This window comes from Corvus kubaryi, unplaced genomic scaffold, assembly GCF_017639235.1.
Source record: "Corvus kubaryi isolate FWS band 111438036 unplaced genomic scaffold, C.kubaryi_AGA036_p1.0 split3-73, whole genome shotgun sequence".
Taxonomy (NCBI): domain Eukaryota; kingdom Metazoa; phylum Chordata; class Aves; order Passeriformes; family Corvidae; genus Corvus; species Corvus kubaryi.
In genome coordinates this window covers 14,242,928-14,387,106 of record NW_024582091.1, presented here as the reverse complement: position 1 = coordinate 14,387,106, position 144,179 = coordinate 14,242,928, and the positions used below count along the sequence as shown (strand labels likewise).

General features: G+C 39.7%; 2 protein-coding genes across 4 annotated transcripts; one reads left to right on the top strand and one right to left on the bottom strand.

The window, feature by feature from the left end:
* Positions 1 to 22,338: 22,338 nt before the first annotated feature.
* On the bottom strand, positions 22,339 to 27,446 carry TPBG (trophoblast glycoprotein). 2 transcript variants are annotated; one of them, XM_042016861.1, is made up of 2 exons: positions 27,148 to 27,446; positions 22,339 to 26,441 (listed from the first exon to the last, which is right to left on the bottom strand). In XM_042016861.1, exons 1-2 carry the CDS (start codon positions 27,186 to 27,188, stop codon positions 25,166 to 25,168), a joined length of 1,317 nt encoding a protein of 438 aa, XP_041872795.1. In that variant the 5' UTR covers positions 27,189 to 27,446; the 3' UTR covers positions 22,339 to 25,165. The 2 variants fall into 2 exon arrangements, with proteins under 2 accessions (XP_041872795.1, XP_041872796.1); XM_042016862.1 differs by lacking the exon at positions 27,148 to 27,446 and adding an exon at positions 26,849 to 26,953.
* A 25,931-nt stretch (positions 27,447 to 53,377) lies between these two features.
* Positions 53,378 to 111,078, top strand: IBTK (inhibitor of Bruton tyrosine kinase). Of its 2 annotated transcripts, none has more exons than XM_042016696.1 (29): positions 53,378 to 53,583; positions 61,104 to 61,771; positions 65,062 to 65,158; positions 65,494 to 65,618; positions 66,465 to 66,575; positions 67,815 to 67,985; positions 69,129 to 69,246; positions 70,988 to 71,168; positions 72,387 to 72,510; positions 76,463 to 76,640; positions 77,337 to 77,511; positions 78,332 to 78,925; positions 80,932 to 81,018; positions 81,930 to 82,012; positions 82,115 to 82,152; positions 83,921 to 84,014; positions 84,402 to 84,503; positions 85,245 to 85,362; positions 87,059 to 87,119; positions 87,820 to 87,947; positions 89,401 to 89,513; positions 90,128 to 90,276; positions 90,476 to 90,639; positions 91,786 to 91,878; positions 93,010 to 93,165; positions 98,151 to 98,303; positions 105,779 to 105,847; positions 105,945 to 106,077; positions 108,477 to 111,078. In XM_042016696.1, the coding sequence occupies exons 2-29, from the start codon at positions 61,448 to 61,450 to the stop codon at positions 108,600 to 108,602; spliced, it is 4,065 nt and encodes a 1,354-aa protein (XP_041872630.1). In that variant the 5' UTR covers positions 53,378 to 53,583; positions 61,104 to 61,447; the 3' UTR covers positions 108,603 to 111,078. The 2 variants fall into 2 exon arrangements, with proteins under 2 accessions (XP_041872630.1, XP_041872629.1); XM_042016695.1 differs by having other exon boundaries at positions 53,379 to 53,583; positions 93,007 to 93,165.
* Positions 111,079 to 144,179: the final 33,101 nt, after the last annotated feature.

Genomic DNA, 144,179 nt, shown 5'->3' with positions numbered 1-144,179 from the left:
CTACTGAGCACCAAACCTTCCCGATAAGAAAACAGGGAAGGAGAGCACCTCCACTTTTTGGAGCTCACATGCCTGTCTCAGAAAAAAGCCTGTGGAGAAAAATGTAGCTTCAAACCACAGACCTTCCTTCCTAGCAGGTGGCTGCGGGCACGGTACTCAGCCCCCGCCCTGGTTAGCTCCCACCTCTTCTGCAGAGGTAGAGGCTGGAGCATGGGTGAGGCTCTGAGCTCTGTATGGAAGTGGTGAACACCCAGCATGATGGGGTTTGCACACAATTAGTGGGAAAGCCTAGGGAGAGTACCCAGGTCTCTATCAGCCATGGCACCAGGCCAGCTCATGTCTATGCTTTCATGGTCCCAGGGATTTTGTATCCCTTTCCAAGTCTCTCTGAACCTCTTGAGCACTTGTGCTCTCTACTGTACACTGGGATTCAGAGCCAGTATGTCCTGGGACATGGTATGGATGTCTTCTGCTCTGGGACAGTGCATTTCATGATTTTTGTACCAGAAGTACTGCTCCTTAGCACAGCATAGAGAATTGAGAATTATGTTTCTGTATTTTGGATACCGACTCAGGAGGAATTGTCCTACCAGGAACAGCAGGAGCACCATTAGATGGAGAAACTTCCCCTTCCTCCCCTGCCAGAAGCAGACCAAACCTGTGTTGATTTTATGCATTGAAGGAGTCAAGGCTTGCCTTTCAGGCTTCCCTGCCTCACTGAGACCATCAATAATTTTTAGTGTATGTCACATGTGTGTCATTTGTGAAGCACTGAAACGAACTCTGGCATTCAGATTTGGAAGCTGATGTAGCTGGGGTTTCTGCACCCAAAACCTGCCCTCCTCAGTCACTCTGAGTGACCACCTCTCTGCTTCAAAGTGGGCTGAAGATGGAGAGGCATGTGAAGAATGCTGAGCTGTCAAATCACTTAGCTTCTCAGTTCATTTCTGGGTGCCTGCAGCGACACTACATATAAACTAGGATTTCAGGGTTTGCACCTTCTTTTAATTTTGAGCTAATTTCTGAATCAAAAAAGTTAGTTCTCACTTAAAGAAAACCCATGAATAGACCATTTCATTCCACAGTCTACTCCAGGCCAGAGCATTTGGGTGTAAATCACACCAAGTTTGGCTCCATTCATGTATGATAGTCTTGTAACATCATCCCAGCCAGCACTGGGAATGCTGGTCAACGCCCTTTCCACATCTGGGAAGTGTAACACATACCATTGGCACCATGTTTACACTTACCTTTCCCATGCACTGCAGCAGTTGCTGCTGATGTGGAAATCATCATAGTATGGTACCAAAGGACACCCAGACAGGACAGAAGCATGGAAAATTTAATTCCAGAGATGTATATCTATAGATACAGAGATATAGAGATTCTCTCTGTGTGTGTATATATATATAGCCATGGGCACAAGCAGCTTGTTTTTATGAGGGGGCTGGCTGTACATCAAGCACTATTTTCCATTTATGTGATGAAGAGATCCATGTTTGCAGAAAGGCTGTATTAAAAAAGCCAGGCACTGTGGTGCTGTTCCAAAACAGGGGAATGAGACATGGTCAGCAGCTGCTTCCTCCTCAGCTCTTCTCCTGCTACTGCATTATATCCAGAGAGCAATTGCTGGTCGCTCCATCTGTCCGCTTCCCTGATTAATAAACAGATGGTCAGGACTTGAACCTACTGCTTGTGCTTGGACCAGTGATCACAAAACTTGGTGTTGCCATATTTCAGGTGTTTTCCATTGAAAAGCAGCTGTTAGGACTCAGTCCTAGTGGGCCACCCAGGGAAGACTAGGTGAAATGGGTGTGCAGAGTGGTCACAGTCACTGTTCTAGCTGCAGCCAGTCCCTAACAGTCAGGACACCAGCCACCCTGTAACCTGGTCTGGCCTGAGAACAAGCACTGCTCTCCTGGACAAAAATCTTTAGCAGTGAACATGTAGCCACAGAGAGAAATAGTTCAGATGCTCAGAGAAGTCCTCAGAAGCTGTGCAACCCTGCTGATATGATGGGAAATAATGGAATAGCCAGAGGATAACAAAGACAACACAAGTGGTTGAGGAAATATTAGGTCTCACCTCCCATCTCTGTCTGCATAGAAAGGCATGGAAAATAATTTCAAAAAGAGTGATAGAAACAGAGTATAAATTGCCTTTTCATTTTTTGACTGGCAATGGGATACTTCTAGGCAGCTGTGCTGGATTTTCAGAATAATCTACCTAAATTTGTTTATTATTAAAATAATTATTCAGGCAACTAACAGCTCTTCACCATTCCTTCCTGTGATACATTTCTTCTAGTATCATAGCCAATTATTTTCTAGAGAGAATAATCAAGGCTTTGCTGCCTTTGGTCACCTCTTTCCCACCACTTAGTTGCTGTAAGAAATTGGTTATACACATCTCCAACAATGTGTGCAGCTCCTCATAAGGATACTGTAACTTGGCATGTTTGTTCTGATCTCTCTGCTCTGCTTTTTTAGATGTCAGAAACAACACCTTATACCTCTGCACAATCACAAGTCAAGTAAAAATCACTGCTTCCTTGCCTTCTGGAGACTGATCTGGTTTCTATTATCCCACATTTCTTCATTTTTTTTGTGTATCAGTACAAGCCCCAGTTCTTCTATTCCTATCTTTGAAACACAAGTAAGGTGTTGAAATGTTTATCAGGACCACAGTAATGACTTTAGATATTTCTCAATATCTGCAGAAAGAGGCACTACATTCAGGATTTGACGTTTTTCCTTAACATGGCAGCCAGGCCCCTGTCTCTCTAGGTAGCAATTTCTTGATAGCGATTTCTCAGTTACAGCTGGAGAGTGCTCAAAGGAGAGAAAAAGTAAGTGAAGAACCAAAGTCAAGGCTGGAAGCTGTTGCTTCCCTTTGGATAACATCCTACCCATCAACAGATTTGGGCAAAGCAGTTGTTCCTGGATTTTGCTGACTTCCTGCAGGTGCTCTGGCAAGGCCCCACAGGAGCTTGCCTTGCTGGGCTGATGGCTCACACCCCAGCCATCTGCAGCAGCACTGGAGGAACCTGCTGGGAAGCACTGCCCTGCTTGGCATGGCCTGTTAGCTGTGCCTTGCTTCAGTGCAATGCCTCCCGGCATTGTGGAGCAGGCTTCTTGTTCCAAATGTCACTCTTTGGCTAAAAAAATCAGACAGGGTGGTGTTTGCTACCCTTCGTCCATCTCTGAGCATGCATATAGAGGATACAGCCTATCTGAGTGCAGGAAAGCACTTGGAGTTGAATAAATTGTCCTAAGGCTACTGAATCAGAGCAGCTATATCTATCTCTGTTCAAACAATGAAATTCTGGGCATCACTTTCCTGGTGTCCTAGGAAATAGTCTTCCAGTCACTTCCTCAGCTGTTGCTTATAATTTATGAGAGTATATGGTCTTTTGATTAATAATTCAGGAATTACATTTATTACAGAGCATTAGGCTCCCAGAGGAGTTCAGAAGCTCTCTCTCAAATTCCCAGAGCAATCCAAAGAACTCTCTCAGGTCTACTCTCCTTTAACATCTCCACCCTAAAACTTAATACATTAATGATTTAAAGATTGTAGGAAAATTATTGCATATGCACTAATATCTTCAAATTTAGAAGGATCGATTTTTTAAATCCATATTATTGAATTCCCAGCAATGGCTTTTTTTTTTTTTACTAAGATTTTTTCAGACTTTTGTTAGTTATATTGTAAGTTTTACCCTATGGTTGCTTTATGTTTGCTTTGATATTTTATTTAGTTAGTCTTCAAAATGATAGGCTGTTCATAAAACCAAAGGAACAGGATAACTAGATTGTCCTCAGACTGAGGAGAGAGTGAACAATTATCAGGCAGCAATAAATTTCTCATTATGAATCTGAGTTTGTGATTCCTCTCACACCAGTATCAAACAAAACTAGCTTTGCTACTCTTACGGGTTTTTTTGGGGAATATAGTATTTTACCTTATGTAAAATGGATTCATATCAAAATATGGTCAAAATAACCGGTGGAAGGGAACTCATCACCCAGCAGAAGAATAGTGCAGTAAGCAAGGCCCAGGGCTACCCTGAGATGCTCTCAATTTCCTCTACTGCCATGACACTTTTTATTGAAAATGACTGAGTTCAGAGACACGTAAGGTCTCCAAAGCCCATTTCTTCAGTTAGAAGCATGGGTAGGATAAAACCATGTTTGTTTGCATCTCTGCTAGATTTATTTAGTCTGAGATAGAACAGAAGCACTACCTAATAGATGGCTTTCCTGTACCATGTCCTGCTCTGTCACCACAGCAAATCTTTCCTTGAACATTTCTGTCACTGGGGGGAAATGAGCAATGTCATCAGGAAGGGAGGTTTATACTTTATTTTGAAGACTACTGCATTGGCCTAATGTAAGTAGTGATAGTAAAACTTACATGACTTCATGAAAGATAAAATTAGGTTTTGTTTTGTTTTTTTTTTTTCTGAGAAACACAAAGTATGGGCTTTATGCTGCAGCAGCAGACTCACCTCACTCCTGGGATGAGTAGAGGAGAGTTAGAGGACATAAAGGGAAAATCCATGCTACAGGGCTAATTGGCTCCATGTGGTTTCAAAAGAGTGAGCCTAATATTGCACAGGAAATCTCCCGCCGTTGCACCAGCACCGCTCCGGCTCCACTGCGTCACTGGCAGCAGGGCTCCCCTGGACTGGGATCAAGGCTTCCCACTGTTGTGCTGTCTCACTTGTGGAGAAAATTAAAGGTGGGTTTCTGGGTATAAAAGGACATAGAAGTAAAGAGTGGATGGGGAACTGTGAGGAACTCCAGCCTACGTTACAGGGAGAACAGAGTTAAATCTTTGTTGAGTTTTCTCAACAAAAATAACTTGAATTTTCCTAACTTCTTTTCTAACTTCAATTCCCTGCAGCACCTAGTACCATAGTTTATGTTCATGCATATAAGAAATGCCCTCTATGCTATTTTTTAAGCTGAAGCAGTTCACTGTGCAGTGTACCAGCCAATGTTGCTGCCTTGTTAGAAATGTGTAGGGGCACAGTGACAGGTCACACTAAATAAAGCTCTGTGGGTTTCTGTACTTGGGAGTACTACTATATGCTCTTACTGTCCATCACCATCTGCATCAGGAAACACATGAACTCACTATTTTTGTCCACATTCAAACTGGTCATAAATTTTTATAGCTTAGTTTACTGAACTTTGCCATACAAATGCGGCAAGCAGAATAATGAAGCACAGCAGCTCGTGTTTCAAATGCAACTCACTTCAGCTAGCAATTTATCATGGGATCTTTTGCAAGCCTCTTTTTGCAGGCCTCTTTTTGGTGGCCTGTTTTTGGTCTGCTCAGAAGGCACACACCCTTACTAAAGACTCCCATGTGTTCTAGCTCAGAGGGATGCGAACTGGTGGGCATTGCCCTGAATCGAGGGAATGTGCTCATTAAAAATGATTTCAGGTATGAAATGGAGACAAGTGGCACTTAGAACATCTCCTTGTTGTGACCCTTCTTCTCCCTGAGGAGGTAGGATGTGCAAACATGGCTCAGAGTAATGATAACTTGTTAGAAAGAATGAGCACAGGCTGGAGGCAGGGAAAGGATTTTCTGGATTTTGCTCTATTCAGTGTATGTTTCTACATACTTGACTTGCATAAGTGAAATTGCCTGATGATACTCAAAAATTTGCATTTCTGAGTACACAAGAGGAATAGCCTTCAGCTAATCAAATCAATAAAATGCAGCATCTCTGTGGGTGGATTAAAATGCAATTAAAATGGGATTTCTCTTTTAAAACTGTTCCTTTTAAATATATGTCTTCAGATGGTAAAATTCAGCACAAATTTGGACAGGTTATAAAATCCTTTCCTCAGGAGGTTGGATTATGATGTGGAACTAAATGTAAATAATTCAATTTTCTATTAGGCTGCTTTTTACTTTTACACTATGTTACTAGTTTTGATTAACTTTTCCTAACAAAATTAAATAAAGTGTGTATCCTGTCACATGTCACAGACCATATCATACCAAGTGAGGAAAACCATGCAGTGTATATGTTATTTAACTGTTTAAGTACAGAGTTTACTGGCAAATAAATGAAGTCATGTTTTCATTACTACTAAGGTATATCAGATATCCTAACTGCTTGTTAGAATATGTCATTAGGCTCTACACTTGAAACACAAGGCTTTGTCTGTCTCATAGTTGCACTTCTCAGTTTGAAACTCATCTATTCCTGTTTTAAATGGGAATGACTGTTTCTACGTATGTTATTGCTTTGAAATATTTTATTTTGTAGAAATGACCAAGAAAGTTGCTAACAAAAAGCCCTAAAGCATGATAATTACTGCTAACTTTCTCTGCTTGCCCCTTTCTTCACAGGGTATTTCTCCCAGCAAAACACTCTGCAACAAAATGGAAAAGATGAAACTTCCCCTCTGGAAGCCTTTAAAAGGGAGGCTATAAATGTTTTACATTGCATCTCAGGGTATTATGCTGCTTCCCCAGGAGGCCAAGTATTCAATAGGCAGCCATCAAAGTGCTGTAGGTTAGTTACCTGCTTCCTCATTTACCTGCATGATCATGACATCCCTTGCACTAACCACCAGTAATGAGTGGCAAGGAGAGTAATCTCTTTGGCTATATGAACACCTCTCTTGGAGACTATTATATTAGCAAATGAAGCGATCTTTCTGTCACTGGTATTTTTCTACATCTCGTCGCTGCTGATCAGCATGAAGAGTCTTTACAGAGAACTCACATTTCCATCTTAAGGGGTCTTTTTCCATGGTTATTGTATTTTAAAAAGAAACAATTTTATAAACTTGTGAGCCTCCTCTTCTCCTTGAAGGTCCATCATTCAGCCTCCTTCTTTACAGCCACAAAAATCCTAGTAGATTTTCATCAAAATGCCCAAGCACATTAGGCATTGGTCAGGCATTAGAAAAAAATTATTTTTAAAAACCTTCTTAATTTTTTTTGGTTTTTTTAACACTTTACCTCTTGTTACACTGAGAGTGACTCCACAGCTCTTCCTTGAGCAAAAAGAGAATTTTGAGTGAGCCTACAAATTTTATGAGTGATGCCTACCATGCAACTGGAAGCATGTGAAACAGAGGAGTCAAGTCCCATGTCTGCCTAAAAATTCTGTCTGGAAAACCCAGTACTGCTGTGTCTCCATGTGATTCCAATAGGCAGCTCTCCACCTCATGCGAGACCTAATTGTGCAGCACAACCTCCACATCCAACTCCCTCTCACTTTTGCCACATTAGGCTCTGTGCTGATATTTTTATTGTCAAGAAACCTACAAACAATTACATTGTAGAGGGTTAGCACAGATTTTGGCCATGATATTTGCAAACCACGGCAGTCCAAAAGGAACTGAATGGCTTTAAATGCATCATGGACACAGCTGCAATCATGGTAAGGAGAACATTCACTGCTTGGAAAGTGACAGGTAAAAAGTAATTTGATATTACTGTTCAAATTTTAATAGTATTTGCTAAACTTCAGAATTAACATTTACAGCTATTAAAGAGGACAGTTCCCATCTCTTAGAATTACCACCAGGAACTCCTCTGTCTGAATCTGAAGGTGACCTCTGTAACTGTAGAGGTGAGATATTAATGAAAGCTAATTCATTAACGAATTAATGGAAGCTAATTATGCCAGAGCTTTATTAAAAGGAGTTGTGGAACTACATAGTGTGGTTGTATTACTGCATTAAACATTGAGCTGTGACTTGTATAAACAAGCTTAGGTCACTAGACTATAGGCACCTCTTGTTGATGAAAAGTGAAATGTGATAAATTTCTCCATCCCAGTATAATTTTTTTAATAAGGTTGGGTTTAATGAACTAATCTTGTCTAAAACAAAACATATAGAAGATTAATAACAGTTTCATATTATATGAAATATAATTTCATTTTCCTTTAATAATTACTTTACAAGTACTACCAGTGAAAAACTCTATGAGAATACAATTTAATGAACTGTATTTTACAGCATGAAATACTGTTTCATGTGGCTTTGTAAAAGCATCTTTTCGTTGGATAATAAACAATGTAGAACCGGTGTGATCATTTTAATAAAGGACAACTTTAGTGTTACTAAATAACTATACTGAAAATCGTGCTGATTGCCAGGCTCAACTGGAGTTGAAGCTGGCCAGAACTGTAGGGGAAAATAAAAGAGATTTTTAAATATATTAATGGCAATAGGCAGTACAAAAATAACATCAGCTCATTACAGGGTAGGGATGGTCATCTCACAAACAGGGACACAGACAAGGCACAGGTGTTTAACACATTCTTTGCCTCTGTCCTCAGCATGGATGGACCAAGAGGCTCTCAGTGTCCTGAGCTGGAGAATCATTACTGCGAGAATGATCAACTTACTGTTGACCCTGAAATTGTGTGGGATCTGCTGCTCCAGCTGGATGCCTACAAGTCTACAGGGCCTGATAGGATTTACCTGAGAATCCTCAAAGAGCTGGCTGATGTCATCGCAAAACCACTCTCAATGATTTTTGAGCAGTCTTGGAAATCTGGAGAGGTCCCAGCTACTGATAAATGCTGTTCCAGTTTTCAAGAAGGGCAAGAAGTAGGACCCCACACTCTACAGGCCTGTCAGTCTCACTTCAGTGCCTGGTAAAGTTACGGAGAAGATTATTCTGGGAGGTATTGAAAAACACCTGAAAGACAACGCAGTCACTGGTCACAGCCAGCACGGCTTCATAAGGGGAAAGTCCTGCTTATCAAACCTGATTTCCTTTGATGACAAGGTAACCCACCTAGCTGACCAAGGGAAGCCAGTTGATGTCATCTTTTTGGATTTCAACACAGCTGTTGATACTGTCTCTCACAGGATCCTTCTGGACAAAATGCCCAGCACACAGCTGGATAAACACAGCATGGGATGAGTGAGCAACTGGCCCATGAGTTGGACACAAAGGGTTATAGTGAATGGAGTGACATCACACTGGTGACCTGTCACTACTGGGGTTCCACAGGGCTCCATCCTCAGTCCTGTGCTCTTCAGCATCTTCATAAATGACTTGGAGGAAGGACTGGAAGAGATACTAAGCAAGTTCACAGATGAAATAAAACTGGGAGGAGCTGCTGTCTCCCTCCAGGGTAGGGAGGCCCTGCAGAGAGACCTCCACAAATCAGAGGGCTGGGCAATCACCAACCACATGAAGTTCAACAAGCTAAAGTGCCAGATTCTGCACCTGGGATGGGGCAACCCTGGATGTACAGACAGAGCAGGGAATGAGATGCTGGAAAGCAGCACCACGTAAAGGAACCTGGGGGTCCAGGTCAATGGCAAGTTGGATACGAATCTGCAGTGCCCTGGCAGCCAGGAGGGCCAAGTGTGTCCTGGGGGGCATCAGGCACAGCATCACCAGCCGGGCAAGAGAGGGGATTGTCCCGCTCTGCTCTGCACTGGGGTGGCCTCACCTCGAGTGCTGGGGGCAGTTTTGGGTGCCACAATGTTAGAAAGACATTAAACTGTTAGAGAGTGTCCAAAGGGGGGCAACAAAGATGGTGAAGGGCCTTGAGGGGAAGCCATGTGAGGAGTGGCTGAGGGCACTTGGTCTGTTCAGCCTGGAGACTGAGGGGAGACCTCACTGCAGTTACAACTTCCTCATGAAGGGAAGAGGAGAGGCAAACGCTGATCTCTTCTCTGTGGTGACCAGTGACAGGAGCAAGGGAATGGACTGAAGTTGTGTCAGGGGAGGTTTAAGCTGGATATTAGAGAAAGATTCTTCACCCAGAGGGTGGTTGGGTATTGAACAAGCTTCCCAGGGAAGGGGTCACAGCAGCAGCCTGACAGAGTTCAAGAAGCATTTGGACAATGCTTTCAGGTACATGATGTGACTCTTGGAGATGGTCCTGTGCAGGGCCAGGATTTGGACTTGATGATCCTTGTGGGTCCCTTCCAACTCAGCATATTCTGTGATTCGTGATATCTAGGTGGTAACTGGTTCAGCAGCATCTGTACCACTACTCATAAGGTGAAATTTTTCCACCGGCTAGTATGACCAGAAGAAAGTGAACTGATGACTTCTCTCCATCATCTGTTTCACCACTTAAGAAAGGCTTTTGTATGGTATTTGGGAACTGAAATTACTATTTGTTCTAGACTTCTGCTCTGGAAATGCCATGAGAGGATGCTCTGACAGTGCAGAGCAATTAAATACAAATATGGGCTACAGGAGTATATTGGGACAGTCCTCAGTGAGACTTCCTGTTACCAAAATCCACATACTGTTAAGTGTATGATCTAGCAGCTCACTGGAGCTATTGGACTGAGCCAAATGCATCCCTCTCTGCATGAGGAAGGAGAGCAGTTCTTACCTGAAGATACTTTCCAGAAGGGACAAGTCTTGTCTTTCCAAGCCACAGAGGGCACATGAAGCCACTCTGTGATTACATACCATCACAATGCAATCACTATCTCACTTCATGGTTTTAAGCAGCAGATCTGTACATGGACCAGGCAAAGTCACTTGGCTTCAGACATTTAGGAAGCTGATGCCTTCATGACCTTAAAAACCTGTGAGCATTCTCCAACTTTCCTCTTTTTGCCCCTGCGCTACAAGATCCTGTGCCATAGACCTCCTGCTTAAGTGTTCAGCCACTTCCTTCAAAAGACAGCAAAAAGATGTGTCTGTAGGAGAAAATCTGGGGGAAGACTCAAGTCACAGGAAGGAATTGTCCAAGAGAACAGCTTGGCAAGCAGAGGCTTGTAGTTGCTTGAAATAGCTTGCCTATTTCCTGAGCCAACAGGTAAAATAACTGCAAGCTGCATTAGACATTCCCTAAGTCACAATGTCCTAGAATTATTTCAGTCTTTCCTAAAGGGAGTGTGTGTGTATGTATAATTACATATATCTGGCATATAAATTTGAAATATATATGGAAAGCAAATTTGTGTCATAATTTGATGAGCAAATCATATTCACTCTGGTGATGGAATTTTTAAGGATATTTACCTGCAGTACAAGATGAGCCTTAGGACTTACTGGGGCCTTTGGATGATATAAAAATCTAAAAACCTGATATAAATCACACCATAAGAGGAGTGTACTAGTCTCATTTTACTAATAAAGTACTAACAGTTGGGCTTAGCAGCTCATTGTATTAAACATCTTTTCTAGTGATGAGTTAGAAAAAATATGAGACAAATCACGAGCTGCTCTCACAGAACAGATGTAAGTCAATCACCTGTCTCTCCAAGCCTTTCTCCCCACTCATGAATTAAAAAGTATCATTGATGCAACATGATCAGAAGCAGAATGTAGCTGAGTTATTTCAAGGAACCAGAGGCACAGTTTCCAAAGAAAGCACATCTGCTTGTTTTTCTTCGGAGGGGAGTCAAAATTTACAAGACACAAATGCTTGGGAAAACTATTCTCTACCCCCTGCTGCAGTGTGTTAAGGCTCTTTTACTTGTAAAAACAATGCATTACTTTGTGAATGAGTTGCTCAGAAGTTCAGGACATGCTTATTTTGCTGGCCAGGAATATAAATAGTTACCTCAGAGAAATCACCTGCTTGAAGTATTGGATACACACTTCTGAGCTCTCAGCTACTTTCAGACACTACATATGCAGCTCCCACTGAAGCTGATTAATTACAACTCTATACACGGACTCAGACCTTGGGAAGTTCAGCTCTTTTGAGAAGGGTAATGTAAGGTGGCCAGCTGGAAAAAAAAGGGAAGAACGGAGCAGCTGCGCACCTGCCTTCCTCAAATGCCTGCTTACAAGTGCTGCTGTGTACTCAAAAGAGCTCAGTTCCAGCAGAGGATAAATATTTGTTACAGCTAACAGACATCTTTGCATAAGATTAGCACATTTGGAAGCATGTGAAAGAAAATAAATGAAAGAGAAGCAGTGCAGTGTTTACGTTACTTTGATACAAACACTTCAAAGCAAACTAGCTACAGTCCTTATGACCGACTGGGCCAGAGCATCCCTCAGAGGTTTCTGCAAAGTCTCTTGCACAGACCTTTCTATCAATTTATTTATTAAAAGAAAGCTCATGATAGGGTTCACTGCAGTCCTCCTCCACAGGGAATTTGCTACGAGCACAGGTGCTGTGCTGAGGGATGGGGCACACCTGGCTGTCCCCAGAAAAGACAGCATGGCCGGGCTGAGCTTTGACAAGGAGCCCTGGGCAGGCACTGATGATATTCACAGCAGCATGGATTACAGCAGAAAACCTGCTTCTGGTAAAATCTAAATCATCTGTGATGATTTCATCCTCTTTCACTGCAGGCCTATCACAACCTAATTCTTGTTCACTAAATAGGATGTCCTTTTTGAATTATTTTTGTATAAGAGATCCTTCCAGTGTTAGTTTTTTAATATTTTTTCAAAGAATTATTATGGCAAAGAATAAGGTATCTTTCTGCTGTTGTTGCGGTAGCCTTGAAAGAGGCAGTCTCTCTGGCAGAATAATTTCTCTTGCAAAGAGTTCTGTGTTGCCACAGCTGGAATTCTCATACACAAAATGGTGCATTTAAAGCCAACGCGGGAATCTCTGCACTAAATTGGAGGCTTTCCCCCAGTTTAGCATGCAGTTTAGCTGTTTTAAGAAGAATTCTTAGGCCCATCTCAACTTTCCTCATATAAAAATCTCTTTCCTGGGAAAGCCTTCTCGTAATGCTAAGTACTTCTTACCTAGAAGGTAATATTTAGTCCATGGTAAGTATTGAAGGAGGAGGCTCAGTCATCTGGGGGATTTCTTACACTATTCCAAAAGAACTGGTGGTGTTAAAGCAGTAAGTGTTATTGGAGAGCTAAGAAAGAAAGTGCAGTGTATTAGTCTACACAGCATTACCATTATTTAAATGTAATATCATTTGGATGCTCCTGACAGAGAACAGTGACCCAGTGTGCCAGGCAATGTGGAAATACAGAACAGAGCTACTCCCTACTCCAAAAAGTTCACAAAAAAAGATGCGCCCAGGTGGCCGAAGGCCAGTGGCATTCATGGCCAGTATCAGCAATAGTGTGGCCAGCAGGACCAGGGCAGTGATTGTCCCTCTGTACGTGGCTCTGGTGACGCGACACGTCGAGTGCTGTGTCCAATTCTGGGCCCCTTTGTTACAAGAACGCCATTGAAGTGCTGGAGTGAGTCCAGAGAAGGGCAACAGAGCTGGTGAAGGGTTTGGAGTGCATATCCTATGAGGTGTGGCTGAGGGAGTCAGGTGTGTTCAGCCTGGGGAAAAGAAGGCTCATGGGTGATCTTACCATTCCATCTGAAAAGGTAACCATCTGAAAGGAGGGTGCATACAGGTGGGGGTCGGCCTCTTCTCCCAGGCAACCACCAACAGGATAAGAGGAAGTGGCCTCAAGCTGCACTAAGCCAGCATCAGATTGGACATGAGGAAGAATTTCTTCACTGCAAGGGTTGTCAAGCATTGGAATGGACTGCCCAGGGAAGTGGTAGTCACCATCCCTGAAGTATTCAAGATATAACTGGACATGGCACTCACTGCCATGGTTCAGTTGGCATGGTGGTGTTTGGTCAAAAGCTGGACTCGATAGCCTTGGAGGTCTTTTCCAACCTTAATGATTCTATGATTTTCTGATGGTATGTTTCTAAAAACATTGTTCCTAATGTAGGCAGAACACTTATCTATTCCTCCTTTACAATACTTTATTGTTGATTCATAAAGTCATGATTTGACCTCCACAAACTCCTCACTTTTGCACTATTCACAAATTCTGCTTTGTATTATCCACCAGTAAAAATAAAGTTTCAAATGAAAATAGGGTAAGTACCCTGCCTTTTCCCTCCCTTTTTCAAAGGCAACCCTCTCTGTTACTACTTTGGGCTAACAGGAAACTGGCAGCTGATGGGTGAAAGATCTCCCTGAGTACCTAGCACAAATTACACCCTAGAACACTTTTCCTGTCATTGCTAGGGCTCTGCCTCCCCAGACAAATCTAAATTATCTCTGCCAAGAACAATTTATCCCCAGAGCTTGAGGAAATACCTCTGAAGCTCCTTTTCTCCTCGTTGGAGTGTCCCAGGTCACACTGCAGATCACATATTTTTGTGATTTTGGAATAAGGATGGAGGTCCTCCCCTGTAATCAGCCTGGTTTATGTCTCTTTGCCAGCACAAAACAGCCACCAAGCCAGGATAACTGGCTACAAAAGGATTACTGGCAGTGTAAACAGACCAGATGCAGGAAGGTCACAGAGCCATTGCATGATATTCCACATGACCTCCTTCACTGCAATGGCTCTTCAGACCTGTGAGGTGTTGGTGTAATGTGGTGGCCTCTCTCCCTCAGAGCCCAGCAAATGGGCAATCCAGGACAAAAGCAACACTGGATCTCCCACCACCTTTCACAGAAGTGCCCTCACTCCCCTATTACATTTGAAGATGGAGACCCTTTCACATTAGAGAAGCAGGATGTGACACCTGCACAATGTACTTTCCATACTGACACTCTCTCACAATGCATGAACACCCACTCTCCCGTTGACAAATTGTATCATCTCTTGGTAATTATCCTGTCGGTGTTTTGACAAGAAAATTCAAGAATATCCCAGTCCCTTGCTCTTTTTCTCTGAAGGCATACCGTCAGAGACAGAGATATGAAGATTTTAAGAAGGAAAAAAGTGTCAAAATATTGGCAGCATCCTCATGCTGAAGGAGCAATAAAAACAAAGTGAAGGGAGTATTTTGTGCTAAACTATTCACCCAGGATAGGCTTCTGTCTGACTGTTTAACAAGTTACAGTATTCTAAGGCTACTCAGAAGACTTAATAGATGCTAAAAATTGCCATGCTAACCTGAACTATCATTCCTGTTATCAAAAGTGTTTATTGCAAAGCTTACTGCAATAATTAGTTCTAAACTAGTAGACTCTATTTCTTTTATCTGAGAAAGAGAACAAAATATAAATAGCTTTCCATTAGCATTATTTGTAAAAGCCTGCACATCAGATAAAACTGAAATATTAGTTTCCAGTGAGAACAGCATGACCTGCATATAGGAAACCTGTGTTTTCATACATATCAAATATACAAGAATTTTAAAATGTACTATATAAATGTGCATGTATATATATATACATATAAATACTGAAAATGCATAAAAGGTATTTCATTATTTGTGCCATTATGAGGTGAAGATATGAAGAGCCAAAGGGTATGGACATATTTCCCCTCATCTTTTAAAGCTAGGGAGAGCAATTCACAAGGTGACCAAGTTGCATGTGCATCTCCAGATTACCTTGTAGTCTTCATGCACTTCACTGCAAAGCTCAGACCATGCTAAATTTTGGCTGATGTAGACAAGACATTAAAACCAACCCTGAGATGCAAATATTGTTTATCAGGAAGGTAAGAGGATGACATTCATGTCTTTTTAGCTGGATGGTGGAACACTGCTCAGTCAGAACAACACAGGCTACAGGAGAGGAGAAAAGAGAGGAGAAAAAAGAGAAAGAAGAGAGGAGAGAGGAAGGGAGGATCACAAGGTATTATGATACCCACATTTGAGAGCTTTGCAGGATCCTTAGGGAGGGAGTTTATTTACTGTGGTGTACTTTAAAAACGTATTTAATTGGTAGGATCTTTACTCACTTTTCCACTGTTTCTAGGCAATAATTTTCCTGTGGGTTCCATCATGGTATCAAATTTATGCACAGCTGACCTTCTATTTCCTGATGCAAAAGAGAATTTTAAGAGTATTTATCTTATTCCTTTGGAAAGATGAACATCTAGGACTAAATTAAAGAGGGGAAGAAGGTACCTAACATTTTCTTCTAAAGCAGACAAACAGCTTATTGCATGGGAGACAAAACTTTCTCCAAGCAGCAGGCTTTCCAAAGAAACTTACTTGTCTGGGAATTAGGGAATATCATAAAGCAAATCCACCTTTAAGTGCAAGATGTTTTACTTTGCTTATGCCTTCTCTCGAAACAAATGGCAAGACAGTGCATACAGTACCCCTCAGCCAGTGCACACACTTCCCTCGGGAGGGAAGGAGAGAACAACAAGCGCTTCATGCATTACTGGAAGGCACAGAGTGCTGTGTAAAAACTACGGGAAGAAAATGTATAGCACATTCTGGCATTGGTACTTTCTGGTGACCTAGATTAAATGTTAATGCATGAATTAGCTCTGGCTCCAACAACACAAAACCCTGAATAAACCTAAATAACCTTAAACTTCTGAAAGAAACCATACTATCTACTTCTTCATCACTATTGCTGCCACATCCTTCTACAGTAAGTGCAAAAAAAATGGTCATTACAGGAGATTTTTGGCTCTATCACCTTCCTTTCTTAAACAGTTTATTCTTTCAAAGGTTTTCCCTTTTCTACTTCTCCCTTTCACATGGCAGAATAATGGAAAATAAAATAGGGAGGATCCTCAGTAGCACTGATGTACTATCCATTGATCTCCTTGTACTGAATATCCCCTCTGCAAATTTATGTGTTTTCACTGTCAAATGTAAAACAATAAATAAATACATGAGGAAAATATATTTGTGACCAAAATTTCTTGAATTCTCGTCAATAATAATATCACTATTATTATTCTCAGAGACGAGATTTTTGTCTATTAATTTGACTTACATTAACCAGCTCTTATTTACTTCAATTTTCCTTCTAAACCACAGGGCAGACATACAGGTTTCCATGAATTAGCACATAACTTGTATACAAAAACCCCTAGAATTGGTGCTTCACACCTATATCCAAAACCTTTTGGATAGACTATATTCTGTATCAATGGCTAAATGCTAAGCATAATTTTTATAGCTCTCTGCAGTGACTTATACTCAGTTTTGAGTCTTTTCCTGCCAGCTAAAATGATTCTAGCTGGTGAAAGCACTAGTACCATCTACTCTAAGCTGGTGCACCACTGCATCATCCGTGTGTTTGAAATAGGTCACTTCAATTCACGTTACTCAGTGTCATTTATCAAATCCTATCTGCTATCTCTGTGATTTTGATCAGAAAAATTGCCAGAACTACAAAATCTAGAGAGCTTTATTAAGAACAACAGTAACCCCTACTGGATTGTGATTGTCTCCCTGGAAACCTAGGAGATAAAAAACACCTTGCACTGCTTCATGGAAAAGGCATAGTCCACATAACTGTGATGAAGAACGAGTTATTTCTCTGCTTGCAATAAATTTCCCTGTCATCATTTCCTGGATTAAATTGGAAATCCTGCTGAATTTACACTCAAGCTTGCTGAAAGACATCTGTTCCTTGCAAACTCAAATTCAGAGCATTTTTTTTTTGTATTTACAGATAAGTTACGAAACCAGGCGTATGCCAGTTAGTTTTTTCTGTGTTAAATATTACAAGTACTAGAATATATTTCTTTCTATGCTTGAAAATAAGGGACTTCACATATGATTAATAATATAAACAAATGACCACAATCTGCTGAATGCATGTCCTAAACTCATCCAAGTCCTGTTCAGCACACTGGAGTGTGTGTGGAGCTGTAGGGAGGAGAAATCGGAGCAGAGGTACCACACGCTATTGTAATAGAAACCTCCTGGGCTCGTTAAACAGCATCTATAGCAGAATCACAAATTCAGCATTCTGGCTCTTTCTGCACATGCAGCGTTGCTGACAAATGAAGAGTATGTTAGCAGAGCTATTTTCAGTGACATTTTACTATCCTGTCAGAAAAGTTCAAGCACTGTTTCTGCAAGTTTTTTCAAGACGATCATCTCAAAATAAGATCTCCTCGTTCATTACTGGGAATCAGAATCAGAGAGTTCCTCTGGGCTACCACAGAACCATTTTAGTGTGTTGAAAAGCTAAACATAAAGAGACAAACAGCAAAAGGGAAAACCTGAATGAAAGACTGGCAACAAACATAATAATTAATCTGCTTGGTGATAAATGTTGAGTATTTGATTTTATTCAAGACTTGTTTCTGAGGAATTCTACATTTTCACCACTGTGAAGCAATCAAGCTTGATCACAATACAAAGGTAATGGATAAAAGTGATCTGGATTAGGGATGATTAAATAAGCTGGAGTAAAGGAAGGATATTCTGGATAGATGGTGTTACAGAGACCTCATTTTGAGAAATTACAGAGAGAGCAAAGACTGAGGAATTTCAGAAGTTCTTACAAGTATTTATATTTTCTCTCAAGTGTATACCAGACATACACCTTTTCACATTGAAAATTGTTTTTTCCACATTTTGTTAAATTTACCTTAAAACAAGTGTAATTTTCCAAAAAGTGTTTAAGAACTTTTGAAAAAGAAGCTACTTTAAGCTACTTTGAGAGCAGAACCCCAGACCATGGCCACTTTGGAAAATCTTGACTACTCAGCACCAGTTTTTGTTAACTTGCTGCTAATGGTCACACTAGGTGTGCAGCAACATGAACCATGTCTTCTATGCTTCTCAGAGGAATACCCACTCCCATTAGGCACTTAGGTACCCTTTCCAATGTGTGGAAATAATAGGCCCCTAAGCTAGCCCACAGAACATACAGGAGAGACAGTGTGCCTTGGGTTCTACTCCTCTTCTGTCTCCTACTGTTGTACATCATAGAAATATATTTATTCATGTATGTGTGTGTTTGCAAAATCCTTATATGTACATATAAAATAAAAATTCTTGTTTGCTGATGTTTAAGCGTTCTTAATCCCCTCCAGGCTAAAGCACCCACCTCTGAAATGATGGAACTAGAAAATCAGTGGGGTAAAACCCCTGATTTAAACAGATTTAAACATGTAACTATCTGTAGGATTCGGTTACTGCTTGTTCATGAGCTATTAAGGAGAATGAATGAAGACACCCACCTGAAGAAGAAAACTGTCACTGAAATAGCTTCTTCTTTTTATTTTCCATCTTCAGAAGAAGCTTAAATTACTCAAATGCCCCAAAGTGGTGTCAGTTCATGACTGCTTACAACATTCTTGCAATAAATGTTATTTTTTCTTATTTTGCTATTTTACTACCATTACTTGATGAAATACATACTGAATTCTGTTGAAATGTCTGTTTGACTTTTGATAATGTCAATTTGACAAATGAATTTTTTATTGTATACATGCCCATGACATTATACAAGGCTACCCTGGGCTATGGAACAGAAGAGAATTTCTACTAGAACAAATGGAATACCTGAAGTGGACTGTGGACAGAGACTAAGACAGTTCAGTTCTGTGATAAAACTTAGGACAGATCAATCTACCATGTGTAAAGCCAAACATCCTTCTGTGTTAGCTCTCCTAAGAATGAGAAAAAAAATAATAATAGCAAACAATTTAGATACAAAACTAAATTATCAGCTATGCTCCTGGGACAACCCCAAAAAATTGTTCCTACCTAATAAAATTTTGGACATCTGTATTAGCTATCGATGAGAAGATAAACTGTCATACTTCCCTTTGATTTCCATGAGGTTACATACATATAATTTCATTAAGAGAAGTGGCAGGAATAAAAGTTTGTCAACTGAACGCTTTTTTGCACCCCTCTGGTTTTCACCCTTCATTCTCTGTTTCAGCAGCTTATTTCCTGAATAGTTCCATCAGTAATAACAGTGCCTCTATATTTCACTATGTAAATATGTATTTCAAGACTTTAAAACACAGTCTGAACTGGTAATTAAAAAGCTGAAAATACATTACTGTTAAATTTAGAATTGGCACCTAACTTGAAAATTAACACCACATATAACCAAAAAAGCTACCAAATTTTGTCCAAAATAACAATTAAAACACAATCCCTTATATTCACTGGCCAAATTTCTTTCTAAATAAATCAATCAGGCTAACTATATGGACTTTGATTTTTCACTATTCTGTCCTGCAAATTCATAGCCCAACCATCAATTTGGGCTAAAAAGAATACAATTATACTTTAGTAAAGAACTCTATATCTGTAAGGATTTATAGTAATAAAATCAACATAGTGAACATATAACATTTATAAGCAATCTGGTAAATTTTTTTGGGGTTTTCCTCAAAAATATTTTTAATTAGGAAACCAAACTTCAATCAGAAAAAGTTACAGCTGTTTCTTGCACATCTAACACTTCTGTAACAGTGAAACATTCTAGAACACAAGATTTCTACCATTTTCATCACTGTATGCACTGAAATATTGCTAATTTATTCAGATGCTTTCATGCATAATTACTGGAAACACAAATCTGTTATTCTGCTAGTCTATCATCAGATAGGAAAAGCTATCTAGTGAATACTTTGAAAAATATAAGTAACTGCAAATATTAAACTATTAACTGTACCAAAAATACACTGTCTAAAGTACCAGTTTAATTTCCTTAATAGTTGGTTTTTTCTATTTAGGCTAACATTGGGAATGCAAAGCCTGATTTCAAGCTTTGCCTACGCAACAGATGACTTCTGGCATAGCAAGGTTTTCCATGGATGTGACAACACATAAATTGTAACACAGTTGAGAAAGTTAAAGTCCTTTTTAAGGACATACTTATACTGCAAACCCATATTCTTCCTTCTAAAGGCTTGGTGGGGGTTTTTTCAGTGTGGGAGAGAAGTGCTGTTAGGTTTACTGTGTTGGTACAAAGCATCACTTTTCTGCTACTTCTGTATTGACTTAGGAAGCTAACAGAGTACACTTACTTCTGTATCACCAAAGGACCCTCTGCTCCCGTGTGGTTTGTCTCTTTTCTGAGTGAAGTATCTGATAAATGCTGCACTCTCCAAATGTTCTGCTTTCTATCTTCCCTGGTTTTGTACTGGGCTTTTATTCTTTGATTTCAAGCCAAGGTCTTTGCCCTTTGTAAGCCACGTATTTGCAAAAAAAAAGGATTATTAAGTTATGGGCCTGATCTGGTCATTATTAAATCAGCAGGCACTGAATTAAATTCAATCTTCTATTATATTCCACAAGAAACTCACAGTGGAAACACCTGCATTGCAAATATTGTAAGATGGGATGCCACTTAACAAAATGTTAACAAAATGTTTCTATTTATATCAACAGGAAGAAATTAGAGCTGTACCTATAAAAATGACCAGAACGTAATCAACAGATTCAATCAGGAATTGTTCCTACCCATAGCACTGTGACTTCCAGTGCTGACCCATCACAAAGAGATACCTCTGTTTCCTTTACAAGCTTCTGCCTTCCACTTTCTCTCATAGAATATAAATGTCATTTGGAAGCTTGAAACAAAAACATTTTTTTTACCAAATGCTATTTTCCTTCATCATATGCTGAGAATGAATGGTTCTTCTTGAACATTCAGCTGCTAAAGAGAAAGAAAAAGTGCACATCAAATTTTCATTCCGTCCACTTTGACAAAGGCTCTTTTCCACATTAAGGCTTAAAGTGAGGTAGAGATGCTAAACCTCAAAATATTGGTGCAGTCAGACTGATTTCTCTACCTGTGCAGATTCATGACACTCTTTTTAATGGATTTCTTGAGAAAATGAGGCAAAAAAGAAATTATGCAGATGCAGAGAGACTGGAGTATACCACAGGGAAAATGCTAGAAGAATAATGAGAGTTGGGATTCTAGCGCAGTCATATTTTGAATAATTTGCCCTGCCTGTTTTCAGTGACGTCTCAGTCAACAACAGAATACGGGTCTGAACAGACTGCTCCACTTGCTACGATGTCACTGGGGACTGTCACCAGTGCTTAAAAGGTAAATTATCCCAAATGAAAAGATTTAAAGCAGTTGTTGCAAAACTTGCAAACCACTTTTTGGATGTCAAAATTATTGGTAATATTATGGCTTGGTGAAATAAAAATTATCTAATGAAATAAAAATGATCTAATATAAAGCTACCTTGGTTAAAGGAGGATTTGGGGAATTTTTTTACATGGCAAGAGCACTTAACCAAAGTGTTTTAAGAAAATATATTAAAACTATGTCAATTCCTTGTGCTATTTTTCCAAGTAAATTTTAAGATTGTTACAACTAACTAGCTTTAGGAAAGCAACTAAACCTTGGAGAAATGATCCTTTCTGCTTCTGAGCTCTGCAGCCTTTCATGAAGATTTGCCCACTACTTTAGTCTGGATGTTTTTCAGTAACAACTATGTCATGCAGAACTTTGGGGATTTATGTATACAAAACACATTTTAGAGGCATTTAGTACTGCACGTGTTTTATTGAAGAATGAATGAATAAGCTTCTCTGGAAATAGTAGTCAAATGGAATCTCAGGTGTCAAAGCAGAGTAGGATTATAAAATGTGCTTCAGAAGAACCTTGAAACTAATGATATTTTAAATGTTTAGTTTTTAACCATGTTCCAAAGTAGTGTGGGAGATACTTTTATGTGTCTTCTGAGTACCACTGTTAATTATTTTGAGAAAGAAAAGCAGAACAAATTTCAAGCACTGTTTATGGAAGGGAATTTAAGATCAAATAATGCATTGTACAAAACACCAAAGCATTCACTGTTTGGTCAAACACTGCAGGGGAACATCATCCAACACAACACTGACACATGCTAAATTTACATCCTAATAAATACACACGTAAGGAAATGACAAAAATTATTTTAAAGTAGCTGTCACCAGGTCTCTAATAAATTTCTATTACATTGACTAAGATACAAAAATAATAGTAATAATAATCTTTAGAATAATACGTGTAGTAACAGCAACAACAGTTACACTTGCCCACTATACAAATACTCGCTCCATTGGTGAGAGACTGCAATTAAAAGTCGTTGCCTGTCCTTACACAGCTCTACAAATGCACGGCAGTTACATTAACACATCACGGATAATTGCTTTTACTGTAGTTACTTTAAAGTATCTGTTAACAAAACTCAGGAAATTGCCCAAGAAATGGCTTGGTTTGCACACATTTTATCTGTTATATTACAGAAGCATCTAAAGCAAGGATGATGCTCTACTCCTCTTGGCACTGTACAGGTAAGTGTAAGTTGATAATCTCCAGAATAACCGATACAACAAAGCACACTGCGTAGCTGCTGTAAGTTCTAGCTTCTTACATAAACTATCTGATGTATACCAAGTATGAACGGTTTGCATAGTGGCAACAGTAATAGTTCTTCACACGGGGGTTTTCACACTATCCTTAAAATATGGGCAGCTAATATTCAGACGGGCAGTCTGCTTTATAAGAATCCGCAAACTTAATTCATATGCCGTTAACCAGATATTGCTCAAACATTTAAATTACAGCAGGAGAAATATGCTATCACTTAATTCACATTAATTGCAAAATATACTGATTTACAAAACATTAATTGTAATTAATAGCCATTCTTTTTTTACTTTTAAGGGTAAATGCACATAAGTACATTAAAAAATCACTGCTATTAAACAAATCCAATTTAAAGAAATAGAAAATTAGCCTAAAGCAAGTTGTGCTACTTGCTTTGTCTGAAGTCGCAAGGAGATGAAAAATGCTTTTGAATAATACTGACGCCCAAAATAATTATATTTCTTCTGATACTTTAAAGACTATTTTATATTTATGAGCTCTTTACCAAATGTATACATCTATGAGAGAACTGCCACTTTTGAAAGCAAAAGGAATTAGCCAGCAATTCATAAAATTTGAGAGATGCTCAAGAGCTTCAAGTAATAGTGACCATGGAAAAAGCTCCACAAATAAACTGATATATATCAAGTCACATCACACTTTTACAGCTGGTGTATTTTTTTTTTGTTAAGAAACCATAAATAGATTAGAAAAAGTGCACTAATTATTGGCAACCACTGGAAGGTTCTTGCTAACCTTTCTATATGTGGTCAGAGCTGCATCTTAAAGTAGGCATTCTGACAGGGTTTCTTGCATGCTTTACCTATTTACAAGAAAATGCATTCCCAAGCAAGCAGTAAGTAACATACCATACTGAAGTGCACCTGTTAAATGCATTGAGATAAATGTAAAGTTCCATCAAGTTACTGGATGTAGACCGCTACAGAACTTCACAAGTACTGAGACCTTAAAAAGGAAACAGCAATCTAACAAATGCTGTAGTGATGTTTACAAGCCTAGAGCTTGCCGGCCGCACAACTGAGCTGCATTTAATTTAGTTCAGGACACACAAGTATGGTTTTTTATAATAAGCAATTCTGTTCAGGTAAAATTTTCTTTAGCTTACCAACTCCACAATTTAATTTGATTTTTTTTTTATTTGGTAGAGAAGACCTTATGAAAATTCTATTAGCTTGTACCTTCCCAGGAAAGTGGACCCTAGTATCTGTCTTGACATTATGCAGGTGCTCGCAGAGAGCAGTCCGAGGGGTTTGTGCCAAGTGAAACTGCTCTCGTCATTTAATTCCCAGTGTAATTAAGCTCAGTGTAATTCTCTTAGCATATATCAGAAAATTGTCAAACATTTATGCCTCTAAGCTACACATTTGTATAAAATTTTATTCATATTACTACTGCAGGGCTATTACTTCAGAGACTGTAGCGCTATTCACATTCTTAGATGTCCATACTTTTCTCATTGAACAGCAAACACAACAGTTCTTGTAAGACTGTTTATTGAATTTAACAGTTCAGACTGAGTTTAGATGGAGTTTAGATGCAGTTTGTATAAAAAATTCTGTCAAGTCACGTAAACTACAATCAAAAATAACTACAAAACAGTAAGAGACTTACTGAGATCATAAATTTCCTAACGTGTAAAACTATACAGTATTTGTGCATGCTTGCTATTTGATTTCCTTCTGAAGAGCTGTTAAAAGGATTTTGTTTGGTTTTTAAAATCTCAAGGTAGTCTATGAAATGTAATCATTGCATCTCAATTCAGATATACAAGATCAAAACTGGCACAGGGGAACATAACATTATTTTCCCAAAAAGTTGAGGCAGCTTTTGTTGAATGGCGTCTGCATTAGTAAACATTTTATAAACTCTGGTGGCTTTGGATCATCAGAATCCTTTTTTTCTTTTGACGTCTTGAAAAAAAATTTCCCACAAGTGCAGACAGGTAAGGAGGAAAATAAGTAGCAGCTTGTTTCCTACATACAGCTGAACGCCATGCTCAGCTGTCCAGTGTCTCAAAACAAAAATTAACTTGACGTCACAGGGAGGCATATCCCCCTCAAATTACAAGCACGTCTGAGACTTTTCAGGGGAGATGGAAGCAAGCACGAGGGTAAAGCATAAGTCTACTTTTCATGCATAGGTACTTTGCACTGCCCTGCACCTGGGGCATTTTGTCAGACATCCGAGTTGGAGCTGAGGTTTGTTAGCCTGGGGTCTGCGTTGATCTCGTATCTGTAGTGGTAGCCCTCCATGTGATCCCTACAGGCATCTCTGATGTTGTGCATCCACTTTTTGATTCCTTTTCGGTTCAAGTACAAAACTAGAAGGAATATGGCCCCAATGAGAGCCAAGACTATCCCCAGGAAGACATACGAAGTCTGTAGCTGGGAAGGCAGATCTATGGGCACAGAGCAGTTCAGGTCTGAGCTGTTGATCTTCAGCAGTGCTTTGCCCAACATCTTGTCAGGGGAGGCACACGTCAGGGCTTCTTTGCCCTCCACCTGGTCGCTCTCTTTGAGCCAGGCCACCAGGTCCTCGATGGCGCAGTCACAGACCCAGGTGTTGTGGCCCAGAACGATGTGCTGGAGCGTGGGCAGGCTGCGGAACTGGGCCAGGGTGCTGTTCCACAGCACACTCAGGGAGTTGTCGCTGAGGTTGAGGCTCTGCAGCTGGCCCAGCCCCTGGAAAGAGACATTTCGCAGGCCCACCAGGGAGTTGTTGCTGAGGTCCAGCTGCTGCAGGGCCGGCAGGGCAGTGAACATGCCAGAGGGCAGCAGCAGCAGCCCGTTGTCGGCCAGCTCCAGGCGGCTGAGGTTGCGCAGGGTCCCGGACTGCAGCAGAGCGGCCAGGCTGAGCAGGACGCCGTGGTCGCGCAGGGCCCCGCGGAGGGCCAGCTCCTCCAGCGGGCTGCCGCCCTCCCCGAAGGCCTGCGGGCTGAAGGAGGCCAGCGCGTTGCCGCTGAGGTCCAGCTGCCGCAGGGCGGGCAGGGCGAGGGCGCCGGCCTCCACGGTCCGCAGGTGGTTGCCACTGAGGTTGAGGGAAGCGAGGTCGGGCAGGCGCTGGGCGGGGAAGGCGCCGGCCGGCAGGTGGGTCAGGGGGTTGCCGGTGATGAAGAGGCTGCGCACGTAGGGCGGCAGGTCGGGGGGCACCGCCGTCAGGTTCCTGTTCACGCACTTCACCGTCTTGGCCGGCTCCGAGCACTCGCAGAGGGCCGGGCAGCCGCCGGGCTGCGCCGAGCCGCAGCCCAGCAGGACGGGCAGCAGCAGCCCCAGGCAGAGCGCGCCGCGCCCCGGCATCTCGCCCGGCCCGGCCCCGCACGCAACTTTTCCCTCCGGGCACCTCCGGCTCCGGGCGGCGCGGCGAGGCGGGGGCCGGCTCCGGGCAGCCCTTTCTTCGGGGGCAGGAGTTCGCCCTCGGGGGCTGGCTCCGCTCCGCTTCCCGCGGCGAGACCTGCGGCAGGGGAGAAAAGGGACACGGCAGCGGCGGGGCGGCGCGGCTCCTCTTGCCCGCGCCCACCCACCCTCCCCCGGCCCGCGTCTCGTCCCCCGCCCCCGATAAGCGGCTCGCCCGGGTGGCCCCGGCCCCGCGGGAGAGCGGGAGAACACGCGGAGGAACAAGTTTTCGCCCACTTCCAGCTCACGCCGCCACCTTCCCACCCGGCCGTCGACTTCACCGGCGTAGCACGGAGGGAAAGAGGAGGATCTAACCCGCCACCGCCCACCGTGTACCGCGGCTCCCCACCCGCTGTCCCTGCCCCGGGGCTCTTCCCCTCCGCCACGGCCGCTACAAACTCCCGGCCCCAAAACCCACCGCGGAGCGCAGCGGAGGGGAGCCCGGTCCCGGACCCCGTCCCTCACCTCCCGCCCCGCGTGCAGAACAAAACTCCTCCGGAGCTCGCCGCCGACTGCCCCCAGCCCTGCCGCCAACTCCGCGCCCACCCTCGCCGCGCCTGGCCCTGCCTCCACTGGCAGGAGAAACCAAGCGCCGCCCGGCCAGGGGGAGCCGCCGCCCGCGCCCCGCCCGGCTCCCGCCCGCCGCCCCCGCGCTCCAGCTCAGCCGCTGCTGCCGGGCTGCCTCGCCCGGGAGCCCGCGGGAGGCTCCGCTCGGCGTCCCGTTCCCCTCTTCCCCAGCCCAGGTGGTGCTGCCGCAGACTCACCTTGCCGCCGAGCGGGGCCGCGCCATGTGGAGCCGCGGCATGCGGGGCTTCAGTGCGGCTCGCTCGGCGCGGAGCCGCTCCCGCCCGCCTCTCGAAGGGAGAGCCCCGCGCTCCGCTCCCCGCCTCGCAGCGCCGTACTTGTGCCTGCCCCGCCGCGGCTGCTGGGCGCCGTTCGCCGCGGTTTCCGCGATGGGCGCGCTCAGGCCGGGGGCAGGATGGGGAATTCCGGGGGGTTTGGAGCGCGGGGGGTGCCGTGCCGGCTGCTGGCGGCCACTGCCCCCGCCCGTCTTCCCAGGGATCGCGGTTCCGGAGAGGAGGGAACAACAGCAGCCACGAAATACACCCGAGTGAGCTCCATAGCTGAAGCAAAAAAACCCCAAACCAAAATAACACCAAAACTACACTTAAACCCGCCAGGAACTTTAGAGATCCTAAAATAAATAATAATAATAATGAGCAAGAAAAGAAAAGGACCTGCAAATTGACAGTTCAAGACTGAGATTTAAACTTTATTATGATGAGGAAAAGCGTGTAAGTACCAGTCTGTATATAAAATATTTACCCGCTTCAGCCGCGATGGCTGTCCCAGAACCGTCCTGGCAGGGCTGAACAATCCGGGTGTAACAAATGCGGGTTTGCAACTGAGTAACTCCCTTACGTTACCCCACAGAGGGGTATTTGAGGAAGTCGTGAATAGTGTAAGCTGTCGTGTGGGCTGTATTTGGCCACTGGTCCCTAGAAAGTGATTGAGATCATTAAATAACACCTAATTAACACAAAATATCTACGAGCGTATACAAATAAGCAGTTTCGGCAATGTGAAACAGAACGTTTTGAGGCGATGACTCCTTTGGGCTTTCCTTATCCTTCTGTTGACTGCCTACACAAGCTTTCCTTCTCCCCGTATGTCAGAGTTACACTCCTGCTTTCTCGATAAACTATGTTCCTTTTTTTGGTAAAGTCAGCAGGAATTTCGGAGCTGCCAAAAGTCATAGGGGAAATGAACGGATGAATCCAGTATGAAGTCTTGATAAAATCAGCCCCAGAATCTGGAGAATAGTGAACTAAACCGCCAGTTTCTGAAGGATTGTTCTCTCTCTAGCCTGATGTGCTACGGTGCAGGAAAGTCTGGGGTTGAGATGAGAGGCAAGGGCTGTCCAGCTGATAAAGCAGCATGCTCTTTACACGAAGATTACAGAGAAAAGAAAATATGGAGTGCCTGAAGCAATAGTGATACAAATAAGATCTTGGACTCACAAGCAGTTCCAGAAGTTTAGGAAGTTATTGCTTTGATGTTGAGTTAGAAAAACAGTGGCACTACACTGCAGGACATTTTAGTTAGTTGAAAGGTTGTTGACATGCCTCTTAGTATAATGCTTAGAAAAGTAGATAGGTAAAGAAGTCCTGCATTTTGTAAGAGAAACACTTGTTTTCCTAGTCTATGAAAATTCTTTGAAAAAGTCAAAGAAACACCCCCTGCCCAAATTGTCCTACAAGACAACAGTAAAATTCAGTGACCAATAAAGAGTTTCCAAAAGGAGATGGCTTTTAAAAACAGGTAACTAAATACATTAACAAAAATAAAAGAAAAAATACTAAATCAGCATAACCATAACCACCTCTTATAAAATGTTTGGATACAATGTAATTTTGAATTAAATAGTCCAATTAAGAGCAATTACACTGATCTGCTCATTGTGCTGACCACAGTTTTCCTAGTAGTTCCCAGCTTTTCATGACTGTCTAGATGGGACTGTGCCTCTTGTCCTCCAGAGCAGGTTAGCTCTTTGGGCAGGGTACGTGGTTTTATTCCATCTCTGTGGAGTGCTCACTGACAGGTACTTGATTGTGCTGCAGTAATGCAAATAACAGATAACAAGTATTTTCCTATTCTTTCCTGTTATTCCAGTAGTAAATTGTACCTGCTAAGCGTGCTTAAGCTTGCAAGAGGAAGAAAATTGTAATCTGATTTCTTCTTGTTTAAATAAAACAACTTTTCTTAGAGGCATACTCTGAAAAAAAAAGTATTTTCTGTTGAATTCACCTATACTGAGTGGATTTCCTGGATGTTTGTAATCTATACTAGGAAAATGAAAAAAAAATGAACCTTGATGTGTTCCCAGGTCAGTTTTGTCTATTACGGTTGACTGATTTATGAATTTGCATTGCACAGCTCATAGAATCTCATAGGTTTTTGCATAAAGGTTATGCAAAACTTCTGCCTGAGTTAAAGTATAGGATTTAAAAATATATTGTCTTGGCTAAAGGACTCAAACTGGAAGTTAATTTACTATTAGGAAACTGTTCCTGTGGCTGATACTCCCAGGGCTTGACTGAGAAGCTCATGTTAAAGGGTGCAGGGGTTGAGACAATGCTCCAGTCTCTCTGCTGCTCCAGGCTGAGGCTGGATGACATGCTGGCCATCTGGAATCATGAAGGAAACCTCTGACCATCCTTCTCCAGAAGGTTAAATCTTGCTTCATGTGACAGTGATGAGATCTGTTTGCTTTTGAAAATCAGTACTCTGGTAATTCAGCTCCCACAAAGTGAAAATGTGACACCTGCCTAAGGGGCTGCAGAGAGTCATGGGGACAGCCTGTCATAACTGTATTGCTTTACCATTTTGGCATTGCTATTCCCCTTTAAAGGCTCTCAGCCTAGAAAGGAATAAAGTATCATTTGTCATGATCACTCCACTGTCCTTAGGAAAATCTGAAAGATTATTTTAGATACTGAAATTTAATTAAGTTCACTGAGATGGATCCCAGCCTAAATAATCTTCTCAATGCCCCCTGGACAGATAGTAAACAGTGCTGGATACCCCTTTTGAGTGGCCTGCCTGCAGCTGATGTCCAAGGAGTTGGAATAACTTGGGGTAGGACTCCATGAAATAGTGGTAATTTTTTTTTTAAATTTTCTTTATCAACAAGGAGATTTTTGTTTTTTCTGTGCAGTGTTTCTACATTGCCTCAACACTGCATAAAGATACTCAGTACTTCATAGGAAGTGACCTTGGAAGGGTATTTATGATGTGCTAAAGATAATAAACCAAGTGAGCAGTTGCACAGAGACCAGAATTCTTTTCTTCTACCAAAAATATCTTCCCACAAAAGTGGAAGAAGAAACTGCAAGTTCCGTCTGCTTCCTTACAAAGAGAGATCCAGCAGGTCCTCCCAGGGACACCTGTTTCCCTTGAGGCTTGGCTTCTTTTGAACAAACACCATCAGAATCCTTAAGATGGTGTCATAAAACTACTTCAGCAACCAAATGTTGCCTCGAATTCTTGTTTGAATTTTATCCGCATTCACATGTCACATAAACATTCATAAACATTCCATAAACATCCATAAACATTCTGGTTCCAGTTTTCTTTTTAGGTGCACTTTAATTTATGTGGTAATTTTTGACTGAAGCTTTGCAGAAGACAAGCTTCAAGGAATCTATGTTTGCATTTTCTTGTATGCTTTCCAATTTTATATTGAAATAATGAAAGTTAATTTAATACAGAGAATGTTGATTTTTAATACTGTGAAAGCACAGTAAACTTTGCCAGAACTAACAGAAAAAAAGATTTTAGCCAAAAGTAACTTTTTTGGGGGGGGTCTTTAAAATATGTTAATTTGGTTTCTGTCATAGTGCACTGTTTTGACTTCTGGAGACTTCTGCATGCTTAGCTGGGATTGGAAGGGACCAGAGGAGACAAAGTGTCCCCATCTGAACGTAAGCAATGCTGAAAACTGGTGCAACTGCGAAGACAGACTCTTTACCTTCTCCCCAGGTTTCCCAGTAGTGTTTTATTGTTAAAACCCTTTACTCAAATGAGAAAGAAGCAATGGTGATTTCCTCCAGCAAAACCAGCTACCAGAGCTGGAGTCAGAAATATACTAGGAAAAAAGATTTGGGAAGAGGACTTACTGTACTCCAGATGCTGCCACTGTCTGCTTAGCCCTCTGCGCATACTCCAGGTCTGCTTGTTCTGACATGTAGAGTATCTGTAACAGGAGCCAAGCTGAATAACTGCTTATAAGTTCACCACAATATAACTGAGAATTTAACATGCTTAAACAGGTCAGGCTAAACTTTCAATCATGCTTTTATTCTTTCTTTTCTCAGGAACAATGCATGCCTTAAGCTGTCTTTGATAGACTACTATACAGATTTCAAAATGGTAATTTCTTTTTCATTATTCTAATTTTAAGTATGCAAGTTTAGTTCTAATTTCTGTGTAAATTCAACTTAGAGTAAATCACTACTAAGAGCCAGTAAAACTCTTCCTTTTACAAAATAAGCCTTCTGATTTTAGTACTTCTTGAAGAGCCAAAATGACCTGCTTTCTGGTAGCTCCTTATTACTCTGATTTGCAGTGCAGGGTGGATAATATAAGTAGGCTTCAGCTGGAAAGATTGTATATTGTTCCTGTCCACTTGGGATGTCAATCTTGATGCCTGAAGGCAAACATGGGAAATTGGCTGAGCAGATTATTTGTTGGATTAGCATTGCTCTGTGCCATGGTGACCTGGCTTGCTGCATACAGTCACTCCCAGCTGATGCTGAACTCAAAATCCTGTTTTTTTGGCCAACTGGCAATGTTGTCTTTGTTACAGTGTGTAAGGAAGGCACCACATTGGATTGAGGTGCTGGTGTCCAGTTCACATCTGCTCATGCTTTCTAGGGGACTCTTAAAAGATGGCATAGGTTGGGGCAGTCACTGAGCTGTAGTGGGAAAAGGAAGGGAGAGCTGAAATATACTGCTTTCTTCTTTGTCTGAAAAGTAGAAACCCAGATCTGCAGGGAATTTGGGCCAATGTGTTCCTCACACTTCTCTCGACAGTCCCACTCGTTCCTCACTCCGCAGGCAGTGCTGTGCCAAGGTTTTGTAGCTGCTTGTTGTGCCAAGGTTGTTTCCCGGTTTGCCCTTGCTTCCCTGGCAAGTGAGGGTGGCTGACTCCAGCACTCAGGGCTGCGGGAGCTCTAACCACAGAGGACTGAAAGTCGGGAGTATTTCCATGGAAAGCCTTTCTCATGAAAACATTTTCATCTGTTGAAAATGGAAGACTTTGTAGGAAAGAGTTGTATTTTATGAATTCCCCATTAAAAAAAAAAAAAGGCATATAAAAGGCTCAGCAGATTTGAGAACATATGGGGTTTGATTCTCCCCTGTCTTACACATTGTGTCGTTGTTTACGATGTGACAAAGCAGACGTAAAATGCAACCTCACTGCCTGGGTAGGATTCTCCTCCACAAGTATAATTGAATACACAACATTAAAAAGCTTGGTGAATCAGTCCCCTGCTTCTTTTCCTCCATGATTGTTGATCTTTTGTTACCTGCATTTGACCACCATGACACATGTAGGTTTATACAGTCCTGTTGTACTGAACTCTTCCTGTTTTGCTTTGCCTTCCCATCCTTCTCCAGTTTTAGCTCAACTCTTTGCATCTTTCTGGGTTACTATGTCTGAAGCATTTTGAAAGGAATGCATTTGTAGAGATTTGAAGAGAGTGGGAGGAACAAGGGATACAGTGATTTTCTTGTGGAGGTGGCATATTCTGTCAGCAAAGGAGGAAGACGATACCTTCCTTCCCCTTTAGCATCGATGACTACACCTGAAATACTGCATTCCATTCTGGCATCCTATGACTGGAAAAAATTACAAGAAAGAGAGAAGAAAGAAAGGAAGGAACAATAAAAGTGATTTGGAGGCTAGCTGTATGCTGACTTATATGGAAAGACTAAAATAACTTTACAAAGTTTAGGCAAAGACTTGCCCAAGCAAAACGGCTACAGAAGACACTTCTGTTTCAAAAAAGGGTAAAATTGAGTGAAGAGGGGAGCTAGCTGTAGTACTTCAAGGTGGGTAGTGATGATTGGATGACATTCAGAAAACAAAAGTGCATACTTAGGATAAACAATAACTTGCCTACACTAATTAAAGTCAGGATCAAAAGGCCTCAGATTTCTCTGTCCAAATTTGCATGCTTAAAAGTATGCTAGCTTTAATGATTTAGTGCAATAGTGAAGCATATGTGTCATCACCAGCTAACCATGGAAAGTTAATGTCACTGGGCTGAACTATCTTAGTATCTTTTATGGGTAGTACAATGTATTTTACATGGTAAAGTCTGATATAATTATCAGCTCAGTGTTGTATAAGGCTTGAGGTCTGCCCCATTAAGTTCATTATTTCTGAATGTAAACTGGAAAGAACTTCAGTGCCAGAAAAAGAGCCAAACTCTTGCTACGGCATCGGAGCAAAAGTCTGCCTAGTCCAGCATATTGTTCCTTATTGTATCCAACACAGCTTGATGAAGAAAGACATTACATTCTGTTCAAACACGAGCTCTTTAATATTTTTTCCCAAACTCCATTGATTTGTGGCTGAGGTACTTCTGAATCAGAGCTTAAAAACCTTCAGTACTATGAACGTGAGAACTGTTAGCCAATTTTTTTCACTTGAAAGATTTTACAGTGAAAAGATTCTCTGTTGAAATATGCTTCTCTTTCAACCTGAAGTTTGAAAACAAAATCATGCATCCTTAGTATTTTGAAGGTTTTAAAAACAAAGTAAAATAGTTACAAGTTCACACCACCCCTTTTCATTTTCTAGCTCTGAAAGATTTCAATCATCGGATGTCAAAAGAATGGGAAAAAATGGAAGTGAAGTAGTGGTCTTAATTGGTCCATTTATATTCTGTGGCCAAACAGAGGGACAGATATGAATAAATGGGACAAATTTCTGAAATGCCTAAATTTATAGGTATTGAACATAAGGAGAAACAGAAAATATTTCATTTTTTTTTAGATAGATTTTTGGTCTATTTTCCCTACAATATACTAACAAGTGACAAGAAAAAGTACTTGAACATTTTTCCAGGAGAAATTCTGATTTTAACCAATTGTAGTTATGACTTTCTCTGGCCATCTGAGTATAATTATTAAAATACTTATTAAGAAATTAAAAATTTTCTGCCTTTAAAGTTCAGTAGATGATCTAATGTTAAACACATTAATTTTAGATTCCCATATATTTGTAATACACTTCAGAACCATTGTGTATGCTTGATGTTATTGAATAAACTGTTAGAAATGCAGTTGCACAATATACATCCTGCAAAGTCCTACAGAAAAATTCCTTCGATGGTTTCTTTGTTTCATTAGGGCCTCCCTGTGCCATATGCAGAGCAAAAATGCCCTATAGGGTGTAAAATGGCTTTAGGAAGCTCTTTCCCTTCTCTGGGTGCAGATGGCCTCTACAGAAAATGGGGCATGAGCATGGAACATTTTGAAGGGAATACTAGTTTGAGAATGAACCATATATACCTGCAATTTATTTCATGGATATTGAGGGCAGCAGAAACTAACTGAGACTGCTCTGACTCACATTTGGGGCAGAACAGTCACAGCCTACAGCTCAGACTAAGACTCTCAGTCCCCATACCCTTTTTCCGACAATTCATACCCACAAAAGGGCAAAAGGTAGAGCAAGGTAAAAGAAATAATTGGAAAAAACAGCTTCCAGTTGTGTATAACCTCAAGGCATTATGGACACAGAGATACAGAGGTTCCCCTAAGTGGAAGAAATATATTGCTGGAAACACAGAAGAGTGGGGAAAAGATGGCAGCATCACAGCCTACAATGGAGGCGATGCAAGATAACATATCAAAGGTGTTCTTCCAGAGGATTTCCTGCTTGAAGAGATTTATGACATGAAATTAGATCCAGGCTGGCAAGAGTTGCTTCTTTTATGACTAGGTTAAAATATTCTGAAGTTTGGGATGCAAATACCAAGTAAATAAACTTGAAAATTAATGTGCTGCTGGGGAAAATGGTGGGGAAGCAGTTGTTAAGATAGTTAAATCATCTTTAGGTCACACTGAAAAAAAAAATTGTACTGACGTTTTCAGTGCTGTATATGCTTTATTGTTTCTCATATAGATGTTGCTGATAGTAGTTGTTTACCATAACTGACAACTGGTCACACTGGGCATGAAGGTCTTGGCTGCATTTAAGCTGGACTAAATGATACTAAGCCATGAGTGCTTTCTTGAATGGAAACCAGTCTCAGTATATAATAGTAATTTTAATGTGGAAAAGAAAGTTTTTAGTAGTTGCACAAATACAGGGGTATGACTTGTTATATTTATATATTCCTATTCAAATGAATGGGAGCTGCATAATACCTTGGCATTTTTGAGGCTGCAAGTAAAACTTTATTTTTTTAAATTTACCATTCTACAGTGACAGAAAAGAAGTTTTCTCTCTTTTTTGTATTCAGTATTTTATTTATTCCTTTCAGTCAACACATTCTTTCCGACATGCTTAGACAAACTGCTAACTCATGTACCTCTACAGAACCGCTGCAATCCAGGCAAGATAATAGGGGAGCTAAAAAAGGGCAGGATAAATTCATTTGTTCTTCACTGTGTTTTCAACTGAAACTCAAAAAGTACTAAAAGGATCATAATTTATTGCTTACATATAGCGGAGGTAGATTTTCTATATGCCATGACAGCTAAATCTAGTCAGTTGGCATTTTGTCCATCATTTAGTATCAGTTTGAAAAATGCCTTCACTTTGTCAATCTCGTGTTGCCAAGACACAGTTCAGAGCTGCATAAGAACAAAGGCAAACTCAACTGCTGGAAAAATACAAGAGAAAAAAGACTGGCCTTGGACAAGATTTCATTTAATGCTGCTAGGAGATCTACTGCTGGCTAGATCTGTTTCAGAATCCTGTATTCTTACTCTTCCTTCAGAGAATAGTATTTTAGCATACCTTGAATCCAGTGGAGCCACCCAATGGAAAACTAACTATATAATGCATACACTGCCAGATACTGTTCTTTGTAGCTGTGGCTAGAGCTACAAGTATCTCTCTCTCTATGTCTAGCCTCAGACTGAAATCTGCAGTAAAGATAAAAGCTCTTCTAATTTTTATCTTCAGAAATGACTGCTATTAAGCAGCCCAAATTTCCCAAGGTTTCTAAACCTTTTTGATGTTTTTGAAAGCTGCACCTGCTATCTAGCAAACCTACCAAAAAGCATTCCCTTTAGTTCATGTATGATCTGTACAGAGGGTATTGAGACTTGGGACTATTATGTGCATATTGCATTAACAAACATTCTTGAATGATCTGTCCCCTCTCTCTGAACCTTATTCTTGAGGGCAAACATTTTTGAAAGTTGATGTGACATCCATCACTCCCATGGGATATGTTGTTCTAAGACTCTTCTTCATGCATGTATCTCTATGATTTTGCAGATACTTAGTATCATTAAAAAAAATTCATTCTTCTGCCTGAAGTTAACAAAGGGCTTCAGAGGCAGACTTCAGAGGCAATCAAACTTGGGTCTTCTGGAATCAATGAAGAACTTAAAATGTTACTAACATCACTTATGATCAACAGAACTAAATTACCTTTCTTCTTCAAAGGCAAAGAGAAAAAAATGTTGACCATGCCATCATGGACCTTTCTGGACAAGTTTTGTCTGCTTTAGTGAATTTGTGACAGTGATCAAATAGAGCTTGCAATGCTTTGTCAGTCCTGTTTAGTAACTGAGGTTTCACAGATTGCCTGAGAAGTATGCAGCTCCTTGGGCAATTTGACAACCATGATGTGGCACCATCACTTGCATCTTCTGAAAGCTCTGAGTGCCTCTCAGCTCTGTACCAGGGTGTTCAACTTTTTTCTTCTTCTCCTTCACATACAGAGACCTGCATGGCCACAACTGACTCCTTGCCTTGTGTATGTGCCATCTGCCCCATGAACATTTCTCAGATCACATCTTGACCTGTATTTTATGTTCACATAGAGGTATCTTTAATACGTTTCAGGAAGAATAAAGGGTTTGTTATTTTCAAGAATGCTCTGAAAATCGTGCTTCTTTTCAGTGACAGAATGTTACTGCCTTCCAGGAGCACAGGATGAGTGCCAGGGCTATTGGCCACAGTTTCATGAGCTAAAGAATTTACTGACTTGGTAGGCAACAACAGTTCCCCAAAATCCCATGGATCACTGAAGCTTGTGCTGTGCCTTAATTCTCAGCACTTCATTATGGATTTCCTATACCTCTGTGAAAAACCCAAATAAACTCCAGCTGCATGGTGCCTGCTGATGGGACATTGCTTATTTATATATTTGCCCTGGATGGGGTGCGATTATTTTTAAAATCTGTTGGCCAGTGTAGAAAATGAGCCTGTGTAAGTAGAGAGGGAAAATATATTTGAAAAGCTGTCACAAAAGACACTAGGACCAGCATTTTAACCAAGATGTGCATGAGACAGATGATGCTGTAAGGTCTTGAAAGCCACAGGTAATGTGACATTTTGCACATGTTTTTAATGGGAGTAGAAGCTCTGTAGAAATGTTTTCACCTGATTACAGAATTAGTTATGTTTCAGGCTCAGAATTAAATTATTTCCCAGTTCAGATAGGATGAAGTAATTCTTAGGTTTTATTGTCATTTACACTGGCACTACTAAGTGTGAAAGCTAGAACAATCATTTTGTTATCTCAAATCTTTTCCAGGTTCCTCAAAAGAATTTTAATTCATTTCTTCCTCAGTTTAAGTCCTTTGATTTCTTCAGGTTAATTGATAATAGGCTAATGGATAATCCATCAGCATGTGAATTCAGATTCTGTGCGAAGATGAATTGTTTCGTTCAGAAAAAACCCAACACTTTAGCAAATGCTAACCTTGTTGTGGTTCCAGGCATTTCATTCATTGCAAGTAACTAAATTCTCAGGTCAGGGCACTTTGTAGGGCTTCTAACTATTTCCTTGTTACAGAGATATTCTTGTCCTCAATATCCACGGTGTCTCTACAAGGTAAATGTATACTGTTTGCAGACTCTTGATAAGTAGAACGCCACTACTCAAAAATGAATGTTCTAGATATAATATCAAAATATCTCCCTTGGAAATAGGGAAAAAATACAATTAGCATTTCTTCTTGTTGACTAAATTTTTCTACTCAGTCTATATGGTAAAAATGACATATAAGTTCAGTTATGCTTATTAAATCTCAAGTCTTACCTTGCCAAATGTAATCTTAAACAAGGTTTATTAATTGTTCCAGCAATACTTTTAATAGTGAAACATGAATGGGGAGAATATCCCATAATTACTTTTTGATGGCAGCTGCTTTTTGGAAGAAAAGAAAAAGAAGTGCTGTAATTATTTAATCTAAAAATAAAGTTAATTTGTAGAAAGCAATACTGAGCATGGAAAAAGGTCAAATGTTGAGCTTCAAAACAAAAGAGAGCTAAATTTGTCAAGGCATGTGTTAATTGTATATAACAGAGGTCTTTAGTTGGATGGGAAATAGAACTAGTTTTTAATTCAATTAATTTAAAAAATAACCTTATGTCGAATCTTGGAGTAGATTTGAACAAATCATATTTTTTTCATTTAAATTATATTTGCTAAAGGCTGGGACTTTTTAAAGCTGAGATGTCAAGCGAATTTTGATAGGAGTGTTTTTAGTTTGTTAAGCCTACAACTGACTTTCTGTATCTTGGTGGTTGTCTTGTTTACCTGCTATAATAAAACATTTCTGGGTCTGGAAATCTAACCTGTCTGATATTTATACACTCAGGCTCATTTATATTTTTGGATTAGTACAAAACCACTTTCTCATGGATCTATGCTGCCTCTCTATAAATGAGCATGGGTCCATGTATATAACTCCATGCTGTGGGGAAGAGAGGAGATTCATTCGAGAAAGCCTTTGCATGTAGCTTTCTTAGGCTGCAACCTCAGCCATTACAGAGATTCCTTTTTTTTGTATTAACCATTCCCTCTCTGGCAGTGACAGTTGCCTACCTGAAACTGGTCGTGATGTGTAATATGGAAATGTTTTTTCCTGTCCGTGAGTTATGTTGGCTGTTGCACACGCTGTCAGATAGCACTGGCAATCAGTGAGGCATTCACACTCTGTAAATTTTAAGTTAATCAGAACTTCTCATTTTATTCAGAATTCAAAATTTATCCCTTATGTTGGCTTCTTTTGTTTCCTATACTGGTTGTTCCTTATCGAGCTGCTGTAGCTATTTTCATTTCTTTTGCATACGAGATTGCTTTGACTGTGTTAATATGACGAGACCTGCTATTTTTATAGGAATGGAGTATATTTTTTTCTTTTTTTTTTTCCATAAGAATGTTATATAAAACACCTGGCAGCCTAAGAATCCCAGAGATGCATTACGTGGAGCTGCAGTAAAAAGTCTGCCTTTGTTGCAATGGGCAGAAATTATTTTGGGTGCAATGCTAAGTGTAAATTATAGAATATACTATTTTGCTTACAGGATAGTTTTGTAAAATCACAATAATGTGAAAACAGGTGAAAGCATTATTTTTCAACAGCTTAGATGACTTGTTTACAGTTTCTTTTTGAAAAATTAACATCTTTGACCATTTTCCATTTTTGATGAGGCAGTTTTTTTCACGTCCATTTTTGCTAAAGTAACATTTCTCCATCCTCAGATACGATTCCTATTACAGCAACGATAAACTTAATTATAGAAAGGGAATAATTCTGCTGGGTCAGAATGGATTTAAAATTACAGAAGTTGCTTGACTAAATTTCAATGCTGATTCTACAAACAGCTCCATATGCTACATTTCTGTTCCTAGCTGCGTCCCAGGAAGGGAGCTGCACTCCAAACTGGGCACTGTCTATACAGAGACAGAAAGAAAATCAGCCCTGTACTAGCATTTGTATCAACTGAAATATTTCAACTTGCCTGTTATTAAGTGTAAGAGTAACAAAAATCTAGATCCTTGGGATAATGCAGTGCTTATTTCTCAACACTTTGAGATGATTTTAATTTATGAAAACAGGTAATGAAAAAAAAGGATTACAGGTACTGTTTTTTTAAAGAAACTATCGTGTTTTTCCTCTGGAAGTCACTGATTGCATTCAAGCAGACTTAGTGCTGAACTCTTTTAACCCATTCGTCTTCCTTACTAGTTTCTCACTTCCATTTCTGGACTTTTCTGGGATCCTGGTTAAAGGTATTCACTAGATTGCATCACTTAGGTCAAACCATTTTATTAATGATGATGTTCCTTTTCGGTACTTTGGTATCTGAAATGGATCTACAACTTCCATGGCTCTCTGATACTCCCCTTCTGGACAAAGTAGCCCTACAGCTGTTAAAAAGCTTCTGTGATAATGTGTAGAGCACCTCGGATACGTCCAATGCTTTTCTTTAACTCACCATAAAGAGCAGCCTCTAGACAGTGTAGCAGATGTATTTAGTGTTAACGTTTCACACTAATCATCAGATTTATGAACTCAGCTGAATCAGGTTTTTTTTAGTATCATAATTTCTCACAGGATAGCTTCAAAACTTACATTTTGAACAAGTTGACTGTTATAAACTTGTGCAGGCTTTTTTTTTCCCCCCTTCTTTCATTTTTAGCTAAATCCTTCATAAGGAGTATTGGGATTTATGTGTTTATTTTCCTTTAGAGAATTAAAATGTTGATATAATTTTGCAGGGGTGATAGATCTAATGGGGAAAAAAAGTATTCTGAAGTAAAATGGCTTGTGAAAGCGGTCATAGCTGTAGTGCTTTGAGTCAGCTCCACTCAGCAGCATGTAGAAAGTCTGACTAGCACTGGTATACATGATTATTTTATAAGCTGCATATATGTAAGTCTGAACTCTGCACAAACACTATAAATGCCTACTGCTGCAGGTATAGCAGTACAGATGCAGTAAAAAAGACCAATTAGATACATTACAGAGTCACAAACCTGAACTTTTTCCAGCAGCTGCAGTTTTATGGGTAGGCTGACATGTCCCCCAGGAGGCAAAGGAATGCTTTCCTCTCTCCTTGTGCAAGGGGCTCAACGGGCAGCTGTTGATAGCCTGGTTTCCTCATTGAGAGGCATTAACATTTTCAGTACTCCTCTCACAGCATGAGACATGCACTGGTAGCATTCTCTCTTGCACTAAGAGAAGAAATTACCTCCCTACCAGTTTTTCAGGTGCATGAGGCAAATGCCCAGCACTTCAGCTCTATTGTTATAGGCATTGCTGTGCTTGCTGTGCCAGGTAAGTGTGCTACAGAATGAATTACTGCTGTTTGCTAGAGTGACTGAGCACTCTGTTGAAGGTAACAGGATGGCATTTGTTCATATGCTTTCAGGAAAAACTCCTTAAAACATTCTAATGGACTTTCTTTCATTATGTAGCTAGCTACATTTTAGGATCTGAGAGAAGCAATCCTAGATGAAGTGTATGAGGTCACTGCGGAATTTTTTTTCTCCTTTCTTTACTGATGGGAGAATAACGGTTTTGTTTATCTTTTGTCCTAGCAGCTGGTAATTCCTATTGTCCTTTCATCTCTAGATTGTTTTTTCCTTCTGCAGGACAGATTGGAACCACAGACCTAACCTTCAGCTACTTTATATCCTATGCAGCCACTTACAGGTGTCTATATAGCTCACCTTACCAAAATGACAATGCTTTATGGAGACATAAATTAGAAGATATAAGCAGTGAAAGCAATTCAAAGAGCAAAGCAGGAGATAATCAAGTCCCAAGGAGACAGAGAAACTATGTTTAAGTCTTTTGCCATCTGGACACAACTTTTTGTGAGTGCTTATGAGTTTAAAATATCTGTAGGTGCTGAGGCATCTGAAGGTTCAGTGACATATGCCATTTTTATGCGATGAACAGCTGAGTCCCAGATCAGAGATTTACTAGCTGTTAAAGGGAGATACTCCTTAAAAGACTGGAGCAGGCAAATTAAGCTTCTTAGTTTTCAGAAGCTGGTTTTATAGAAGAAGTTTTCTGCATTTTCTTCCCCTTCAGCTTGTCCTTTGTATAAAGCTGTGCTGGTTTTGGTGTTTGACTATGTGTGAGTCATGAAAAATGCTGCTGTGCAAGGGTATTGCCTGTACTGGAAATACAGAGCTATTTGTTGGCCTGAGTTGAGAAAAATCTGGCTGTAATCTGTCAGGTGGAAAAAGACTGAATACAAGCTTAAGTCATATAAAAGAAGGCTGCAGAAAGAAAAGGACCCTGAGGAGGGCTTTTAACAGCAATGTCCTACAGAGTAACCAGTGAATCATCACACTGACTACATGATATCATTAAATCCCATCTATTTGGACCTGTTTATTACAGAAATTGTGTTTTGTTTCTCATCCCCTTTACAGTCGTGCAACACCAGTCACTTAAAAATTTCTTAATGGGTCTCTTACCTCAGAATACCACCTCTGAGTATCTTTTCCCCAGCATTGTTTTTCTGTGCTTTGGTGAAGGGATAGCGTAATGCCACGTGCCTGCGTTGGTAAGAACATCATAAAGGTTTTGTTGTGCTGCCATATAGCTGAGCCAAGACATAAGACAATGCTGAGACATTGCTGTGAACTCTTTACTAAGGCAACTAAAAGACAGACAAAAATAATTTTTCACAGGTTGGCTCTTTAAGGATGCTATGGAATTACAGGAAAAAAGAGGCTCTCTCATTGCTTTTCCGCCTTTTCTTTTTGCTTGGGAGCTGAACCAAGTTTGCTTAATGAGCTTTGGCATGAAAAATGATCTTTCTTTCTTTCTTTCTATTATTTTCTATAAAAATAGAGCTGAGAGAGCAAGGAAGAATACCTGAAAAACAAATGGGTATGTTCAGAGAGAAATGACCAGTTTCCTCAAGATAAAGCAAATGTCAGGGCACAGTGGGGCTGGGGGCTTGAGTGGCAGGGTCTCCCCCTGGGCCACACAAGGTCTCATAGCCAGGGATCCCATCACCACAGCCAGCCAGCAGGGCAAGCCCCTGGGGTTTTCTTAGCCACGTCATTGGTGGGTGAACTGATACCCAGCACTTACAGCTGAGAGTTTCTTCCAGTCCTTCTTCCTTTTAAAAACCATTTTAATCTGCGATTTTTTTTTAAGATAATATTTTCCTGTACTATTTCGCAGGACAAGGAGGCTGTGCTCTTGTCGGTCCCTATTCTATTTGCACTCTCATTATGTGAAGGGCTGAAACAGAACTAGTATGGTGAGTCAACCCGGAGCTTCCTGTTATCTCAGTGATTCACAGTGATTTTGAAGTATTTTCCCACTTATCTTGGAAATGTTACATACCTCTGCTAAAATGTCCATTTGCAGTCTAGGCAGTATTATGCTATTATTCCAGTGTTAATGCTGATAAGAAAGATGTTAGAATAGTGCTATGAGCTGTGTAACAGACTATGATGTATTCCATGTTTTCTTTCTTTTTGCATAGCTGACCCGCAAGATTCCTGCCTCTCCATCCTGTCCTACACATTCATTCCCCTGTCTGTGCTGCAGTTGTTCTGTCATGCTCCAGCAGGTTTGTGAGGCTCTGCTGAAAACAAGATCTGGTCTGATTTGGATTAAAAAAAGGAGTACTTTTGAAATCCACATCACTTCAGTGTAGATCTAGTGATGTGGGTCGACAATACCTTCACTGATCTGAGAAGATACTTACTGGCTTAGTATAAACCAATCCTCTATGTAATCTGCCCTGACAAGTTTATTCTGTTAAAAAAAAAATAAACTTAAAAGCAGCAAGCAGCAAGCCGATAAGGCTGTTTTTCAAGAAGTAGCAGCCACATGTTCTGCAGGCAATTTACTGCTGACCAAACCCTTAAGCAACAACAGCTAGGGAAGACGTATGCATGGTAAAAATGACTTCTAAAAATGAAGAATGAACGAATGAATGTTTTTGCATTCTTAACATCACTTTGAATTTCAAATACTACAGGTTTTAATTCATTTTTCAAAGTACTGAACATTCACTGAATTGCCACTTACAGATTCTGAGCACAAGCCTTTTTATTTCACTTCCAAATGATGTCAAATTAGAACAGTCCCGTGTTTGCTCAAAACAGCATCAGAACTACTGCAGAGTGTTACTCTTTCTCAGTTGATGCTTCAGATCCCTGTTCTGCTAGCCTATCCAAGCCTGGAAATGGTCCTGCTGCCTGCAGGTACCTTGGGCAGGAGCCGAACAATATTTAGCACAAGGACAGCTTTTCAGATAACTACCAAACCAAATAAATGTGGGACCATGCGAACACATTCTGGGTCAGGAGAACTGCACATGATTAAGGGATAACTTCTGTTTCCAAGATCCAGAAATAGGATGGCAGGTTTGCTTTAGTCCCAATCAAATAGCTGGATGGAGTCCTCCTACTCCACACCATACCTTCAGAGTAATGCAAAGCTTCTTATTTTCTTCATTATTGGAAGAAGACGATGGAAGAATGGTCCATCTTATTAGTTCCTTTCTTTCTCTCCTGGCTGTTGGTTATTTGCTGTCTTTCATATAAGAGAGAATAGAAGTTTCTCAGCTCAGTGAGGAAAGTATATATATTCCCAGATAAGAGGACGGGCAAAACTAGGGAAGAACTAACAATTTTTCTTGGCCAAATTAAATTGAAATCTCACATGCCAACTTCTCTCCCTAGTTTTGATTCTGTAATGTTTGAGTAGGCTTGCAATTATCTGACAGAATTTCATTCTGTCTCTAAATAGTACCATAACTATTTAAACAGCTAAATACAAAATGAACTCATTTACTTGCAGTAGCCTGAAAAGATATTTCCCTGGTTCTGCTTCAGGAAACTATACCATATTCGCTAGAAATTTTAGCTTCCCAGTCTGTATTTCCCCCTCACGTTTTAAGAATAAGGCTATCCAAAACGCTACTTAGAAATGTATCTTGCCATTCTTTTGTTTTTGCGTAAGCGGGATCGAAGAACGAACGTGTCTCGACAGTGGCATCTAGTGGCGCAAGACGTGCGATGCCCTTGAAAGAGCCGCAACCTCTTCTTCACACTGATGAATGTTTGGTCCACAGAGCTGGACTTTGGGAAGCCTCCCTGCGGGCGACTTAAAGGCTTCTTCCACCCAGAACAGATGAGAGAGTACATCTAGCAGTTTCCCCATGAGATAAGGTTGTTCTAGAGGAAGAGGTCCATGCCTTCAGTTGCTAAGAAAGACTGGCCCTTTGCACATCTGAAAATACTTCCTGTGTAATGAAACCATAAAGGGAGATTGGTATCTTCTGAGAAAGTATTTAAGCTAGTCTGACACAGCAAGTCAAACTACACAAGCACAAGGTCTATGACTTTGTGCTGGGGAACTGCAGAAGAATGCCTCAGCAGAGCTAACAGGAACTATTTAACCACCTGGTTTAAAAAAAAAAGAAGGAAAAAAAATCACTTTTTTTGCCCCCTGTTTCCAAATAGCTTCACTTTGCTTATGGTTGTGCTACTGTACTTGAGTATGTCCACTACACTGCCAAAATCCAGCCTACTGTCATGAGGATGTGGATCACCATCTTGCTTCACAATCTGGCAGCATGAGATGTATCTTCCAGTCAGAAGAGGAGAGAGGAGCATATCCTACAGACTGCCAAGGTTATCTACAGGGATGTCATCGATATGTAATCCATGGGTGCCCAGAACTGAAGAGTTTAGAATGGATGTAAGGATAGGAGGTGGCTTGATTCTTGAGAGCAAACTTTTACAAAAATGAGATACAATTTTGAGTGCAGTGAGTCAGATTACAACTCTATTACTTGGACTCCCATCTTTGTAAGTTTTAGTCCCAGGGCATGGAGCCAGGTAGTTGAATTTACTGTCCACTTGGGAAGGAAAGCAGGAGAGAGTTAAGTGGTTTTTGTAGTATTGTGGTTCAATCCATGCTGTCTCACAGACATTTATGATCTTCTGGGCTACAGTGCTCATAGAACACTCCTTTGTACCTGCAGTGTTGTACTGGATGTTCATACGGCATAATCAGTGCTAGAAGAGGAGACAGAAACTTATTTCATACCTGGAAATAAACAAAATTAAAAACTAATCCGAAACAATTACATCAAACTTGGGATTACTTTATTAATACCTAGAAATCAACATAGTGTATGAAATCCATCAAGTATTGTGCTTCCTCTTTGAGAAACTGGAACAAATAAGAGAAATTATTATTTCCATTTATGCTCATTACAATGGCAATTCACAGAAATGCTGCTGCTTAACTTTTGCTATCAGAATCCTTAGCAGAAACTCAAATAGATATATCAAAGTTGCTAGATGAAATGTTGAAAACTATTAATCAAAAAATTCCTTAAAGGTGTTAATTGGAAAAAAAATTGTATGTATGCATGATCTATTTACAGTGGGCCTAAATGATAGCTGGGTAGGTGGGAGTTATCTGTGAGAAGAAAAACAAACCTTTTCTATTTTTAAGGATTTGCGTTCTTTTTCCCTTATAATTTCCATACGTTGGGCCTAATGGAGTGAGTCCAGAGGAGGGCCATGAAGATGATCAGAGGCCTGGGGCACCTCTCCTATGAACACAAGCTGAGAGAGTTGGGGCTGTTCAGCCTGGAGAAGGGAAGGCTCCAATGAGACCTTATAGCACCTTCCAGAACCTAAAGAGGCCTACAAGAAAGATGGAAAGTGATTCTTTACCAGGGAGTGATAGAACAAAGGCTAATGGTTTCAATCTAAAAAAGACTAGGTTTAGATTAGGCATTAGGAAGAAATGCTTCACTGTGAGGGTGGTGAGGCACTGGAACAGGTCACTCAGAGACACTGTGAATGCCCCATCCCTAGAAGTGTTTGGCCAAGGCCGGGCTGGATAAGGCCTTCACCTGGTCTGGTGGAAGTGTCCCTGCATATGGCAGGGGGCTGTAATGAGATGATGTTTAAGATCTCTTCCAACCCAAACTATTCTATGATTCTATACATTTTAAAAATTGTAGAAAAAGGAGGCTCTATTCACCTCTTCCATAGTTTTACTTGTATCTTCATTTGCACTTTCATCACACACTAAAACAAAACTGAATCTCAAATTTTGGTATTGAAATTGTTACTATTTCTTATACAGCCTTTCATTCATAGGTTCCAACGCACTTTAGATAGCCCTATTTGCCTCCCACCTTCTACCTCCCTCCAGTACTTAAAGGGAGAAACTTCTTACTGCAAGAAAGAAGGAGACAGACTTTTTGCAAGGGCATGTAGTGACACAATAAGGCTTCAACCTGAAAGTAGATTAGACAACAGGAAGAAATTATTTACTGGAGTGTGGTGAGGCCCTGGAACAGGTTGCCCAGAGAAGCTGTGCATGTCCTATCCCTGGAAGTGCTCAAGGCCAGTCTGGATGGAGCTCTGAGCAATCTGATGTAGTGGAAGGTGTTCCTGCCAATGACAGGAGGTTGGAATGACATGACCTTTATGGTTCCTTCTAACCCAGGCTCCTCCAATTCTATTTTTCTGAGGAGTCAGTGATCACAAACAGCCTCATAAAAGGGACAATTTAAAACAGAAAATTTTAGTTCCTGTTTTCAGCAGTCCCAGTAGAGGTGCTTATTTAGATTGTACATGGAGACAGATCATGGTGGGAGTGAGGAAGAATGAATATTCTTCCCACTGCCTGATGCAATATTTAGTGAGCCACTGGCACAGCTGAAACTAGGTCAGGAGAAATGCCTTGAGTCCCGAGCCTGCACTCCACAAACTCAGCTTGCAAAGAAAACTGCGGTGCCACAGTTTTTGCTGCAGAATTGCCTGCTAACTGAAAAACACTGTGGTGTCATCCGAGTGTCGAAAGACTTTTTCGACTGTAGATGGCACTGCAAAGTAAGTGCAAACGTGTGTCTAGTCGCTGTGAAGATTTTATCCTCTTGAGATTTTTTTATCTATCAAACACTCTGATATCAAGAGAGCATTTTAAGGCTAAAGACCCAAAAAGAAGTAAGGGAAAGCCAGAGGAGACCTGTCTGGAGGTGATGGAAAAGGAATTCCATGCTATCTTTGCCAACGTACTATTTAATGCAGTGCTACTGGGAACCAACACCTTCCACAACAGCAGTGAGTTGCTACAGGGATGGACAGGAGTGGTGCTTCCAGCTGCTCATGGCATCCTTGGTCATGCAGCTGGAGCAAGACAATTCCAGTCTCTCTCTGCCCCCAGACTGAGCACAGCAGAAGCATACTGATAGCATGGCCACTATACCTGGGGCTCAGCGCCAGAGAGGGTGTCAGATGCCTTGATCAAGGATAGCACCAACATAGCTGCATCTGCGCATGAAATGGACAGGAAAAAAAATGAGCTGCACTGTGGATACAAAAATGTTGCTAGCAAGGATTTCCTTGCTATTTTCTAAGTCCGTGAGAGACTTTTCTCTCTCACAGAGATAGTAGCAGAGTTCTGTAAACAATGAAACACCTGCAGCCTTGAAAAGTCTTGTTTATGGTACAGTAGAAAGATATTTTGACAATGGATGTTTCAGGATTTTAGCCAATCACCCCCAAGGGGTGGCTGATCCTTTGTCCAATTAGACTATGAAGAAAAAAGTCTATAAAAGAGTTTGTAAAATGATTAAATGAATCAATCTTGCTGCACAATTCCTGCCTGCTGGATCTTCTCTCCTCCTCCCTACGGCTGCGGGACACGGTAATATTATATAAAATATATAAATTATTATAAATTATATAAAATATACCCTAGGGCATTTTTTTAATACTGCACCGTAAACAGGATGTTTACCTAGTCTTTACAAAAAGTGTTTAAAAAAACAAAACCTCTTTTTTTCCTGTCATCAGAACAAGGCAAGAAAGGCAGTTTCCTTCTGTTCCCACAGGTTCAGAAGCTAGAAACAGATCCTCTTTTTCTCCTAATGATGCCTTAGGTTTTAACTTTCATATTTTTCATATCCGGTACTGCCTAGTGTGTAACTCTGAAGTTTCTTGTAGCCTGTTAACTTCTGCTCTCTCATGCTAGGTAGACAAAACAAAGCCTCTCCAGGCCTGCTCTCCAAGGACACTCAGACTGTCCTGGGCCAAAAATGTTAACCAAACCCTCTAAAGGGGGGGGCAAGCTTGGGGAAACTACATCATTAACTGAAGCTTTAATTGGAGAATTAACCCTGATATGCAAATGAACCAAACCTATAAAAGTGTGAAGAACTCGTGACCTGTCCTTCATCTTGGGGGTCCATCTTGGCAGTAGCCTCTGGCTCCCCAGGGGGTACCTTTGAAGGCCCTTCAAATAAATACCTACCTTTATTCCCTTTTTTCTTGTCTAGTCTCTGTTTTAGGTGGCCTCTTCAGGCATCACTAACCACCATGATTTTGCTTCTCCCCTCTCTGTGAGACTGTCACAAGACCAGCAGTGTTATTTGCCATGGCTGTAGAGTCTGAGATTTGCGTTGGAAAGTACATATGAAGCCCAAGAAAATGTCCTTGATTCTCTTGTCTTTTCATCCATCTTTCCTCTTCACAGAAGGTTGATGCTCTGAAATAATCTGCAGCCTTGCTCCCTCTATTCAGGAAGATCAGGGTGAAAGACGTGCAGGAAAGACAGGCCACAAATTGAATTTTGAATTCTTTTGCTGCACTTATACGATAAACTTCCCCCAGAATAAAGAAAGTCCAACAACCACTTTGCTTAAAATCATGCTCTTCTGCAGAATATTTCACATCATAACAGATAATACTACAATAACTTCACATGTACTGCAGTCTCTGATTTTATTGAAGATTACATTCTAGTAACTGTGCCAGGTCCCACAAGAGTTCTTTTAGTATCTGTGGTATGCCAATATAATTTTTGTTTCATGTATGTTAGGCCCTTACCACAGGATTTTACAAACCTTTATTTTTAAATATGGGAATTCTGAACAAATGTGGATTCTCACCACACACACCTCATATCACTGATAGCAAACTATCCTTTTTGTGTAGCTGGACTACTACAATAACAGAAAGTCTACCTTGGGCATCAGAGAGGCTCCCAAGGTCTAATTAGACAGGCTGGAAATCTTGCGAGTTAAAGAGGAGATGTTGGAGTTTCTAACATGGCACAGCTACATGGAAGTGTTCCTAGTCATGCAAGATGAAGAACCTGCTCTGCTGGAGCCACGGTTTGCTGAGAGAAAGCTCCTGGATGCTCACCACATCTCCATTTCCTACTCTCAAGTAGATTGATCAGTTTGGGGAGCTCGTACCCATCACCATCCTCATTTCCACGCTGTTTGATCCTTGGACTTCTCCACACTTTTCTTAGATTGTTATATATTAGGAATTTAATGACTCTGAGTAAGAGGATAAGCTTTGTTAAAGCGAGATGCACATAGCTTTAATAAATTTGGAGGCACTTTTTTTGCAAGCTTCCCATTCTAAGAGGTATTACGTTGAATTTTGCTCTATTAGTTCTGTAATACAAGTTTTCTAGCATTTTTTAACCTTTTTTTTTTTTTTCAAGTTCATTAAAGAGAAAGATCATGAGGAACTTTTTAGTAGCAGAAGTTAAACCTGGAGCTGATTAATTTTTTCTTATTACTGCTGCCAATAACAATTATTACTCAAGGCTCCAGAGGACACTGGTAATAATTAGGCCGGCTAAGGCACATAAATAGATATGTGAAGGCAGAAATCTGTCACTTGACATTTGGTATGGCTGAAAAGGAAAAAATTAATTATTTTCATTTTTGATATATAGACTGAACTTTTTGATTACTGACTTATAAAAATAATCACCGGGTTTTTTTTCAATATTCAGTATCAATTTCAGATAGAATAAAGCACAAAGTTCTTTTTTATCCTTACTGTCCCTTACATCTTCTCCTCTAATTCCTCCAGTAGCCTAAGTCTGGTGCAAACTACACTGGATGGAAGGATAAGATTAATAGGTCACCAGAAAGCTGCCTAATGGGGTAATGTCCTCCCTACAGCCTACATTTATCTTCCCTAACCTTAAATGAGTACACACATTTGGAGCACAATCAATCTATAATTCTTTAACAGTCAATGAACTGAGAAGCATACTATGACAAAAATACACTCTTGTAGGCTACTTAAGTTGCTCAAAATTGATGCTCCTCCTCAAAATCTGAAGATGGCTAAGTATACTGGCTTTCCTTTTTAAGTGTTGCTCTTTCTTTCTTTTTCATGGATTTTGGGCTTGAAGTCTAGAGCTTCTATAAAAAGTAACAACAGCAGTTAGAGATTTTTTTTTCCTATAATTACATGTTTATTTGTGATAATTCAGATCTTTTCATCACAGACTGAAAAAAGTGAGATAAACAGCTCTTTATTGACAGACACATACTACGTGTGTCAGGAACTTACAAATCTGGCTGTTGGGCTACCCAATTAAAAATACTCTTCAGGGACTTGTTGCTGGCTTTTCATCTCCACATCCTGTAATTTCTTCCGAAAGGCTTAAAATAGTACATTTTTCTGCAACAGTGTTGTAATTTTCCACAGCAGAAAAACCCAAACCAAAACAAGTAATTTAAACAGAGGCTCAAGTTAACCTGTTTGAGCTACTTTTGTTTTACAGTATTACTTTATCACCTCAACATAGCTCTGCAAATCAAGCCGTATCATCCTGATTCTGTGAATGGTGTTCACTAACTTGCTGCTGCTTTTGCAGAGGCAGTACAAGATAGCAGGAATTTTTATTACTGACCTGTAAGCGGGGGTCAATTAGAGGAACCTAAACAATAGCCAAAGTAACTAATAACTTATTTTTCCGTGAATATAATATTAAAAGTCTTGAAAAGAGGACAAAATTCTTGCATAGAGAACCATTGCTAAAAGTGTTAGGTTATTCTGTCAAGGTTTTGTCTGACTTGGACTCTATCGGGTCCTATTCATGACGCTGTTATTTTCCCACTTTTCTGTGTCCCTTGCTGTAGTTTTCTATTCTTTACAGCAGTATTTATTATGAAAGACCTGAGGGGCAGTCCAGTTTCCAGAAATTATCCTTCTCATATAGAATCTTAGACCTTATTCTACTTTAAGCCTCTTCATCTTTCTACCATGCTGTTTACTGCTCCAAAGGATGCCTGCCCAGGGTATTCACTTGGATTTGTTATTGTGCAACAAAGCATTGCTTACGACTGACTTCAGCTGTGTTTGGACCTTCTTATCTCCCCAGATGGTCATCTCTGTTCTTAGGCCAGCTGGCAGCATACTTGGAGCAAGGCCACCTCCAACCTCGACTTGTGACTGAAGCGCTAAGAAACTATCACTACGAAAATAACTCATAAATAAATTTCAAGTAGCTTGCAGGTTTAGTTACAATGGTGAATGACTGCTGGCAAACTAAATGTTTATACAGAGAAAATCAGACAGCAGATTGCATAGTTCACACTAACAGTCAGATGGCATAGGTAAAAATGCTTGAGATTCCCCTACAATTTATACCGAATCTTTCCCAAACGGAACTGCTGCTGAAGAACATGCATAACTGTTTTTTCAACTGTTTTATGATTTTAAAAATAGCTAGGCTGTTTTGAGGTCATAATGCTCACACTACATGGGATAAAACTGTGTCTTTAAAAAACATATAGGAACTCTAGCCATTACATTAATAGATCAATTACATATTTCTTGGAAAAAATATATCAATTTTTAAATTTTTTTAAAAAGGTGATGTGTGTTTGTTTTACTCTATATTTTACGTTGGATACTGCTTGTCTTGGTTGCAGTTTCCTGCCCTAAAACAGTACACCCTAATCCTGTTCCAAATTTGTAATCTGTGCCACCTATTGCATCATCTAAGACATCCACCAAGAAGAACCGAGCCCCCATGAAGTGAACCGCAGGTAGTTACAAGAGCAAGTGTGCAAATCCTTGTGCACACAGCAGCCTTGCTTACAAGACTGCCCTGGGACGGTGCCAAAAGCCCCACAAAAAAACCAAGCTGTATCTGGTAAATTAGACCACTTGCTCTGTCAGAGAAACTGCAGTGGCTTAACAGAGTCTGAATCGGCACAGCCTTTTCCATCCTTTCTCTCCATTATTTTGAGCGGACCTATAGGCCGGTTATTTAACTACTTGCTTTCGAGTCCTCCCGGAGGGAGGCGTTAACTTGCCAGAAACCCATCCCCATTCTTCGCTGCAAGACACAGTGCCAGAAGGAGGCCCTCAGCTCTCCCCGCTTCCCTGCTCTCCCCTTAACTCCAGCCCCTTCCCTTGCCCGACACGACGACCCCTACCCCCGCCCACAGCCCCGCGCCCCGCCGGCCGCCTTCCTTCAACCCCGGCACCTCCACCAACACCCGCCCCGCCCCGGCCCCGCCCCCTCGCCCCCCTGACCCCGCCTGTCAGTCAATCGGGGCCCAGCCGCGGGGGGCGGGGCCGAGGCGCCAGCCGCAGCCAATCGGCGCGCGAGGTGCGCGGCGCCCCGGCCAATCGGTGTCTCGCTTCTTCGTGGGTGCGGCGGCCGCTGTCGGTGCGCACCGCTGAGAGCCGCGGGCCCCGCCTGCCGCCTGTCGCCTGTCGCTGTCGCCGGCGTAGCCGTCGCGGTAGCAGCCGCAGCCGTAGCAGCCGCAGCCTGGCCCAGCCCCTGCCCCGGAGTCACTGACGATGAGCCCCCGCGCTGCCCAGCGCGCGTCCCGCCCTGCCCGCCCGAGCCCATTCATCTAGCGACTGGTGAGGGGCGGGCCGGTGCGTCCGGCGGGGGAGCCGCTCGGGGGACGGGTCCTGTCGGAGGGGTCGGGACGGCGGCGGCGGGGCTTGAAGGAATGGGGAGAGCTCCGGGCAAGACAGCCACGGAGGGTAAAGGGCAGCCGGCCACGTAGGATGGGAGGGGAGCGGCTTCGTGTCTCGGCCGCCTGTGTCAATAAGTCTCTTGTGTCGCTCGTCGCTCCCTGGCTACGTGGACTGGTGTGGTGGGAGTCAGAGTAGCCCCTTGCTCCTCTGCCTCCCCCTGGCGTCTGTCTGGCTCCCTGAAGCACTTCAGACCTTCCCCCGCCTTGACACTGGCCGCAGCCTCTTGACAGGTTTCCTTAGATGTGGATTCAGGGAAAGCTTGTCGTGTTTCTCGCCTTCTTGGTGATACTTGCTTGGTTTTGGTAGCAGCTCACAGTGCTGCTGGATTAGACCAGCAGCGTAAGCACTGGAGAGCCGAGGTCTCGCAGCTATCTTAAAAGGATACTTCCATGCAGTCTTCCTAGGCGAAATACAACTCTTTTTTTGGTTATGTGGTCAGTGTAGTTGCTTGTTTTCGTGGAAATAGATCACAGCTTGTGGTTTACAAAAAAGAGTAATCGCCCACCAACATCTGGTGTGGGTAGTCTATAATAAAACTGTACCAGAAGTTCACAGTTAATTCAAAAATGTCAGTTTTTCCCAAGATGGAAAAGTCCTTGATGGATTTATCGGATAAAATTTGAAGTGTGGTGAAATTCTAGAGCACACTTGTGGTTTGTTGTGTTTGACTTCCCTTCAGCATTTTCTGTTTCAATAAAGCCTATAGCAAGATCCTAATGGGTTGTGGAAGTGACTGTAGCTGCACTCACTGTACTTCTGTCTATACCGCTTTATGTTTTAATTTTTTTAAACAGTATTAAGTTATTAAACAGAAGTAGTAATCTAGTATTTCTAGATGAGCTGAGCACAGTATTTTGCACTTTACTGTTTATGTACTATGATTCCCAGCTAATAGATGCGCTCTGACGTTTGTAGCTGAATTTAGCTACCAATGGTACTTTGGTCTTTTTTTTTGACAGACGTGTCAGCCTTTAATTGGCAGTGCTGCTTAGCTCAGCTAGGAGCAGCTGAATTAGAGTTGTTCAATTGCTGAATGTCTCATTCTGATAAGGATTATGCTGTTGTCACTGCAGAGGAGGAAGTTATAGGAAATCTGGAGAGAGCCTCTAAAGGTCACTTGTGCTGGGGTGTACCTGTGCCAAGTGGTGGCATGGAGGCCCCAGCCCAGTAAATGAAGCAGCTTGGATCTACCATGGCCCAAGGGACATAGTGGGCATGGTGGAATGTGGTGTCTTTCAAAGCAAGTTGGTTTTCCTTCGTAGCTTTGCTTCTGGGTAGGTGACATTTATTTATAACTTGAGCATTTTGCTTGCTCTCTAGCCTGTTTTGAGAGCCTCATGTGCATTCAATTTGTCATTTGAAAATCCTTCCTGACCTATAATCTGAATCTTTTATGAAATTTGAACGAATGACTACTTTGCCCACTGTCAGGAGTAAAATGGGCTGGAATTTTGATTTTTCTTCTTTCTGTAACAGACGCCTTATTCAAAGGCTCTGGGGGGTCTGCTGAAGCCACAGCTGAAGGAGAAAAGAGATCCAATTTGCTTGTACTCAGGGGTTGTTCCATAAATATTCTGAATCCCAGTGTCTCTTTCCAAGTTTTTCTCTTGCTTACTTGCTTCTCTTAGAGCTTGCCGTCTGAGCTAGAAGCAGGACTCTACCTGATGTTTTGTGCATTGAGAAGAGCAGAACCCTTGTTTTTTGTGTCTCATGTTGCAATGCTCCTGTTATATAGTCAAGAAGCTGCTTTTTTTAAAGGTTTCTCTATGGGAATTTCAGACTGCTAAACCACTCTTACCTACTGCATAGCTTAGATTTACCTGTTTTTCCTTGTACATTCAATCACTTTTCTCCCCATAAAATATATTTGCTGTTCAAGGGATTGGAAAACCTAGATTTTTGCCCATTCTTCAACAAATGTACAAGGAATTTCTGAACAGGTTAAACTATCTGTGGATATGTAATTTGAGTAGGAATTAGTAATCTAACTGTTCTTTAAAGGCTAGGACAATGTGCTACCTGTACCTGAACGGTGTACTTGCTTTGTTTATCTAGGAATTCATCTGTGTCTCCTTGAGGATATCTTGCTAAATGCCAGTGCTAAGCCTGTTTTTTTGCTACTCTCAATTTTCTAGTCACTTTTGTCAGATTCTAAACTGTTACTTTAATACGTATTAGTGAAAGTTGCTTTTAGGTAAGACTATAGTCAGCAGAAAGTCTTGGAAAAGTGGTAACATGATAGCAAATTCCCATGCCTTTAGTTCTGTAAGCCTTTTTTTATTAGTTTACTAATCAAGTAGTCTGTGTAGTGAAGTTTGCTTTGGGTACAAATATTTTCAGGATTTTCTGTGCTGTTATGGTTACAGGTCTTTTGTGATGTTATGAAACAAATGTGAATGGACCAATGTGGAGAAATGTCAGCATGCTTGTTTAAAAAACAACCCCCTTTCATTCCACACTGGAAATATTTAAGATATTGCAATACCCTTATAAGGATGGACTTCCTGAAATGTATGGCGTTGCCAGTCATCTTTCACTTCCCTTAGCAACTTATTATCAAAGTGAAAAGGAAATTAATTCAGTACCTTCAGAAAAGCTATAATGTTTTTACTAATTCTTTTTTAAAAGGAATGTTGTTAGAATTGACAAGGAAAGCTCTAGGCTTCTTTGATATGGAAAATAGAAACCATTACTTAGTTCTGTTTTAGGAGAGCCAAATTAGGGGAGCTAGGTCATTTTTTACCATGTGCATTTTAGATGCAACTGGTATTTAGGGAAATTAGTAACACTTAAAAATAATTTAATAAAGCCCAATAGAAAAGCAGTGAATGGAATGAAGTTATGCCTATTTCAAGGTCTTGAGAATTATGTTTTTAGTAAAGCAGCCTGAGGATGGGTTTCAGGGCCATGTGACTAATTTGACAATTGAGTTACTTTAATGCAGTGCACATTGAAGATGCAAACCCAGCAACCTGCCTTTGAGTGGCACTGAATTCTGAGCAGCTGAATCTCTACTGTATTCTCTTTCATTTGCATATAAGACCATTGTCTGTATTAAATGAAAAAAGCCACAACAGCAGCTGCTAGCCACTGTCTTGGTACCAGTATCCACATCCATGTTAGCCAGGTTTTGGTAGATCTAATACCCGAGTATAGGCGTTCATCAGGAAGAATTGGAAGGACCACAGATGGGAGCTCTAGTATCAAATCAGGCTGGATGCCAGAAACTTACATTGACACTGCCAACCATGAGGTGAGGGTTGGTTGTTGTTTCCTTGTACCTCTGAGCCAAGAACACACAATCTCTGTGGTAATACTTTCTAGAAAAAGAGGAAATTGGGAATGCATTGGTAGCGAATATGATAGACAGAGAGGTTTCTGGAACTTCACAGTGGGAGGCTTCATTTTTCCCAAATGTTGAGATTTCATGTCTACCGTCTGCTGTTTGCAGGAAATGAAATCTATCACCATCATCCTTAGTCACCAAAGTATTTGTAGAATCTTTGTTCACTTCATACTCAGGAGAGGTGTGACGGCTTTGATTTTTGTAGTGACTTCTTAAGAGAAACAGATTTTTGAGGCAACCACAGTAGGCAGAGAGCTGCTTTTTCAGCTGTAGGAGTTCTGCCTCCTTATGGTCAGATGACACATCTGACACTCCTTGGAGGGTGTCTGACAGCTCTGGTGCAGTGATGCTTTGCCTTCTCTGAGGGGGAGAGCTGAGTGAGACAGCTCTACCTACCCATTTGCAGGAGGCAAGATACCACAAACACTTTCTTGCTACTAAAGAATTGCTTCCAAATTGGTTGCAATCTTTTAAATTTTCCTGGGCTGTGAACATGTATAATAGACAGCTCATGTCTCTGAGGGTTAGAAACCCACTTGCTGCTGAAATAAAATATCTTTGGGATACTCTGAACACTGCTCCAATTCTTTCATTTTTTGTTATTTTTTTTCTATAATAAAATGTTAATTAGGAATGAATTTTTAAAAATAGATTGGATTCCAGGTAATACCTACTGTATCATAAAAGTGTTAAAAATATTGTAGCCTTATTTAGCTTATGTCTCTTAATTATTACATTAGGAAGACCCTGATGTTATAACATGAATGTGATTTGTTCTAGAGAAGGCTACAGAAATATCTGCAAATAAAAGTGTAAACACATAGTCAAAAGGGCACTCTGTTCTAGATCATCTTAATTCAAAGTTTAAAAAATGCTGGTGCTTCCTGTTTTGTGCTTGTTTTAGGTGCTCACTCTTCAGCTGGGACTTCATATACTAGAAGTAAGCATTTGGCAGCAGAAAGGTTTTCACACAGACCTGAACTTCAATTAAGAATTTGAAAGTTTTAAGGTGTCTCATGAGGACTTCCTTTGTATAACAGCCCGATCTGATTACCGCCCTCCTTCAGATATTGTTATAATGTGACAGGGTTTGTTACCAGCCTGACAGTCTTAATTGTGAAGAGGTGAAAACTTGATCTACAGCCTTCTGCCTTAAGCTCAAGGTGTATATATCAATATACTAATATAGTATCTAGTCTTGTAATGTTTAGAGTAAAGAAAGGCTGGGTTGGAATGACTTATAAAGAAATAATTCAGCAGAGTCAGGTTTCACATAGCTGCAGTAAATGTCACTGTGATGGAGTTAGTGTGAGGAAGGCAGGCAGGCTTGTATTTCTGTCTAGTAGCAGACTTGTTATTCTTTTAATGTTTGATTTGTTATCATGCTGTTTTGGTGTTTGATCGGGCTAGAGCTCAGGTGCTTTCAATGAGTTTTTCTCTAGCCTCTCTGTTCCTTTCCTATAATGACACAAGTCTCAGGATTTGCTTCCTTCTGGATAATCTTCTGATGCAATTCAGTGCCTTAGATAGGTGTGTATCTGCACAAAGGAAGGTATGGCACAGGGGACAGCAGGACTGCTTCCTTGGGTGGTGGTGCCATTTCATACCAGTTTATCTAACAGATTAGTCAACCTTATTTTATGTCTCCCCTGAGTGATTTTTCTTAATGTTCTTTTTATTTTTACCTTTGTTTTCCGTGTAGCACTAATAGTAGTGTTTAAACAATGTGCTATATTTAAGATGTGCTTTACAAGGCATGCATACAATTTTTGCTTCTTACACAACATAATTTTATTGCCTAGTGTCATATTGATGAAATCTGATAAATTTTTCCTGTAGATCTCCAAATATTTGGGTTTTTTTAAAAATTACATTTTTAAAATTTTTAATTTAAATTTTTTAAAATTAGTTTTAAAAAGGTGTTTGATGCATTGGCAGTCTGAGTGCGCTAATAGTTACCTATCACACTTTGATTTATTGGAGCAACAAGTCAGGCTTTGTTCTTGAAATCAGAGCTTTTTTTCAAACCTGTCCACACCCATATATGATAAAGTTCTTGTTTTACTCCAGAAGTTTGTATGTTGTTTGGAAAATGCCCCATGGAGTGTACTGAAGCTTGCTGTGACAAATGTAGGCTGAACAGTTGTGGTCAGTTCTAGTCTCAGAAAGATTTCTGAATGTTAGCCCTGGTCAGGGATGAGGGACTAAATTGTAGTGAATAAAAATGCTTTTTTTTTTTCTACTTCAGTTTCCCGCTCTTTTTCTTCTTCAAAGTTGCTTTGAAGGTATGCACTGAACAATTTCTGATCTGTAGATTTGCATTCTGAGTATTTTAACCCTTCTGAATGAGGTGGAAAAGTAATTGTTGAAAGCTGTGTTATGAGATATTTAAATGAATAGTCTTGGATTGGAATTTTTCTTTTCTGGAAAGTTTAGATTCCATTACTAATGTTTGCTCTAAACTGATTGCTTGAACCTTTATGGAAATCTTGATGATAATTCTTGAAACAGGAGGAGGACTGGGATTTCTTTTTTCAAATAAAAGCATATTTTTCTGATGTGTCTTTGCAAATAGAGATATTAAGAAAATATGATTATACATTCAGTGGCTGAAAAGCAATGGAAGCTAAGCTCAACAGGCTTTTTCCATGAGGCTGGGGTCAAGGAGTAGGATGTGAACATTTATAATGACTGCTAAGCTGAGTAGGGTGGAGGAGTTTTGTTTTGTTGCATTTTTTTGTTGTGTGTCCCTGTCTTAACCCCCCCTTCTCCCCCATTTCCCACTCTGAGGGTTTGGTAACATTTTTAGTTTTATTTCTTTGTCTTTCAGGATGGCATTGTTTAGCTTTTCTTGGAGTATTTTACTCATGGGTAGAACAACTTTAACTTACGTTTTGCGCAGCGAACAAAAACATGAACTGAATACTGTTTCACTCACTTTGAAACATCTGGGAGACTGAAGTGTGATTTTTTTGGGGGACTTACTAGCAGTTCACATTAAATTAGTGTTGTATGTAGTGACTTACGTAGTTCACTTCTTCTGTTTTCTGGGTTTATGTGTGATTTTTATACTGCAGTCTGCACTTCTTGTGACAATTCTGACTATAACTGCACACATTTTGTAGGCTAGGTGAGTGCTTCTGTCAGGCCTCCTTTACTTCTGAGAAAAGGGATGCCAGGGAAAGATGGATATGCTGAAGATAAGCATACAAGCTAAGCAGAAGTGCTGTACGCCCCAGACTATGAATATACTTTCACGAAGAATTTTATTTTTTGCTTCCTTTTCCTTCTTCTTCCTTTACCTCTTCAACTTAGACCTTCATTTCTCTTTGCCTGTTTCAGGAGCTTTAGACCTTAGCCCTGCATGGGTGCTAACAGCCTGAATTCACGTCTCTTGTACAAGCTGCTTTTGTTTGCTTTGATGCCGTCCTCCCTCCCACCTTTGTGAGCAGCTCTGGGAGTGGTGGAGAGGATCCTTCCTGTTGATTCTGCAGAACAGAATTAGTAGGGACATGGGTAGACATTCGGGCCAGGGAAGAGAAAGTAGGACATAATTCTTCTATTGCAGTGGCTGTAAAGACTGGTGGTCCCTCCTTCCTTCTGGATGTTACTAACAATGCCTCTGTTAGCCAAGGTGTGCTCAACAGCTGGGGGCATTTTTTGGTGGATGGCTTCCCCCTCGCTCAGTCTTCTAGTTCAGTTCTTGCTTTCTGATCACAAAGTAATGATACAGCTAGACACTAAACAGTTGGGGTCCTGAGAACCCTGAGCTTGGGAAAGGAAACTTTTTTGGATCTAGGTTACCTTGTAGCCTAAGCAGTTTATGTCAAAAAAAGGTAGGAGGTGCCTTTGGAGGCTGGGGTGGGGAAGGGAGTAAAGCTTTTTTAAGCTGACTGAATGTCTGAGTATAAGCTCAGATGGCATGGGCAGGTCAGTCAGCCCTTGTCACATTGTCTTGTCCTGTACTTGCTGATTTGATATGCAGTTAAATCGGTATAGTTGCTGGGGAAAAGTGGTTTTGTTTACTAATCTGTTCTGGTTTGTTCTCTTTCAGGTCTCCCTTGCAATTATGGAGTTTTAGAAGAATAAGGTGGTGTGGAGGGGGAATCCCCCTCTGCACGCTAGAGGTAGTTCACTTTTGGAATTTTCTACGGACAAGAATATTTGTTATATAAGATGGTGAAATAAGACTTCTAAAAATATATATTTATAAGTATTTATTTGGATCAAGTGCCAAACATAACAGTACAAAGATTTCTAATGGCAGCTCAATAAACTTGGATTTACATCCTTGGAATTACAATTTTTCTAAGGCACTGTGCTGTGTACTGAATTGGAGTGCCTTGATACACTTAAGGGTTGTTCCCCTTAAGGAGAAGAGCAGCTTTAGAAGTGAAGATGAGTTCTTACATGCCAGAGTGCACTTCAAAGTGTCGATCTCTACAGCATGCTTTGGATGTTATTTCTGTAGTCACCCGGGGAAGTGAAGGCCAGATCAAGGCCTTTCTCTCTTCTTACTGCTACAATGCTGCAACTATCAAAGATGCCTTTGGTAGAAACGTTATACATCTTGCTTCGTCTTGTGGCAAAAAAGGTGTGCTAGACTGGTTGGCTGAGACCAAAGGAGTGGATCTCTTGGCGAAAGACAAAGAGTCTGGATGGACAGCTCTGCACAGAAGTATATTTTATGGATACATTGATTGTGTTTTGTCATTGCTGAAGGTGAGTGATTTGCAGCTGTAGTTTTCCTTGGCATCTACAATTTTTAGAGTTGTATTGATTATGTAAAAGTGTGTTTTTAAACTCGACTGAAAGCCTCTTGAGGGTTATCTTAATGCTGTGTTTAGATTGCAGTGCCTTAATTTACTTGAAGGTTGTCTCTGTTCATACAGATGTCTGCCTTTGCCCATGCAGAGATCAGCACTGAGTAAGGATCCCTGATTAATTGTGGGCTTCCTTGAAGACTTGCTTGTGTGGATGATATCAGGCTCAGGATCGTAAAAGTAGAGAGTGATCAGACTAAAGATACTCTGAAAATAGACTCTGCAGTGATTATATCAATTGATGTTAGAGAACATAAAATAAGGGAAGATTAAATGGAGTTACAATTAGAAATTAATCTTACATTTAAGAGATAAGCAATTCAAGATATGGAGTATTCTGTTAAGTGAATTTCCATTTCATTAGTATTTTAAACCACAGCTTTTTCTCAGTTCCCTTTATTCCTTTCTTAAAATTGCTATTTCTTCCCATCTTAGCAAGTTGTATATAATTTTGATTGATCTTCCTGCTGTTCCTCCTTTCTCAAGTACAGCAAAGGGAAGAGATGTTTGTTTGAGATATTCAGGGTCTCTAACCATGTGAGAAAATGAAATATTTGTGGTTAAGGGTTGTTTAAAAACAGACCTTTTAAGGCAGAGAATTTTCCATTTTGAATCCAGTCTTTTAAAATTACGGTGACTAGCCAGTTGTAGACATAACTCTCTGCTTTCTGCAAGACTTTAAGCAAAAAGATGGTGGATCCAGTATTTTTTAACTCGTGGAGGTCTGATAACTGTTAAATATGTATTTCATGTACTATGCCCTTACATAGTGGGATTTTTTCATTAAACTTGACAAAAGTAGATGTTTTTATAAACATTGTACATATGAGTCTGTTCTCTAGAAAACTGGAAACTGTGTACAAGATACATGAAAAAGTATTCTGTCCTCTAGTGCATGTGTGTGTGTCTGTATCTTTAATATTTGCTTACAGGAGGCCTGTACAGGTTTTCCCTGATGTCTTTTACTTTTCCCCAGTGTCAGTTACATAAAGTGAATGAGAGTTTTTGCTAGCCAGCTCTGCTGATACTCTTCTAAGAAGCAGAAAAAACCCAGCTCATTGAGGGTGCTCTCTCTTCCTGTTCCTTAACTGAAGTCTGTCTGCTGTACTGCGTTTTAAAAAGGATATGTTCTTAAGGTATTAAGAACAACAGGAACTGGTTATAGAATATAATTATGAAATAGCTGAGCTGGAAAGAGGTCTCTGAAGGTTGTTTAGTCCAGCCCCCATGCTCAGGCAAGGTCAGCTAGAGCAGGTTGCCCAGGACTGTGTCCAGTTGGATTTTGAGCAGATCATCAAACATCTCTGTTCCAGTGTTTTACTATCAGTGCAGTAAAAATGTGGTTTAGATTTAAACAGAATTTCTTATATGTTGGTTTGTGCCCATTGCCACGTTTTCTGTCCCTGGGTATCGCTGTGATCCCAATGCTTCACCTCCTCCAGTCAGGTATTTATTATGCATGATAAGGCATGCTGTCCCCCTGCCCCATACCAAACCTTCTCTAGGCTAAGCATCCCAGCTCTCTCATCTTCTCTTTGAATGTCAGATTCCCCAGTCATTATTTTCGTGGTCTTTTGCTGAACTTGCTCCTGTATGTCCATATCTGTCTGGGAGTCCAGACCTGAACCCAGCACTCCAGCTGTGGCTTGCCAGTGCTGAGTAATGCTTGCTGGCAACACTCCCACCTGCAGCCTTGGATGCTTTCACCATTCTTAACTCTGAGCTTGCTGGCTTGTGGTCATCTGATGGTCTACAAGAAGCCCTAAGTCCTTTTCCACTAAGGTGCTTTCTAGTCATTCAGCTTCCAGCTGTACCAGTTCACCAGGTTGTTCCTCCCCAGGGCCAGGATTTGCATTTCCCTTTGTTGAACTTTATGCGGCTCCTCTCAGCCCTTTGTTGCAGCCTGTCAAAGTCCCTTTGAATGTCAGCACAACCCTCTGACTTATCAGCCACTCCTCCTGGTCTTGTATCATCACGTTTGCTGAGGGAGCAGCACTCTAGCCTATCATCCAGGTTGTTAATCAAGATGTTAAACAGTACTAGCCCCAGAATCGGCCCCTGGGGTCCTAAACTAGCATGGATGATGGACTTCTGTGGGCTGGAGGCGGTTTTGGCTTATTCTCAGACTGTATCTAACTACAAGATTTGCAGCTCAGCAATTGGAGTTTGTTTTCACAAATTCAGACCACGTGAATATCCCTGCAGCCTCTGTCTGCTTGTGAATATTTTAAATGACTTCCAAGGTGAAGAATATCCAGCTATCTGTTAAGTCGTAAAAATAGCTCAGTCTTTTCTGTTATGTGGTGAGTTAATCCCAGACCTGTTGCACTGGGGTTGTCTTTATAATTTGAGGAATGTATGTTGTTCTTCTGGCGAGTGTTTTTCCAAAGAAAGTTGTTGCATTTTATGTGTTTACCTCTTACGTGTGAGGTTCTGTAAGATTTTGCTTTGTATTAGCCATGAACTCAGGTACACAGGTACAGCTGTATTAGCCATTAGGTTCTATTTGAGGACATCTGGAGTTCTTCCCTTTAGGGAAATGATTGATGACGCTTGACTTCCTCCCTGAAACCAATGCTGCTGTAGCAGCACTGTTTTGTATTGAGAAAATGGTATTTACAGAGATTGTCTGTGTCTTTCTAAGTTCTAAAAGAATGACCTATTCATGCTTTGTGCCTCTGAATCTTTCCTAGTGCTCTCTTTCGTTGCTGTTTGTGTCCTCTTGCCTTTTCTCAGCAAGTGTGAAACTCTGTTCTTTGGTTGTTTTCAAAGTAATAGTAGTTTTATTTTCTCACTTGCCTAGCTGTGATTCTGTAAAATGCCAGTTTAAGAAAATAAGTCCTTCGAAGCTGGTAAATTCATTTTTGGTGAATGCTTGCCAGTCCTAGATGTCAGTGCTTTATCTTCACATCTGTTTCCTTTGTGTTTCGCTGGTTACATTTTTGTTACACAGTCAGTGTTGAGACAATAAAATCCGTGTTAATAGATCAACAAGATGTATACATGGCAGAACAGATTTGCAGTGGTTTTTTTTTTTAGATTTGCTTACAGTTTACTTAAATCTGAAGATTTTCTTTTATCAGTATTAAACTTCAGTTAAAGATGTGTTTTGGTCCTTAAAGGTTTACCTGGTTTACTTCAAACCGTGCAGTTAAAATTAACTTCAGTTCTTCTCCTCTCCTCTTTCAGCATGGCGTTAGTTTGTATGTTCAGGATAAAGAAGGCTTATCAGCCCTGGATCTTGTGATGAAAGATAGGCCTATCCATGTGGTGTTCAAGAAAACTGGTAAGAAATAAAATAGTCTAATTTGTATTTTGCAGTGAGATCTCTTTCAACAATGTATTAATGTATGTACCAGTGTATGCAATATTTTCTGGTTTTACTTGGGACTTCATAAATTGTGAGATGCCTGATGCTAATGTTGATCATCTGTACAATATTATTAGAATATTTTGTCATGGCACCTTATCTTACCTAAAACTGAACTTTAAAAACATTTAATATTGTAAAAAAAAGCTTTTCAGTTTTTAGATAGAAACAACTATCTTGTTGTTTTTTGAAGTCAATGTGCACGATACTGGTAAATTTACAAGCTTCAGGGAGGATCTTTTTCATTACAGATCCCACAGAAGTCTATACCTGGGGAAACAATATAAATTTTACTTTGGGTCATGGTGGTCAACAGGGTAGACATCATCCTGAACTGGTGGACCTTTTTCCTCGGAATGGCGTGTATATCAAACAGGTATTCTTAGCAGGCACCTTTCTTGGTGAGGGGTGTGTGAGGGGGAAAATGTATCCAAGAAGTTGTCAAGTGTTGAAAATTTGCATGGAAAAAACAGTTTTTGCTGCCTGCTCTCTGCCCACCTCCTTACCTCCCTGCAATCCCAATCACCTTTAATGAAATTGCGGTTCTCTGTTTCAGTGGGGAGAACAGGGGTTTTTATATGATTTGCTTTGGATATATGGCTTCTATATCATTAAATATGTTCAGAAGCTTGATACTTCTGTAACTGTTTTGAGCTGCTGACTTCCTGTGCAACTCCGGTATTGAACTGAAGTGGAATAATAAATGTGTTTTGTACATGTTGAATTAAAATTCATCTTGTGTTCAAAGCAGCATGTGCTGTTAAGCACATTTCCTGTAGCAGTACCTTTGTTTCTGATAACTTCTTGGGACTTCAGTTAGAGAATACTTGAAAGTTTGAAGTACAACTGGAGCAAACATTCAGGGCAGGCAATCTGTGCTGCAGTCTTAACATGTTTTTCTTTGGCACTTCTGAGGCAGCATTGTGGACCTTAAAACTCAATCTTTTGAGTTTCTGTTAGCCTGTGGGGCCATGCTTGATCTTATTGTAATAAACGGAAACTGTTGATCCCTTCAAGTAGGTTAAGGCAGTACATAATATATTTAGAGCAAGTATTTTGTGTGCCCTGTGATTTAATACCAGTATCTTTCTTGTATTTTCATGAACATATCTTTATTAAAGCAGAATTTCTTCACAAAGTACTTAGGTGTTTTCAGATTATCCAGGAAAATTAATTTGTCCTACGTTGCCTCTTCCCAATCCATTTTTTGCTCTTTTTTCAGGTGGTACTCTGCAAATTCCACTCTGTGTTCCTTTCCCACAAAGGTCAAGTGTATACATGTGGACATGGACAAGGAGGGCGCTTGGGTCATGGTGATGAACAAACATGCCTGGTATGCAGTTTTATGTTATCTCTTTTAGTCTAGCATGATGTTTCTTTTCTTTCTAACAGCAAGTCTAAAAAGGGAATTAGAGTTTCTATCAGTGTACTTTCAAAATGAGTTTGCTGTTGATTTTAAACCAAAGCCCTTGCTTCTCACCAAGTAATAGAAAAACTTCTCCAGTGCTAATAGTGAGGTGGCAGAGAGTAGAGGAACGTGCATTTAATTATAGTTTAACTTAAGATAGCTAGATGCAGTGGTCAAACTTGTGTTATGGCTGAGCTGATTTAAAGGCCAGCTGATGCTAGATAAGTGGAAGCAAATGTTTTTTGACTGGGCTGTCTCCTTAAGCAGGTTTGTGATGCCTTCTGATGAGGGCCAAAGCTAGCACAGAGAAACAGCAGTACTGTGAAGCTGTGGTGGCAGAAAAAAGGATGGTAGGGTTGCTTTTTACTAGACTTACGCAACTATTAAGTGAAAATTCACTTATCATTTTCATTTGAATAGTACATTGTTGCAATGCACAAAACTAAAATTTGAGAAGACTTAAGATTTGATGACAATACAATTCTTAGACTTAAGCATCTTATCCTAGCTGGTAGTGTGCATTTAGCTTTCAGCGCAATAACTTTTAAAATTTTCTAATATCAGGTATCTGACAGAACTTGATACTCTGTTGCTGAATGCTATTAGTGGAGACTAGAGCTCAAATTTTCTTTTTTTTGAAGAAAATAATTCTGTTAAATTAGGATTTTTTTTTCAAATTTCTTTTCGAAACTGTGATGTTACATAGTTGAATAAAGGAGAACTCACGCTAGAGTACATGAAGAGTCAACAATACAGAGCTGCTTCCTTATTCTGTGAAATTTTATTAAGATTATCCTGTGTTGGAGGGAGATAGCTTTGGTGTTCATGGTATTTAAAAAGAAAAGCAAGAGGTGATAGTTAATATTTGTTCAGCTGTCCTGAAGATGTAGTTTCCAATCTAATTTCAGAACAGGTAGTTTAAAATTCGTCTCCCCTGATAGCAAAGGACATTTCCCTGATGGCATTTCAAATGAAAGTAATTCATCTTACTGCATTGAATGTAGTTGTTATGTTAATGAATGTGTTGTGTGTTCAAAGGCATTTTATCTTTATTTCAATATTTGGTCATGACTTTCTGTTGGTGTAACTTCAGTTTCATAGATGGCCACTGGTTAATAACAAACCAGTATGCTTTTATATCAATTTTATTTTTTTCTTATTCAGGTTCCAAGACTTGTGGAAGGCTTAACTGGTCATCAGTGCTCCCAGATAGCTGCAGCTAAGGATCATACTGTTGTTTTAACAGAAGATGGATATGTTTACACATTTGGTTTGAACACTTTCCATCAACTGGGTATTCTTCCTCCTCCTTCTAATTGCAGTGTTCCTAGACAGGTAAAAATAACATCAGTCAAAGCTTAATGGTTTGGTGGTGTTGCTTTAGTTTATTTTTTAACAGAAAGTAAAATGTGAAGATTATAAAAATAACTTCTAAACTTTTTCAGAATAGCAAAGTTTAATGTGAGTTCAGATAAATCTTGATTCTGTGTTTTCAGACATCTCAGATCTTAACTGTGTTCTGATGAATGTCTTCATTTGTAACCTGAAAAATACCAAAATTTGTAGCGTGAAGTATGATACAAGGTAAAATTGCCAAAACCCTTTTCTTCTCTCTTCCCCAAATTGTTCTGTAGCTGAAGTGATGTAGATTTAATAGGTAGGTATCACTTGAGATTCATGCTCTTAACTCCTTTTGAATCAGTGGATGATGGCTCTCAGGGTTTTATCATTATGTCCTTTGCTGGAAGCACTGGAGTCAGTGCTTTGGGAAGAGTAGTGACAGGGAAGAGGGGGTATGGGCATCAGCAACTTAACTATATTCCTATGCTTAATCTCTAAATTTAATCTTTTTTGTAAGTAAAGAAGCTTTACATTACCTTTTGTTGAAAGGAACCTTCATCCGAAGTAGAAGAACACTGCATTATCAGTGTTTGAAAGTAAAAAAGAATGATTGGCCAAAATGCAACAGGATAGTGTTTTGGGGTACCATGTGTTCTTCAACAGTGTAATGACAGCTCTATAGCCGCAGTATTTGCTTTGATTTTATCATCTTAATCTGGAAAAATCAAGTTAAATGTGAAGTGTGGGATTAGTCGTGTCATGTTCTGCACTGTGTTTAGGCCATTAGGACTTTAAACTTTTAAACTTCTAGCTGACATTTTGCAGCACCTGAGTCTTCTGTGGCTGTGCTATGCATGTCCTGTTCAGTCTTGTTCAGCATCTTACGTATGAAGACAGCCTAAGGAGACTTGATTCCAGTTCTGATTGGAAACAAAAAGTTTAGTTCTTTTTGTCATTATTGCAATAGTGCCCCACTTGACAAACTTCTGAAATAATCTGATTTATTAGACTGTATTTGGATTGATATTAGTGCGTTGTTCTTACTGACATTAGGAGTTAAATGTTGTCAGAAGTTTGTACATGTGAAATTCACCTGTTGCTACTTAATATTAAGATGTACTTTGGATTTGTGCTTAGGTTCAGGCAAAAAACCTGAAAGGTAGAATGGTGATTGGAGTGGCTGCAGGCAGATTCCATACAGTGCTATGGACTAAGGAAGCAGTGTATACCATGGGGCTGAATGGCGGCCAACTAGGTAAGGTAGAAGCGTTCCGAAAGTAAAACCCAGCCATTGAAAGATGTTGTTCATGCTTAACCTGTCATCTGCTTCTTAGAACAGAAGCCTGGGTGAAGCTTTTTTTTCCTCTGTCTTTTTCTTTTTAAACCAATCTGATGACATCATCCCTTCACACTTCTTTCAAAGAATATTTTTCATTCCTACCAGTTACTTTCACATTTTGAGATGATAGGAGCTAGTCAGATTTAGCTCTCATTTGAACTCTTTATAACTTTTACCTTCCATGTATCTTGTACAGTCCTGCTTCTAGAGACTTTAAGGAAACATAATGTTGCTGTTTGTGTTGGAAGTTACTCCAAGGCATGCTTGTCTCCTTCCAGCAATCTGGCTGGCACTGCCTTTAATAAATTATAAACTAGCCTTCAGCTCTCCTGCTTATGTCCTTCTTTCATCAAGCACTGCAAACATGATACTGATAACTTTTTCCATACTAACTTTTTAAAGTGAAATAACTTGCCTATATCTAGATTTTTTTTCAGCAATACCATTACCAGACTCTTCAATTAACTCTGTATTATTCTGAAGTCAAGAAAGAACTTATTAATAATAATATTACCAAATAGTGAACTTGATTTGTTGTATGAATGGGACATTTTAATTGCTTTTATCTTTTTTAATAAACAGGTATTGCTATATTGGTTTGGATTTGCATTTTTGCAGTTTTGTGTCTATGTGCAAACAAAACTGTTAGCTATCTTTGGTACTTAATCTGCATCAGCTCTGGCCTCAGGTTCCAGCTTTTTTTGTGTATTTTTTTTAAGGTGTCAAAGGTATGTGAAAAAACTTGCCTTTGTCAGAGAAATACCTTACTAATGAATATCTTCTTGTTGTTTGTTTTTGTCTTTTTTTTTTATATGCACCCGTCATATAAGCTTTTTTTGTAGTTGCTTGTGTTGTTGGGATTATTCTGGCTAGCACATGGCCCAGTGCAGTACCACAGAGAGACAGTAATTGACTCCTAAGTGATATTGTGTCAGCTGGGCACCATGGTAGACCTGTGGTGTTAAACCTTGCCCACATAAGACATTTGAGCACAACCCTACATTGTCCTGTGTCAGGGTTGCTTCCAGGTAGAGGTAGCTCTGCTGCTTGTTCTGCTCCGCTTTGTGGTGCAGGCGTAAGTGCCCTGCACACAAAACAGGATTATACTGTGTGTGAGAGTCCTGATGTCAGGTTTCTTGTTGCAACAGAGTAGCAATGGCCTGTTTTTATTCTATTTTTTAAATGTTTTCAGAGATCTTGTGTTACAGCTCCAACCTTTTCTGTTTCATGTAACTGCTGCCTTCATGCTTACCTGCACTTAGAGTAATTTTTTTGACAAGCTTATATTTGTCTTTCAATGTCTGAAATAATCTGTACTTTATGCCAGTGTTACAGTATTTCTACTATCTTGAATTGTCATATGATGAAATAAATATTCTTTTTTTGGAATCAAAGCACTGCCACCACATTAAATAGCTTCCCTGTAAAATATGCCTTACTTCATTTTTATGTATCAGATCTTGGTTTTTGGGTGTTTGTAGTGAACTATCGAGTATGTGTGGTGGGTCTCATCTGTTTAAGTATTTTGAAGATGAATTATCCTACCAAAAATCTTTTGGAATTTAGAGGTTCTTCAAAGTAGTGTAGCAAAGTATCCTTTAATTGCACAATGTATGGAATGGCAAATAATGTTTTTGTGGTATGTTGTTTTTTTTAGGTTATCTGCTGGATCCTAATGGAGAAAAATGTGTAACTGCACCTCGCCAAGTCTCTGCTCTACACCATAAAGACCTCTCTGTGTCCCTGGTCTCTGCAAGTGATGGCGCTACAGTATGTGTTTCTGAAAGAGGAGATATTTATTTACTTGCAGACTATCAGTGCAAAAAGATAGCTTCAAAGTATGTGTTACTTTTCTAATCTGTCATGAAGAACAATAGGTGAAGATTTCACTGTAGTTGTATACTTGCAAGATATTTTAAAGATTCTTGTGCATAAATTACAGAAAATGCAGTGGTGCCCTATGTTCTCCTCATTTGTAGTTCTTTCATATGAACTAGGGCTATTGTTTTTGTTTGTTTCTTCATTTTGTTTGTTTTTTTTTTTTTACAAGAGGCTAAGGTGCCACTTGCTGTTTACCAAAGATATTTAAAAAAACACATTAGGAGGAAATATTTTGTGCCATAAGTTTAAAAACATTGAAACTTGTATTTTTTCTTCCTCTGTTAGCCTTAATTTGTTTAAGTGCATCTTGGTAGAGACACTGAAGATCTGCTGTTTTGTTTATTTATGTTGTTATGATTTTGAATCAGTAAATTGGGATCTGAATTTCATAATTAATGTGTAGATACAGTATGTTATAAAGGGTAATTTAGGTTGCAAGAAGGACCTTGTAAAGTCATCTGGTCCATATATATGGATATAAAACCTGTTGAAGAAGCTGGATTTTTGACTCATGAATTTAGGAAATTATTTAATCCTGTTCTCTTTTACTTAGTTTGCAATAACAGATTAGAATAAATTTTTTTAGATTTGATTTTGCCCAGCTAACTCCTCCCTAGTTTTTCAGCTTCACTTCAAATTCTAACAGTATTTATTGACATATTATAGCTTAATGATTATTTTATACTTCATTTCTACATGGTGGTAAGTGAAAGTGTTGACACTTGTAGAAACTTAATGCAGTGTCCTGTGCTCTTTTACTAAGCAACTGAGAAAAGATAATGAGTTGAATTTTGATCAGTTAAAAACCAAACCTAGCAAACTCCTGAGAAATGACCTGCTGAGATAGGATAGATCTTTTAATACAAATAACTGATTAAATTTTTGTACTGATGAAATCAAATATATCATTTACTGATTTTCACTCATGGAATTTTTTGAAGAACTTAGATATACAATGTGATATACTTAAAAACAAGCAAAAAGTATAGTCTGCTATAATATTATCAGTTATGTTAATAGTACCAGTAGGGTGAAACTAAACATAAGTAATTTTTCCATTTCACTGTCTCAATTACATTATTTTACTGCTTGTCTAAATGAAAAAGGTAACTGTCATAGAACTAACATAAGTACACAATAGGGAAATACTAATTTAACCTTTTGTGTTCTTTCAGACAGCTGAACCTTAAAAAAGTTCTTGTCAGTGGAGGATATTTGGAATATAAAGTAGATACCCAGCATCTTAAAGAAAATGGGGGTCAGAAGACTTGCATTCTGGCACTGGATGAAGCTGGAAGAGTAAGTTGTCATAATTATAATTATATGGCAGGCAGCATAGTGGTTAATCAAACTTTAAACATAAGACAGGACAAAATCATGCACAGAAAATAACCAATTTCACAGAATCACAGAATATGCTGAGTTGGAAGGACCCACAAGGATCATGAAGTCCAGCTCCTGGCCCTAAACAGGACCATCCCCAAGAGTCACAGCAGGTGCTTGAGAGCATTGTCCAAGTTCTTCTTGAACTCTTTCAGGCTTGGTGCTGTGACCATTTTCCTGAGGCCTGTTCCAGTGCCCAACCACCCTCTGGGTGAAGAATCTTTTTGCAGTAAACCTCCCGTGGCACAATTTCAGGCCATTCCCTCAGGTCCTGTCACTGGTCACCACAAAGAAGAGATCAGTGCCTGTCCCTCCTCTTCCCCTCATGAGGAAGTTGTAACTGCAATGAGGTCTCCCCTCAGTCTCCTCTTCTCCAGGCTGAACAGGCCAAGTGCCCTCAGCTGCTCCTCACACAGCTTCCCCTCAAGGCCCTTCACCATCTTTGTTGCCCCCCTTTGGACACTCTCTAACAGTTTAATGTCTTTCTAACATTGTGGCACCCAAAACTGCCCCCAGCACTCGAGGTGAGGCCACCCCAGTGCAGAGCAGAGCGGGACAATCCCCTCCCTTGCCCAGCTGGTGATGCTGTGCCTGATGCCCCCCAGGACACACTTGGACAGGACATCCTGGCTGCCAGGGCACTGCAGATTCGTATCCAACTTGCCATTGACCTGGACCCCCAGGTTCCTTTACATGGTGCTGCTTTCCAGCATCTCATTCCCTGCTCTGTCTGTACATCCAGGGTTGCCCCATCCCAGGTGCAGAATCTGGCACTTTCGCTTGTTGAACTTCATGTGGTTGGTGATTGCCCAGCCCTCTGATTTGTGGAGGTCTCTCTGCAGGGCCTCCCTACCCTGGAGGGAGACAGCAGCTCCTCCCAGTTTTATTTCATCTGTGAACTTGCTTAGTATCTCTTCCAGTCCTGCCTCCAATCATTTATGAAGATGCTGAAGAGCACAGGACTGAGGATGGAGCCCTGTGGAACCCCAGTAGTGACAGGTCACCAGTGTGATGTCACTCCATTCACTATAACCCTTTGTGTCCAACTCATGGGCCAGTTGCTCACTCATCCCATGCTGTGTTTATCCAGCTGTGTGCTGGACATTTTGTCCAGAAGGATCCTGTGAGAGACATTATCAACAGCTGTGCTGAAATCCAAAAAGATGACATCAACTGGCTTCCCTTGGTCAGCTAGGTGGGTTACCTTGTCATCAAAGGAAATCAGGTTTGATAAGCAGGACTTTCCCCTTATGAAGCCGTGCTGGCTGTGACCAGTGACTGCATTGTCTTTCAGGTGTTTTTCAATACCTCCCAGAATAATCTTCTCCGTAACTTTACCAGGCACTGAAGTGAGACTGACAGGCCTGTAGAGTGTGGGGTCCTACTTCTTGCCCTTCTTGAAAACTGGAACAGCATTTATCAGTAGCTGGGACCTCTCCAGATTTCCAAGACTGCTCAAAAATCATTGAGAGTGGTTTTGCGATGACATCAGCCAGCTCTTTGAGGATTTTTGGATGAATCCTATCAGGCCCTATAGATTTGCAGGGATCCAGCTGGAGCAGCAGATCCTTCACAGTCTCAGGGTTGAATGGGAGTTGATCATTCTCGCAGTCATGGTCCTCCAGCTCAGGGCACTGAGACCCCCTTGTTGAGGACAGAGGCAAAGAATGTGTTGAACACCTGTGCCTTGTCTCTGTCCCTGTTTGTGGGGTGACCGTCCTCGCCCTGTGATGGGCTGATGTTATTTTTGCACTGCCTATTGCCCTTCATGTATTTGAAAAAGTTCTTTTTATTGTTCCCCAGTCAATTCTTTTCTGTACAGCTGCTGGTGATTTTGTTTTTTTTTAGGGCCATGGGAAGATTACAAAACTAATGTGCAGTAGTTAATTTTTAAATCTATGGACTTCTAATGCCTTTCAGTGAAGGTGTAAACTTTGTTTTTACATACACATTAGTGTATGTGGTTAAGGTTCTTTTTGTTGATATTTTTTTTCTTCCTATCTCGCCTATCACCCCACTTACCCCAGGTACCTTTACAACTTTCAGAAGTAGTCTCTGGAATTGAGGTTTTAGAGCCTTTGCTGAAACACGGCTGTTTGTAGATGAAATGTCCCCTTTATTGTCAAAATGTTGCACCTAAACCTGGTGAATCATTTAGTATTTACTGTTAAATGTAGATGCTGTATTGTCTTAGAATTGGAATGCCGTGGTGAATTTATTGGTTTTTTCCCCTTACTCTTTTTTAAGTACTGGTTTACAGGACTCTAAAAAATTCTTTTTCTCGATCTGCTCACTGGGAGATCTCAACTTCACTGCCATCTAGTGGTGTTTACAAAGAAGCTTTTTCTACTAAAATGCCTTCTTAAAGAATGTTAAAAACTGAGCTTGTATATCAAAATAAGGGGAAATGTGGTTATTTCCTTTTCTTTCCTTGAATTTGGCTGAATTACATTTTGAGATGATCGTATCTTTTCATTATGTCATTAGTTGTCTCAGAGATTATAAGCTTTCAATTCAGTATTTGATCACGTGGCATGTAGCCTCTAGCATCTGTAGTATTGGTAGTGCCCCTTCAACATCTTTGGGACACTGCTTTGGAAGTAAACAACTACTTGATCTTCCTGCATCAGAGGAACTATGTCCGTGTACATTTCATATCTTTCCATGTTGAATACTGACAAGTACTGGAATCTTTAGTGCTTTCAGGCATTATAAGTTATTGAGTAAGAAGCAGGATGGGATCTTAACACTTGTAATTCCTGGTCTGGCTTGATTGCATTTTCTTTAAGGGAGTACTGTTTAGGCTAGAAAATAAAAGTCACAAGGGGAATCTTGTATATACATACTCGAAGAGAAGATGTAAAGAAGATAGAGCCAGGCTCTTTTCAATGGTGCCCAGAGCCAGAACCAGAACCAGAGGCAATGGGCACAAACTGAAATAAAGGAGGCTCTATCTGAGTATCAGGAAGCACAGAGGGTGGTCCAGCACTGTCACAGGTTGCCAGTTAAGGTTGTGAAATCACTGTGCTTGGAAATACTCAAAAGCTGTCTGGACATGCTCCTGGGCAGCTGGCTCTGGGTGGTCCTGCTTGAGCAGAGAGTTGGACTAGACAGCCTCCAGAGATCCCTTTCAATTTCAGCCATTCTGTGATTTGTAGGGAGGAGAAAGGAAATAAGTTACTCAACTCCTTTTGTTGCCTCCCTCTGTGCAGGTCCTTCAGTGAGAGAAAATGAAAGCCTGACTTTAGTTAGCACTGCTAATGCCACATTTGGGCTTTACCTTGCTTGGGGCTGTCTTTCAGACATGTACAGTATACCTTGTTGGTGTCTTGCTGTGCTTCATATTCCTGAAGGTTTTAAAGTTTGCATTTGGTCATGATCTCCTTTCCAAACCTTGACTGGTACAGAGAAATTTGAGATTTATTGTCAAACAATTAACAGGAAATGGTTTAAATTTCCAGTGTGCTAGCTTTGAATTTTGTCTGATTTATAAGCAAACCAGTTGGACAAATCTGTAAATTAAGAACTAGATAAAACTTGTTTCTTAACTTGACACCTTTTACTGTCCTTGTTGAGTTGTCAGTGAAACCTGTCCTATGGATGACTGCTGTGAAGATATTTGAATATTTGGAGAAGCTTTTCAAATGCCCTTCATGAGCAAATGGATCTTAATATCACAATAGATTTTCTCTTTTCCTTGTAGATTCTCTCTGATAGGTGCTCATAACACTTTATCCTAAAATTTTGAAGAATGTCTTTCTCCTTTTATATGCAACTTTGAGATGTGTTTAAAAAAGTAGTGTGTAATATGTAATTGCTTTTATATGATGTGAAGATCTTTTCTTTCTTTAAAAATTTGATGTTGTAGGTGTTTTGTTGGAAGTCATCTAACAACTCCATGAAGCAGTGTCGTTGGGTGTATGGCCGGCAAGTCTTCATGTCTGATGTTGCATTAAATGGGAATGAAATAATGTTTGTGACACAAGATGGTGAAGCCTTTACGGGGAAATGGCTGGAAGAAGGGAAAAAAAGCTCAGAAAAGAAAGGTTAGCTGTGATTTCTTAGTGGTTTTTAAATACTTTAAATCAATAAAAAAGTTTAATTGAATCTTTACAGTCTCTATCAGTATTATGTGGTGAGTTTGTTCTTTCCTCTGTGACTGACAGTTCTTAGCTCTGACTGCTGCTGTACTCTTCCTCAGTAATACTGAGATTTACTTTGCAGCTTTCAGTTAACCTTTAGGTGGAGATTTCTGTAAAGAAAAGTACTTCTGAAGAGTAATAGTAGCACAAGGGTCTAGTGCAATGGTCTTGTCACATATTAGATGATGAGTCCTAAGAGAATTGGTATTGAGTAAAAGTAGGAGCATATAATTGCTTCCACTGCTAAGTCTGTGAAACCTGTTTCCCACTCCCCTTATCTGGGCACAATACAGGGTCCAAAGCAACTTCCACCTTATTAACTTGGCTCATATTGCTGAAAGTAGGTCCTGATGGTTTGTTTTTCTGGAAGGAACATATCTGTCTCATACAGGACAAGATTTTAAGTGAAACTCTCAGCTCTCCTCCTATATATTCTGTAAATAAGCAAGCTGAAGTCTTCAGCATGATTTAGTCTTACTCAATTACTCCATCAAAGGACATACAGAAGTCATAGTCTTGTCTTTTTCGTGTATTGGTTGCATTTTAATTAGCAGGATCTTTCTGTGATGTGTATTCACTTCCTTTTTTTTTTTTTTACAGAACTTGTATCAAGCCTTCAGCATCCTTCATGTGATGTGTCTTGTGAACATGACACAACCAGTGTGTATGAAAGAATTCGACTTCAGAAGCTGACATTTGTCCACCGAGCTGTCAGTATTGCCACTGATCCTAGCGGCTGTAATTTTGCTGTATTACAGTCAGATCCTAAAACCAGGTATATTAAAAATAACAACAGCTGTAATTTTTCCCTTTTCTGTGTGTTATTGCGATTGAATCATTCTTTTCTAAACTGTTTTTTGGCTCATAGAGAAGTCACAGTAAATATGGTTATCCATATTGCTAGAGAATAGCACTTCTTAGTAATTATGTTGAAGTTACCCAAAGGCCTCAGCTTATATATTTGCATAATAATAGGCAGTACTGATGTTTTATCTGAAGTGTTTAAGGCAAGCATTTGCCATGTATTTCCTAACACACTCTGAGTTCTAAATACTGTAGAAATTCACCTCTTCAGTAATCACCAATCAGCTTTTAAATAAAAGTGACAAGTGAATTTTTGTTTGTTTGGAAAGAAATGTGTAAAGTAAAATAAATAAATAGAATACTGGATCATGTTTCTTATGCTCTCATAATAGTTTCCAGCTGTTTATGTGATAAATAGCTAAACACTAGCTTTTTTTCCTTGTTGCTTCAGTTTGTAACACGAAATACAGCAAACATTTCTGTGTTTTCATGTTGGAAAAATGAGATGAAGATAAGATAGTTCTGATAATACTGGTACAGTATAAAGGCAAATACTATATTTGATATTCTGAAGCTAGACAGGTCTTATTTGTGTAGTTTAATTGCCTTAATATCATATTATTAGTTGTTTTTGTAAAGAACAGGACAAGAAATGTTGAGCAGTGCAGCAATGTAAGAAAAAACACAAAGAAACCAAACTGTAACAGCATCATCCTCTTCATTAAACATACTATGTAAAATGTTATGAAGCTTGTAAATGGTGTTTGATTATGGATTTCATTTTGTTCTAGTCTGTATGAAATTCCAAGTGTGTCACTATCAAGTTTTGGAATGGATTTTGGCAAACTCTTAGATGAAACAGATGAAATGGACAGCATCCATGATGTAACTTTTCAGATTGGCACAAGAATGTACCCTGTGCATAAATACATCTTGGCTGTACGCTCCGACTTCTTCAAGAAGCTCTTTGTCTCCAGTGACAACCAGCTAGACACTCCAGACATCTACCGTAAAGATGAAGATGCTGTTGGATGTGATCTTTATGTAATTGAGAAAGTCCATCCAGATCTGTTTGGCTACCTTCTGCAGTTCATATACACTGATACTTGTGATCTTTTGACTCATGGTTACAAGCCAAAAATCCCATATAAAGAAAAATCAGATGAATGTCAAGATACTTTAATTTCTAATCTGAGAAAAATGAGTTTTGATGAAAATGTTAATGGAAAGTCTGCATTTGAGATTTATAGAAATAATCAAGTGCAAGTTATAAATGAAAAACAGAAGAGCAAATCTAAAAAAGGCAAAGCTGGTGAAGAAGCTAACCTCATTAAAATGTTGCAAAGTGCAGCAAAGAAGTTTGGACTCAGCAATTTAAGTGGAAGGTAGGTGAAGGGAAGTGCACTTACATTTTGACAAGCTCTCCATGGAGTGTTTTTATGTAAGCTGATCTAACTTTAGTTGTTATGGCAATAATGGAAATTAGGATACTAATGTTAGAATAGAAACTAGAGGGAGATGGTAAGGGCATACTACTTGGGAACTGGCTGGGCTTAATTCCAGTGCATATAGGAGTTTCAGGTTGGTGGATGGTGAGCTATTCCATCACTGTTTGTGCATCACTTGTTTTGTGTATGCTTATTCTGTTAGCATTATTATTATTTTTCATTATTTTTCTGCCCTATTAAAACTGTCTATCTCAACCCACAAATTTTACTATTTTTTTCCTGAATTCTCTCCCCCATCCCACTGGTGGGTGGTGAGGGGAGAGTGAGTGAGTGAGTGGTCTTCAGTCAGCTGAGTTAAACCATGACAGTATCTTTTAAGGCATAGGGTCTGTGGGATTTGATATCTGATTCAAATCATCTGACTTTCCATAAAGGCTGTCAAAAACATCAGTACTTGTTAGTTGGAGATAGCTGATCAAACTGAGTTTTGGGTTGATTAATTTCTGTCCTGTGGTCTGTAGTCTAGCAGTTTTTTCACAGACAGCATACATGTTTAGTATAAAACAGCAAAGTTAAATTCTTGTTCAACTGATGTAATTTTTATATTACATGGTGAAGCAAATGGAATTGAGATCACATGTCTCTGTAGAACTGCATTAATCAGTTTGGGGTTTTTTTTTGTGCTTTTGTCCTTTCAAAAGAGGGGAATGAGCTTATTCAGGGCAGTTTTCTTCACTGTACTTCTTGCATGCACAGCCAAGATGCGAAGCTGCTGCTAAAACTGAGTTCCTAAGTAATATTTCCATGGTAAAGTATTTTGCCTTTAAAGGTGTATTACTTTGTAATCCACCAGCAGCACTCCTGTGTCTTTACCATCCCATTCAGAAGCCTTCTTGATGAATTAGGATGCTAAAAAAGCCTGTGCTTAAACTTGCATCTCTTCCCAGCCACAGTCTTTGCTCACTTTACTGACTGGTAGCGCTATATATTTTTACTTCTAGATTTTTGACCCTGTAGTACTGAACTTTGCCCTTAACTATACAGTATAGGTTTCATCTAAGATAATAAATACATATTGTAGGAACACAGAGTGCCAAGAATATTTCTCTGCCTGTTTTTAAGGGTTCTTACCCCCCTGAACAAAACTGTTTTAACTTTCAACCTTGGAAAAAATTACCAACAGTCAGACAAGAACTAGAAAATACAGTGGTGTGAATTAGGTGATAGACTACTGTGTAAGATTGTCACAGGGTGAAAAATTTAGAGGTTTTGGGCTTCTCTTTGTAGTAAATAGATAAGAGTAAAAAATATCAAAATGGAGGATTGTTGTTGTTCTCTAAACCTTCTTCTCCTTCTTCTCCTACTCCATGTTCTGCAGTAAAAGTAGTTTGGAATGATTGGATAGAGAATTCCGCAGGTCCTGCCCATGTTACTGAATAATTGGTAGGAAAGTGAAAATAATGTACGTTTTTAGTAACTATTGGTTAAATTATCTTTAAAAGGCTGTGTAAATCTTGATAATTAGAGACTTCTCTCCTGCTTTCTGTGCTCTGTGCTGTATCTGGGCCACGCTAGTGGCTCTGTTCTTCTGATAAGACTTAATAAACAACTATCCGGCAGCATTGAAACTCAAGGAAAAGTCTTGGTTTATCTTTGAAACTCCTTGCAAGGACTTTTAGAAAATTCTCTCCCATCAGGAGGGATTTGATTTATGGCACGGTTCAGTGTCACATATCTAAGATATGGAAAGAATGTCAGTTACATTTTGCATCTGCCTTGAAGACTTTTCAAATAACAACTGTCCCTTTCTATTTTTGTATGATGATGCATTTTTGTATTCACAGTATGAGCCCACTGAAGTACTATTACTTTGTGAAACTGCTCTTAATGGTTTGAACTGTATACTAATTGTATTGCTTATTACTAATGTTAATAATTTGCAGGTTGGATGGAGTCAGATTAGAAAATGGAAAAATTAACGTTGTCAACAAGAAGAATGGGAATAAACCAAAGTTAAATCAGAAGAAATGGTAATTTTTTTTAATCAAGTTTCCCCTACCTCACCATCTTTCTCTTATGTCATCACTTTGCCTATTAAGTGTGGACTAAGGTTGATCCAGCTGCATTTTAACTTTTGGTGTTCAGTTCTCTTTATCACAGTAACTCAGATTTGGCAGTTCCCCATAGATGTTTATAGACTTGATCTGTAAATTAGTAATTGGGGATAGATTATGTGTGGTATGTCTTTGTTTCTTTTTACTGCACCTTAATGTGTTCTATGGATTAACTGTAATAGAATGCTAATGCCAGAAGAAATGTTATGGGTAGTCCAGTCAAAAGCAATTTCGCTTCTGTAAATCTGCTTGTTGTGACAATAAGACTATATGGCTTGGAAATAAGCAAATGCATAGTGTGTTTTCTAATCTGCTTTTAGCAAAGTGATGGGTTTTTTTTAATTCCATTGATGTGGTCAAGTTACTTATACCCAAAATCTTGAATAGTCTATTTATATAATAAAAGCAACATTGCATGAAAGTAGCTTTTTCACAGAATTTGGGTTGCTTCATTCTTAAAATGCATCATCAAGGCCTATGGTACCTCCTGATAGTGAAAAAATAGGTAACTTAACATAGACCATTTAAGATTGGCTAAAATTAGCCATAATTAATTTATTTAGCAGTTTTGAAACAGTAATTTGTTGTGTTTTGAAGGAAATATTTCAGATGGAATTTTTAAAGCTCAAATTTGGACAAAAAAATTCTCCCTGGAAAGTATTGTGCCGGTACTTTTAGGTTCATGTTCTGTGGTATTATTAAAGTTCAGGTGTGTTTTATTTCAAAGGATAAATCCTAACTTGCTAAAGGAAACATTTATTTGTAGAGTTTACAACTTACAGATCTTCTGAATAGTCACAGTTCTGATGCTATTAAATATCTTCTAGTTCATACCTCTGCGATGTGACCCTGAAATCTTTAGATGGAAAGGAATTCCCATGTCATAAGTGTGTACTTTGTGCAAGACTTGGTATGTGTGTGTATTTTTATATATATTTATGTAACATAAGTCATATTGTCTTTTTTAACTGTCATTTTATTGCATCTTGAACTGAAATGCCTTTCTTTACAGATTATTTTCACAGCATGTTAAGCAGCTCATGGATTGAGGTAAGTTTGCCAAAACCATGTGTGGTGGTATGGTTTTTTTTTTGCATCAAGTAAGTGACAGCTTTTCAGTTTTTCCTATAATAACATATCCTAAATACTAGGGAAAAGGAAGGGCCGGATTCTTGGATTCTGTTTGCAAGAAAAAAAACCCACAAGCCACATTTTTTGGTTACTCTATTTGTACTATTGAGATTGTATATTAAATAAGAGTAATAAATGTAATGCTGTATATGGGAGGAACTTACTGCTTTTCTTTTTGGGGTTTAGTTTGAACTAGTTAATGGATTTATAAAAACACTGACTGGACTGTTCTTATGGGAAACTACTTTGGATGAATTTTCATTTTCTTTCTGTAAAAGATCGTACAGTTTAAATAGTATGCAGTTTGGAATAGCTTGTCATATGCAAGAGACAGCAGGATCCAGAGTCAATGTATAGAATTCCAGCTGACTTTTGCTGTTAAATGAAACGGGATATCAGGGACTATTCTATTTAGTCACCAACTGCTCTTTCAAAAGTTGTAGATCTTTAATTTGTCTTGGTTCCTATTTGCTAGCTGTGTTTCAATGTCCTGGTTGTTCCTGGACATTGTAATTTCACTAAATACTCTGTTTAACTACCTGAGTACTATTGATAGTGTTTATGGAAAGAGACGAAGGTATAAGTGGAGAAGCATTTTTCTGAGACTGAAAATTAAAGCAGTATGCAGGAGTTCCTCGAATTTCTTTGCTTTCTGGCAATCCATTAAGAACCTGGTGAAGTACTGGCAGTTCTTTTCTGCTGTAAAACAGAGCTTTACCTGTCCTCTAGGTTAACTGTGCTGCCTTTTCCTAAGTCATCCCTGAGAAAACATATTTGAAACACTGTGAGAGAAATTATTTATTCAAGGGGGTTTTTTTAAGTGTAGAGTGTCCATTACTGTAATGGATTTCTGTATCAGTAGTATGTACTTCTTAAGTTACCTATTAATTTGTAAGTAAATCTAAATCAACCTAAACTAATAAGTAAATATTTTATGAAGCAAGGGCTATAGATGTTATATAAAAATATTAATGTCTGTAAGAGGATTTTAAACTTTAGAAGTAAAATGTGTCAATACCAGTAGTATGTTCTAAAGCAAAATAAATATTTTAGTATGAAGCTTTACTTGAGTGCCACCTGAAGTAAACCAAAGTTGTTAAGCAGTGATATTGCATAAACACAAATAGTGAGTGACAGTTACGTGGTTTAATGGCTAATGTTTGCTCTTATAAGGGCTTTACCCTAATGGTTAAGGTGGTTCTTCAAATGGAGGGCTCGATGGGGACCTTATTTTCAGAGGCATTAACAATAATGACTACTTCAATATTATTGTTATTTGGGAACTTGTGATTTCTTTAGATCTTTCAACCTTGGAAGGAAAGCAATTCAGTACTTGCATGGAGGGTTCCTGTAGTTCTACTTTTAGACAGTTGTGGGTAAAGGAATATAATCAAGGAGGATTGTTAGAGTAGATGATCAAAGTGATCAAACATGAAACTGTTTCATGGGTATTTATTCAGAACAGATTTTAATTGCTCTGCTGCAATCAATTCTTAATTGAGAAACTTGGACAGATTTTGTACAAATGCTTAAGTAATTGTTTAACTTCAAAAACGTGACCCTCGATCTGAGTCATTTTCTTAATATAATTACTGTCTTAATTTTGTATTTTATTCCAAGTAGTCAGCTTCTTTTACTCTTTCTTCTTTTTCTTTTCTTTTTTTTTTAATATACTTTGTCTATTTAGGCTACCTGTTCAGCTCTGGAAATGCCCATCCATTCTGACATACTACAGATAATTGTGGATTACCTGTATACAGATGAAGCTCTTGCCATAAAAGGTGCCATTAATATATTTTCAAGTGTAGCTCTTGCAATTTTTGTATTTTTAAAATAGAAATTCAAAACTTAACATGCTTGTGTTGAAGTTATATGTAAAAAATCAAAATTCTTGATTTTTGCTTCAGGGTTTGAGGTGATAGCAGTACCCCAGGCCTTGTTTTACCTATTCTTTAGTTTGTCAAACTGCAGTTTTCCTTTTCCTTCCTTCTGTTGCTTCAAAAAGTTGACGGTTGGTGCTCTTCTAAGCTATTCCTTCTGCTGTTAAAACCCCATCTGAATTTGTGAAGCCGCTATAATTGCGCTTTGATAAAAGCTCATTGAAGCTGTATATGTTATAGTTGCTTTTGATTTGCCCACAGTGTTTTACATGATGCTTTGTTTTCCAGATTCTCAAAATGTGGAATTCATATGTAACGTTCTTGTGGTAGCAGACCAACTTCTGATATCCAGACTCAAAGAAATCTGTGAAGTAGCCATTGCAGAAAAACGTGAGTTCTTCCACTTGTAATTTAAAGGGTTAGAGATTAAAAAATTGTATTTTTAGATGTTCTTGCCTTTTGTGGCACAGAATTTGTGTATCTTCCTTTCAGCTGATTATGTTTTGATGTTCATTGCATGTCTGCTAGTAGTTACTTCTTTAGTCTGAGCAATATTCTAGGTTAGTATAATCTTCCATTCCTTATGCATCATCTTCAGCTCATGCTCTTTAATAAAAAAAAAGTAAAAAAAAAAAAGAAATCTAACCACCCCCAGACCCCTATGAAACCTTTATTTCATTGAATTAAAGTTTCTTTTCTTTAAAATAGGATTAAATGAATTCTCTTTCTATTTCTGTCCTTGTATTTAGTGTTCCCTCTCTCCTCTTTCACTCCACTTATTTTTTCTTTCTGGAACATTTGGAAGTTTAACAACTGTTTATGCTGTACTCGAAACTCACTATTTTTAAATTTATTTTTCCCTTTTATTTTGGACTGCTGGGTTTTAATATTTTGAAACTGATCTGTTTGTAGATAGAGCTTTTTAGTTCTGTGAAGCAGCCATTGCATACAAGCTGCTACAAAGTTACATGGAGTTTCCTATAGTTTAGGCCATTTGTGTTAGCATTTTTTCTAGGAATGGGCTAGTATATGATGTTTCAATAACTAGCTCATGCTGTACAATGTCTTAAAACAGCCGCTTGATACTACAGCCAATTATCTAATGTAGTGTGTTGTGTTTTGTTTCTGCAGTTACCTTAAAGAATGCTGCTGAGCTGTTGGAGTTCTCAGCAATGTATAATGCTGAACAGCTAAAATTGTCCTGCTTGCAGTTCATAGGACTCAATATGGCAGCTTTGCTTGAAGCAAGGTAAGCAGGAATGCAAATGTGTTCATGTATTGGTTGTAAAACTTAAATATCCCAAAAAAGCAAAAGGATTGGAAGAACTAATATGGACAGTTTAATGTTAAAATGCCACTGAATGCTGCTAGGTTAGAGGTAGGCTCATTTTTGCCAGTTAGGGCGAGAGAAACTAGTTAAATATCTGTACATAGTGTACCAGTTCTATAGTACAAAACCATATGTTACAGTCTGGCATGAAGAGCCTCTCTTGAATTCAGTGGCTTTAACATTAGGCCTAGCCTTTTTCAGGGTTTTAAAAGTGTTTTTGAAGATGCATAAAACTGCTGGGGAGGGGGGAAGGGTTCCCACCTCCATTTGGAGGTTTTTTGGGGGGGCATGGTGATTATTGTGTGGGTTTTTTGTTTGTTTTGGGATTGCTTGTTTGGGTGGGGGGTTTTTTAAACATGATTATTATGATACATATTTGATTCATTTTAAATAGGTTTATTATATAGCTGCTGCCTTTTCTAAAGAGGATGGGCTTGCCATCTGGTAGTCTTTTTGCTTTAGTGTCTGCAGTGAGAGCTGAACAAATTCATTTATTATCCTTGCTTTCCACAGTGATTCCTCTAAAGTTCTGAGAAGCTGAAGGTGTGCTCTGGCCTTCCTTCTCTTGATGCTTTTGGACAGGCCTTCAGGTTGCTTCCTAAGTACATGTCACCTTCTCAGAGCAAACCTTATCAGCACTGATTGAAGTTCTTTTCTAGCAAAACCTTAAAAAAAAAAAAAACACAAAAAAACCCAGCCAAAGAAAAAAAAATCTCTATTGTTAGTCCTCTCTGTCCTTTTTGTCAGACTTCTTTTCACTTATAGAAGTTTTTAGAGATCTGAAACAGTTCAGAATGCCAGAATTTCATTGCCATGTCACTCAGTGGCTTCACTTGCATCACAGATACAAGTGAATTTCAAGCAATTTCCCTCTTCATATCTTTATAAAATACAAGCATTATAACCTTTGATTTTTGGAGAGAAGAGTAAAAATCTAATAACATTGCCTTAAATATTACTTGGAATCTAGATTTGTTTCATCTTAAGCCTAGAAAGAACATGCAACATTCTTACTGTGATTAAGACTGTATCTACAGTCTATCTAGCAGAAATTGCTAATATGAATTATCTTCTGTTAGTGTTGGGTAGAAAGACTTATAATTTGAGACACCTGAGACAGAACTTAGTCCTGACAGCTTTGTGTAAGGAGAACTGCTCACGTGGACAAGAGAGTTCTGTTGAGTCAAGTTTGTTGCTCTAGTATTATTTTTTGTCATAAATGTCTGTGTTGTGTGTTGTGTTTGAGTTTTATGGAGAATTTATATAGACTTGGAGTATTTAGATACATGCCAGGAAGACTTGACAGTATGCAGAAATAGGTAAAGCAATGACCAGTTCTGGTAACTTAACTGTATAGGTCTGTATTGGCTGTGACCTTAGGTAAAGGTAGGTGGAAAGTTTGTGTATTTAATCTTGCCTTACAACAAAGGCATTGATTAGTTCATATTTTGTGCTCAGTGTCTTCCTTTAGACTCTGACCACCATGAATAGTTGATAATATCTGTAGGTGAGATTCATCCAAAACGTTCATTTGAATTTTTCATTAATGTAATTTTTTTAATAAGCTGCTAAGATGAATTTGGTTTTTAAAAATAAAGATAATTTTTTTTTTTAGGACTCTGGATGTCTTAAGTGATGAAGTTGTGAAGGATCTTTCTGTTTATTACAGGAAAATGGTAAGTTGTACAACTTGAGTGTAAACTGATTAAGTGTAAAATGAGAATAGATGAGTGATAAACACATACCTGCAGAGTCTGTAGGTGACAGGCTAAGCGTGGAACATCTGATTCAAAAGACAAAGTTGGCTGCTGCTATTATCACTCTCAAGAAGCTCGTATTTCGTTATTCGCGAGCTACTGCTGCAACAGTGTTGCGTCTTTTTAATTAATCAATTATACACATTAAACATATTAATATTCTGTAATTAACAATTGTTGCATGGAACAGCATTAGCAAAACCTGTGGAAAAGAGCATCCCATACTTAGAAGAAAGGAGAAGAAAGCTGAAAAGTTCAGGGTGATTGTATAGATGTTAAAATCAGTAAGAAGAATAATGCAAAAATTGACCTGTAATGCTAAAGGGTGAAAGCCAAGATACATTATAGTCCAGTATTCTTTAAGATAAATGTTTGCAAAATCTTGGAGCATTTTTTGACATAAGTTATAGATGGATGAAACATAGGCATTTTGAGTCTGTCACTTAAAATATTTCTCCTATTTTGCTTAAAGATACAACTTAAGTTTATAAGCTTGTTAAGTAGTTAATTACCTGATCTGTGAAAGTGTTTTAAATGATGATTGATTTTGGTCCTCTTACATAAATTTGCTAGCATGCAGCTTAAGAGAAACTTAATGTAATGGCTTTTACAACTACAGATTCCAGCTATGGTCAGGAGAGTAATTACTCCATATCCAGATGGACCTGACATAAGTTGTTTTGAGCCTGAAAATGGAGAGAACTTTGTCTTTTTAAGGGAAGAAATGAATACAGAACAAAATTCTCAGTAAGTATCTGTTTTTGCATCAATATGTTTAACTAGATGAACTGTGTGTGGTATTAATCCTCATTTGCATTGGTGCCTGACTGCCTTTAAGTTCAGAATTGAAATATTAAGAAATGGAGCTTTCAAAGACCGTTCTCAGTTTCCTTAATATTTGAAAATGTTGAAAAACTGCAGCAGAGCACTTTCAATTTATAAGTAGCGTGTGAGGAAAGGTTGCAAAATAAGCATTCACAACAATATTTGGGAGTTGTGCATGTAATGAGACTATCTTTGTATGTGTGGGACTAACTGTGGAGTTCACTGAACTTCACTGAATTATGAGAAATCAAAAAAGAAAAAACATACTTGAATGTACTATAGGTCTGTTTGAAAAAATTGTGATAATCTACATTTCTTGATATTAACAGAATTGTGAAGTGAAATACAGAGCTTTGAAGTATGATAGGATGACTTGGTAAAAGGCTTCCAAATAGTGGGATACAACATTCAGAAGAAACCTCACCTGCAGTATTGTGTATTGTTCTGAGCACTTGTGTCAGGGAAAGTTGCACTAAGTGAACTGGTATAGGTAAGAACTAGTAGATCAAGGGAACTGAGAGACTATTTTGTATTAGACTTCAAGCTTTTCAGTGTTTTTCAAGGCTGGGTGGTAGCTGCTAGGGAATTGGGCAGTCCAAGGATTGAAAAATAACCACCCCAAGCACTGTAGGGTAGTGCTGCAGGAATGATTAAGTAGTTACATAGTAGTTACTTCACAAAAAGCAGCTTAGAAAGCTTTGAAATAGCACACTGTAGCTTCAATTCATATAATTCTGAATTCCTAGTAGTGTTGTTAAAATGAAAGATGCCTTTTTTCTGAGTTTACTCTTCCTAATAGCATATATAGGATCACATGACATTTAGGTAACATCACCCTATATGTGCTTTATTGTAAAATTAGTAGTATCACAACGGCAGTGTTCATGTTGGGGAAAAATGAGACCAACTCTGGCATTTATTAAACTTTGGTAATTTAGGAGAAGTGAAAAGAGAAAAAAAGTGGAGACTTGTCTGTAATTTGCTTTATGTCAGTTGCTGAGATGTGTAGCAGGTTTAATCTGACCTAGGTGGCAGTGCCAGCCTGTGCAGCAGCTGCATCTTCCACTGTCTCAGCAGAAGTCTGTGTGCAATATAATAGTCCAGAGACTAGATCTAGATTGGAAAGAGTTTTTTTCTTTTCCTCCTGGATTCTTCTTTCCCCCAAAATCATTTATGAAATGGTTGTGCCAGTGCATAAGCAGAGCAGAAGCAAGCAGCTAGTGCCAGCTGGTGAGATCAGCTACTACTGCTGAACTATAACTGCTGCTGCTGACTGAAAAACGTGACATTGACATGGGTAGTTCTGAAGCTCAGTTTCTTTGGCTTTAATGCATTTGGGGTTTTTTTTGTTTGGTTTTTTTTTTTTTCCTGTTAGGGAAGCCCTTTTCAAAAAAGCAAAAACTAAGGCAAAAAAGAAGCCACGAAAACGGTCTGACAGCTCTGGAGGATATAATCTATCGGATGTTATTCAGAGTCCAGCCTCTACAGGTCAGTGGGAAAGAGATTCCTTTCAGGTATAAAATCAGAACATAAAGTGTAATATGCAATGCAATGCAATTTCTGTATTTCCAGAAGGAAATATTACAAAGATTATTTCTTTTCTAGTGAACACTATAGTTGAATGTAAATAGTGAATTCTTAAGATTAAGAGTTTTTTTAAAGGATGTTTGTCATAGGAAGTTTGTGCCCAAAGTTGACATGAAAGCATGCATTTTATCAAATAAAGATAATGGACATTTTCTCGAGTGGTTTTAGTAAGTGGAAAATTTCTATTAATGCATTGTGGGTTTGGTTTTTTTTTCTGGAATATAAAGAATAAATTAGCCACTTTTTATTGAAAAGATGGTAGAAGGCTTTAAAGAAAAAGTGTTTTTATTTGTATATTGTAAGACAGGAAGAAAACTGGGAGTAATATTATTTGAAAAAAAGATTTAAGATGGTCTAAAATTTGCCTATACTTATTACAGTCTAATATTCTGGACTGGGTAAACTTCTGGTTGTTTTATATTCATCGTATGGAATGAATAATTTTTGTGTTTGTTAAGCATTATTTAGTCTGGCTCTCATGATTTAATAGTTCTACTCTCTTTTCTTATTTCTAGGCTCAGTAAAACTGGATAAAGCTAACTCAATAGAATCACTTCCAGAACTCTTAACATCTGACTCTGAAGGTAGTTACGCAGGATTGGGTAGTCCCAGAGACTTGCAGTCCCCTGACTTCACAAAAGGATTTCATCCCGAGAGGACTGAGGTTTGATTTCTTCTTAGCAATTTTTTTGTTTGTGTTTATCTAGTCCATCAAAAGCAGAGTTTGTATTTTAGAGTCTTTCTGTGAAGCTGTTGTACTTACGATGGAGTAGACAACTTTAGGGAGTTACTGTTTATTTGATTAAGGAAATAAAAATTAGTGTTTGTAGCATTTATTCAACAATTTTCTGCCTGATTTTTAGATGAAGGACAAAGTATGCAGTCAGGGTATGAAACCCACTCAACCTAACAAGGAGATGAAGTCATACAAGGGAGCATCAGCATTGACGCAGTCTGTTCCACAGTCCATTCCCAGTGCCAGACACAACTCTGCAAGCTCTCCCAATTGGGTAGCAACCAGTTTCAGGTGCAGTAATACTTAAAATCACTGTTCTACACTTGGTAGTGAAAGCTAATAATGTTCTATTCAGACTAAAAAGCCATCTGCTCTTCAAAATGATCGTACATTACTTGACGTGTGAACTCAAGATTTTGCTAGTTTAATAAAAGGGGTACATGTTGTAATTATTCATTGAGAAAAGCAATGCTCTATATATTATTCTTTTTTTTTTTATTGCTACTAGTCTGTAGTTCTAATACCTGTTTTTAGAACACCTGCTTGGTTAATACTTTGTAAAATACTTGAGAGTTTTTTGTAGAATCAGACCATGCTTGAAGCCATTAGAAGCTCCATTGTACTTTGAGATTTTTTTAGACCTTTAGACTTAAACGGCTGTAAAAATCAACACCACAGGTTTAACTAGTACATTAATAAAAAAATGGAGTATTATTTTTTATCTGTAGGGAGAAATGGAGAAGTGCTGCTTATAGTTTATTTCAATGCCTGTCCTTGAATCAAGTTGTAACACATCTTAGTTTACAGGTACCTTTAAGTACACACAGTTTAATTTATAGTTTTATGTAGAGCTTGGGAATGTCTAGATTTAATTCATGCTCATTTCTGTGGAAGTTTAAAATTAGGTCATTTACGGAAAAGAGACTGATTCCTGCATTTTGAGAATGTTACTGATGTTTATGTAGTGCTCTGACTGCAAAAACTGTTCTGTTTATCATGTGAAATAATTTTAATACTGTTCTTCAAAGAGAGATCTAATTCAGCCTTTAGGACAGAGCTGCGAGGAGTGCCTCTTTAACTTAGCATGAGCATTTGACTACTAAATAAGTATCCTTATTTAGCTATCTAATTTTTTTGAAGTAATCATAGTTTTAGGTATCTAATTCTTTTAAAGTAATCATAGTTCACATCTTTTTGTTTCATAGTATAATGAGTCTTGAAAGTATTTTTATAGTGTGCTCTTAAGTATGTATATATTTATAAAAGTTTTGTCAGAAACATTTTATTTGAGGTTTGCCATAATTGAGGAAACAGACATAAATTACACAACCAGTTACCAGTCTTATGTATGATTTAGAGGATTTCAGTGAAGGCTGGAACTGTGGAATGTGAGTGAAAATCAGTGCCTTGCAAGGTAACTTTTTATTTTTCATTTAGCCCTGCCAGCCCTCCTGCTATGGATCTGAGAACCATCATGGAAATTGAAGAAAATATGCAAAGATGTGGAACCATGCCAAAGGCAAATTCAGGGTTGGTAAAAAACCAAAATCTATAAAAAAAAGTGTGATAGGCTAGGTTGTTATGAATTTACTTAGTGGTTTAGGCCATTCAGAGTTTAAAAAAAGCAGGAGAAAAGTTGTCCTGTTTGGTTTTGAACAGCTTTGTTTACTTGAGTTCATTATGTTGTTTTTCTTTGAGCATACAAAATGTATCCCTTTATTTTACTCTAGCCTTGTTTTGTCAACTACTGCAAAAGAGCAAGTGAGCTAGTATCTTAAATAACTGGCCTGCTCTGCTGAGCCTTTCTATTTCCAACCAGAAAGAATTAATTCTTGTTCCTAGGACTTTGGAAATTACTTGTGAATGAGTACTGTATTTGAGAAGTTTGTTTCTTGTCTCACATTCTCTGTCATATCCCAGCACCTGTGTCTTGATGTTGACAATTCTTCAGACAGAAGCAGGGATGGTTCCTTCTTGTAGAAGCATCCCAAAAGACTCAGGAAGATAAATATGCTTTCTTATGAGGCAGTGTATTAAACCTAGTATTTTTTAAGTTTTTTTTTTTAAGCGATATATAGAAGAGAACTGGAGGTGACTCTCATGACCTTTGAGGTCTGGCATTCTTAAAAAGGATGGTTAGGAAAGTACTCATGGAACCTGGTAAAAGCTTGCTTGCTAGATAAATTCAGAAGCTGTAAACAAAACAGCCAGGACTGAAGAATCCAAATAGTGTAGAAAAGAAAATTATTACAGATAGAAGAAATGGCTGTATGTTGTTGTATACATTTTTTTATGTATGAATATTTTGGGTTTAAGGGAGCTAAGCTTGACAGTCTAAAAAATCACAAGGTTAGAAAATAGTCTTCCTCTGATGGTAGTCCTCTTTTGGAGACTTGATTCCTACTCTGCATGTTCTCATTTACAGATGTCAATGTGAAGAATACTTCTATGATGCTTTTCTTTCTGTCGCGCTTGATATTAATTGATCTTCTTTTTGCTTCCCAGCCATCTGAGCCCTCCCCTCCTTGCCTTTTGGCACTCTAAACAAAGTATTTTGGCCTAAGAAAGAAGTATTTCTCAGTTTAATTTGCAGGATTAAAGATGAATGATCTCAAAGGACAATGATCTTACATCTTTTTTTGCAATGTCCATTGACAGCAGAATGGTGTCTCATGGAATCAAGCTTTCTCAGAAGCAAAGGAAAATGATTGCCCTGGCAGCAAAAGATAATGGATCAGTAGCTAGCAGCCCAGAGCCTACCACTCTAGTAACGACACCACCTCCACCTACAAAAGTTGCGAAACTAGGGAATGCATGGTATGTTATAAACCAAATATAAATTCTTTTTCTTTGGAGGGTTATTAAATTGAATAGGCAGACTGAACTATTTGTATCTACATTTAGAAGTAATCTAGAAATTCAAAGCAGGTAGGGAAATGCAGTGGTTGCAGTTTAACAGTTCTTTGAAATTTTGCTCTGAGTCAGAAGACTGCATCCCATCTGGTGCTTTCCTGTGTACAATGTCATATTTGCAGATGGGGCCCATGTAAATCATAGAAGAAGCAGCTTGAGAACAAGCTCTGAAACTTAGTCAGGAAGAAGTTATTGGAAACCATTATGAATAGTGTCTTTTCCTCTGTCAAAAACATAAAGAAAAATGTTAGCCCTTCCTGGGGGAAAGTCTGGAATGAGTTTGGACTAGAGCAGAATTGACCAAAATTAGAGATAACAAAGTTATCTAGGTGTCTCAGAGATGGAGGAAGCATTGTATGCTTCTAAAAATTTTTATGATGGAAGGATGCATAGGGGTTTAAAATGAGTTTGAATGCTGATTACACACAATTTAAGAGTTTGAGTTAATATCATGGTATTGAATACAAAAATAGTTTATTATCTGTTCAGTGAACTAGATTTATAACAAATGTAATAAGGTGTTAGCCCAAGTCATGCTTTGTTCTTCACTTTTACTGTTGGTATTGGATAAAAGCATAAACCAAAAATGTTAAGTTTCCAGCTATGTAAATTTAATGGGTTTAATTATTACATGATGAATACCTATTTGCATGCTCTAAGTGTGAAGTAAATGTTGGCCATTTCTCCAGTTTTCCCTATTCAAGAAGGTCTAGACTTTTATTGCAGATAACTTTTGTACTGTTACTCTAGAAGAACTGTCAGTCTCGTCTCTCTGTAGCTTACTTGGTTGTACCTCAGTGGGCAAAGGTTTTACCTATCACAGTCACTTTTAAGATAATCTGTCTTTTCAATTTATTTTCATCCATATACACCTAATACTAAAATTTAGGGTCTCATTTACTCCCCCAATCCCTTAAATTTATTCTTATGTAATACTGGGCAAAGCCCACAACTTTATTTTAAAGAGGAAATACAATGAGTTGGTTTGCACTTAAGGATTCAGACTTCCTGATCTCTGAACTATAGTTGAGACCTTGACACAGGGAGAAACAAGGTTTGCAAGATTCATCTTCTGAAGTCTAGTGAGTGGATGAATCTGTATCCTTAAAACTGGTCCTCTCTAGTGCTTTGAAGAACATGGTACCTGCTTTACACAGGCAATTCTGCAGGGCAAGCAGCACATTTAGTTATTTGCCTTAGCTAATGGAGGTGTCACAGGGCTGCTACAGTTCTGAGGCTTAAAATTTGCTAGGAGAAACTGATGGTTGAATCACATGTTGATGAGCACAGCAAACACTGAGTTATTCTATCCTTTATTATATTAAAAAAAATAATACTCCACCCACTGTTCTTAATCTTACTACTAATGTTTAATTGTCCATAAAGACAATGAAATATAAAATTCCTAAAAAATAAAAACAAAATTGTTACAGAAATAAAATGAGGGTGAAGGAGAATCTCCGTCCTTTTATCAGGTGTAGTGACAAAGTATGGAGGAAATCCGAGGCATGTGATGGCTTCTTTGCTCCAGTCTTTAACAGTAAGATCAGTCATTCTCCAGGTACCCAGCCCCATGGGCTGGAATGAAGCCCCCATAGGGGGGCATCCAAGGGGAAATGGTCAGTGATGTGCTACACCACTTAAACACACACAAGTCCATGGAGCTGGATGGGATTGACCCAAGGGTACAGAGGGAGCTGGTGAAGGTGATCACTGAGACACTTTAAATCATACTAGCAGCCCTGGTCAAATGGAGAGGGCCCAGGTGAGTGGAATTGAGCCAATATGACACCCATCTAAAGGACTGGAAGGAGAATGTGGGGAACTACAGGCCTGTCAGCCTCACCTCAGCTCCAGGGAGGCTCATGGAGCAGATCATCCTTGGTGCTGTAACATGGCATGTGCAGGACAACCAGTTGGTCAGGTCCAGGCAGCGTAGCTTTAAGAAAAGCAGGTCCTGCCTGAATAGTTTGACTTATTCATACTATTCATGTACTCTCTGATAGATAATTCTTTATCTGATAGATAATTCTTTCTTTTTAATTCAGTTGGGTGTTACTTAAACTACAGACTGCCTATGGATTGTTCCTTGCTTTTAAAAAGCAAATAAGGACTGATTTTTGAATATCCCTAGATAAATGTCTCCAAAAAATATATTGTGCTCTTAAGGTTCTGATTAAACAGTTTTTGGAAGGAGCTGGGCCTACTGTGTTACACAAACCATCTTAGGTGGAAAGGCTAGGGTATATTTCAGGAGGATGGAATCCAATCTAATGCTCATGTGGTCACCATGCGTGATTCCACACGTTCCTCTCCTGCGTTCCTCTGGCTGCCGATCTGGAAAATGCCGGTAGCTCAAGAGTTCAAGCAAAGAACCAGTGGGAACTATATGAATTTTTAAAATTAGGCCTAGCTGCTGGAAGAGAGCATTTATTGAATAAACTTTATGCTGCTTTAGGCAAGCCATCAATTATTTGATTGCCCCTGCTAGTTGTTCAAAGTATTTTTGTGTGTAAGGTAGAATAGTTGTGTTACTCATCTACTCTAATATTATATTTGCAGAGTTAGTCTGTAAATTCACAGTGGACTATTAAGTGCATTTGGCAGTCAATTGAGCTTTCCACACATGCAAAATAGTCAAAGCCATAGAACTTGTGTTCCAGTGAAATCAGATATTCAACTTGGATGTGCAGTAGGCGCACTTGCCAGAAGGGTGTGGGACCTTCTGGCTCTTTTTTTTGGTTGACTGAAAGACAGAGTCTGTCGTACACAATGCCCTACCTTTTCCACCAAGAGAAACCTCCAGTTTCATAGTTTTTGGGGAAACTGAACCTATGTTTCCTCCTTTGAGCAAAAGTGAAAATTAGAAGGGAAAAATAAAATATCACATTGGTAATACTTTGAAAAAATGCCAAAAGTTAACTGCATGTTGACTTCATTAGTTCTTCAAACCTACTTTGATCAAGGGAGTTGGAGTGTTGCTGTTTTGGGCCCTTTTTACGCTCAGGAGACAGTCTATGGCTTTTCAAGACCAGAGGCATGAAGAAATTTGAAGTGTCTGTTGAGAATTAACAACTGTGTATCTTAATGTCTAGGCTGTCAGTTTGATGGTATTCCAGTTTATATTTAACATCAGGAGGTGTTTTGGAACTTCATGCTTTGATGGTTTGCAGTTATAGCTTAGAGAAATTTAGTTATATTCCACTTTAGAAAAAAAGTTTAAATTAGTTTTTCTAATTGTGCAAATTAGATAAAAATGACAGTGTATCAGACAGGACAAGCTGAAATTTAGAGCTGTTACATGTTAGGAAGATTTTGTACCAGTTTTCAGACAAACCATTTTAAGCCACAAATAATTGATTTGGATAGGTTCACAAACTGGGAATGACAAAGCAGATTTTTTTGCAGATGTTGTTTTGGAGTTTGTGGGTTGGATTTTGGTTTATTTTTGATTCTCTGTTGCAAGTGGATCTGATTGCAGTACAGAATTTTCATGGAAATGGGTAGGCTACTTAAAATGTTACTAGCAGGAGAAGTTTCTATGACAGCAGATCCCATGGACTGTTTGCCTACTTGGTGTAATAGGTTTGGGGAAGGTCTGGTCAAACACTTGCCTGAACTTCTGTGTGCCAGCTGATGGTTGAAATAGAAGATATGCAAAATGACTCTGAGCCCCTGTATCTGGAGGTTCCCATTCTACTTTCTATGTCTTCTGTGCTGCTTATCCAATATTTAAATAAAAAAAAAAGATCCAAACTGAAGCCAGGGTGGTCTAACATCAGACATCATACATAGGTTTCAGATGCTTTTGTTGTAACATTTCAGATACAATGTTGCACTTTAAAAATTCCTTCATATTTGTTATCTTAAATTGTGTCCCACCTAGATGTAGTTTGAAAGTCTTTGACTTCAGATCCTGCTCTTCTTATGGCAGCTGCACAATTGGCATTGTATAATGAGCTTGTTTTACTTCAGTTGTGTTTATTGATGGTCTCTTGTTTCCTTGGGTAGATAATAAGCAGAGCTGTTCTTTCAGAATGTATTTTGTGCATTTTGCAATAAATGGGTCTGCTATGCTTAGTAAGGTTAAATGTAAGCAAATATATGAAGAACTAAATCCAAAGCCTTGATGGGTAAAAGGAGGACTAGTGGTAACTGCCTTGAATTCTGAAAATAAAAAGGCTTTGAGTTTGGAAAGTGTTCATAATACCTAAGATGCTAAATTGCTATGTTTTCATAATGGTTTATTTTTGAAAGATAATATGCAGGCTCTAATTCAGTAACTTATGCTTGGACAAGTAAAAGAAAATGAAGGATATCAGTTTTATTGAACTTCAGTGTGGATTAAGGGATTTTAGAGCCTCCAGCAGGTATGAGTAACTCATTCAGTATCTTGGGAAGAAAAGATCAGCTATACTTGACTTTCATTATGGTAAACTGCCAGTATTAGATCAACAGTACCTGGAGCATTGTGTGATTTATGAAAATACTTTTCAAGGACTAATACTATTAGAAAAGGTACAGCTTGTCTAAGACAAGACATCTATGAAAAAAATTTCTTTTTAAGAGGATGAGGTGGGGGGAATAGGTGGAAGGATGGGGTTTTGGGTTTGATTTCTTTTTTTCAGTTCTAATGAAATTTCAAAACTACTGGCTTCCTCTGTTCTCACAGATATTTTTTTTTTCTGTTCTTTACCTATATGACCCAGAATGACTTATTTTAGCAAATAGGGTCTAGCAGGATAATGGTGGTATACAAAACCTAAGCAATGATGTATTTTTAGTAAGTAGAAAGGCCTCTTTGCTATCTGAATCATGGAATAATACGGAGTCTTGAAAAGTGCAAGTATGAAGTGCATTGGTTTTGTTTCATTTTTGTTTTTAAAAAGGTCATCTTCATTACATTCTGCCTTGCCAAAGTCATTCCGTGATCTTGTAATGGAAGAAGAAAAATGTATGAGTGTGAATAATTCACCTGGTACTGGCATTAAAAGATGTGGATATAAAGGATCTGAGGAGTCATCAGTCCGAAACACCACAAGGTAAAGAATACATTTTTTTCTAGTTGGTCAGCCATTATACAAGAAGTGCAATGACCTGCTAAATTCTGCTGAAATAAGAAAGAATAAAATTGTCATTTAAAAAAGATTCCTGTAAGCATTCTTCTGATGATTCTCTTAATAACATTTTATGAATGAAATACTTCTAAGAATAGTGTTGTGGTTTGAAGCTGGCCCAGCACCAGGTACCCACCAGAGCCACTCACTGACCCTCCCCTGCCACAGCTGGGCAGAGGAGGGAAAAAGAAAAAAAAATTCATGAACGTTTCATGAGTGAGACAAGAACCGGGAGACAACAAGGGTGAAACAGGTTCAACTTAAGTTGTGAAGTGAATTTATTGCTAACAGAATCAGAGGAGCATAATGAGAAGTAAAATAAGCCCTTAGAACACCTTCCCCCCCCAGCCCCTCCCTCCTTCCCACCGACAGCGCAGGGAGACACGGCCTGGGGGTTTTTGGTCAGTCCATCCCCGAGATTTCCTCCCGCTGCTCCTCCGGGAGAGGAGTCTTCCCCTGTGAGGCCGTGGCTCCCTCCCACGGGAGACAGTTCTCCTGAACTTCCCCGGCGTGGGCCCGCTCTCAGGAGCAGCAGCCCCACCGCCCCTGCTGCAGCGTGAGCCCCTCCCACGGGCCCGCAGCCCTCCCGAACTGCTGCGCCGGGGCTCTCTCTTCCCACGGGGCGCAGCCCTCCAAGGCCAGGCTGCTCCCGCCTGGAAGCAGGGCCCTCTCTCTCCAGCGGGTCTCCCACGGGATCACAGCCTCCTCCAGGCATCCACCCGCTCCGGCACGGGCACCTCCCCCACGGGCTGCGGGTGGATCTCTGCATCCCCCGTGGATCCCCACGGGCTGCAGGGGCACAGCGGCTTCACCACGGTCGGCACCACGGCCTGCAGAGGAACCTCAGCTCTGGTGCCTGGAGCACCTCCTCCCCCTCCTTCTTCACTGACCTCGGTGTCTCCATGTTGTTTTCCCTCACATGTTCTCACCTCCTCCTCTTCTCTGGCTAGAACTCAAAATCTTGTAACTTTATTTTGATTTTCTTCTTAAATATGTCATCACAGAGGCGTTACCAACCTCTCTCATTGGCCAAGTTTTGGCCAGCAGCATGTCCATCTTCAGAGCCATCAGCCACTGACCCTGCCGGGCATGGTGGGAAGCTTCCAGCAGCTTCCTCACAGGAGCCATCTCAGTGGCTCCCTGCTACCCAAAACCAGGCTGTGCCAAACCAGTACATGAATAGGAAGCTTAAAGACTGTGTTTCAGGTTCAAAGTGTTTGTATCCATATAGATGGATGTGTGCGTGTGTGTATATATATATATATGTATAAAACTTCAGGCTCCAAACAAAATATGTCTGTATGTTTGCATATGTATGTATATATAAAATGATAAAACGGTATTTTCTAACCTCTGTAGAAATTAGGTATTCATGAGCATTCAGATATGGCATTCATGAAACATTTTGCTAAGGAGTATTTGTTTGTAACCACAGAGTAGATTAAAATCAGTTTATTCAAACACAGTTCTGGCATTTCCTCATCTAAGTTTTCTTATAAGATGACTTTAATTGTTTAGGTGCAGTTTTTAATGGATTAAGAGGGGTTATAGAAACATTGATGTGCTGGTTATCTCTGTGTATTATAATTACTGTGGGACTGCAGTTCTAAGGACAAAAATAAGGCATGTGTGAATTATATCTCTAGTTATTAGACAATATCGCTCTTTGGTCAAAACGTTTTAGCATCCTCTTGCTACCTCCAATAAAATCGCTGTTTTGGGTTAAAATAACTGGCTAAGGTGAGGAAAGAAATCTCAGCCTTATTCCTGAAGGTCTGTATGTCTGAGCTGCCCACCCACCTGCATCTCTTCCCCCTATCATCAGTAACTTTGAACATTAGCCATTTCAAATATATTTACAAAACAGAGAGCCTGAAAATCTTACAGAGTTTCCCACCTACTATCTGGAAGCGCTGCAGGCCAGCTGACCCACAGTTTTAGGGAAGCCAAGTGTGACAGCAGGACTGGCTGGGTGTGCCAGAGGGAGGTGAGCAGGACAGGCTCTGTGACAGAAACCAGGATGAGCCACAGTCTGAGCACAGACAGGTGCATTGGGATCAGGCAAGGTTGACATCAAACCTGCAAGTCAAGTCAGGCTCAGGAACAGCAAAGCTGGGCTTGGCTATAGCTGCAGCATAGCTCAAGAAAGGCCTGACAGACTGAGCTTAAATGTAGCTCTTGAGTAAAGAGGGGGAGCTTCTGTAATCCTTCACACTACTCTTCTTACAACTCAACTTTAGAGCAGCCTGACTCAAGTTTACACAGCTGTGCTGAGGGAGAAGTTTGCAGAGCTGTTGGTGCACAGGGAGCTGTGTCCTTATCTGGCTGTTTTTCTTATGAACTCCTGTTCCCTTCTCCTCCAATAACTGACTCCTCTGTGGGGAGAAGGAGGTTCTGCTGGGCCTTGCTTTTGGTTGTTCAGCTTGTATAAAAACTGGTGTTTCCCTAGGACAGAAGTAGTACATGTTTTGCTGCTAGATAAAAAACAAAATGACGGTAGAAATGTAGGAACATTATGTGTGGGATAGTGTCTGAGGAGAGAGGTAGGAGGCATTTGGAGTGTATGTGATGGGGAGGCATTCTTCAGGAACAGAGTGACAGAGCTGAAGTTACTGTAGTGAGTGGAGGTGTGGGGACATGAAACACAAATCTGCAGAGGAACAGGTATTGTTCATTTTGTTGCTAGCACAATAATAAAACTTTGCATCATATGGGAGATGCCAAGGGCTGATGATAAGAGAATTTGCACTGGATGCTATTCTTAGCTTTGTCACAACAACTCTGTAATCTTCATAAAGTAATTTCTTTTCCTTTTGCATTGCTCTGTCTTGTCTGCGCAATCTGGCCAGTCTGCACGCTCTCAAAGTGGATTATTTGAGCTGAATCCAAGTCTAATACATTAACTGTCTGAAGATGATACATTAAGCTAGTGGAAGCCTAGTGGGTGGCTAAATTGACTACCATGACTTTGAAAAGAAGGCCCCCTCCAAAGCTATTTCAGGTTGTTTTTGAATTGTGTCTGAAGATGCTTATTTCTGTCTATTAGGTGTAAAGAGCCTAGGTGACTAGTTCCTCCATCTGAAACTTAGGAGTTGAGTTTCTAGTTTGATGTAATTTAATTTTGTGACTGTACAGTTCTGTCACAGTGGGCTCTGATTTTTACCTGTGGCATTCAAGGGCTATTTCTGTGAAGATTGATTATCCACACCCTTACCCCTTCCCTTTTAAGGGAAGGAAATTACACAAGCTTTGAGCATAAGCAATCCTCACCTGTTGATGTCAGACTTGGTGATGGGACACTGAAGATAGTTGCATGGCTTAATGTTCCTGCTTTGTCTTTCTCCTTTGTATAAACTGTGCACTAATTAAACTGACAATTTTCTTAGGTCTCTGGATGAGGGTATTTTGGATGGTGATGTAAGCATTCTTCTATGTACTGTCACCTTCTTTTGCAGTACAGAATATTTTTTTAGGTAAACCATGTCATGAATTGTGGTGATTTGAACTGCATTTAATCCAAAGGCAGATCATCCCAAGAGCTGGGGTACATGGATGTGGCTGTGTTGTTTCCAGGGGCACCTCAGCCTTGGGAGTTATCCTATGCATGTGTAGCTCATAGTCCAAGCTAAAAACATAGGCCTGACATGACTTAACTTAGTTGTGGCAGCCTGAGTTGTCTTCACTGTGTTACTCCAGGGCGCAGTGAAGAGTCTTAGTGGAAACAAATATTTGTGGCTTCGTGTGGGAATGGCCTAGTTCTGTCATGGCTAATAATGAGCTAATAATTAGCATATGACTCAAATGGTATAGCAAAACCCAGGAGGTTCTGCAGGAGACCAGGCTTTGTGTTCTTTTTCTGAGAGCAGTTATTAGATCAGGGAGGCACCAAACCTGACCTGACTTCTCATGAACAAATACTCAAGAAACACTAGGGAGCTGAGGGCTGGGACATTTTGGTGGCTGCACAAGAGTCATGGCAAGTTCAGCCAGCTGAGTTAATCAGGTTGGTTCAGTACTGATGATACTTGGCTGGTTTATTTCCATGCAGAACCATTTATGTCTCTCCATCAGTCTTAATTTCCAAGACTTCCAAGTTTCCAAGTTCTATATTTTTGAGGCTTTTTTCCCATTTTTCTGTATATGCTAGCTTCACATTTCCTGTGTATTCCATTTCTCCTAGTCATTTTGATGCCAGCGGAGGAATTAATTTAGCATGTTGAAATATCTGCAGTCGATTTAATATCTGGAATGAGTGTCTTGTTAGCAAGAAACACAGATGTACATATGTACAAACAGCTTCAAAATACCTGGACTGCTTCCTACATTTTAAAGCCCCATTGGCTTTAAATGAGGGAGATGATGCAGGTATTTACTTATCTTTTAACTGATCGCTAGAGTATGTGTGATGCTGGAGCTATTAATTCCAGTTTTGGGAAATTACTGTTGAGGTGATTTTTTTGGTTGTTGTTTGGGCTTCTTGACTTGTTTGTATAGAATGCATCGGGCTTGTTAAGTGTAACAATCCAGTTCAGTTCATTTATAGTAGTGCTGTAAGTTCTTTGGATTGCGAGTGGAAAAAAGAGTGTAGCTGTCAAATCAGTTATTGTCAAATGGGCTACAAGGTGAGTATTATTAAAGCAGGTGGAAAAAGAGAGAAAATTGAGCGATAATATCAGTATAAAAGCACAGAGGTCTGCCTTCATCTCCTCTTCTTCCTTTTCTTTGGTTCTTTTCTGCTTTTTAATGTTGTTATCTATAAGTGCTCCCTCAGAGCTCCATCCAGCCTAGCCTTGAACACTTGCAGGGATGGGGCATCCATAGCTTCCCTGAGCAACCCGTTCCTGTGCCTCACCACCTTCACAGTGAAGAAGTTCCTCCTAATATCTAATCTAAACCTGCTCTTTTTCAGTTTGTAACCTTGTCCTGTCATTACATGTGCTTGTAAAAAGTCCCCTTCCATCTTTCTTGCGGGTTCCCTTCATGTATTGGAAGGCAACCATTAAGTCACTCTGAAGCCTTCTCTTTTCAAGGTTGACCAAACCCAATTCTCTCAGCTTTTCCCTGGATGGAGTGGTGTTTCATACCTCTAATGATCTTGGTGGCCTACTCTGGACTTGCTCTAAGGTCCATGTCTTTTTTTGTGCTGAGGACCCCAGAGCTGGATGCAGCTAAAAAGTAGTGCCCTGCTTTGAAATCACAGAATAATTTTGATTCTGTAGTTTATCCTCCCACTAAAAGTAAGTCAAACTAGATCATGTTATTCAGGACCTGGTCTAGTTGAGTTGTGACTGCTTCCAAGTGTGAAGATACCACAAATGTTTTGGGCAACGTGTTTCAGTGGATAATCATCTCCATATGGGATTTTTATTTTTCCTTTTATCTGTCTGGGATTTACTATTTTGCCTCTTGTCTATGTTGCCTCTATTCTGTCATTATGCACCTCTAAGATTCTTGCTTCATCTTTTCTCTATCCTGCGGTTAGGTAGTTGAAGACAGCAATGAGATCTCCCTTTAGGATTAATAACACACATTCGTCCTAATCCTGGACTTGTTCCAACCTGACAGCATTCTTCTTGTACTGAGGAGCCCAAAATTGAGAATAATACTCTGTGCGTAGATGAAGAAATACAACATAAATGGGAAGAATCACTTCCTCTGCCTGCCTTGCTACAGTATTGCTAGCACAGCCCAGCATGCAGTTGGCTGTCTCTGCTGCAGAGGCACTGGCTGGTAACATCTTCCACTTGTTGTCAGCCAGGACTCTTCAGGTTCTTCTTTCTCTCTGCAGAGCTTTCTAGCCAGTCAGCCCCGGCCTGTACTGCTTTGTGGGGCTGTTCTCTTCCAAGTACAGAAATTTGCACTTGCTTTTGAAATTCATTGGTTCTCAGCTGCCCGTTTCTCCAGCCTCTTGAGGGCTTCTAAAAGGCAGCCTGGCATTCAGAATGTGCACCATCCCCAACCTCTCCACATCCAGCTGTGGCCTGCTGAGGGTCTGTTCTGTTCTGTTCTACCAAAGATGCTAACAGGATTGGTTCCAGTATCAGTCCCTGAGGACCCCCACTAGGACTTGGTTTCCAGTTGGACTTTGTACACCTAATCCATTTCCAGACCATTTTCCACCCATCTCATAGTCCATTTACTCCATCCATATTTTTCAGACTGAGTACAAGGATACGTGACCTGGCAATGTGTATTGTTTGTTTTGTGGGGAAAAAAATATGTTTTGTGACAAAAAGCTCAACATGATTAATTTAAATCAGTTTTTGATGATGGATGTTGGATTTCAGGTTTTTTGAGATCTTGCCCTTACCACTTTGTGGTAGGAATCATGTTTTTTGTTATCCTTGGAATTGTGTTCTGGGGAAAATATTTCAAACAGAGAACTTGGTAGTTACTGGAATTCTCTTAACTTTCTATAGACTTTTTTCTTTTTTATCCAAGAACTTATGGTCACTTAAAAAGGATTACCAAAACCTTAAAGAAAATTGAGAGTGATTTATGAAACAGCAACACTCTTAGAGTTGTTTGCAGTGCCATAGAATAATTCAAAAAATTTTTCCCAGCTTGTCACAGTATGATGTAACACTTTTTTAGGGTTCTGGAAATTGAAAAACTATCCTGTCAAAGATAGGTATTAAATCATGAGAATAGGGCCCTCTCTTCCTACTGGTGTAGGATTTTTCTGACAAATATACTTGTCTCTTAAGGAATACAGTATAACAAATGTGACTTCTTTTTGTTGAGAGGTTAACATTTTGCAACTGAATGAAGTGTCTTCCCGTCGGGAACTCTATAAATATTTCAAGATTTTTTTTCCTATCCTGTTAATTCTAGTTTTATGCTATTCTTGTGAATGTGGGAGGTGGTTGCAGGTTATGTGCTGAAAGTCCATAATTTCTGGGCTTACACTCAAAGAATTTACTTAGCGCTATTGTAGCACTGGCTCTTTCGCATGAAGCACGTAATTTGAATACAGGACAGTTGGATTTGTTATCTTGAATTTTTTGTTCTTTCACATTAATTGCAAACTTTTATAGGTAGTGCTGTTAGTGCATAACTCAGTTGGCTAATTTACATGTTAAAAAGCAAAAAAGCCTGTTCTTTTAAAATAAACAACCAAAAGTGAAACTTTTTTTCAAATCCTCAAATGTTAGGAAATGCCAGAATTAATTCCCAAAATGGAATTCTGTTAGGGTCTGGTCGTCAGAAATGAGAATCAGTGTCTTTTTCAGTCACAGTATCACATTTAAAAACAAATTCAACATTACATCCTTTTGCTTTTCCTCTGGACAAACCCTACATATTTGCTGTAAGTGCCTACTGTAAGTTTGTATTTCATGATACGATTTAGGAGAATGCTCTGCCAGTGACTTTTACTTTCCTTTCCTGCCTCTCTCCAGGTGCACCACAAGAAGTAACTCAGGTCTGGAAGACCATGTTCTGGATTCTCCACAGCTGGAGAGTCATAAGTAAGTTCGGCAGTGGCTTAGATTCTGGAACTTCTTCACTGGGTGTTGTGCTGATCTTGATGTTGCCTCTTAATGTCGTTTGGGTTTTTTTTTGCAGTCCTTGGTCAGCAGCATCACCAACCAGCTCTCCTGTGATAGCACCTGTCATGTTTTCAGCTATTGTAGAGGAAGAGCTCCAGCAAGAAGCTGCTCTTATTAGAAGCAGAGAAAAACCTTTGGCGTTAATCCAGGTAAAGTGCTAAGTTACTGCTGCTCTAAAGTATCACAAGGAGTTTCCAATGGCTCTTTCAGAGATCAGTTTTTGGTATTAATTATGTATTCATACTTCTCATTTACATAATGATATTAAAAATCATTTAAATATAACTCCACACTGCTGTTTTATAAGGTGGCCTCTATTAAAGTCAAAATGTCTGAGTCCATGATAAATGTATTTGGAGCATCAGAGAATGATTGAGTTTGGAAGGAACCTCTGGCAATTGTCTAAACCCCTGCTCAGAGCAGGGTCAGTTTAGAGCAGGTTTCTCAAAGACATGTCCAGGCAGTGTTTGATTATCTGCAAGGATGAAGACTAATGGTATCTCTAGAAAACCTGTTCTGGGGACCCCTCTCACACCAAAAAAGATTTTTAAATGCAATTTTCTGTTTTTCAATCTGTGCCCATTGCCTCTTCTCCTGTCTTTGGGTACTACTGAGAAGACCGTGGTCAGTTTTCTTTATTCTGTCCTATCAAGTATTTATACACTTTGATAAGATCTCCATAAGCCTTTTTTTCTCCACACTAAACAAGTGCAGTGAGCTCAGCATCTCCTCAGTGTCAGATGCGCTGGCTCTTAATAATTTTTATGCTATGTCACTGGACTGTTCGTTATTATATTCATGTTTGTCTTGTACTGAGAGGTCAAGAAGTAGATCTGGAACTTCAAGTGTGTCTCACCAGTGCTGAGTAGAAGGGAAGGGTCATCTATCTCATTTTGCTGGCAGTGCTGTCCCTCACAGAGCACAGGAGGCTGCCACCCTTCTTTGCCATATGAGCACATTGCTGGCTAAAAGCCTAAATTGTCCACCAGGACCCCCACTCCTTTTATGCTAGGCTGCTTTTCAGCTTGTCAGCTCCCAGTATGTACTGGTGTCTGGGGTTATTCTTCTCAGGAGCTGGACTTTGTGCTGCTCTTTCTTGAACTTCATGACATTCCTTGCAGCCCATTTTTCTAGTGTTGTCTGGGTCTCTCTGAGTGGCAGCACAAGCATCTGGTGTATCAGCCACTCCTTCCAGTTCTCTACTGTTCATAACCTTGCTGAGGGTGAACTGTGTCTCTTCCTGTGGGTAATCGATAAAGATGTTAAACAGTACTAGCCCTAGTCTCAGTCTCAGTGTTGGAGCTAGCGACTGGCCTCTAGATGGACTTTGTGCCACTGGTCACAACCCTTTGAGATCACCAGTTCAGCCAGTTTTCAGTCTGTCTCACATTGCATTTATGAGGTCTATTCTTAAGCTTGTCCACTTAAACTTTTAGTCAATACTTAAGCTGTACCACTTCCCTGGGGATCACCTAGTAGTTGCTCAGATCCTCTTGCCCTTCTTGAAGGTAGGAATGACATTTGATTCCTTCCAGTCCTTAGGAATCAACCCGTATTGCAACAATTTTTCAAGGGTTTTTTTGAGAGTGGTCTTGCAGTCATTTTGACCAACTCTGGTCTCCAGGGCCTGGCATTGCTGGAGACTGATCTTAATGCTTTTAAGACCAAGATGAAGGTTCCCAGCCTTTTCCATGTCTTTTTCATTCAGTAGTGGGTCCATGTTGTCTTTTTTTGCTGTTGTAGAAGCCTGTTTTGTTGCCCTTCCTATTCTTTGCCAGGTTCTACCGCAGATGGGCTTTGACTTTCTTAATTCTGTTCCTGTGTGGTCACACAATGTCTCTATTTTCCTTCATCACTTTTCTCTGATTCCACATCTTGTATGCTTCCTTTTTGTTTGAGTTTTGTCAGGAGCTCTTTTTTTTGTCTGTGCAGTCCTGCCATTCTTACTTGGCTAAGGAGCTCATTGGCATGGTCTGTTCTTGAGCTTGGCCAAGGTGATCTTTGAAATCAACCAACTGTCCTGGACCTTTCTTCTTTCTGGGGCCAAATCTCAGGAGTTTTTCCAAGCAGACTCCTTCATAGTCTTCTCTTCTGAAGTCCCAAGTTGTTTGCTATTTCCCTTGTTCCCAGCTTTCAGGATCCTGAATTCCAGCATCTCATTGTCATTGCAGCCAAGGCTGCCCTCAGTCTTCACATCCTTGACTAGTCTTTTTTTTTGTAAGTTTGCGATCCATCAGAATGTCTCCTTTGATCAGCTCCTTGATCATCTGTGTTAAGAATTTGTCACCAATGGGGAGACCTCCTAGAGTGCTTGTGTCCTGCTGTCTTGCCTTTCCAGCAGATACCAGGGTGGCTCAAGTTTCCCATGAGGAGCAAAACCTGAAAACATGAGGTTTCTTCAAGTTGTCTGAAGAATGCATCTATTCTACTCCTTCCTGATTAGGAGTTCTGATGCATTCAGGACCAGTGAAGCCAGTTCATAACCATGCCCATGATGTAAATGTAGACCTGGCACTGACTGACACACATGCTGTTTTTTTCCTTCCAGATTGAGGAGTGTGCTATTCAAGATTTACTAGTCCACTATGAAGCTTTTGACAACCCTGATGAATTTGTGACCGTTGAAAGGGCTCCACAGGGACCTATAGCAGCACCTATGTGGAACAAGCACTAATTCTTACTCTTCACAGTCCTCCCTTCCACAGTTTTCACAGTTGTATGTGCACTTTTGAAATTGTAATTCTTCTTACAAGTAAAATAGGACTGGAATAATAAGAATCATGTAATTTTTAACATCAGCGTTAAAACACTGCCCATAATCACTAGGTATATGTTAGAGAGAATGAAATAATGTGCTCACTGTGTCCTTTACCCACAGTATCTATTGTTATGTATGTTTTGAGAGAGTTTCTTTAATGACACATATTACTAGTAATGTTACATGAGGCTGTAGATTGGGAATGTACTTGCTAATCTTAAATTGTAAGGGTTTTTTGTTAAATTTACAGGTGAAAAGCGAGTGTTTATTTTGTGATTTAATGTGGAATTGAATGTGCACAATTAAACACCTCTAAAGTTTGGGGGGTGGTGTGTCCTTCAGGGCTTTCTTGAAAATTGGGAATATTGGGGAAAAGTTTGTGCTTGAACTTCATGTAAAAGTACAGTTTAACAATGCAGTTGTTCTTAAGTTATGCGTGCAAGTCCTCGCTCTCTGGTTGCTGTGGCCAGCGCGTTTCCCTCTTGTGCCCCAGGCTGTGCCTCCATTCCCGGCCGTCACCTGCGCTCGGCTCAGCTGTGCATGTTTGTCACTGCTGTGAGTGAGCCCAGCCTTGGAGCAGCCAGCTCTGTCTTGAAGTAAAGCACACAGCCCAAGAGAACATGGGGCCACTTAATTAGCCCATGTATAGTCTTACTCTGGTAAATATGGTACGGTTTTAGAACCGCTGTGTTTGAGGGACGATTCACTTGAAGTGCTGAGGAAATAAAAGATCTCTGCATGCGTTGTTAAAGCTATAGGGGTGACTGCTTGACTGGGAAATTTGCAAACACCTAAGCTGCAAAGATTATCATAGATGGCTTTCAATATTGTGTTCCAAAGTTCTCTGTGCCTGGTTGAAACAAATTTATATATAAAAAAAGAAAAAAAAAAGGGTAGCCTTATTTGCAATATTCTGTCTAGTTTGTCTTGTTTGTATAGGTGTGTTTGAACTTGTACTTCTTCAGTAGTGTCAGTACTTACGAACTCTGGAAAACTGGAATGGAGAGATCTGCATAAAATGAATATAGAGAATTGATCACTGTGTGATAAAAGAATCTTGAAAAAAATGATGTAGATATGTCTTAATGATTTCAGGTCAAGCTACACCAAAAAAATCCCCCACAAAAACTGTAAAAAACCGCAATAAACCATAAAATCTTGATTTATACAAAGTTAGTATACTTTTATGTGCTGTCTATATATAATCAATGATTTAGGTAACTAGAGTTACCTGTAAGTGTTCCTTTTGTGTCTGAAACAAGAACTGTAGACATTTTGAAGCTACACAGGCAAGGAAAGAGGTAGGTTTTAATTCTGTTTTAAATTCTACTGATAATTCATTCACTAAACCAGTGATAATACTTGCATTAAGGGCTTTACTTGATGGACTAAAGGGCCCTAGGGCCTGCTGAAACAATCCTTCTGGTTTAAAAGAAAGCTTATGTAATGTGAGAAATAGCTATAGAAGCAGTAGGCCTTTCCAGGTGTGAACCTAGTTTGTTATCAAATGTAAAATTATTGTAAATTTGCTAATTTGCTTTTTTTTCAAAATAATGCTGTTGAAAATCTCATTCTCCTGAAATTTTAAGAGGATCGATGTTTCCACCATGCCGAGGACCTTGACTGCTTTCAAGTTGTGGTTTTATTGTCGATTTGTTTAGGCATCATCACTGGTTATATGTAATATTCGTAAACAAACATGAGGAATGATCAGAGTACCACTCTTCTGGAGTTGAGAACACTGAACTGTGTTAGAACAGCTTTGTTAAGGCTGAAATGTGTCACAGAAAGCTGGCATTTTCTAGCTCAGATGCCCGACTTTGTGGCTTTTTTTTCTAATGCCAAACATGAATTCCATCTTTGTTCACTCAGCTCTAATAACATTTTGTCATTTCTGGGCTTGTTAACTCCTTTAACTTGCACCAAAACAGACTTGAATTCCCAGGTTCTAGTGAACATAATGTAACACATCAGAGTTTTCAGTAAAAAACAATATTTAGCATATAGATATAAGTTCAAGGAGATGTATTGTAGCTATTTAGTGTAAGAAATACAACTTTAACAAAAGGGTTCTAGTGAAATATTTGTTATATCTCAAAGACAAATGAACCATCCTCCAAAACAGTTTCCTTGAACATTTTGTCTTTTTACATTTTGTCTTTTCTCCTTCATCATTCATTATCCCCAACTTCAGTAACTTCTTAAAAAATAGAGGGATAAGTAAAACTTGGGTATGTTTTCAGATTCAAATAGAGAAACATTTAAAATTGTAATAATACTGCACTACCTTCAGGACTTGCTGTTATTGTGTCAAGGCATTTGAGGAATGTATAACGTTTTTTGCATTGTATATTGAAATGAAAATGCAAGTAAAGTGGGAGACTTCAGTCAATTATAGAACCTTTGCTACTTTTGTTCCTCAAGGTTGGAGGTTGTTTTTAGTGACTAATCTGACAGTATTGTTGAATGGAATTTCCATATAAGGACTGATTGTACAACCTTTCACAGAACACCATTGACAAAAAGAAATTCTAAATTTTGTAATTTAACTTGTGTTATAAATCTTGATGATACCTTCCTACCATATATTTTTTAACTGAATTCCCCATCCTCTACCCTGTGGTTAGCATCATTTATAGGTGGCAGTAGAATATTTTAGCTGCATATTCTAAAATGAACACTTTTGAACTTTAAATGTGCCCATTTTTGTCCCCGTGGCTGCCCCTCCCCTTCTTTTTTTTTTTTTCAGTGATACAGAAAGAGACTCTGAGCTCTTTTGATAGTGTTCATCCTGATTGTTTTCATTGATTGTTCTGCAGTTGGAATGTTCTGCAGCACCTTGGCAGCCTGGACTCTCTTCCTTAGCCAAAGAATTGCTAGCTTTAATGTAAAGACAAAGAACAGAGCACTGAATTGTTAGATCATATTCTAAATATAAAGGTAAAAGATTTACACTGGAATAAAGTAACTTAAGCCCTTAATCCTTGATTTGCAGGATGTCATCAGAGACTCTTTTACTTTGTAGTAACAGGAACTGGTCAGTTAAGATATTGAATAATCTCGGAATGGATTCCATCCATTTTACTCTGAGAGAAGTTTTACAAACTCCACTGAAGAGCCTGCTACTTAAACTGAAGGGAACAGTTTTCTCTCTCTATTGCCTGATGTGCTGGACACTGGTCAAGTGAAATGCTGAGGCATCCAAAAGGTGAATCCTGTCAAGGCTCTAGCGGTGGCAGACCTTAGAAATGCCAAGGGGGAAGGGACTATTTTTGTAGTGTTTCAGGTGTCTAACCTTGAGAAAAAACTTTATTAATTGTAGAAGGCCAACAACTTCACACACACACAATATATGTTTGAAATGAAAGGATTTTAATGCTGTACAGTGATGCAGCAGAAGAGTTCTGAGTCCAGGGAGTCCCTCAAACGGCTTGTGTGAAATTTTTCTTGTACAAGAGAGTGGCATCTGACACAAACTCTACCTAAAAAGTTCTGACTTTCCAAGAAAATTCTTCCTGAACTATGGTGTGCATCATGGCACCAAAAAAAATACCATTTTTATAGCAGCTTTCAGATAGCTGCATGGACTCTTATTACACTGGTCCTTCAGCACTAGGAGCCCTTTAAGGCTTTGCCTGGAGGAACAGAGTTGGATTTGAAGAATCTGCTGGAGATGAAGATACTCTTCAGGTCAGCTGTCTTTGTTCTAGTAACAATTCTGCTTTTTGTTCTCTTCTGTTTTCGTATTTTTTCCTCTTTTTCTTTTCTTCAGTTTTTCTCTTCTTCTGTTTTTGTTTTTCTCCATTTCTGTATTTCCTTATTTTTGTTTCTCTAGTTCTCTTGTTTCTCTTTCATTCTCTTTCTTGCTTTCTCTTTTCTCTTTTTTGTTTTTATTTCTTACATAGAATAATATTTCTTTAGCATGACCTGTCTTTTATCCCCTTTTTTCTCGGCACTTGAATAACATGAGAAAAGAGCAGACTTTTGCAATGGCTTCAGATAAGGATGGACAAGAACTAATAGTAATATCCTAACAGAAGTTGAAACTCTGCTCTTTAGATCAACCTTGAAGAATGCACTTGAGTTTATCAAGGTGTTGCTTAAAGCATGTTTTATTTCCTGTAATTTGAGAGACTGAAATGCTCACAGTGTTCTGTTTCAATACAATATATAGATTTCAGCTCGGGCCTGAAACATTAAATTGGACCTTGGTGGGTGTTTTGTGGCTGAGCTGTGGTCACAGACAGTAACGAGCTGGGCAGTCAAGTGAGGGGAGCGTGACGATCCTGGAGTGGCTTCTGAGGACCACGCACAGGAGTTCTCTCCAGGCTCTGGTGTCTGCCTGGGCTGGGTCTTTTGCAGCTCCATTCAGAGCATGTGAAGGTGTCTGAATTTGCATGTCTCAATCCTTGCAAAGCAGAAGGAGAATTCCTTGGTTCATGTTTTCATGGGAACACCATGAGCTTGTCAAAAGCATTGGCTTTGTGCGGCTAGTCTTGGGGGATGCTTTTGACTGGAAATACCCAGTCAAAATCAGGCCCCTCCACAGGATTAATAATCTCATGGAGTGGGAGAAGAGTGTTCTCAGTCAACTGCAGTTTTTTGGAGGAAACTGATCCAGGAAGATAAGAAAGTCTTAAGTTGAGTTCCTTGAGTTAACTGGTGGTTTCGCACAGATCATCACACTCCTCCTTGATCTTGATTTAAATGAGTTCTTCGTAGATCTACAGAGTTGCTTTAACACATATCATTTTAATATTTGGGGTCAATTCTTCAAATAATGCATGAGCTTTTCAGATAATGAAGGGAATGTAATTGTTAAAAGCCTAGGTATGTTTGGGGGATTTTTTCTTATTTCATTTGCACAAAGGATATGGCATGTATGAAAAACAGATAAGCAAGCAAGCAAAGGCAAGCTGACCTTAGAGCAGACTTAAACAGATTACTGCATTTACTCTCAAGTAATAATGTACAGCTGGGGGAAAGCTGAGAGTCAGTTCTCTCCCTTATAATAATAATAAAAAAGTAATAATTTTCATGAATAATTTTCAAATAAGAAGCAGGGAAAATGGATCAAAAAGTTTTTATATCATTCTCAGTACAGTATGATTTTTTTTTTCTCCCTTCCATATTATTTTAAAGATTTTTTCAGGAAGATTGAGTGCCTCACCTGAGGCTGGATTCTCAACTAATTTCTCACAGTGGTAAACTATTTCCAGATTTGTTTCCTCAGACTGAATGCCAATTAAAGTAGGAATCTTTCTTCTTCACACAGTCATTTCACTGTCCTGTAATTCTGCAGGAATATGTCACGTCTGTTTGTCAGGCAGTGAACCCTGACTACAAGGAAATAGCTGCCTTTGCTATAGGTTACGTGGCTGGGAGGGTGCCAGGTGCCCTTTGCTTTAAGCACAGCCTCTGTACCTGCTGCGTGAGCACAGCTACAACCCCTGTACAGTAGGTGAAGAGGTCATGAGAGCTGTGCAGGGTGTGCAAGCTCCTGCTCCTGCCTCCTGCTCGTCTCTCTCCAGTCTTCATGATTCATCAGCTGTGACTGCCTTCACTGTGACTGGTCTTCTAGGGCAATTTTTTATCTATTGTTATAGGTTTGTTCTGAAGGGGACCCCACCACTTCTGCAGATGTCATAGATGGCAACACAGCACTTGGTGATGAGAACTGTGCTCATGCCATTTGGTGACACAACACTGGGAACAGCTGCTGATACATTAGCAAAAAAGAAAAAGAGATAAAGAATGTATTAAAGTTTTCTTCTGTTTTCCCTATACGCACATACAAATATTTTTGTTCACCCGGCCTTCTCTATACTGCCTCTATTGCAATAGAAGGGAAAACTCTGCAGAATCTAAGTCTTTTTCCCACTGTATGTATTTTAAGATGTTTACAAGACACACTGCCCCTGTTCATGCATACTGCAAAGATGGAATTGGGCTGTGAGTGCAGCGCAGTTTCCAGGATCACATCTTTGTGTTACACTAATAGCTGATACACGTGGGCTGAAGGAGAATGTGTGTGCATGCACGTGTGCAGTGCCATGTTTGCTTGTGGTTGTAGAATTGAATTATATTGCACCACTTCCACAAATACAGGTAATGTGTTATCTCTTCCCTCCATCTGTGTGTACTCAGTGGTAGTGAACCTTTTCATCTGAACTTTATCTATGTGCTTTGCAAATGTTAACGATTACGTCTCGCTGTATTTGTGAGGTACACTAACTGGACTGTTATCCAACTTCCAGGTGGTGGCTGTCAACACACAAGTAGGAAGTTGGTTAGTCTAAGGCTAAGCACTATGTTTATGGCCATGTCCTGAAGGAGAATCTGGAAGTTTCTGGTTCTGTTCCTGTCCCATGTGGATCCTGTAGCTTTTCTGGGATCAGCTATATAGAAATGCATTTCAACCAAGATTTGTTCCTCTCTTTCTGTGACCCTCTCTATGAAACATGCATCTGCTGCCAGAACAGGCTGGCTGCACAAGCAGAGGTGGAAATTCCACTCCCAGGGCACTCTCTCTTCTGGCTGATGGCATCAAAAAGGAGGTTTTGGCTGGAATTTGGCTGAAAAATCATTGTTAAGTTGGAAGCGGCAATTTTTTAGGCCACCTTTTATTTATTCTCATCTTTTAGTTTCCAACCTTTTCTTTCCTAGGAACAATAAACCCAGGTTTTACTTAGTCCTTTTCTCCCTGTTCCTTTGCAGCTTCAGAATGAGCAGCAATACCTGAAGGTCTAGTATTGATAAATCTTTGATGGACAAGGAGATGGAAAGGTTTATGTACTACTGTGCATTGCAAGCTTGCTCTGTGAAGTGCTATTGGATGTATTAGACATGCACCAATTGCAGCAGGAACAATAAGGCTTTCACCATAAGTGGCAATGACCGTGTGTGTGATGTTTTGGTTTTTTAAAGGAGTGGACTTAATATAAATATTCCTAGTATTACTAATGTTCCTATATAAAAGTCTTGTCTGCATAGCAGTCATTAAGCTGTGTTGTTCAGAACCTGAAATGACCATCTTAATTTCAGTAATGCCCAAGTTCATGTAATTTTGAAGCTGAATTTGATTCCTTCTTGGTTGTGCTTTCAAACTTCATGTAACTTAGAGCACAAGCAAGTCTCTTACTTTGATGATAAAAAATTTATCTCATTAAGGGGCTGAGATTTTAAAAATCCCCCCTGAAAGGAGCTAGATAGAGTAAGATTTACACTAAGTTCCGACAAGGCTTTGTGAAAACACAGCAGAAGAAAACTGGCCATATCAGAGTCATCATAAGTACGCTCTGGCTCTCAAATGTGCTGTTCTCCTAGTGACTGCAGTGCCCACAGCCTTGGCACTGTGGCTGCAGTGCTGGGCGTTCCAAACTGGCTCTGTCAGCTAGTGAATTACTTCCATAATTTTCTTCTGAAAGCTGTGATGCTTTCAGTCTTAAATACAGGAGGTGCCTGCTGATCCTCAAGGAACCAAGGCAAAGAAATCAACCAAGAAGTACACCAGGGTATCAAAGGGCAGCTCCTCCCTTGGGTGTAGTAGAATCCATCCTCACCAGAGCTTTACAAACTCAGTATTTTTTCTGTTTTCTTCTGTCTCAGGTAATATGCAGTCATAGTGGCATATGGCAACAGAGATTTTAAGGCCATTGAAAAATAAAGGTAGCTACTGACCTGGTGCAAACTTTTGTTAGAGCATGAAATCCCTTCTTGCAAGATGTTGCAAGATCCCAGAGAAAATATTTACTAGTGCTTTAACGCCTTGCAGAATGCTTGGGTGTTTCTGTGCTTGTGCAGTAGGCCTCTGCAGATTTCAGTATCTACCCCCAAGCTGCTGTGATGCACTTGTAGCAACTTCGCGTGAGCACAAAAAGGACTTAGAAGAGCAAGTTAGAAGGACTTTTATTGTTTGTTTCCTTTTGAACATGGGATGACAAAATATTTTCCCCTCTACAGTATAATCTTGATAATGAACTTTTTTTCTGTAGCTCTTTGTGTAGTACTGTGTTGTTCATGAGGTGCATATCAGCCCATTTCTTCAGCCTGTCAAGGTCCCTCTGGATGGCAGCACAACCTCTGGTCTATCAGTCATTCTCCCCAGTTTGGTGTCATCTGCAGCCATGCTGACACTTTGATGAAACTCTGCCCCATCATCTGGGAGCCTCAAGGTAGACCTCTCATTTGGCTTTTGTTTCCAAGTGTGTTGGATGCTGCTGTGACCTTTGTGGGAATTATTATTCGATCTTTCTATTTCACTTTTATTGTAGGCTGGGGTAATAAAAAAGGCTTTTGTTTGCATCAAAACAAGAATTGAAGCCTCCAGCCTCTTTCTCTTGTCCTGTTTTGCAGAGGTCAGCATAAGGCTGTCTTTTCCTAGTACATTTCTGTCACACAGTGTTGGAAATCACAACAGCTTCAGCTGTAGCCTGGGGCTCCTTTTTGGCAAACTAGTTATCTCACCAAGGGAAAACGGAATGTCCACAGCTTTGTACTGTCTAGGAATATTTAAGGGGCAAACTTTCCCTTTTGAGCATTCAAGGGCCCCGTTCAAACAGTAGGGTCTTTGAAGTGGAATGGCCCTAAATTTGGGGACAAACACTATCTGACCTCTAAAATTGGCTCAGTGTGTTTGAGCATGGTGCTGTTAACACCAAGGTTGTGGGTTTGCATCAGCCATTGAAGAGTTGGATTTGAGGATCCTTGTGGGTCCCTTCCAACTCACGATATTCTGTGATTCAGGAGGATAGGTAAGTAGAATATAACCAATACCATTAGTGTTAATACCTCTGTTTCCTTTTCATTTGCTGAGGAGTGTTTCCATTTCTCACCATTTAGGGTGTGAACCCTCTTGCCTTTTCCTTCCCTGTGGTTTGGATGAGACACCACTGATGGGTGAAAGAGATCTTTACTGGCTGTATCCATATTAGGCCTTACCACCTACCTGCCTTCATGTTTCTGTATTACAGAGATGGTAGTTAGGGGAAAAGCTGTCAGAGTTCACTTACTGATGGTGTCTTTGTTTACTTGTTTCAGTTGTTTCATAAGTGCGAAAGGAGCTTTCTCTGTTCACCATCCTCCCCCACATCTGCATTTATGTGTCTTTCTCAGCTTTACTTAAAGAAGTTGTTGATATGGAATGTCATCATGGTCAGAATTATCCTTAAACAATACTGTAAAGCAGATTACCATATCATTAATTGTCTAACACTAATATATGTCTATATATATATATATATTACTGTTACTGTGATTCTGTTGTTGCAGCAAGGCCTTGACCAGATTCTCAGAAACTTTACTGCAGGGACAGAAATACGAAAGTCCAACAAGCTCTTAAAGCTTGGATGTTAAATAGGAAAGGAAATCAATCTATGAACTATTGCAGGCAATCTACTTTGGGTAGGACTTCTTACCGGTACTATGGTAAGATGGGTATGGGTATACTGGAGATAAGGAACGCTGAAAAGAGAATTTTTACATCGACTCTTTTTAGGCAAGGAAAGCACAGGAGCTTTATCTCCCCCTGTAGTCAATGAAAGGATTGTTGTGGATGCCTTTGAAAGGAGTAATGTAGTGTACTGAAAATCAATGCTTTGCCTCATTGCATTTAAACTCATTGCTGCTTTTTAATTTTTGTCTTTGTCTAACTGGGTCCTCCAGAAGGACTGTAATGCTGTTTGCTTTAGTTTTGTATCTCTGGACACAAAGCTGAAGAATATTTTGAAAAATGAAACGTTTTTGCAAAATAGTTCTGTGTAAACCTATCTGCTTTAGACGACTGCTTCACAGGCTTTTTGCATGAAAGAATCATGACCTGCCCTGACTGTAGGCATGTGGCTGTGTGGGAATAACAAACTTACACATTCTACTCTTTAATATGGTCCTGTAAACAATTGTGGACTGCTTATCATGGCTAGATATTAACTAAACTATAATGTATGGATCAGGACTTCTTTGGGTTGTGCAATTGGGTTTTTTTTGTTGGTTCATGACCTGTTTGTTGGAGCTGTTTTGGGAGTTTTTTGTTATGCCCATTGCTCCATCCACCACCCACCCCTACCCCAAGTGAAGATACAGATGAGAAATGAGAAGTATAGAGACATTTGCTATGGTTAGGGATTATGGACTGGCATATGAAGTGTCTCCTCCCACTTTAGTCAAAGAAAAAATTAGGCTAACTCAAGTGGGAGTAGCATGCTGTCCATTATTACTTGGACACTTATTTTCAGCAAGGATGACGGGATCAGGTGAAAACTGTTGAAAATGTCACTTTCTGTTTCATTTTTTTCAGTTCTGGCATTTGGGAAGAAACAGGAACAGTTCCATGTTTTCATTCTGGAAATATTACTAATAGCTCATAGCAGCTGGAGGAGATGCAGTGGGCAGAGCAGGAAAGAACAAACACATGGCAATTTGAAAGATTTATCATAGAATAAAAGTTGATGATCTTTTATTTGTTAAGGACATCAATCAATGTCCGTTCCAGAAAAAGGAAGATTTTATGAATAGGAATGTAATATTTCTTTAATTAACTTAATACAAGTGGCATCTCTAAGTTCAGAGTTGGATGTTTGTAATGCTGCCTTGGACTCTGAAGCAAAATGCTGACATCCAACAGACTCAAGAACTGGCCTTTTGACTCTTGCTCTCATTTTTAATAACATCTCTTTTGGATTCTACTGCTGACAGCATAATGATCAGTTTCACTCACTGGATGTTGAATTCCTTTTAGCCTTGCTGAGCAGCTCATGGGGAGAGAAACTAAGTCTTAAGTTTTATGAAGTGTCAGGCAGAGATGGAAAATGTCGTAGAGTCCTATGTCCTGTTGAGCTGTACACATGGAGTATTTCCCTTGTGGCTTCCCAGATTCTATTAGATACCAGTTTACCAGCCCTGTTTTCCCAAAAATATCTGTGCCTTGAATATCTCCATAAAGTATGGCTGCTTTTTCATGTGCTCTCCTGAGGTGGTGCAGCTGTGGTTGTAGAGGCAGCAATGTATCGAGCTTGAGCCTTTGCAACATTCCTGGCCTACTTTTTTCAGTTTAACACATTTTGGATTAGGCTGAAAGGGAGAAAAGAGAAATCAGATTGCATTTATTTTAATGTGTTATGCATTAAACTAACTGAAACACAGTCTTGCGGTAGTAACATTACCAAGGGCTGTTTTAAGGTTCTGTGATGGTATTTTAACAGCAAATACTAATTATATAGTACTAGAAAGCTTGCTTGAAAAGGAAAAAACAAAAAGCAATAATTATTTTCTCATTAAACCATCTTACCCTCTTGACACATGCCACAGAGCTTACAGTAACTTCTAGACAGTGCTATGGAGGTATAGGCATGTAAGATGCCTATAAGAAGAGGGGGATGGAGAGCTGACTGAAAATCAGGAACCAGTTTCCTTCTCATGCACCTTCACATACTCCTTCCATTGTAGGAAATGCTTCCTAATGAGCAGAGTAAATTTTGGGCAAAATTGTCTCCGTTCCCTGTGGCTAAAACCTTTTCAAGCAGATAAGTTATCACAGAGACTCTTTTGGTTCCCTCCTGTTTTGTGTGAGACAGGAGTGAGACACAAGAGTGCAATGTCCTGGTCCTGCTTCTTCTTTCACACGTGGAGTTCTCACCAAGTAAAAAGTCCTGAAAGTTGTTTTCAGTTTCTTTATGTGAGATCATAGTGCCCTGTTCAGGGAGACTGCATCACTTTTCCCTCTGTCGTATTTGTTTGAGACAGTAAATTTAAAATCAAAACACCTGTTAGGGTAGATTAGCTGACTTGTTTATGGATTTATGCCATGATTTAGTCCTGGCCACCAACTCAGCCCCACACAGCTTCTTGCTCATAAAATACTTCTGTTTTTCTTTTTTCTGTTTCTGTTTTCTTTTCTCTGCTTTCTTTTTTCCTTTTCTTCCTTTTTTTTTTTTTTTAATTTTTAATTTTTTTCCTTTGTTTTCAATTTTTAATTTTTTTTTTTTTTTGACCTGTAAAGGTTTCTCTGGAACCAGCAACTCTAAAATCTAAAACCTGCTGCTAGTGCTATGAGCTGTCATTCTCTCTTTGCCACTTAACTTGACTTCTGCAAGTACTATGACCACTTAACCCAGTGTCATGGGCTGAATTTGGCAATCCTGAACTTTCAGAAATAGCTTTCCTGCCGACAGTGGCTCTGACTTCTGACAACCATTTTGTTTTCAATGATCCACTCATCTTTTAAGTGATGCTTTCAGTCTGGCTCACCTTTTCTCTGTGTTTGTTGTCTTTATGGGCACAGAGAAGAATCCTCCCCATAAGAGCCAATCTGGCAGAATAATGAATATGCACACTTGGATACCTCTGCTTTATTTTCCTGTTTCCTTCTAGTGCCTGCCTTAAACTTCTCAATTATTTGGGATGGTTGATTTTTTCTGTTTGATTATGAGGTCAAAGTTCTTGTTCAGTTGATGTGTTTTCACACAGCAAGGCCACTGCCTCAGCAATTAGCTATCTACCTCAGTTACTTTAGTGAAGTACCTGTTTTGATTGTGATATTTTTTATTAACAGTGAAACAGAACAAAAAAATATACCCCAAAACTCCCACAACCCAGAAATCTACTAAGTGGAAAAAAGGGGAAAAAAAAAAAAAGCCTCTCCTCACTGGCTAATATGCTCTAATATCCTTTGCTATTAGTTTTTACCTACTCTTAAAAATTCTGGCTGGCTTTTGTCAAGCAGACATTTATTTCAAGATGTTCTTTCCAAGTATTTCTTGACCGTCTCTTGATAATGAAGCTGATGTGCAATGCAGCAGCTCACTGCTTTTTTCTGGAGTGGTACTTGTGCTCTGCCTGTCTGATCTCATGCTGTATGCTGATTGCCTCTTCATTCACTGGTTTATTTTTCAGGATGTGGTAGCTGGCTTCCAGCTCTGATCAACACTCAACCTGCAGTGTGCTGAGACAGTATCCTGTAGAAGGTCACTCCAGTTGTTGTCTCAGGTGGCAAATATACTTGGAGGTTTTTGAGAAAATATCAGGTAGTTTTATACCCTAGATTCTTGCTCTGATAATGCTGAGGATATCTGCAGTAGCATTTTTACTTCTTTGGAGTCAGTGATAAACAATGTGTCACCTATATACTGTAACTGACTCATAAATAACCTGATTTTATTCCATTTATATATTTTTTCTATGTCTTAGTGTATGTCTTGGGTTTGGTTACTATATGCATTTTTTCTTATTCAGAAGATGTGGCTTTTCCTCCCTATGTGAAATTTCAATCTTCACCCCTTTTCATGTGTCTAAGTGTTGTTTCTAATAAAGCCCCGAGACTCATCTTACTGTAGGTTTAATTTGCACTGTTTGGTACAGACTTCAGCATGGGAAAAAAAAGTGCTGATTTTCTCTCTTTGGTTTCTCTTTTTCTGTTCATTCCCTGCTGTCTTTTTTTGTTTGTTGGGGTTTTTTTGAGGGGTATGACTAACCTTTACTTTTTACTTATTGTGTTTCATTAACATCATCTGTGAGAAATCTCAAAGTTACCAGCAGTTGAATTTGTTCCTGAAACCCCTGACATGATGATTCTATGCATAAGGTTTTTCCATTAAGTTTTCTACATGATGCCACTGCTTTTCTAATTTTATTTTCTTCTGTATCTTGTACATTTGCTATTGACTGAGTGCTGGTTTATTTTCTGTGTCACTTGCATGCCCCTTTCTTCTCAGTGTTCTTGTTTGTGTACAAGCTTGTTTCTCAGGTCTCTGCAAGAATCTGCTGTTTGCTAGCGTTTGCATCTTTCTGTGCTTTCATATCAGCTATTGCCTTTTCCTTTTCTGTTACTAGTGCCATCTGTTCATCTCTGGAAACTGGGTAGTTACACAAGCCTGTCTTTTTTTTGTAGCTTGACGAAATATAATTATGGGGTTCCTTCAACTTCTTGATAACACTGTTCAAAAGGTCTTTCGCACACACCATTTTTGTACGGCTTTAAACTGCTTTTGGAAGGTTCCCAGGATTCTTCTCCCTCAACCCTCACAATATTCTGTTTCATTTAAATGCCCTGGAATTGTGTTGCACCAGTTTTTATTTGCTGCTCCTTTCTCCACTCTGCTTAGCTTCCATCTCCCAATCTTTTTCTCTCTTCTTACTGCAGTTGCTTAGTACGCCTCATTATCTAGGGAAATACTACTTATTATACGTCTTCCCTTTAAAGTTCATCTGCTTGCAAACAAGAATCTGATCTACTAACAGATTCTCATTGTTTATATTTTATTTATACATTTCTTTGCAATATTCATAATATCTGATTTCATGTCTGCTGCTGCAATCTAGATCTATTTCTAGCTTTGCTTCGCCAGGGAGCCACAATCACACTCCATTTTTTTCCAGCCTTCTTATTAGTTCTAGATGCAAACAGTTGTCTTTTTTAGCCCACATTAAGAGGGTTTTTTACTACAATTTAGAAATGGGCTTGAAATTTACAATCTTTTCTGTGCTTCTGCAGGGGCCTGTAAAACTGTGGTCAGTCTCTGGTAACAGTTTTCTGTTCCCACAGTGTTTTGCTAATTGTTAGCCAGCACATTTGGACAGTAAAAGCCATTTCATGCCCACCTGGGGTTTCCCCTTATCTGATACCCTTTAATGTACTATCTCATATGTAAGTTTTCAACAGTTAGTGCTAGTGGTTTAAGTAGCTTAATTAAATATCTGTGAAATCAGATTCAGAGAAGTCAAACTTGACAAACGAGACTTGAGTTAGATAAGGTAAATCAATAGAGGAGCTCTGCCAGCCCAGGAAAATAAAAGTCTTTCAGCTACTTCCAGCAGAAAATCTGCAGAACCAAGCAGGTCTCCTTTATCCTGTCTTGTGTAAACTGACATAATTTTGGAGAACAGGGATGCAGGTTTTTGTGAGGAGCATGTGTAGAGCTTGCTGTGGGAAGTTCAGCAGTACATTTCTGTCTCAGGAACATACCTATCTTACTGTGCCAAGTGCAGAGATGGGCAGTGCAGGGGGAAGTCTGCTGAGTCTCTCCTTGTGGGCTTTACTACCAGACCAGTGGCTCTTCTAATATATAACTTCATATTCATACTTTCCTTTTCTGTTCCGAACAAAGGAAACTGCTTTATATTAAAATTAAAGACTGACAAGAACCCTGTGAATTAAGAATTTAGAAACTCAGCAAGTTTTGAGCTTGCAATGTTAACCTAATCAGATCCTGATGCAAGTGCAGCTCTTTGACATTTAATGCACACAGTCTACTATTCAAAAGGCAACTGCCAGATCCATAGGTCCAGTAAAATAGTCTGAACAGCTTTGTTTCCTACACTAGTGGGTTGACTTTGAATCTTGGTTATCTTTGAATCTTAGCTTCAGCTTCCAATCATTTGCTTTGTGTGCGGGGCCTCAATGTATTTATAATCCCAGAGGATGTAACTAAGGAACTTTGTGAACTAAGTGTGCTGGATTCCTATGATGATTCTCATATTTTAGTTATTTAACAGCCCTTGCTTGAACATTTCTGGATTTTTTATTCTTTTCTTCTTGAAGTCTTCTTTGAAATGTGAATATTTGGGTGCTGTGATCTGCTACAGCACACCACAGAAGTCACGGTATAACCAAATGCTGAGGTGTATAGTTTCCCTGCTTTTCTCATCTGACTTGTTGACATGTACAAAAATCCCAGGAACCCTTCAACCTCATACTCAGTGTTTATGTTTGTGTCATCATCTCAACTTTGTCATCATCACTGTTTCTTTGGTTAATCTCTCATACTCACATGTGGCTTTCATTTTTGACTCTGTATGTATGATTTGACATCAATGTGCAGAGTTATGTATTAGCTGCACACACAGAGGCTGCCTGTTGCAGTCAGAGGTCACAGTGGGCTTTTGGAGCACCTCCTGCTCTGTCTCTGCAGTAAAGAGATGCCTGTAAAAGTGGGGTGGGCTTGCTTTCCTGTGCAGGTTCCTGGCTGAGGTGGACACATTTCCTCCCAAAAGTCATTTCACACGTAGAAAATAACACCACTGAAGGTCTGGAAAAAAATAAAGTTGTTTAGACTCAAGAAAATAATAGTAATGGATCTTGCAAAGAAATAGAAATATACTACACAGCTGGACCACTGAGGACTTGGATTAAACACTTGAAAAATCCTTGTGATAACAAGTATGATGAAGCCTTGCCATGACTTCCTTAGGCAGACTTAGTCACTGAAGTCTTTAAGAAGAGGCTGTATGAAGGCAAGTGTAACTAATCCCAACACAGGATAAGGTGAACTGGGTCCCCCTCCAAGCCATTTCTTCCAGTTCTCGTGCAGATAGCCTCCTGTGTAGTAGTTCACCTGAAATCAGGATCAGTACCTTCCTAAAAAGGGAGTAATTTCTGCCACTGCTGACATCTGTATGAAACTGAGACCTTTATATCAGGACAGTTATATGAAAGGTTCTGCTTTAAGGGCTGTAATTACTGCAATGAACTTTCAGTATTTTTAGTGAGGAGCTGTTATTAGTGGTTGATGCTCATGAATCATGCAGGTAAGCATTCAGACTTGCCATTTATTAAGAACACTAGCAATTTTTTCAGGACAAATTATTTTAGAGTAATTAATAACACCCCCAGAGAGCTACCAAATCTCCACAAATGAATGCTTGGAGGGAAAACAATTACAGAACTAATAGACATCAAAACATAAATCTCACGTGCCATGGCTGAATAACAAGATTTGACTGACTTTCAATTTTTTACTGCTTGGAAATGAGTTTTCTTTAAGCATAGTCAGAAATAATTTTAATTATTTCAGTTTATTTCTGAATGTGGCTTTTGATATGCATCTTTGTACCTAGAGTGCCATTCACAGTAGTTATAGCTTGGCATTGTCTCAATGAAAATAATGCTCTAACTCTACTATGCCGTAGAGTTCACACAAATTTACACAAATTCACCAAATTCACTGTGTGAATTTGTGTAAAACATCCTTTTTTAAAACTCCATTACATTTTTAAAAAAGGATGACTGATTTGGAAAGTCCAGTAACTGAAGCAAGAGCCAGGTGCTTTTGTCTTGGCAATCAGAAGGACAAGTACAGCTCATAAGTGCCTGATTTTTAGTGGAGAAGTACAGTATCAGTATGGATGTGCAAGTGTGCCTGAAAAAGTAAATCAGGTTGACACAAGTACCTGACTTAATCTGCTCCATTTCACATAATTTATAGTAACTGCATAGTCTCTTTAACCCTGATCTTCTTCATATGGTGTCCCCGGCCCCCTCAGTTGCTCAACATTAATTTTTGGACACCTTCTTAGCACTTTCTTTTGTGTCAAGTTATCTACAGAAGCAGAAATTAAGCCATTCTGTGAAAAGTGTTCTGCAGTGCTGAACCTCATAATTAGGTATAGTAACTGTGGGCTTCAGTTTAAATTCTTCTCACCTCAGTAAAACAGAGGGCACAAGATTGTTTTGGTAAGAAATCACAACATCACTTAGAGTTTATACATAATAGTTGACTTTCTAGTGACCTTTTCTTAAAAACAAACAGTAAGAGAGAAAATTTTGTTTGAAACACAGTGATCAAGACTCAATCAAGCTGTACTACTATATTTTTAGTTTAAGTGCATTTCTTGTGGTGATGGTTTCCCAAAGTTTTTTGTACTCACAAGTAGTTATAGTTAACTCAGTCAAAGTAACTGTGGCCTGGCTGTTTTTATTTTATTCCCCCCCCCTCTTTTGAGGGTCACTAAGAAGGTTCAAAAATGAAGTCTAAGTGAAGGAAATAAATTGATATTTCTTGAGAAAAGCAAGAACAAGGCTAAGTAGGGCACTGGAGAAATGCAGTGTTTCAGTTTGACATTGCTTGGGCTAGACTCCATTGTGAGACAGAGAGACACTATGTAGCACATGAATTTAGTGCATAGGCTCAGCTTTTACAATATATACCATTCATATCAGCAATCCACTTGTGCTTGATTTCAAGGTGGATGAGGGGACACTCGCTTTGCGGTAAAAGAGGACGTTTAGAAGTCTGACAGGGCAGTGGAATGTTGCGTTGGTCTATGCATAAGGCATGCACAAAACAAATCTGTTTTGAATAAAAAGCAAAATCTACTGTAAAAACATACTCTTTAGATTAAGGACACTTCCTTTCTGCCTTCAGACCACTTGTCCTGTCACCTCATTTACCTCCAGTACAGCTGAACTTGCAAATTCCCTTTAAGAGTATTTCCCATGTCTGCACTTTGTAGATCTATTGTTTCCCCCTTATTGTGAGACTTATACCCATTGACAACTCTGGAAAGATTTATTCATTTTCTAGGTTAAGCAATGAAGATATTTGTGAAGAGTGGTTACAAGATGTGGTTTCCCCTGGTGTCCTATTATAATTTCTGTGCCTCCTGTTCTTGTGAGGAGATTTAGTGTCCTCTACCAGTGAGGCTTAGTTGTGAATTTAGAGATAAAGCAGATTCTGAGGCTGGGGCCAGAGCAGGGGTCTGTGAAGGGTTTGAATCTCTCAGTGTCAGCACCACTGACACACCAGTAGGGTTGAGAAATCAGGATTTTGTTTTAATTCCCCTTTCTCTTGGACTTTTTCAAACCAGCAAGTGGATCACACTTGTTCTTGGCATCACAGTTCACATCTCCATAGGACCTTTTCTCTGCTAATCATGACTACACAGATTGTTCCCTGAAGCCACACCACTTGCTGACACAAGGCAGGAATGTGAAAAACAAGAAGGCTAGACATCTCAGAAATGCCAAAGGTGAAAATCCCTGCATAACATGACTGCTTTTTATGGCAATTTAGCTAGTGGAAATGAGGAGGAGAGCCAAAAAGCCTTTCACAAGTTAGGTTTCCACAGACCACGAACAGACAGTGTGTTCTTGGTCTGGAAACTGTAATAGAAACTGGCTCAGACAAGGCAGCCCAGAGCAAGATCCTGTGGCTGTACTTTCCCTCATTATTCCTCCCCATTTCACATATACACACACACACAGAGGCACCCCAAAAGTCACTGCCTCAGTTAACACCTGACCACTGGTAAAAAATGCAGCCTTAATTCATGGCCATACCCTCTAAATCATCAAAGGAAAGGTCTCAGACAGTTTAGTGGTTAAGATGTGGGTAGCTGTAGAAACCTTGTACAGGGGTAAGGCTCTGTGTACTGGCATTAAAAGGTTGTTGGAAAGAAAGTTAACATGGTTTTGATCATTGTGGGTGAACGTGTCCTGAATACATTTTGAACCTATTTCTGCCCTAGCCTGGCCATGAAAATTTCCTCTGGAATCAAAATCTCTGACTGTTGCTTCCAGTCTGAGTTCTTGCTGCATTTCCTCATTTTCCTTCCTGCTATATTTTTTTCCTGTCACCTTACTATGTGATGCCTTTTCTCTTACAATTTCTTGTCATCTCATCATTACATGAAGTATTTTTTCCCTGTTTTGTTTTCAGAAATGTGTTATAGAGACAAAATACTATGTAATTTTCAAAGGCCCCTCCTTTCTGCTTTCCTGCTTGCTGTATCTAATATCTCACACCTCCAGTCTCCCAGCAGGTATGTTTAAGATCTTCATGTTTAATATAACCAAAGTGTTTTTGCTAAGTCTGAGGCAGTACTTTAAAACAGTGAGGATTACAGCAATTTTGTGGTGTGCACAGGGACTGATGGTGGTTGCTCTGGAAAGCAACCTCCTTCTCCACCGAGCGCCTAAGGGTATTATTTCACAAAGTGTACACCTACTTAAGAAATGTCAGGCTGTAGGGGAGCAGCTGGAAGCCAAAGCATGTAATGACTCTTTCCCTGCTCAGCTACTCTCTGGCTGGTGTATAGCTGGGGGTTTGCAGCCACTCAGCTTACCATAAAGAGCATATGGAGCAGTTTAAATGTCTGGGGGAGGAATGTTCCTTCTTAGCTTTTACTGCCAAATGGAGTGACAATAACTCCTGGTTATGTTTATGCCAAATAGTCCCCAGCTGTGAACTCAAGGTGGGCAGCAACCTCTCTGCATCTGCTGATGACTGTGCTCTCAGAAGTGTGGAGTGGGTGGGGAAGTTTCCAGGAAAGAATGGATTTGTCTTTGGTAGCTCTCAGGTATGATGTACCCAGTGCCCTCATCATTAGCTGTGAGCTGTATCTGAAAGATACAGTCAAATTTCTGGCATATTTCGTGTCATGTTGACTTAAAGAAAACTGTAATTCTGAAAAGTACAGAATAAGAAAATATCCCACGGATAAGGGGCAGGTCTGAAGACATGGTTGGTTCTCCTGGGCTGCTGAGATGTGCAGTTTCTAGTCTAGCTATCCTACTAACATCAAAAAGACAATGTCCTATCAGTCAATTTTGTAGGTCTTTATTAAAATGTGCATTTGGAAAAAAATCCAAATACTGGATCATGCCCACCTATGGCAATTGTGTTCACAAACTTTTTTTTTTAATTTCTTAACCAAAGCTTATTTTCAGTGTTTGTCAAATGACTGATGGAAGACTAAAATTCAAGTAAGCTATGCAGCATAACTTTATTTCCTCACTACAAAACTCTATGCAAATGAGTACTGAGAGAGCATTGCCTGCTTTGGAGTCAGATTAATCTTGCTGGAGTTTATGCAGCAGCAAACCATCAAGCAAAATCACTGTAGGAGACCTACTGCTTGAAGAGTTAAGCCAGAAGAACTTCACATTACATGGGGAAGAGTGGGTTAATATGGTAAGCATGCTTTGAAGACATTTCTTCCTTATGGATATAATTACTTAAACATGAAAGGTAAGAACACTTCAGACCATGTATTTGCAACCATTATCTCAGTTAATTACCCATTCAAATTGAAACATTTAAGGATAATCTCCATTTTGTAATTAGAGTTATTAATCTGTTCTTCTACTTTTCCTGAACAACACATGGCTCCTAGATTACTTTGAACTTTCTTCCTAAGGCTCTGGCAATTTAAGGATCTCTTTTATTTCCTTATCAGATTTGATGCTGTGTGGGGAAGTCGCTGTGTGTACATGGAGTGGGTGCTTTGCAGTTGGGTGAATGTGTGCAATGATTACAGATCAACACTGCTGTTAATAACACTAATGGAGTGAGCACTGAAGGAAAAATAATGTTTCCATATAAACATAAACTAGTAGAGCCTGGGGAAAGGCGTGCAACTGGCAGACATACAGATAACATTTTCTAATCTCCTTTCCACATTCATTATAGTGCTCAATACTTTTTAGTGTCATGTGGAACTGGGGATATCTTTACATTCTTCTTCCTCCATCAAAGGTATTTTTTCATTTTTCTTCTTCCATCAAAGGCTCCTTTTTCATAGGTCTGGATTCCTCTAATGTCTCATATTCAGTTGCCACCAAGAAACAATTACTTTTATTGCATTTAAAATAACTATTCACTGTCAGTGTTATTAAGTAAAACACACTATGAAATGAGTGTCACTCAGTAATGACCTGACTGTTGTTTTGATGTTTTGCCATTATCTGCAGAAGTTCTCACTTTATCCTACATTATTCGCCAGCTTATATCAGCGGTGACTGATGTGACCTGACAAGATGACAGTCAGAGCTTTGCTCCTTACCAGCCAGCTCCACCACTCATGAGTGCTAATAACAGCACTGGGAAGTAACTTGGGGAAGAAGGGCTTGTGTTCTGCCTGCATTGCTGCTGGCATCTCTGAAGTTACCATTTTTATGAGATTGCTGAGGAAGTGATGAATTTCAGATGCAGAGGATATTTTACAGGGCATTGCTACTGAAGTGTGCTATGAGACATTTGTGACTCTTTTGATTGCCTTAGGGCTATGTCTAATATAATGACTCAGTAATTCAAGTGCAGAATGTTCTAATGTCATATTAACATTAATGAGAAAATACTAGGAAATCTGAAGACAGCCTGAGCACAATAATTCTCCTACTTGCAATTTTGATGAAGTAATGGCTAACCGGGCATTGAAAGGTTAGCACCAATGAGACAGTAAAATTCTCTTTCAAGGAGTAAATGGTTTGATTTATTGGACTCTTTCTGTAATTTGGATGTCTTTTCTTTTAGTAAGTAGATCCTATTTATTCACTCTTATTGTTTTAAATTTGTCCTCATTTTTATCTGACTACCTCTGTATTCTTCTAAAATATTTAGCAAGTCTTTGCAGTAAAATAGAGAACATTTAAAACCCCCAAGCTCATTGTTAGAGAATTATTTAAACACAATTACTGGAGTTGTTACAAGTTATTTGTCATAGAATATATTCAAACTCTCACCTGGGACCTCAAACCTGGAAGACTCATGCTGGTTTTTTTCTTAAATTAGATCATGTTGCCATTCAATGCAACTGTGGTATGCAGCTTCTCTTAGCATTTACAGCTCAGTTGTGTTCACTAATTAGTACATTTCCTCTCATTTCTGTGAACTTTCTTCTGATCATGATGTTGTCAAGATTATTTCAATATTCTACACATCATGTCTTTTAAATTTTTACCTAGGTCTATATCCTAAATAATCTCTTTAATAAAAGGGAAGTTCTTTAAAATATTTTTCAAATAAGAGGATAGGCTTTCTTCAACCACCCGGTCTTCCTGTCAGCACCCAAGACCTAAAACCTGTGCACCTGAAGACATACCAGCAGTGAGAGGCCATGGCACAGAAAGACCTCAAATTAAAGATGAAGAGGAGCTCCATTTTGGAGGTTGGATGGCTCTGAAATTGATATTTTCTAGATTTTCAGGACATAGTGGCAAATCGAACTCATCAGACAAAACAAACATATTAAAAATGTTGTATCCTTTGTAGAGCATCAATTGATTGGTTTGAAAAACAACTGAATTTCTGAAATTTCTAAAGCACCTGTGTGGCTCTTGGTCCATATTTTCAATGCTTCACATGTGGCCTGGTCTTCTGGACTGGGTGCCCATTTCAGATGACCATGTTTAAGGAGCTCTACAAGTGCTTTGAATTAGATGTTACGATAACTGGTAGGTGGGGTCCATGTGGATAACTGCTGAGGGAATTCAGAAGGGCTACTCAACCTACAGCAAGAAGGCTTTTTCGGCAGCTTTATGTGCATGGATAAGTAACTCCTTTTCCTTGTACTAAATCCTTGTGCTTCTGGGCTCCTTGACTCTGGAAGGAATAGGAGTAGGAAAGGTATTCTTATAGGGCAGGACACTCCTTTGGGCAGTGCAAAAGCAGCCCAGACTTTCTTACCTGAACTGAATAAGCCCTCAAAGACACAGCCTAAGTTAACAGCTCATCTTAGAGTTCCAGAGTTACTCTAAGGTAAACAATTAGTGTTTTTCTTATTATTTATTTATTGTTTTGTTTTAGTTTCTAAACTTCAAAAGGTTCCATGGCAAAGGAAGGGCAGCTGAGCTGCTTATCAAAGCAGTCAAGGCCATGACAGACTTTGAGCCTCTCAAGTGTAGCTGGGATGCTGTCTGGGCCAGGGTGCTGCCATACGTGCATGGCTAGAGGACTCTGCATCAGCATTTCAGCCCACATTCAGCACAAAACCCTCTGAAAACTTGCACACACAGTGGTCCTTGTTGATGCTTGAAGAACTTTACGCATTGTGCCAAAAATGCTTTGTGGTAACAAAAAACCCCATCAGGACTCACTGCAAGTTGCCTGCAGACAACAAGAATTTGTTTGCCACCATGATCACTGGCTGAACAGAATTAGTGAAACTGTGAGTCTAGTAGAGATCATAACTTTTGGAGAATTAGATTTTCTCTGGAATTTTCAAAAGTTAATAATTTCAGAAATGCTTGTGGGTATTTAAGTAGAATCACCTGTCCCTGCTGTTGTATCCGTCTGCATCTAGGTGCATATTTTTAAAACAATTTAGAGGGTAGAAATCCAGATCAGAGTTGCCATCTGCCTAAAACACTTCATTTGGCCTGTGAAAAATCATGCACCATTTTGGTTTAGTCATCAGCTTTTATAGTGGTGCAAAAGCTCAGTGTGCTCTGCCTCCCTAGGACTGCTGGTGGCAGTGGGCTTTGGTGCCCCTAAGTCTGGGATGTCAGCAATGACCTTGGTATGAAACACTTCTTATTGAGATGTGTTTGTTTATTGTGTTGTTGGGGTTCTTTTCTGAAGACCAATAATAATTGTCTATTAAACAGCCAGCAACCATATCTCTCTATTGTTTTTTGACTTTTAAACAAGAAAAGTAATACCTGTGCAGGGGGAAGAAACAGTCGTCCCTGGTCCTCCATGTTGGTCCTCATTACTGCTGGGGACTGCCTATAATTTTGGTTGTTTCTTAAGATTTTAAACTTTAAAAAATGAGTAACATAAAACTTTGTCTTTTTTTTTTGAACATACATGAGGAGAACTAAACATACTTAGCTTTTTATTGCTTGCTGGAATCAATTATCTACAATAATAAATGGAAAAATGCTCTATAAAGAACCCATTTGAGCAGAAATTTCTGTTTAAAAACAGTGCAGCCATTCATTTATAAAAAATGTTTTAGTGGCCTCATAACCTCATTAGAAAAAATTTGTCTTTAACCAGAATGCTGAACTCATCTAAACATAGTTTATGATGACAACAGGAAAATTTTGCTGGCAGAAATTCATGGCATTGCAAGTATACACTAAGGAATATGTTACTGAAGTACTTTCCTCCTCATGGAGGAACTGAAAAGCCATTACAATTTTGTCACTTAAGAAAGGAATAGATCATCCCACTCAGACCCTGCAGTACAAAAGCTGGTAAAAATTTCTAGTGCAGACCTGAAATGATACAGATAAAGGAAAACATCTCCACAGTATAGAGGCAGACAGATTAGAAAAAAAAATTCTCTTTTGCCTGTATGAGCCACAAAACCCCCACTTTGTACAGCTTTAAAAGCATACGGGGAAGACAAATGGCTTCCTAATTTTATTTTTTTTAAGGTGTATCTAAGCTAGTTCGGTCTCTAGCTAATAGTTTGAAAGCACTGACAAAGATGTGGGTGTTTTTGTTGAAAGGTATTTGTAACACCACTACTTGATTGGGATTAGTGAATCAGAAAAAGCTTTTCAGCATGGTCTGTTCAGTATCAACCTGAGATCATTAAGGAATCTTCCTGTGCCTGCACCACCCCAGCTCCCCATAAACCAAAGCATAATGAGGTGAAATGTTTGCCTCTATATATTTATTTGCCGCTCTTGGATGGTTCAGAAAAAGGCCCAAATAATGTTTTTCCTGGTCTGAGAGGTAGCTTTATTGTCCTGTATTGGAAAGTTCATGTTGGTCCAGGAAGCAGGATTTGGACTTCATTTTGCTAGAAAAACATGTTTTACTGCATTCTGAGTAATTTCCGTTGGCGAAAAATATGCTTTTGAAAGAAGGGTAAATAATGCTGTATGGAGCTTCAGCACCTCTCATGGGAAACCTATCTCTTTTCATTAACTTATGAAAACATAAAACTAGGAAATGTGGCTATTGTTTATGTGTGAACTGTTGAATTATTGAGAGCACAGATGTCAGCTGTAGCTCTTAACAACTCTCGGCTTATCTCCATTGATTTATGTTGATACACCACCATCCTTGGTGACCGAACCACTGAGAAGGGGTTTGAAGTGAAATACTACTCTGTGTCAAAACAGGTATCAGCAGATTAAAGAGGGAGTAAATCCAGAGAGGAGAAATGGGTTGAACAATGCAAACTGTGAGAAGCTCTGTTGTGTTCTCCCTGAGACCCCTGGCTCCCACAGAAAAGAAATAGGAGCAGGGAGGACAGCTCAGCCTGTACTGGGATTGTGCTTCCACATAAGTTATGGATGCATTGCTTTAACACGTTTAGCCCTGTTATCACTGTTTGTACTACTCACCTTGTGTTTACTGTTGCACACATCTCCTACTGCTGTGTAAGGTTGCTTTGTGCTGCTCTGAGGATTCCTATTCCTCTGTGGAAGGAAACAAATTACCGATGAAATGATTGTTGAAATGTTTAACAAAGCCACGTGGCAGTTATGAGTGTGAGATGCTTCATCCCTGGAAGAGTTCAGGGCCAGGTTGGATGGGGCTTTTAGCAACCTAGTCTAGCAGAAGGTGTCCCTGCCCACAGCAGAGGGTTTGGAAGTAGATGATCTAAATTTGAGGTCCCTTCCAACACAATCCGTTCTATGATTCTATGCTTGTATCTGGGCCTTGACACAGTACGTCCCCTGCGCACCATGGAAAATAATTTTTTTTACTCAAAAGCAGGAATTTCCAGAAAATTACAAGCACCCAAACCCAGGGCTTTAAGTTTCAGACAGGTTAGCTGCTGTGAATCATTAGTATCTGCTGCTGACTTTTCATTCCTGGACTATTATATTCTTTTGAAGTCAATGATTGAGACTGACAATAGAATAATTTTTTTCTTCCTTATTAAAAAATGTTTAAGTTTAGAAGATTATGCGGTGTTTGGCTACTTGGAAAGTTGCATGTGTGTGATGCTTTTGGCATCATCATTTTTCACTTGTGGTGGATGATGACGGTTGCTTCAGTGGAAAAATGTCATATAATACTTCCCTATGCCTTCTGCTCAGTAGGGATCTTGTCTTTTTTTGTTTGACCACAGATGAACAGATATATGGTTGGAGCTATCTGCTGAGTTTTGTATGCATGTATGCATACTTTGAAATAAATCAAGTGAGCAAGGAACAATAGCTCTCTGAAGCTGTGTTTTCCTTGGCTACACAGTCAGTGCCTGGAGTGCAGTTTAAGCCAAATATCTGTAGGGATGTCCCTGAATGCAAAATATGGGCTATCCAGACACAGTCCCTTGTTGCTGTGTCTGTTCACAAGGCTGTGGACAAGCCATATGAATGCTTTTGGCACACTGACGTCTAGCAGGCTTGCATAATTGTGTCTTATTAACAAGTGCGCCATTGCATAGTTTTTGAGACTGTTGAGCCTTCAGATGCAAGAGTGCCTTGCCCAGCAGATGTTGGAGCCTCCCTGGGTTCTGAAATTGAATCTGTGACACCAAAAAAGTTGTTATACAAGGAATAAATAAGAAAGAAGCCTATATGCTGAAGGGTCTCTCTTGGACTTGGTGGACCTGGTATGCTCTCTAGCAGTTCCTGCCATGCTAGGTGAGACTTTTTAGAAATGTTCTTCTCTCCCTATCTGTTAAAATGAATGTAGCACTTAAGGTGTTTGTCAGTTACCAGCAGGCAGAGAGGGCAGAGAGACAGACGGCATCATTGCATACATTCTGGGAGAGATCTCCCCTCTTCCAGGACACTGGCATAGCAAGGTAACAGTGAGCACCTGAGTCACTGTAACTATGCACATGCATTCTAGAATATCATGGCAAACATAAGGTAATAGTGTTTACCAAATGAAAGAGTTTTGTAATATAACTTGCATGACTTTCTTCAGAAATCCAGAAAATCCCTGGTTGGGCAATAATGCAAATTGTGTCTCAGATGTTCTTTCATTGGGGGGAAAAATAGAAAAAGAAGGTAAGTAATGAAACAAAAAGCATGTGCTCAGTACTACTGGCACAGTGCAGAATAGCAGCACTAAGAAGAGCATCCCAAGTGTGCAGGAATTGATGGGTGTAATTCTTGCTGGCACAGATGGCATCTTTACAGCACTGACTTCAGTGGGACCTTTGGTAATTGCAACACATCAAGATTTCACTGTTTGTTCTTGCTCTGGCCCACACCCACTTGAAAGTTACATACATAAACACTTCAATAAAGCCACTAATTTCAACAGTTCTATCCATGTGTGAAAACTTAGGTGTGTGCTGAGCTGGGATTGCCTCTCCCACAGCACCCACTGTGCTGCACTGCTTGCTACTGAGCTGCATAAAATAATCTTGTTCACAGGCTTCTGGAATGTCAGTGCAGTTGTTCAGATGAGTGTTCAGATGAAATAATTTCATCTAAAGCCAAAAAGAGATATTACTGACAATAATATAACAGATCCCAGGATCCACTCTTTGGGGCTGAATTTTGTTGGGATGGACTCTGAAGACCGTCTTTATCTTCATGAAAGAGATGTTAGAGTTTAAATCGATTGAGAAAGTTTATTTGGTCAAATGTATCCCATCTGCTATATGGATACTGCAAATAGAATGAAGGGCTTCCCTGGCAGATTTTGTAGTATAATTAAAGCAGTTTTTGAAGTCAAGGAAACAAGACAGGCTGGCCAGATGGAGCTACCCTGGGACCTGAAGGGAATTTATTCAACAGATACAAAACTTAATTCCTTGCTCTACTCTCTGGCTTCCTACTTGGGAATTTGAGGTATGCTTCAAACCTGACTATTTCACTTTTACCCAAGATGGGAATTGCAGTGCTGTAACTCCTTTGGAACCAGAAACAAACGCCATTTACCCTCAGTATTGTTGGTGCCTATGCCTAATTTTTCACAATGGGGATAACAGCACTTTCTCCTCTAGAGGTCATTTTAGGGGACATAGATGACCAGTAACAAGTAGCCCAGATACGGCAAAACCAATTGCCATACAATTTTTGAAGACAGTTAAGTTTGTGCATTTTATGCATTTAGCTCAGATGGGTAAAACCACTGTGTGACAAGAAGAGCTCTGAGTTAATGAGAAGGCCTGATGGATAGCCTTTACCTTCCAGCTTACTCTTTCAGGGGAAAAACTGTTCAGTGTTTGTCTGTCAGCAGTTTTGCTTTTCTCCCTTATTCTTGTGAGCTCTTGCAGTCCCATTCGTCTGTCCACGCATGATTCAGGCCATGATGGATGAATTGTTTGAGCATGATAGTGGAGTTGAGAAAAATCAAGACTCAGACCAAAGTCCAGGGGAGTTTTTGTTTGCAAACCTTTTGGGCATATTTCTGTAAGAAAGAGCAGAAACTCTACCAATTTGTTTTTGTTAATGGACTATATAAAATCGAAATTACACTAGGAAATATGAAGAAGAGGAAAAAATAAGGAGAGAAATGATTAAGTGTGGGCAAATTAAAGGAGCCAGGATATTTTTCATTTTCATAAGAGGAAAGTTTCATTTTTTTTCAGCTTTCTTATGAGACTTTTGGTGATGTTATTATCATGTGCATTCAGTACTTCTTAAGAAAAAAGGATCTGGGGGTTCAACAGAACTTCCCCATGGTCATTGCCACTAGCTCTAATTTGTTTGGCTCCAGAAAAGGAGACAGGCATTGTTTAACCAAAGGACAGAAATTCAAATTTATCTTTAAACCTTCATATTGTTCATATTGTCTCACTCTGTGCGTGCTGCCAATAGGAAGGGAGGCTGTGTTAGCTGCAGAATAAAGAGATGTTGTATTTGTTGGCAAAGCAATTTCCTAATTGTTTTCTTTGTTCTGCTTTGGGATTCTGTTTCTGAGGTAAGCTCCAGAGAGATTTCTTGGAATTTTATGGACTTTTGGCCTAGAATAAACTGATGTCTTGAGATTTCCAGCCTACCACTTGGATGAGAACATATAGATCTGCATGTCGAAAGACCTGTCTCTTATCTGCTATCCTAGAGAGGATTTATTGCCTTGGAAAAATGAGCTGCTTCCAGTTCTCTTGGAATAGTGGCATTCCTAAGCTTGCTTGTTGGCACCAGCCAAGCAAATGCCAGGAAGCTCATAGTATTCTTAGAGGCGCAAAGCTTTTGCTTTGAATTTCCTGTAGAAATTCTTTAAAGTAACACCCTCTCTGTGATTTACTGCTCTGAAAATTTGTCTAGCAGGCTGGATATCTTCAAAAAAATGATTAAAGAAAATCTTTTGCTGTTTCTAAGGTGAAGTTTATTGGTTTGGGGTTTTTTTAATAGTAGTATTTATATTAAACTAGGACTTCACTATAATTATGAAAGTTATAAGAAGTGTATAATTTCCAAACAGCATTTTTCAGCTCTTTTTTTTAGCCTCTGAATTATGGTTCTCCTACATCTTTAGGACCTTAGTCCAGCTTGTGAAAATATGTGAATTTTGATAAAACCATATCTGTAGTTTTTCCATACACTGTACTTTAAAAATCTTGGAATTGGATAAAGCTACAGATGTGGTCCCAAGATATACAATAAACTGCAAATTTTTTTTGTATAACCATATAAATACCTTTTTCTCCCAGTCTCACAGTCATGTGATTCTTTGAGCTTTTCAGAACATTGTATTTAATGCAAATGATCGAGAAATGTGCATTATGAAATGCTGGAGCGATGAGGATTTTTATGTACATTTTTCTTAAAGGATTAAACATCCTTTCTGAAGAGGCTTTTGGCACTTCATCTTTCCCACACTTATTCTTTGCTTTTGTTCCTGAAATGCTGTCAGACAAAAACCCCTGAACTACAAAATGCATTTTCACTTCCTGAATTTCAGTGTTTAGTGGACTTACAGTGGAACACCTGCTATGTGTTCCAGTTTTGGAAGCTTTTTATGTCTGCATCTAATTCTAAGCATATATGTGTCCTCGTACTGCTGTGTTGCAATGCTTTTAGCTGTCTTGCTGAATTACAGACAGAATGCTCAGAAATAAACCCTTGAGTATATGTAACTCACCTCTACATCTTCTTCCCCCCCAAAATTGGCGCCCTTCTCTCACTGAATATTTTAAGTAATCTTGATCAAATTTCAAAAACAATATGAGAAAAGCAAAATGACAGTAAATTCAAATCTACAAGTATTCAATGTTTTGGTGTCACTAAAGAGGCACAAGTTCATTAGCTACCTAATATTTAGGGGAGTGCTTCAACAACAAGAACAGAATACTGGTGATTGGATCACTGGAAGTTAAACATATCTACATTGCTGCCTGGATTCACTTGCTTCCCTGCAAACCAAAAAACTTCTATAAAATTAAGTAATTTTCTTCTCTTACTGTAGTATCGGACTGTGCTTGGAAAGAAGGAGTCAAAAATAGGTACAAACTGTGATGTTTGCATTTAAGTTTTCTGCAGAAGAATCTTGAGCACAAGTGTATGACAGCATCTGTCTCCCCAGCTTTGAGTGTAAGTGAAGGGGTGTATCACTAACATGAGTTCAAACCTCAGCGTCCTCTATTTTTGCTGCTTGGTGAGCTGGGCGAGACAGCGTGTTAGCTTTTCAAAACATACAAAGAATATCTATCATGTTAAACTATGAAAAATGCAAACAGAGAACATTCAGGATTCTTCCCCAGAAGCTGTGAAGCTTTGAGTGGGCACCACTAAAGGGCTGGGGAGAGATGAGGATGTGTCAGCAGCTTCCCCCTCTCCCACTGCAGATGCTTTTCTGCTGGGGCTATCAGCCTCATCCTCACCTGAGCTGCCCCACAGGTATGTCTGTATCACCCATATCCCCATCTGGACTTCCTGGATTTCCTGGGCTGACCATGGATGCCCCCAGAGCTAGAGATCAGCCTGTGGCAGCAGTGTCTTGGCTGAGCCCACTGCAGCCCCATCCTGCCCCCGCAGGGTTGTATTAGATCTGCTCTTGGCCTTCCTGGTAGAGATGTGACTGGGACCTACAGCTTTTTTCTTGGGGGATCTGTCTTGTGCCACCTGGATAAGGAACTCTGCAACGTGGTTAATTCTGCTGTAAGAGGTTGCAGCTGCTCATAGCAGTTTCTCCTGTTGAAAGTGAGGGATTATTTAACATTTGACATTTGTTCACTGTTTAACTGAGATTACAAAGTGCCAATGTGTGCGTGTGTGTTCTCTGGTGCTCATGACAAAATTCTTGGGGGTAAGGTGTGCGAGTTATTGACTTGTGGCTACATCACTGAGTCACCTTAGGAGCCCTCCAAAACAAGGAGCCCAGGAACTGACAGGCCTGTATTGTTTTGCTTTAGTTCCCCCACAGAGATCAAAATGGGAAATATTGTGGTACCCTCAGAACACTGATTTGATTTTTGGTTTTAATTATTGGCAAGGCTGGATTTACAGAGTAGGTTACTACTCCCTCTCCCCAGGAGAGATATGACATTTCCATCGGTTGTAAGATGTGATTTATGGAGATTCCAGGCATAATTAAGACCAGAGATGATCTGAGTTTTAATAGTAAGAAACGCCTCTTTTCTGAAGGCATCAGCTGTGAGCTGCCCTGCAGTCACAAGAGAGAGAAGAGCTTTCTTAGGACACAGAAACGGAAGAGACAGCCAGCAAGAGGAGAAGGAAAAAAAGGTAGAACTTCCCAGTAGTATTGCAGTCCAAATTTCTCTCCCCTCCACGATACCAGGCTGTTGTTAATTAATTAGTTTTGGGAAATACTACATTCCCATAGGCCCTGTGTCAGTGTCATCCTTGTCCCTTGTTGTTTTCTAGTAGCTGCTTTCTAGGTTTCTCCAGACAGTTGTTGCTTGCCTCTCAGTTTTACAGATGAGAGAGCTGCAACCTGAAACAGTAGATGTTCCTCTCCACTCCTGTTGCTCTGCTGTATGGAACTCTGTTCCTCCTGATGTACATCATACTGGGAAGGAGCCTCCTTGCAGGTATTGAAGGCCTTGCCAATGACATTTGTCATCCCCAAGGAAGTGCTGCTCAGCCCTGTGCATCCTAACAGATTTTGGGGAGAAAACATACTTCAAGCAAAAGGTCAAGAAGGAGCAGCTGCAGCAGGCTGATAGCCAGCTGTGATAAGAGATCAAGCACAGCTGAACAAATGCAAGCATCCAAACAATGTGGAAGCAGCAGTTCATGGTAAGTCATGTAAAGTAGCAGGCAGCTCCTTCTGTCCTGAAAGTTCACTTGATCTTGACACTAGTCTTTAATTATTTTCCCAAAATTGTCAAGTTTCAGGTCTGTCATTTTCTATAACAAACATATGCCCTTCAGAGCTGGCTCCAAGGAACAGAAAGGTAAAATTATTGTGTCAGGAGGGAACTCGAGAATCACATGAAAGAAAAATCAAACCAACAACTAAGGAACCTCCAAGCTGATCATTCCAGTGAAAAAGCAGCTCTAAGTTGTGCCAAAGTTTAGTGTAGAGTTGTAAATTTCAAATATACCTTGAAATCTGCTTGCTTCCTCTGCTTGGAACACGGCCACTCCATTTGCTTTGAAAGCTTTCCTTTCAAACTGTTTGCAAAAACTCACCATATGGAATGACAGCTTTTATAAAGTGCTATGGAAATGGAAACTCCAGTGCTGTTTTGCCTTCACAATGCTTGTCTTTCCTTTTTATTCCCACAGAAATACTCAAAGCTAAAAATTCAAAACAGAACTTATTGTTATAAGATAATGTATATAATTTCTAGCAGTCTGCTATCTGTGTTTTTCCTCAAATACCTCAAACAGCTGGTTAAAGACTCTGGCTAGCAAGCTTAGAGTTGTGGATGTAACCGCACTGTTCCTGGCTGTGCAGTTCCTTAGAAGCAGGAGCCCAGCCTTAATCTGTGTCCCCAAGGGGTCTTTTGGCCAAGTGCATGTTTTTGACGTGATTCTTCTTTACAGAGTATGTGATAATGTGTTAGTATTTTATTTATTGAAATTTTAAAGGTATGAACACACTGCTTGGTTTTAAAAATCTCATTCCACATTAAAACAGCGTCAGAATGGATGAATTGGTGCCTCACTCCAAAGATGAGGTGAAAACTGGAAGCCTCTTGAAGAGCAGATGGCAGTACAGGTTAACACCTAATGTAAGTAAGGAGTACTTGGTTTCACAAGGCTTTTTTTCCCCATTTTTTTCCTACTTATGTCTATATGAGCAGGTAAGGGGAGGGCTGGGGTAGAAATTAGGGCATTGTCCTTTGATTATTCGACTGCCAGCATGCTTTTGGCATGATTTTGGTCACTGTAACCAACACGTGTCTTTGTAGTGCTCTGACATGATCCAGGCACAGTCTGGCCCAGAATTATTCCTGATAAACAATTTGGACAGGGGTACTCTTTTGTGTGAGAAAAGAGAGGCAGATGGGAGACGAATGCAAACTGGTATAAAATCTGAGTCAGAAAATGCAACTTTGATGTAACCTTTGATTACCAGGTTTATGTAAAAACATCTTGTTGGCTTTAGCAAGGGACAGGTCTGACCCCTTGTTGCATCTTTGCTTAAAGTGACTTCATCAAGCAACTCTCTATTATTTGCAGCCACTTCTCTTTACTTTCTTTTCATCTTTTTTAGAGCTGTAGTTTCTCTCCATGACCTCCTTTCCTTGATTTGCTGTGCAGTGTTTGCTTCCATGTCCTTGATTGTAACTGCATCGCTAAACAGTGATAAACTGGTTTACAAAATTTGTAGGGACCTGCAGTGAGGGCTGGTCCCCTTCTCAGCAGCCATGGCAAACTGTTAACATTAGCAACAGTTTATTAGTCAAGACTTACCAAAAAGGAAACTGGACTGTTTCTTAAAACCAGTGTAGCTACAGAGACCAAGAAGTTTCACCATCTCTCTCTTAGGGTGTGATGGTCAACTTCTGCTGACATCAATGGAAAGATTCTTTTTGAAAGAACCACTGAATTGGACCATTACTCAGAAGGAAAAGTCACAGTTATTAAGTCACCCACGCCTTTTCTTGTGTTTTGCTTGGAAATCTGAACTGTCAGATCTTCTGAGAGCAGATCATGTCTTAGGCTGATGGATGGACACAGTGTCTGGTTGTTTGGTACATCCCTGGTCTGCTGCTCTTGTTGCTTAATTCTGGACTGTGTTGATGCACTCATGACAGAGTGCTAGCAATGAAGTTGCACAGTTTGATATGGCAGGTCCAGAACGCAGTGTTGTTTGCACTTGGCACAGATGCAGATGTAATTTGGAGATAGTTATAAAATTACTAGTTCTTTTTCAAAGATGAAGTTTCTTCTGAGGTGGCAACTGTGATCTGTTACCCACCTACATCTCTAGCAACTAGTTTTCAAGTGCTAATCTGTTTTGCTGGATGTCACCCAAGCATGACAGTTGTGGTGAGAACTGAGTCAGAATCTCTGGTGGCTCTGAATTGTCATCACATGTGTCAGAGCTTATACCACAATATCCCTCACTTCTCAGAATAAGCTTCCAATGGTCTCTATCAGGGTCACGTCCCTGTTTGAATCCCAGCAGTCAGGCCTCCACTCCGCATTTATGTAACTTTAGATCTCATGCTAGATTTCCATTATTTTCCCACAAGTACAGCAGGAGGAAAGAATGAGATATTAAGATATAGTTGAAATGTTTTGTGTCTTAGTTGTGTGAATTTCCACTAGCTTTACTGAGATGTAGCAGAGGTGACTGGTGAAAGCTGTTAAAATGCAAAGATAAGATGAGCTGTAAACCGCTCTGAGTCACTGAGCAGCAGGGTCAGCAGCAGAGCTCTGTTTTTCCAGCCAGTTTAATTAAAAAACATAAACTATCTTGGCTCACTTACTTCATCCCAAAGCCTAGTCTTCCCAGAAGCAGAGTTTTCCTCTTTACTAGCACTCTGTTAGGTAAAAGGCCATAACAGAACAGATTTTTATCGAAGGAAGAAAGCAGAAATGCTACGGTGCAATTTGAAAAGCCTGACTAACCTGTGCACTACCCTTTTCTACTCAAGCACATCTAGCATGTGCTGGCCTCCTCTAAGGGCTGTGGGGTCCTGCTGGAGGAGTCAGTTGTTACTCTCCATGCCCAAATGAGCCCCACTTGCGGTCTGTGGGCTCCAGAGGAT

What these genes read in the sequence shown, in the direction of transcription:
- TPBG (XM_042016861.1), bottom strand. Translation starts at nt 27,188, where the DNA reads ATGCCGCGGCTCCACATGGCGCGGCCCCGCTCGGCGGCAAG. An exon ending in CGGCCCCGCTCGGCGGCAAG is followed by an intron (nt 26,442 to 27,147) that starts GTGAGTCTGCGG and finishes CCCCTGCCGCAG; the next exon opens with GTCTCGCCGCGGGAAGCGGA.
- IBTK (XM_042016695.1), top strand. Translation starts at nt 61,448, where the DNA reads ATGAGTTCTTACATGCCAGAGTGCACTTCAAAGTGTCGATCTCTACAG. An exon ending in AGTAGCCATTGCAGAAAAAC is followed by an intron (nt 84,504 to 85,244) that starts GTGAGTTCTTCC and finishes TTGTTTCTGCAG; the next exon opens with TTACCTTAAAGAATGCTGCT. An exon ending in TGGGTAGCAACCAGTTTCAG is followed by an intron (nt 90,640 to 91,785) that starts GTGCAGTAATAC and finishes TTTTTCATTTAG; the next exon opens with CCCTGCCAGCCCTCCTGCTA.